The sequence below is a fragment of the Gavia stellata genome, chromosome 13, assembly GCF_030936135.1.
Source record: "Gavia stellata isolate bGavSte3 chromosome 13, bGavSte3.hap2, whole genome shotgun sequence".
NCBI lineage: Eukaryota > Metazoa > Chordata > Aves > Gaviiformes > Gaviidae > Gavia > Gavia stellata.
In genome coordinates, this window is record NC_082606.1 from 18,244,883 (window position 1) to 18,389,061 (window position 144,179).

The window sequence follows — 144,179 nt, forward strand, 5'->3', positions numbered from 1 at the left end:
TGGCCAGACTCCTTGGTGATCCAGGGATGGGCTTGTTTCTTCCCTGGCATCAGTTCAGGCAACCTGGTGCTCCCTATGCAGCAAACATCACCACCGTTGTTCAAGGAACGTGTGGACGAGGCATTGTGGGACATGGTTTAATGGGCATGGTGGTGTTAGTTGATGGTTGGACTTGATGATCTTACAGGTCTTTTCCAACCTTAGTGATTCTGTGTTGCCCCAGCGTGGGAGCTGGAGCGGGAGCTGCTAGGTGGCAGGTAGCTGGAGCTATCCTTGCTCTCTTGACCAAAACCCAGAAACTTTTTCCCCAATTTTTTCTGTGTTTTTTCTTCCACTGTGATTCTGCCTGGCTTGAGGACTCTGCTCATTCTGGGATAAATGCAAGTGGGTCTCAGAGATACAGTATGGCCCTTGCTGAATGGGCATTTCTATTCAGCAACTGAAGGAATGTAACTGGAAAAAAAACCATTTAACTGGGGGAAAGTAACTGGAAAACCCTACAGGAACAAGTCCGCTGCTAGGAAACAAAATCTCAAAGCAAACAAAATAAAAACAACAGCAGTGGGTTGTCAAAATGAGAGGGGTGGAGAATAACAGGAAGGGAATAGGAAGCAGTAAGAGCCTTGGGAAGTAGATGTTGTGAGCTGGATCCTGCCTTTATTTACAGTGTCGCTACTTCAGCAGGTTTCTATGCATGTAGGCGAGCAAAGCAGAGAACACTGGACGTAGATGAGCTGTTTAAATGAGTCCCAACACTGGTGTTTCATAATGTTTTGTGCAAATATGTTTAGCCTAATAATTCCTGTTATTGGCATGTGAGGTAATGCTACCAAGGAGGCCTGCTGCTGCTTTGTCAAGTTTTTATTTCAAGAGGGAAGAGCCTAAGTGAAAGCCATCAGCTGATGAGAGCAAATTCAGCCACGTCTCTGGTGAGCTCGCGCAGGGCACCCGGTGCTGCTCCAACGGGGCATCCCCGCCTCGCCTGTCAAGTCTGTTAGGGTTGGCATTTAGTTCGCTTCTCCTCCCCCTCTTAATCTGATCATCTTGCACTTCACCCCGAGTTCAGTGAGAAAAGAAAGCCCCGCCATGCCTCTGTGTGCCTCAGCTCTCCCTCTGTGAGGTTCAGAAAATTGGTTTTGCTTCTCAGTGATGCTGTGAGGGGAAAAATAATTTCAGTTTGTCCATGTGCACTTTGATACTGGGTCTGACTTCTGGAGATAGAGGTGAAAATACCGTGTTAAGCTGATATATCTATACGAGCACATCTTCCTTTTTGGGCAAAATTTGTTACTGCCTTGTGAATGCATGTAATGCCATTAAAGCTTATTTTTTGTATGGAATGTAATGATGCTCATATTAATCATTTATATACCAATATAAACAGGGGAGGATTGTGCAGCTTTAGTTATGCAGTAATACAGTTAAAGCATTTTTTTGTAGATGCCCGAACACTCTGCAAGTATGGTGGGATTAGTCATAAAATTATTTGAATAAGTTATTAAGTAACTGTCTATACAATCTCATTCAAATTAATGAACATAAAAGTAGATTTCTTTGAAAGCAGACAGTGATTTCTCTATCTGGATTCACCCAACAGTTGTATTTCGATTGCCTGTTCTGGCATTTCCCCTAGTGATCAGGAAAACAGTGGGATAAGTCATTTTTGGTCAACTATGCAATTGTGAGAATGGAAATAAGCCGTGAGATTTGGAAGCAGCAGTCATGTAGTTAATGGGTATATATTTCTAAGGACGTAGGTATACATTATAACCTCTCTGTGCCTTTGGGACAGGAGTAAAGGAGTAAATCTGCAGGTTTCATCAGCTTTTTTTCGTAATGAGTTTTGATGATGATTTGACTCTCTCTGCTTCACAGAATAAGGATGGTTGCTCAGCTGTTAACCACGAAAGACGCTGTCCGTGAGGATATTCCTGTGCACAGAGGTGTCCGTTTGACCGCTCCCTTACGATGCAGATACAGTAGGTGACTTTGTTTTGGCTCTTTTCTTCTTGTCCCTCCCTACTGTATAAATGCTCATATGAATCAACTCAAAGATGAGAGTCCACCAGCAGGTTTTCAAAATCTGTAAGTGATCCATCCATTGTTGTCCTCGTTTTCTCTCAATTGCCTTTTTTATGAGGAAAATTAATTCTGCAGCGACAGCTTTCACTGGCAGTTGGTTAATGTAAGGGAGTGTTTTGGGGTCTCAGCTGGGGATTTCTCATGTCCCATATGTCCTCTTCAGCCCCAGCCACTTAGTTTTGTGGAGATGTTTTTTGTGTTGTTTGTCCACTAACATGTCATGTAAGAATCCGTGTAGCCTAGGAAATAGCCAAAAACCCCCTACATAAGCTGGAAAAGCATCAGCAGAAGTTACGGTGCCAGCTTTGCTAGCATTCTTTGTGTGCGTTATCATGATTTAACTCCCATCAGCAAGTTTTGTACAGAAACAGTTTCAAATTGGATAAATCTCAAATTTTCACAAATTGGGACTCGGCAGAGGAAGAAATATAACATCTCCTCTTAACAATCATAAAATAGTGGGCAGACATTGCATTTTTGAGTAGGATTAAATACTTGTTCCGGCTGTTTTCCTCCTAAATAGTCAAACCTACCCACCAGATTGTATTTGGAAGCACTTGCTAATGCGGCATGCTTTGTTTTAACTGTTTAGAAAAATGACTGGAATGTTTCAAGATGAGACAACATGAATCATAATCTTCAGCGGCTGTTCACTTTCGTGATTGACTCGCTTTCTTCCTACGTTCCTTTTAGTCACCCTGGGAATCGCTGAAGCCATTTCGTGCAGGAGGCATTGCTGAGATTCCCCTTGCAGCAATGGACTTGGATAAACCATCCGTCTGGGGATCCCTGAAGCAGAAAACTAGACCGTTCCTGCAAAACCTAAGCGTGAAGAAGACAAAGAAGAGGTCTAGCAAAATGGTGGAGAAGAAGGTCCACTCCTTGGACCGACGCCTTAGTGTGTCGGTGCCTGACATGTTGGAGGTGGAGACTCTTACGGAAGAAACGAATTATTTGAGTACTCGGGTGTTGTCGAGCTGCTCCCCCAAGAATTTCTCCAGGTCTGTGGTGTCCCTGAAAAGCAGAAGCGCTTCGGTGAGGCCGACGGGAGAGGACTGGCCGTGGGCGCTACAGCAGGCCACGCGCACGGAGGCGACAGTCACCCACCCGGACACGCAAGTCGCGGGCAGCCCCGTGTCCGAGGCGAAGAGGAAATCCAGCAACGAGCTCTTGGAGCTGCTGCAGAGCACCCGCCTGAGCGCTGCCCTGTCAGACGAGGGGGCAGAGGTAGGTGCTGGGGCATCAGCCGGGCTCAGTGGTCGCCTTGGGCTTGTTGTGCTTCTCCTTAATTGTCTGGGTTATAAAGGGGTGGAGGAGGAGGCCCTATTCAAGGAATGAATGGGGGATAAAAGTAGGCATAAACCATACATGATATATAAATTACTGGAGACTAATTCAGATATCCTTTCTCTCAGTCTGGAGCTGCAAAATAACCCTGCTCCATTTTTTTTTGTTTATTCTGGCAAGGTTATGATACTTCAGATTTTTCAGAGTTGTCGGAATTGCTTGCTTAAGTCAAAAGTTCTTGCAGCCTTCTGAGCTCTGAAATGTGCTGCTGATACATTTGCTACAGTTATCCTTTTTAGTTAATATAGCTTACCAGGATTGCTATATAGCAAAATCAATTTACTATCCACCCACTCAAGACCCAGCTGAAGGCAAGAGGTGAAAGATGATGACGGGTGAGTGAGGTGAACCCTGCCTGTACCTCAAATTTACCAAAACAAGCACGTGATGGAGGACACTGAACACGTAGCATCATCCTCGGGGCTGTCCTTTGGGTTTGCATTGTCGTTATTTAGATGAGGTGCAAAACCAAAACGCTTCCTCTGCTTTCCCTATCTTGTCCCCGCTCTTCCCTTCCGCTCTGCCTCTGCGCTCAGTATTTCTGTGGCTGGACGTAATGTCCCATGAACAGGAGGATCAGAGACCAATATGCTTCAAATCTGACATGAAACAGTAATTCCTGCCTGACCTGAGCAAAGTGGGGAATCCTGTGGAGTTGCATGATGGCTTTGTATTATAGGCAGCAGGTGAAGATTGTGGCTGCATGAAACATTTTAGGCAAAATTCGTTTTATTTATGTGTTGTGGAAGTGTATCTCCTCCTGTTGAGTTTTCACTGGGAAGGTTAGATCTTGAACTTTGTTTTGAAGCCTTTTTCCCCATAACCTAGGTGTTGCAGTTATGGTAGCTGCTTTAGTCATCCAAGATGCAAAAATGGAAAACATACGGTTTGGTTTAAAGCCCTCCTTTGGGAGTGGTGATTTCACAGGTTAATTGACATGTTTTAACTGTGTGTTCAAAATAGTTAGTACTGCTGGGGGGAAAATGGTCCTTTCTGATATAAACCTCCTTGTTTTGCAGCTCCAAGGTCTGTGTATTCTTACCAAATCAGTCTTAGCTCCTAATCTCTTGTGATGCACAGTATCAGACTGGTAGTTACTGACCACCACTTCCAGTTCAGTATTGCTAAATTGTTAACACATTGGCTTCAACTCATTGAAGCGTACAATTGTTCAGAGGTCTGCATGAGAAAAATAACTGAAATAGTATATCATTTTGTTTCTGTGCTTAAAACTTTACTCAAAAGTTGTAGCAACTCACTCAGTACATGATAGATTGGACATTATGAACATGTTGTCATATTAGGAGTTTTTCCAGGTTGTTTTAATGATAGCAGCAGTTCTTTCCTGCTGTTGTATACCAGAAACTCTAACCTAAAGTTTACTGCAGCAGCACCAAAGTTAATCCTAAATCCTGCTTTGACTTTGGATGAACTAAGTGCTTTAAGAGAAGGAGGTACTTATATAGTGACGGAATAGCTTAACTTCAAGTTTCTTCCAGATGCATAGTCTAAGTCTGGCTTATTCTCTGCAACATCTAAATCTTTCCCAAATTGTGTATTTGTGTATGTGCTTATGTGTGTAAATCACTTAACATTTACTTTTATACCAAATCATCTTGCTATGTGAATATGCTACCTTCCTTCCTATAATCTGTCTCCAATTACAATTTTTAAATGCAGAAAGATATTTTTTTCTAAAGAATACATAGCAGAGAGTGAAGCAAAGAAAAGTAGAAATGGGTAAGGAATATTGAATAAATGTAATTATTTTTAAGTTGAATTCGGTAAAAACCTCAGTATTCAGGTTTTCATGTCCTTCATTGAACAGCTACAAAATTTGTACTCTGTGCCTTGGGTGGGAACAGTTCATTGCAGAAGTTATTGGTCTCCTAATGCTGGGTGGGGTTGCTGTGAAGAGCACAACAATAGCTCTCATCGTTCTTTTGTGAGCATCATTTACTGATCAGTGAGGTAAATCAGAAGGAAGGTGGATCCCTGGAACAAAACGAACTAAAAAAAGCAAAAATGTAGGTTGAGCATTTTTCCCCCTGAATTGCTTGTCACATGCCACCTACTCGTTTCCTGGTTATCTTTGGTGACCCAGTATCATCAGATACTTTCCGAGCTTCATGCATGAGCTCAGTGTGGGCTCGTGGTTTTTACACTCGTCTAAGCTCTCAGTACGGAGCTGTCAGTGCTTGGAGCATTCCACCTTCAGTAGAGGCTCTTGCTGCAGGTACCATATTTCCATTTGCTAAGAGATTTACTTTATCTGTTCTCTGTTGCAGCCTAGCTAGGCAAATTTGAAGTATGAAGAAGCAACTGAAGTTGCATTGAACACCCCCCCCCCCCTCCTCCCCCCACCCCGATTGATTCGGGTTGCAAAGGGCACCGTTAATGCCATGTCTTGTGGTTGGGTTTTGTCCGTGGTCACGCGTCATTGCTGAAGTGCTCTAACACCATTTCTTCGTCTTTGTACTAACACCTTGCAGTGAGTCACTGGCAATACAAAGCCTTCTCCTGTTGCTGATGCACTCAGTGCCCTTATATTTTGAATCATTCTTCCACAGAAAACGAGAGGAGACAGATGTTGTAAATCTTGTCAGGAGGAACATTTGATTTGTGTGTATATATATATATATTTATACATATACTCTTGTTTGAGTTGTTGTTTTTACACAGATACGTTTGGGACCATGACCTGCTTGGTGGATGTGGCCATATTTGTTTATACTTTAAAGCTTCAGAAAAGTCACTGTAGTTAGATAAAAATAAAGATTTCGGGACCGTATTTTCAGCGAGACTTTTGTCTATATTCAGTGATGTCATTGCAGTTAGTTACCTAGAATAATAGTAATTTACATTATATGGAGCTAAAATGAAAAAACAAGCTTTTTTATTTAAAATTACAATCTTTGTTCAAAATCTGTCCATGTAATGCAAGTAGACAAAAAGCAGGAAAAAGACAATCGTAACTTCGAGGGTAATTTTTTTTATAATAAATGATACCAAGCTAGCAGAGAGGGTGGTACTTATTATAATTTCAATACAGTTGTTTGATTCCGTGTTTATGCCATGTAAAATAAGCTGTAAAGAGAAACCATTATCAGTGCCATTGATGGTGCCTGAAGGAGATTCCTGTGAAGCCAGAGACTACGAAAAATACTAGGTTTAATACACACAAGCGAGATTTCATGCATACTAGTCAGGAAATTCAAAGTTAGGGTTCCCTTAGCAGCTGTAACTCAGCTCTGTTGTGCGAGAAAACTCTTCTGCTGCTCTTTATGATGATAATTTTTCTACTTTTAATGTGTTTTTGCAAGATGGCCAAGTTACTATTACTGTGGGAACCATAATGTTAAATTTCGTCTGTCATGCAAGTGAAATTCTACTTGCAATGCTGGATTACTGTACTTCCTGATATGTATATATGTATTTGGGGGGAGGAAGAGGAGAAGGATTACACAAAAGTGTATTTATATTTATTTCAGCAAATCAATACCTCTAAGATTTATGATCTTTGGTGCAGGAGCTGGTTCTTTTTTTATGTTTGTACAGTGCTCCACACAATGCAGCTCTCATCTGAGAGATCTGGATGTTACTACACTGTATAATAACATTCACATGAGGATCGAATTCCACCTTGTGTGCATTTCTGTAGCCTGAGGTTATTCTTAGCATATAAATCTTTGTATTTGAATGGGCTGTGATTGCCCTGCATTAGACCAAAAGAGTTGCCCAGGCACGTAGGTCCTCTCCAGCTAAAATGGTGATCATAGACTGTTCTAGCAGGCAAAATAGCATCAGGGGTGTCTTGACCGATGAATCCCTTCCGTGTGTCCAGACAGTCTAGATGCCATGCCACCATAGCCTCAAGTTTTTGGATGAGTCAGTATTTAGGAAGAAATGTTTGACTTCCTCTCCTATGCTGGGCACTAGATAAAAATCCTTTGGATCTTCCAGTTACTGCAGGAAGTAGGGGGAAAGTATATGTCCAACATCGTTTTTTCCCTTTCCCTTTGACCATTTCTTTCTAACTTTCCCCTGAGCTTTTTTTTGTTTTGGAAAAAAGCAAAACGAAACGTTTCCTGGACCTTGCCTTTTGGGTGATGAAGGAGAAATTGTAATCGAGAGAGAGATCCAGCCAGCTCTCCAACCCCAGGATATTGCTGCTGTTGCTGCCACTGCTTCTGGCACTTTTTTTATTTCATCTTAGCGAGGACACTTGCAGATTCAACAAATAAAATTCTGCTCAGGAATAGGGGTCAGCATTGCAATGCTGACTGATAAGTCACCAGATGCAATAACCTTCAGGCATCAGGAGAGTTTGTGGTAAGGACCTTCAGCACTAAAAGCACAGGTCTCTACTGGGGAGGAGAAGAATTTATTCCAGTAGCTGGAAGCAGGCACTTACTTCTTTAGATTAAACTCAAGAGACTAAGTGCAGTTACTGTAAAACAGGAAAAAGAAATCTGTATCTAAACTATGGAGGGGTAGGCTCTAGAAGCAGAAATAAAAGCGTTTCGCTGGTTACACGTATGTATGAGTACTTTCTTGACAGATGCTAGGAGTTATTTTCTTGATCCCTGTATTACTGTTGTCTAATTCATTGTATCTTTTTTTTAATAGTACCCATGTGGAGAAATGGATCTAGACTCTTCCATAGCGTCTCAAATTTTTGATGATCAGATGGTAAGTCCTTTCATTTTAAAGCATTTTGAAACTTGACCAGAAGCACAATTTATTTTGGGTTTAGGTTCTTTGCTTCTTACAAGTTTAAAAACCCAGCAGGTGAAGAAGCCTTCTACAGATTTCTCCAGTGTAGTTTTTTTGGTTTGTTGGTTTTTCGTTTGTTTAGTGGTGGTTTTGTGTTTTTGTTGGTCTCTTTTTTTTCAGTAGTGCAAAGCAGTTGCTAATGTTTTAAATAGACCCGAATGGATTTCTGGATTTTTTTAAAATATTCTCTAATTTCTATGTTGTACTGGTAACTGATGAAAGCATCAGTATAAATATTCAACTAGCAGGCCAGGAACAAACTGGATTGAAATAAAGACGACAAATACCTTAACACGGCTGTGGGGTTTGCCGGACAGCAAAAACAGTTTTAGGGCAACACAAAAAGGCATTGGCAGTTTTGACACGTGCTCTTCTCATGTAAAGCATATTTGCCTGTTCTGGATGAACTTCTCTACCTTTGCCCTCTGATAACCTCTCAAGTGCTTTCCAGAGGCTGTTTTCACTGAACGTGCCGGCTGGATGATGATGATGGTGAGGTGTGTAACCCTGGCAGCATCTCTGATGAACAAGAATCCTCTCGAGTTTGCTACTGCAAAACCTCACAACTAGCACTGATTGCCCACGGCTGCGTTTCTGTCTTTTAGAACTGTATAAAGAAATGCTGTTCTCTCAGTAGCTATGTGAAATGTGTACTTCCTCATGAGGTCATCAGATGAATACGAATGGACTCTATGATCCTCATGGGTCCCTTCCCATGTGCAGGAAACAGCTAGGAAAAAAATATGCAGTAAGTTGGTAGGATTTGGAAAACCTGGGCATGCATTTATGATTGCTAATATTACCACTCATTTTCAGGTATAACCTTCTTCGTGTTACCCCTTGCTTTGTTGAATGTACCTGATGATGATAATTAGCTATTTGCATAATGAAACAAAGCCTGGGAAAGAAATCTTTTTTTTTTCCTTTTTGTAAAAGATTGTCCTAAGGGAAGATGAGAACTTTGTCTCTGCAAGACTGAGAGAATACCTGCTTCGTTCATGGTCCGCTTCAGGAGGTGTGCAGTGGTGACTGATTTCTTTCTTTCCCTTAGGCTCTAGAGGAAGCAAATGATTGCTTGAGTGACCTGCCCAGTCCCTTTGCCTATCTGCTGACCATCCACCTGAAGGAAGGCCGGAACCTGGTTATCAGGGATCGTTGTGGTGAGCCCCACCTTTCAGCTGATTCCCTTTAAAATTCCCATGGCTCTCCTTTCACTGCCTTCAGTTTGGCAGCAGTTGGCTTCTTTTCATATCTCTGATGCAACAAGTCATTGACTTGCGTCCCTTGCCTGGGTCAGAGCACTCAACGATTGGGTTTGTCCACCTTGGGTACACAGGGGAGGGAGCTGCCCTCTGCCCGCGCAGCTGCGGAGCACCTCCTTGGCTGGACTTAGCATCTGGAACTGCAGAGTCATTAATCTTGAGAAATTCTATTTGAGCTTGGAAAAAAAAAAAAGCCAAAGAATATTTTGAAATGTGTTAAATGATGGAGCTGCTCTAGGAGTGGTTTTGGGGTTATCTGCAAAGATTTTAATAAAAGGGAAACCACGGGAGCAGGGCTGTAAGCCAACAATCTGCTCTCTAATCTAGGATGCATCCTAAGGAGGGCAACATAAAAAAAAGATGTTATCAGACAAATTAGAAAAGATTTGGGGAATTCCTGGAAAAACTGTGTGAAAGTGCCTGCTGTTAGCTTGGCTTTTTTTCAGGCTGTTGCAACAGGGAGTAAAAGTGCTTATAAGCAGCCAGTTGGTAGTTTCTCTGCTTGCTGCGGAGGGAAGAGGTGTCCTGTCAGAGGCTCTGCGGAGGCTTGAAGGGCTCTGCAGCAGCAGCAGCTGCTTCAGGACCTTTGATCTGAACGTGTCAGAGAGTTCTTCCATATGTCCAGTCTTTCTGCCTTTTAGATTTATTCTTTATTTCATATTTTTTTCTGCATGTGGGAACAGTTCTAATGCTTTTGCATTGCAAAATGTATGAGCCATTTCTCTCTTTTGAGATGAAGCAATAGGGTTTATTCATACAGTTTTAAAGAAAATAAGCTTGCACAGCTTGAAAACCTGTGAAGATTTGAATCTGGAGGGACCTGTATGGATTTAGAAACCTTCTCATATGGGGGGGCTTGTTGTCAGGATTTCCCTTATCTACTATCTCAGTTAACATTTTTATGCTGGTTTTTCATGTCTTCACCAAACAGTAACTCTTGGACAAGTGTATCCTCTTTTTTTCCTCCCAGCTTTTGGAAGTGAATGAATACTTAGATTAAGATCTTTACTCTTTAAAGAGAAGCATATATTTCCTAACAGTGTAGCAGTTCATCAGATTTACTAGTGAGCTGCAGAAGCCAGGACACATCAGCTGCTTGTATGGAAATGATGCTATAAATGAGCAATTCCAGCAGAGTAGTATTTCTAAAGACGACAAAGCATAGTTTGCTCTAAGCTGTGTTTTGTTGTGTAAGAAGGTAAATGCTTGTCTTAGTGAGGCACTGGACACAGTGAAACAACTTAAGCAAGCGGGGAAAAAGCATTTTGATGGGTCTCTGTTGCTTTGTGGCAAATGACCACTCATTTAGGAAACTACTTATGTGAGGTGGTGCATCATTCAATAAAATTTCTGCTTTTTTTTTTTTGCACAGACACTGGGGGGAATAGTGACTTAATGATTATTCTTCAGTCACCATCATGTTGCAGTGGTGGCTCCTTATAAAAATCACACTGCTGATGCCCTGATGCACATCTTTGTAGGTCTCCGTTGTGCTGTTTACTTAGGATATTTGCGTGCCGCTCAGGCCTGACCTGCAACCACTGTGCTTTTTGCAATGTGCTTTTAAAAGCGGGAAGTCATCAGCTTTGCTCATCTCTCTAATGTGAGAAAACCTCAGAGAAAACTTGTGGCCCAGGAAAAAGCAACTTCCCTCTTCTCCCCCCACCATGACGCCGGATACAGCCGCTGGGCTGGGGTATACCAGCCTGCTCCGGATAATCTGAATATAGGAACATGTTGTCCACAGCCGGCATATCCCGCAAAGTCAGACCGCGGCTTGGGCTGCAGGCCAAGTCGTCCTCATTCACGTTTCGGGAACAGCAAACCAGAGCTAACCAAGCAATGCTGCCTGACACAGCTGGGGGAGGGTGTCAGTCCCTCTTCCCCGTGGTTTTCTGTGTGCAATGAGGCGCTGGAGCTCTCCAGTGGGTAATGCGGAGTTGATGCTCCTGTGTTTTATGTGCGTGTTGGAGTTTGAAACCTCCTCTGGTCAGGTGGGAGTGGTGGCAGAGTGTTGGAGTGCGTAGGTAGGAGTAGCAAGGTCCTCCTTTTATCCAAATAAAGTGGTCGTACCTAGTGGTAACTTCTTGCTGGTCATTGATGGAAACTAACTCCAAATACCGTGTGGAGTATGCTGTACGCTGAAGAACAGAATGTTCACAGGAGAACCGCAGACTGAGTGAAGAGTCTATGCCAGCATCTTTAGCCTGAATCAGGTTTAACATTGTAAGTTTCCTAAATTTTACTGCTTGGTTGTTTATGATAGCAGCAATTGCTCTGGAAGAAAGTCTCAAAGCAGTCACCAAACCCATCAGTTTACGGTTTTTTTGGGGACGTTCTCTATCTACTCAACGATAAAGCCAATGACCCTTACGGGTGCTCTCCTCCCCTCTTCTCACGCATGCACTTCCCCCCTTAATTTTAACTGACCCCCTCTGCGCGGCTCCAGCTGAGGGAAGCACCCCCCCGGCGCGTGCGGTGGGTGCCCTCTCGCGGCCGTTCCCGGCGGAGCCCGAGCGGGGCCGCGCCCCCCCCGCGCCCCGCTCCGCCGCCGCCTTCGGCCGCGGGCGCCCCGGCTGCAGGGCCGGGCGGGGCGCGGGGCGTTTGGGCTCTACAGCAACTTCTAGCGCAAGGAGCGGTGCGCAAGGTGCGCTTGAAAATCGAGCGGGCAGAGAGAAGTCCCTCGTACCGGTGTTCGGGCTTTGTTCCTGCCTCTGGTTTGTCCCTCTGTAAGAAGTGGGTCCGTAAAAATAAAGCTAAGGGGTGTGACAAAGGAGAAATATTTCTGCCGTTGGAAACGGCAGTTGCTGGAAACGCCCGGCTCTGCTCAGCAAATTCACAGGGCTCTCCCTGGATTTACTCGTTATATGCTGAACAGTTAGTAACTAGAAATTAATTATACTTAGTTGAGTAAAAGTGAGGATTGGTTCTGCTGATAACTGCAGGCCCTAAGACCACCTTTACTTTTTCCCAAGCTTTCCAGGAATTTTTCCAGACTCTTTGACTCGCTATGTACTGCTCTTTCCAGGATATGTTCCCTTTGGTGTGATTTCAATTCCTCTTTCACTTTACCAGATTTTTATTACTCTTCTTTTCCCCCTTTCATAATAGTATCCCTGTTAATCTATCTCTCTCCTTCTCTCTCTCTCCTTCTCTCCTTCTCTGTCTCTCCTTCTCTCCTTCTCTGTCTCTCCTTCTCTCCTTCTCTGTCTCTCCTTCTCTCCTTCTCTGTCTCTCCTTCTCTCCTTCTCTGTCTCTCCTTCTCTCCTTCTCTGTCTCTCCTTCTCTCCTTCTCTGTCTCTCCTTCTCTCCTTCTCTGTCTCTCCTTCTCTTTTGTCTGTCTCTCCTTCTCTCCTTCTCTGTCTCTCCTTCTCTTTTGTCTGTCTCTCCAGGCCCTGACTTTCTATAGCTCCTCTCCTTGTACCTGTTCTCTACAGAGAGGGTGCAGTGCGTCAACCCAGGAGTCTGGCTCAGCTGCATGTGCTCCCTGTAGTTTGCTGTAAAGCGCACAAGCAATGCAGGAAAAAAATCAGAATTGCAGCGTTTTCTTTTCCTCTCTTATCCTTATTTTATTTTCTGGAAGCGGAAGGGAAAGAAAAAGCCTCCATACAGCAACACCCAATGTATATACTCCAGCCAAGGAAGCCAGAGTGCTGTTAGGATCTTGGTTCTGGTGAAAAGGGGAGAGGCTCCAAAAAAATCCTTCTCTGGGTCAAAATTGTAGTGTGTCCCCTCACGGGGATGCAGGATGGCAGAGGTATAACTTGTTAGTCATCAGTTTGCTTGGAGTCTGATTTATTTGCTTCTCACTGATGCTTTTTGGGATACAGCCTAACTCAGTCATACATTAGAAACTGCCTGAGCAGATGGTAAGGTGCGCTTGGCAAGCGCTGTTCACATCACCTGCACGTACGTTTGGTACCTGATGTTAGGTGGTGCGTGGGTCCCGTATTTATAGTTCTTGTAATTGATGAACCAAATGCTGAAGGTTACAGTACCAAAAGTTTGGGTTTTGTGTACTTTGTTTTGTATTCCTGTTAATAGATGACGCCATACGTCATGGTGATGGTGAGGAGTTTGTGATCTATGTAGCTTTAATACTGTAAGTATAAGAAAGTAGAAATGCATTTTATTAATTAAATATCTGTGGAGTACTGGTAATTCTGCAGAAAACAGAGATAATTATATCTTATTTGGCTTAAAAAAAATATTAGGTGTTCTTAATCACCAGTGCTCTAAGTGTTGTCATTTTGTTGCACCCTTAGTGGATTTATGGCCTCATTGAGCCTTTTTTTGTGAGCCTCGCAACTTCCAGCTCCACATGCTTTGAACTGGGAGAGGCTGGAGCCCATTTCTACATGCTGATTCACTTTCACAGGGCAGGGTGATGTTCGTTTGAGTCTGTCTAATGAAATCTGAAATGTTCTGCTCCCATATGGCTCTGAGATGCTCTGGCTGTGCACGCTGCTGCCTGTACGAGTCACCTGTGCACAACGGTGAAGCTGTGATGCTGATCAGCAATGTGATGCCACAGCCGTAAGGAAGCGTTACCATCCTTGAGCTGACAAACCCAGCTCTACTGCTATAAGAGAACACAGAAACTGGGTTTTGAGAGCCTGTAAGGGTGAGACGCCCCTCTTTCCAAATCCTGTACTTTCGAAGTTTGAGTGTGTTATTTCATCTGTTAAATGGTGTGGTTACAAGAAATATATTTCTCGGATGTGATGTCAGCTGGTGAGTGGCTGTGGTTGCTGGTTGGTTTTTTTCCCCTCAGCTGTGTTGCCTCAGCCTGAATTTTGTGTGTGTCTCTTCCACACGGTCTTACGTCTTCAGGATTTTTACAGGATCTTTGTACCCCGTCTCTCTATTTATTTCTTTCAGGTTTCCCTTGTTGCTTCCTCTTGCTGCACTTCGGTTTTGCTCTCAATTCTTTCCTCTCGTGATACAGCTGAACGTGCGAAAGGAGCGGGTTGGGTTGTAGGAGTGCAGAAAGCGCTGTCACCTTTCCGGGTTCATCCCGCCTCCCCCATCCAGAGCCCAACATCGTCTGCTCTCACATCTAACACCACCCACTGCCGGAGGGTCCCGGTGGGCTCCTGGAGCCGGCAGAGAGGCCGTGATGCTCTGCTGCATGGGCAGCTCCTGATATCAGCGAGCCGTGCCAAAGCTCAGTCCCCGAGGACGAAATAAAATGAAAGAGGACAGAATAACACGAACTTTTAAGCAGTAACAAACCTGCAGCAGCACACCACTCCTAGCTCTGGGCTACCCGCTGCCTGGGTCTACGCTGATACCAGGGTGCTGGAGGAAGGGATGTGTTTCTGCTGCGGCGGGCGTTTGTCAGCTTAGAGCAAGTCCGTTGTTTGGAAAGCAAATGCTGAGAGCAATTAGGCTGAATCGCTCCCTGCAAACACACTGATTAATTTAGTCTTTCTCTGTTTTCAGGGTATCTGCAATTAGATCATTAGCCCTTCAGATTATTAATTATTGAGATGTATTAGGCAACTTTTCACACTTCTTTTTGAAAGGCGTAATCACGGCTAATTTACAAATGCGTAGAATTTGAATGGTGCTGGGTACTAACATCAACGTTTTCTGGATCCCGTGCAGCTCTGCATACAGCGGCTTGTGCTGTGAGCGTTGGTGTGCACCAAGTCCACTTTCTGGAAGTGCAACGTGTGCGGCTGAAACTTGGCCAGTATACACAGTGATCCCTGCAAGGCTCCCTCCTGGACTGGCCGCGGGAAATGAATGAACAATTAAGTTAAAACAAAAGCAATTAATCTAATACGTGTCTAGTCACCTTTGGTAAATTAATGTTAGATTAAGAAATTTAGGGATGGCAGCACTGGAAGGGAATACGTAGGGCCCAGAGAATACCCTGTGACTCTTCTTCTGTAGGTAATTGTACTTTAGATAACACATTTCTTAAACTGATCAAGCTCTATCAGTTGTCAGAGTTGGCTCTTGGGGGCAGCTGCCTGCATTAACAGCTCACACCGGGCCTTTCTGGGACCCCAGAAGGAGATTTTATAAGGCCAAAGACTGAGAATACAAGAAGGTGCAACCAAAGATCCTCAGTGCTGGCTAGTAATGTAAAAGTGGCTTCTGCCCCATCCTCATGCCCTTCTGTGTGTTCATACCTGAGCCCCAACTGGGAACGCGATGTTCTGTTGGACTAACGGTGTTTTGGTAGGGTCTTGGGTTCTTCTTGGTCTGTTTATTTTAGCTTGGTTTTTTAAATGCTGTTTCTGAAGTGTCTTGCATAGAACGTCCTGCATCTGCTTCTTTCATTCTATTAATGTTCTCCTCAGGCTTTTGTCCCCCCTTTCCTTTTCCCCATTGACTGTGCGTTTGTATGCATTCTTCACACTTTTCTGGTCTTTTTGGTTTACTGTTTTTTTTTTTGTTGTGGTGGGGTTTTTTTTGCTTGTGTTTGGTTTATTTTTCCTTGGAACCTATTGGTGATGCTTGTTTCCAAGCAATGTTTCACTTCCATCTGGCCATGTAAAACTAGCTGGGCACAAAGCTTTCCAAAATTACCTAAATCTCCAGCCAGCAGAATACTTTTTTCCCGATTTCCCCTTTAAACCTTGATCTTGGCTATTTCACCACAAGAATATAGTGGTTTTCCACTTAAAAAGAAAAGTGTGTGTTTCATTTTAAAGTGTCTGTTATTCTTTATTGTAAATAACTTCAGTAATTCTATTTCTAGGAAGATTTTAAGAAATTTATTCTTTACTTGCATATAAAATAAATCCTTCATTTCCTTTCTTGAGATTAAAATTTAGGTTATTAACCAAAACTTAAGATCATCTAGGTTATATTTCACACTGTTCTTTGATTATTTTTTTTTTTCCCCAGGACTTTAAGGCAACTTGGTGGTAATTTTTTAAATTTATTTATGTAACAAGACTTGTTTCATATGCTACATTTCTAGTAGGTTTACTCTCACAAAATAGTGTGTGGCTTGAAATTATAACGGGTTTTCTGGTTTGTTTTTTTTTTCCTAATTATAAAGCAAGCGTGTAATAGTATTAAACACAGTTGGAGTGATACATCTCTCAGTAGCTGCTAGAGGGCAGCAGTATCCATTTAAAAACACCATTAACAGTTTCTTGGGCTACTAAACCCTGTCTTGCTGCTGTGTCCCAGCAACTTTTGCTCACTGAAGTCTGCTTAGATTTTAGCTGATGTTCGGTCTGCCTGCACTCATTGCTTTTTAGTGTTAGTGAAAGAAAATAGAAGTAAAATAGATACTACAGAAATGAATTCAAGGGAGCATCACTACTGAGATTAATATTCTTTCTCTAACAGGAAAACAGGTCCAGCTGATGGAATGATATTTTTTTAGAAGTCAACCTTTCTTTTTACTCTTACTGGGTTTGTTTTACACTGAGAAGCAGATGATCGTGTTTGTTTTATATATTTTTGTCCATATATTCTACTGTGTGAGAACCTTCTTGTCATTGCATAACATTTAAATTAACCTCAAAGCATCACACTTTGCTTTTCCCCCCAGAGAAATATTTTTCTTGGGCTAAATCCTCAACTGATTTCAAGAAGAACCAGTCTCCTCGCGTTACCCTGTTGACGCGTGGTTACAGCTGATGTGACGAGGTGAACGGGTTAAGACCTTGCATTGCAGGAGAGTCTGGGTGCACGTGCTTAAAGGTTGACTTGGTTGCCTTCACTAGGAAATGGCTGCTGAAAAGCTTTATTTTTTAATTTTTCTAATGGCCTGGCTTCTTCAGAAAATTATCAGGTGCCTGTCATGTTTAAAGGAAAATGATAAAAAAAATATCCTTTTTTAGATCGGTTCATCTCTAAAATCACTAGGCACTTTCTTAAAAGTTATGCCTTTCTGGCTAGATTGTAGGTTCTCTAATAAATAGCTTTTAATCGTTCCAGGCATCTTTCCGATCTTGAATCCAGAGGGCTTCAAGCCTTCAATTCAAATGCAGTTAATAATTTGCAGTCTGTGCTGTTTGTACCATCAGCCAGGACTTGTCCACCTGGCTTATTTCTCATTCCCTGTCTCCTTTTGAACCTGCTTTGATCACCTGGACATGATCTGGGGCATCTTAAAGAAAACCAGAAATGGGCATGCTGACCCAGGGAGGTACAGGAGCTTCATCAACATCCCAGGAGCAACTAGGGGGAAGGCTTGAAAGCCCCAAAAGGGGTTGTGGTGCCATATCCATCCCCATCATTTCTTTCCTGGCCATCCAGGTCCGCCCCATCAAACACCACCGAGCCTCGGTGCGCCCCAGCTCCCGCCGCGGAGGTGCAAGTCCATCTGTTTGCCAGCGTGGAGGTGTCAGCCCGTCATTTGTATGATCCCGCGCCGCCGACCCCTTTCCCCCGCCTGCCTAGTTGAGATGTTACCCCTCTGACAGCCAGACAGGCGAGCGCCGCCGCAACCCGCGCCCCTCCGCAATTATTTTCCCTAACAATTAACGCCAATACTAACTTGACACCTTTTCCTTGTTTGGCTTTTGTAAACCATCATCCCTTTTTCTATTAATTCCCGGCATTAATATTTTCTTTCGCGCAAGTGCCGCCGTTCACCCGTGAAACAGTTTGAACATTATGTAGCTGTCAAGATAGCGAGGGATTACCCAGTGTGCCTTGCCGGAGTAAGTGACACCACTGAGACCCGGGTTTGAGATGTTTATTTTGAGAGTAAGCTGACAAGCATGAAGGCCTGATCCCAAAGTGGCAGTCTTATTTAATTAAAGGCCTCTTATTATAGTTTTTTTCCCCTTACTGTTTTTTATATATTTTTATATATATAAAAAAATTCCTTTTACATACATATATATGTTTTTCTATATGTAAAATATATAGAAATATATAGAAATATATATAAAGGAAGACCTTTTTTTATATATGGGAATGATTGCTAAAGCCTGGCTCACGTGAGCAGTGCTGGGCAGCCCTTCCCCCTCTTTTATTTTCCTTTACTGTATAACAACCTGGAAAGCTTTCAGAGCAATAATGCAATTGGGATGCTTACTTAGCTATGGTCTTCTTGCTTCCCATCCTCGGAGAAAGGGCTTGGAGTTTTATACTTACAGATATTGAACTTGCTGGCTGTTCGCTTTCTCCGTCTCCTCTTTCTCTCTCTCTCCTCAGGTTTTGCCCTTGTTCACGGTTTTTTTTCTGTGCCAAAAGCAGATGAGTTATGGCCATAAACCACCTGCCTCCATCGCCCTCCTCATGCTTTCATTTCATCAGTTGCTTTCCTTTTCTCGGGCAGTTGCTGTTTCATGCACAGAATAGGTTGTAGACATTATTATTACTATTATTGTTATTTTTAATAATGCTCATCCTGTAAGTAAAAGCCAGTTATTTCTTTTCTTTTTTTTTGTTTTTTAAAGTAGATGGAAGAAACTAGCACCAAAGAGATCAATGGTGTTATTTCTTAACTTCTGCATCCTCTGAGGGCTAGTGCCCACACTGTGGGGCTACGACTTATCTGTGTGTTCCCACTCGTTGTGGGAAGTGTGATGGGTTTAAGCTGTACATTTTATATAAGAGTATAATCATAGTTCTGGGAAGTATTGTAGGGAAAGGTCTAGTCCTAACCTAGTAAAAACAATGGGAAACTGCCCTCTGACTTTCCTGGCTTTGGATCAGGTCCTTATTATTCTCCTCTCTTAGAGGAGAAGGAAAAGAAACTTGTTTTTAAGTTTGCAGCATTTTTGAAAAAAAGGGGTTGATTTTGACAATTACTATTTAGGAGAAGTATCAGCTGCAGGTAGTATTTGAAAACCAACTGATATTTTCCTTTTGTGGATGAAACACCCTTTATGTGCAGAGTTGGTCAGGGCTCTACAATTCTTTCCTTTTGAAATTAAAACAGAATAAAAACTTTCTATAATTCTTAAAAATAAGTCTGCATATCCCAGGAGCACAGTTCTTTATAGTACTACGTAATTCCAAATAGATGCTAAACGCATAGCTATTTTTTCTTGAGTCTAAGTCTATCTTCACGTAACACTGATCACAGCTTTGGATGTTTAAATATGGATTTTTCACGTTCTCACTACTCGAGCAAACTACTGATAACGCTGAGTACTGGTCTTAGGCTGGGTTATCCTGAACTGCCATGCGTTTGTCAGCCAGTGGGAACCAGGGAGGACAGGTTCAGATTATTTCTGAATGTGAAGTCTGGTGTAGGAGTCGGTCTTTCCCTGCCGGCAGCCCACCCTGCAGGCTGGGGGGCAGCCAGGACCATCACGTTAGCTGTTATTTTTCTAATGAAATTGAACTGTTAGGAGGGAAGTTTAATTCCAAATATAAGGTATAATAGAGACAACATGGAATATGACAGATGAACAGCACCTGGGATCAGTTAATTGTATATGTTGTTACAGCTTGGTTTTATTCTTTCCCTTATTTGCAGCTTGTGAGATTTTTTTGCGAAGTCTGTATGCATTACTAAATCAACCATCTAGTTAAATCCTTCACGTAACTTGTTCCCCCCTTTGTATGGTGTCCTGCACAGTGGTTGATGTTAGTGCAGATGCCACTGGTTTAATAAGTTGATTCCCTCTTCTGTTTTCCTTTGACAGCTGCAAGTCTTTCTATTGCTGCCGAGTGGCACGAGCCTTGCGCTCTGTCCATGGACATCTGCTCCATAAAAACATGGGGCGTTATTGCCATGGCAAATTGTCCCGCTTGGATTAAAAAATTGTGTTACCTGAATATTGTTTGTTGTTTATTGTCTTTATGGAGTCTCTGTGTGTGGTTTTTATCCTGAACTGGTGAATAATATCAGTATTTTTTTCACTGAAACTTCAAATTTGGTTTTAAGTAAATTGGCAAGTGACAGGAGTGATGAAATCCTGATGGGTATTTTAGCTATTGTTACTGGTTTCCTTGGAGCTCCTATCCAAGTTACAATGCTTTTGAGTTTTGGTCTTTTTATATATTCATAGTCACAGGATCACATTTTCTCTCTTCCCCTGTCTGTGTGGTTAGTTGGCCTGTAAATAGTCCTTCATCCCTGCTTCTCTTTGCTCTTTTCCCGGATTAAAACGTTAACTAAGTAACTAAAAAATAATTAATGTTCTTTAAGAATAACACAGCAGAGATCAAGCAAGCTATGTAGAATTTTTGTTGCCTGCTTTCAAACAACTTTCTGGTTCTGTTCTATAGTACTCTTCTGTGACCTAGCAATTTTTAGATAGGTAATTAAGTATATGTATGTGTATATAAAATAAGTCATTACTATTTGTTATTGTTATTTATTGTTTTCTGAAAATATAATTTAAGGTCGTGGGGTTACGTGGGGGCATGCTAATCTAATTTTTTTATTAATTATCACAGGTACAAGTGACCCGTATGTGAAGTTTAAGCTGAATGGGAAAACTCTATACAAAAGTAAGGTAGTCTACAAGAACCTCAACCCAGTTTGGGATGAAACTGTTGTGCTGCCTGTACAGAACCTTGATCAAAAACTCTGGATCAAGGTAAGTTTTGGTTTTCGATTTTTGAAAGATGGGTCAATATTTTTTTTTTTCAGCAATTATTTTCAACTTTAGAAACGTATTGATTTTTATTCACTGTAGCAGCGTAACATAAAACACAAGTCGGTTTAAGAGTTTCAGCAATTTGAAATTAAAATGCACACGTCTTTTCCAAGATTTTACTCGCATGTTTTGCTTTCCGTCTGCAAAAACCTAAGTTGAAATAAAACTCCTTGACTGGATATGTTTAAAGCTATGGAGCTAAATTCTGCTCGCTCTTACCGTGCTTGTGCAAACTCAGTGAAACCAATCGCGGTTTCATAAGCACGTTTTAAGAGTGTAATTTGGCTGGGTTGAACAGAATTATTACCTGGGATGCAGCCGTGACAAGTAGCGAAGCCTTTTCTCATTATGAGTAACGTTACAGTTACCAGAACTGCAAGCTACCAGTTGCGAGCACTAATTGCTAAAACATCTGTAGCCAGAAGTACCTGATTTTTGTGCAGCATTTCATTATGCTATTGCGCAGAGCATAAAGGAACAGGCACAATCCATAGCAGCACACATGTCTCTGTTTACGTAATATTAAGAAGATACTTTCAAAATGCTGTTTCAATATTTAGTTGAAAATAGAAATTAAAGCAGGGAGATGGAAAATTATCCCTGAATTATATCTAAGCTTTGATCTTTCAAATACGAAATTGAACTGAAAGGGCTTAAAATATCTGTTCTTTTATTGGCCAGGATAAAACTGGCTTAGGATGTGAAAATTATAAATATTTATTTTATTTTGCTACCAGGTGTACGATCGAGATTTAACCTCTTCAGACTTCATGGGTTCGGCATTTGTAGCACTCGCTGAACTTGAACTCAATAGGTAATACTTTGTTTAATTAAAGGTTGTTAATGCAACTTAATTGAGAAACAGGAAAATAATGAAATGCTTTTGCTCTAGCTTGGAATTTGTCTATTCTTGAAAACTTATTTTGATACAAGGGTGGGGAGCACATTTAAAAAAGAAAAAAAAAAGAAAATGCATGAGAGAAATCCTGGGCACACATGTTTTTATCCAGCGTTACGTACAGGATTCAGATCCAACCTGGATGAGCCCAGTTCAGCAGAAGGCGCCCTTTCCTTTTCTTGCCTAGGAATAAGAATAAGAGTTTCTATATGCGGCATTGTTTAGGGAGAGCTACAGCAGAATAATTTATGGAGGTGGAAGAATGGAAGAAGAAAGGGGGGAGAGAAGGTTGAGACCCCTTCTTAGCCCCACGTAGCGCGGGGTGCCTTTTTCTGTATATAATTGGGCTGGGGAGCGGTTTGCCTGGTTGGCTGTGAGCACCCCATTTCCAGCCTCCCCCCGCAGCCATCCGTCCCCGCGGCAGCTCATCTGGCCCTGATTTAGTGCGGAGGCAAGCCCTGCGCCTTTTGTCTGCTGCTTGGTTTCAATGTGGAGCTGGAAGCCAGGAATTCAAGTTTTAGTTCTTTCTTTTATACTCCCTCAATGTGTGACTTTTTTTCTTGGAGAAAATGAGTTCTCCCTCTGTGGGTATATTATAGCTCCCGTGGCTGTTGTATCTGAATTTCTAGAAACGTTAATGAATTTATCCGTGAGATAGGGCCACCAGGTAAATACCAGCGTTCCCGTTTTCAGAGAGGGAACTGAATCATGGAGGGAGATTAACTGCAGGCAGAGGTAAGGCAGAGTAAATATCTCCAAGTCTAATCCCAGCCAGTAATGTTAGAAAATTCACTTGGATGAGCTTCCGTCACTCTTCTGCCCTGTGAAGCGGAGGTTCTAGTAACTTAATTTGGCTTACATGGAGAGTTATGACTATTAAGCAATGCTATATAAACACCATGCTGCGTTATAAGGGGGGTGTATTTTGTCAGAACGAAGGAGGAACCTCCAGATTTCCTGCTTTAACATTTAAACTCAATATTGGGAATTTCAGACAAGAAGCTGAAATTTGCACAGCTCAGCATGACCTTTGATAATGAACTCAAGTTAACTGGAGTCAATAAATTCACGTCTTTTTTTTGCTTGTAGAACTACTGAACAGGTCTTAAAACTGGAAGATCCCAACAGTTTAGAAGATGACATGGGAGTGATTGTATTAAACTTGAGTCTAGCAGTCAAGCAAGAAGACTTCAAGAGAAATGTAAGTGGCTTAGGAAATCAAATTTATAGCTGCAGTGTGTAGGGTGGGGGGGAAAGAGCTGGCTTAATCTGATTTACTTGGAAATGCCACCTTTATTTTCATCCTCCGAGACTCAATATTGAAATCGAGATAGATCGTAACTTTAAAAAAAGCCACATACTTAACTGGGTAAACGTTGCTTAGACATCTGTAGCTGGATGGTTCTGTCTCGTAGCTGTGACGCACGGTGTGGCCACGCTCTCCGTGCATCAGGGGTGTGGTATCCATCACTGCAACGGGCAGGTTGCTGAAGTGAATGTGTGAACCGTACCTGCTGTGATTGCTGTTCCGGAGCATACTGTTTTCTGATTTTAGCACTTTAAAGAAAAGTGATTCACTTTTTTTTTCTTGTCAATGAAAAAATATATCTGTGTGAAGTCTAAAAGCGGGGATTTGATGTTAAGACTTAAACCACACCAATCCGGCGGAGGAGCACACTGGCTGATAGGAAGAGATTGCTTGTAATCTCTTACAGAGGTTGCCCCGATTTTGCCACTGACAGTTTCTTGACCGAGTTCAACTGAACTTGTCTCCTGATGCTGAAATACAGTGCGTTTAGTGATGCTAGAAACCCAGAAGAACGTGGGCAGAGGCTGGGAACACCACAACTGAAGCTGATAGTTTTTAAATCTCAGGTTCTGCGTGTGGTTTTTGGGTTTTGTTTTCATCTTTTAAGATTCCTACTAGTGTTTTACACAGTGTGGAGCATACCTGTGTTGGTGAACTGATCCTGCTCCTGGCCAGCCAAGGGATGGGGAAAAGCCAAGATCAGGCATTTACTTGGACTGGCTTGAAAACCAGAGCTAATTTTAAATATGTGTAATATATATGTAAAGAGAAAATATTCCTACAAGTCTTCTATATAGGTCTAGAATGAAAGTTGCCATTTACAGCACATTATTGAATTATAGGTATGGAATTCCAGTCTCAATGGGATTATTTACGGAAACGTAAATGTTTCAAGGGGTTGGACAGCAAAATAAGGAAAAGTTAATGTGGGACGTCTGCCATTCATTATTTATTTTTCAAATAGTTGCCTTCTTCAGAATTGTAAATTCTCAATTGATATTGAGATAATTGTAGAGTTATTTCTACCTCAATATGTGATTATTTAAAAGCTTGATGACAACATTCAAAACGCTGTTGTTGTATTTATATATCTATATTAAGAGATGGGTTTGATCTGGGATGTGAATGCCCCCTCTGACTTGTACAAGAGAGTGTTGCTGGCACACGTGTCACTGGATTGCAGGAAGGGGTGAAGGAAAGACATAAAGTTACTTTAGCAAAAAAGCAGTTTAGCCAAAAGAACCTCAGGAATTCTTCTGGGATTTTTAGGAAGGTATGGGATAAAGTGGACCTAGCCAGTGAGGCAGAAAATACATCGGTTTAAAGTAGCAGCTTTTGGTACTCTTGGGTGCTTAGTTAACATTCAGAGTGCAGATGATAGAAGAGTTAGTGCACACTGTAATTTTTTTTAAAGACGATGTTTTAAGCCCTCATATTTCAAATGCAAATTGCTCAGCCATTTCCAGTGGAATCAGAATAGTGAAATGGCTCTGTCCACATTAGCACTTAACAGCAAGATGATTTTTTTCCTTTTTAAATTAGCTTACTATAGAACCAGATGGCACCAAAAGTATAAGCCATGTTTCTTACTAACGGTTCTGGGTCCCTCCACTTTTTAAATCTTGATCACTGTTTTTTATTTCCTCTTTTTTTGGTGCAATGCAGGTATTTTGAGTTTGTCGATTGTTATATTCCACAAGGGAGGGGAGGTAGATGAAGGCAGTCGTAGATCCAGCCCCCTACTTAGTCATAAGTTTTTCTAATGCATTTGACAAGCTGCTGTTTGAATTATTTTACTAAACACTTTCTCCATTTTACTCCTTCTCTGTTTCCTTTCTCTGGGTTCTCTTTGGTATGATGGTGGGGACCCATGAATAGAGATGGTCAAGTCGGAAGAAGCGAACTTCATCCAAGGTAATCCATATTTTTTTCTCTTAAAAAAAAAATAAAGTCCCCTCCCAAAATCTGTACCCTCCTCTGAAACAGAAAGGGTAAACATAGGAAAACTCTAAGTATAGATGCAACCTCTCTTAATGTGCTGGCTGTGATACCCTTCACTTTTTTGATCATTTTTTTTCAATGTGATGAGAAATTGCTGCTGTTTTCTTACTGTAGGTGCTATGGTAGTGTCTAGTGGCAAGCGAGAGTAAGACCCCATTCAGTAAAGAGCTGTAGAAAGAGAAAAAACGTTTGTACTAGGGAAATAGGTGTAAATTCAACCAAAAAAAGGAGTTGTGGAGGATTTGTGTTCCTTAAGGATACCCAAAAGGTGGCCGGTAGTTGGTACTGGAGTTGAACCACAGGGTCTCCTGGAACCCAGTCTTATTGTTTGGGTTGTCTCTTGCCACGGGAGGAATTTTGTGAGGCAGTATTTCTTCTGGTCGCTCCTGTGGGTTTTGAAATTCCTTTTGTTCTTGGGATGGAGACTGAGCAGGCAGTTTTCATTACCAGCAACGTAGCAGGATTTCCAAGATTTGTGTGCTGCTACATATCTACATAACTTGCTTTCCTTGGTCTTCTGTAGTAGCCCTGCAGGCTTCCATTACTTCTATATTCCTGTACTGTCCCATTCTTGCATTAGATTTTAACTTGTTCAGGAAACAGACTGTGGCTTTGGTTTGTTCTGTAAAGCTTTAATTTGCTATTGAGTAAATAACAATGATATAGAAACTGCAGGCCCTGCGACACAGCTTGAGAGCTATACAGTCTAACTTTCTGAAAAGCAGAATTTGGCTTTTACAAGAACACATATGCAACTTGATATTTTCCCTATATAACTATTGGTTTGTGCCTAAATAAATTGAATAATTAACCTCGTCTTGTTTTATTCATTGCAACTGTGGTGTGCAATGTAGAGGAGCCAGCCCTCTCAGGTATTGTGCCAGCAAGTATATTTTTGTCAATGCAAGAAATGCAAAGTACAGCCCTTGGAGCTGGACGGCAGCTCAGCGAGCCCCGGTTCCAGGGATAACGCAGCCCTTCCCGCGGTGCTCGGCGCGGAGAGCCGCCAGGCATCCCTGAATGCCGTATGACAGAGAGTGATGGAATAATTGAAGAGCTCAGCACTTCAGTTCTTAACTAAAGCTCTGGAAATTACTGTGCCCTCACTCAATCAGTGTAGCTTGATCCCCCTTTTTCTCACACATGCACACACAGCTGTCTCTTGACGCTGGTTGGCTTTGGGTCCTGGGAAAGGGAGCCAGGTTTTTAAACTCTGGTCCTTTTTTGTCCAGAATAGCCAAACTTCTGTCTTGGTTGCTGTCACTGGAATTTTTTTGGTTGTGTACTATATCTCATTGGATTTTGAACAATTTTTTTACATACAGGTTTTTGGACCTTTAGCTGTAAGCCATACTGGCAGGTCATTCAGTTCTCTAGACTCTGGCTTGTGCCTTAGCATCTTTTTAAATAAAATTGAGATGCTGAAGCATGGTACTGAGTTAGGAGAAGAGAAAGTATTGTTTAAAAGGGGGGGGGGGGCGGGGGGAAAGAGCTGCAACCCTGTGCTCTATTCTGTTCCAGTCACTAGAGGGTAGGAGAGCTTCAGTTCTTCCTAGGGAAGACACAGTTCATGCTCCAGTGTGATCTCTAAAGAAAAGCTCTGTGACCATCCAAAGGCAGTAAAAATATTTCCCAGCATGCGCTGGAAAAATCTGACAAAGCAGTATTTCCTAGTTTATTGATTCTGCTACTGCACTAAAACACTAGTACTGTACATCAATAACCATCTTTAGTTAGGAAACTCTGGTCTGTGGAAGCAGTACTAGCAGTTTGTGGCAGAACATAAAGGCTAGAAAGAAAAATTGTGTGCATGGGGAGTATAGGTGTCTAGGGAAGGCACAAGAGGTTATGGAAGAATAGCCAGAGAGTATGATGGGGTAGAAAACAATGTTGCTGGACGAAATAAAGATACGGGAATAAGGGGGGCAGGGGAAATGGAGAGAGCTCTGTAACGGATACACAAACTTGGCTCTTTTTTTGGCAACTGAGCTGACTCTGGTTGGTTGTTGCAGAAGAAAAAGGCCATATACTTTCCATTTGAGCAGCTGAACTGAGACAGATCTAAATTTAATCTCTGTAGGTTTAGGCAAATAAGTTTTCTATTTGGAATTGGTTTTCCCGTTTTTTTTTTTGCACTGAGCTATAGCTGACCTGTATTGTAATATTTAGCTTTTCTTCTACAAACGTAGGGAAAATTACTTATTTTAAGGATGCACACAATGAATATAACTTTCACAGCTTTTTTTATTCTGTATTGCCTATATGAAAGAAATCTCATTATACTCCAGTTTGACCATTTTGTTACCTTAAAGCAAATTTGGCACGTCAGTGTCCTAAATGAATCTTGTCACTCAGTCACGGGATTCTTGCTGGCTGCCCAAATTCACCCCAAATGGTTAGTGCCCCTGTTGATGGCATTAATACCTGATGCGACCCCATGTCAGCCTGGCGAAGGGGTTCACGTGGGCAGTTGCGGATACTGTGCACTCTTCACGTGTGTTCTCTGAGCTCACTTGCTTTTTGAAGAAAAAGCTATGTTTCAGACAACAACGAAAACAGCAGCAGTACAAGATCTCCAGTCTAGCTATGGTTGTCTCCCAGTCGTTACGGATAGTATGCAGGAAGGATTTCAGCAACTGAATGTTGTCTTTTAAATCACTTTGGGGCAAGAGCCGTTGAACTGGATGATTTAGCTATCTGTTGATTACACAGTATATATTTTTCACTGCTGCTAGAAGGGAATCATCACACATTTGGGCGGACTCCCAAGACATGGGCAGCACATCCAGATCCCTCATTTTTCATGGGAGCTGAGAACAGCATTGTCCTCTGTGGGAGCTGTCTCCAAGAGCGCAGCTTTCTTTTCCTCATGGAGGGTGGTATTGCAAAGGGAAGAGGATGCTGTTAGGCAGTATTAATATATGCATTCATATCTGTGCATTGGCAAGCTCTCCCCTCTTCTCTGTTTTTCTTTCTGGGGCTATCTGGGGTGCAGAGGGAGTTAGTAGCTGTCTCTGCTGGAGCCCAACACACTGATGCTCAGTAGCCTTGTTTGTCCCGGGTGGCTTGAGTCTCGCCCTGAGTGCCCCGCGCGCTATTTCCAGCATTTGTACAGCTGAATAACCTTTAAGTGTTGAACATCTATGAAGCAAATAAGCAGGTTTGCTTGGGGTGGATTGACCCGCAGCAGTTCAGTCCTGAAACAAAAGCGATGCAATTGCCACCTTGATAGCCTAAGCTGATTGAATAAATTGGCTGAAAGGCTGACCAGACCCAAGTGCTCCTCGGCGTCTTATCGCAGGGGAGAATCCCTCACGCTCTTTTTTTTTTCTGCGTGGGCTGTTAGGTTTCATTTTTGCCTGCCTCATTGTATTTGGCTTTCTCCCACAATACCCCGTGGGCAGCGGTGCTCTCCGAGCCTTTTGCGGAGCAGAGGGACTCGCTTGCCACAGGGTCACGCATCGTGGCAGCAATCTCGTGTCGGTTCATTTGCCTTTCTCGCCGCCCTCTCCTCTTTCCCAGGGGGTAGACTGCCTCTGCAAAATGGTTTCCCTGCCTAATGAGGAGAAGTCCAAAGAGTCTTCCTATTTGCGTGGTGCTGTTTTCTCAAATGGCAAATTATGTGGCCCAGTTTTGACGTTGACCCCTTCACAGGGATTGCAGCAGGCTTTCTGTTGTCCTGTCTCATCCTCTTAAATGAAAGGTGTGAGAGATGGGTTCGCTTCACACTTGGCCACCTCGCCGTGTCATTTAAATGTACGATTTTTCTGCATCTCTTTATTGCTTCAAAAACAAGTTTGAACTTGGGGCATGGATGTGTGTGTCAGGAAAAGAGACATTTGAAAGCAGCCCTGATGCACCAGAGGGGATTCGCTGGGTGCCTATAGAGGGAGATTATATACAAATGGTGCTATCAGGGAGACTCGAGCTCCTGAAGGATTTTGTGATGCTGGGTCAATGAGCTGGTTCTTTCCCCTCCAAAGCTCCTTCGCTCTTGCTCATCTCCTGTATCCTTCTCTGTGAAGGCAGAATGTGGCCCACCTCCTCATTCTTGTCCAGCTTTCTTTAAAACAGAACCAGAAAGTAATACAAAACTGAAAGTTGGTGTGAGAAGCTTTTATATTCATTTTGAAACCAGGAACCGAATTCTGAAAATGGTATTGTGAGCACTGATTTTTAATTTTTCCGTTCAGAAACGTGGGACGTTTTCTGGACAAATGATCTTTCTAAGCAGTAGGGAGACGAACCATCTTCTGTTCCTCATGTGGCAGGGTCCTGCTCTATGACCAGGCCATACTTTTGCTTCAGCAAAGGTTACTTATTACTTACCTGATGTTTCACAGTCCCTAAACCTGCAGTAAACATGGGCTCTTGGACTTTAAAAACATCTAGTTTGTTTTTTAAGAGTAAAGCTTTCTGGATATTCTTGTGCTTCCTATTTTCTTTCTGTCTGGCTTGAGGGATGCTTTTTCTTCCAGTTGTTATCCATTTTAAAGCAGTGAACTGCTCATAAAGGTGACCTTTATGGTATCACTGGTTATTTGCACCCAGAGCCCAGCCAAAACCTGACCTCTATCGGGAGACAGCCCCTCAAATTCTAGTCTCAAGGCTATCTTGATTTCAGAAGTGATGGGGGGAGCCAGGGCTGGGATAAGCAAACTTGTCTGATGTCTTGTGCTTGGGACATGTGCCAACTTCCATCATAAAGCATGCGTTTCCTAATTTCCAGCCTTATAGCCTGATCCTAGCTCCAGCCAGCTTTTCTGTACCTCTGCAAGGCACCTTTACTTTGGTCTGGGACGTAGCCAGAGCGTGAGCTGGCTGACTGCAGAGAGTTTACAGGAAAATATAGCAGGAGAGGTCTAAATGGACCTGGCATCCAGTCTGGGAGCACAGCTGGAAAGAGCTCTGGTTCAGCAGCAGGAGGAGCTGAAGTACTCAAGTGCAGAGGCGTCCGTAGCCTGGGAGGTAACAAGGAAAGGGGAGAGCTGGAAAGAAAAAAACCACTTTAAAATTGTCACTGATTTAAGCAGTTATGTTCTCCTTTTCTGGCCAATGTGGCGAGGGGCTTTGGCTTTTCTGGTGTCTTATTGTGAAGGCAGGTTAGCATAGCGTTCGGGGTGGCTTTTTTCAGTGCTTGTTTTGCCCCTGAGTAGCTTTGTTGGACTAATCGCTGCACTTCTCTGTGCTCTGCTCTGTAATAGTTTTGCCAACTCAGAGGGAGGCTGTGAAGTTTAATCAATTAACTCTGCGTAAATCAGTTTGAAATGAGTAGGTGCAGAGTATCAGAGGAGGTAAGACTTCTAAAATAAATAATGCGATAGCATTTTCTTGTCACCTGGGAGGCGTTTTCCATAGTGCAGACTTCCCCAGGCAACACTAAAGTTGAATCATTGATGGTCCCGGTCTGTGGGTCTACCACACATCTGGGTTTCCCCAAACATGCTTCCTTCCAGAAACTGGGTGGAATGTGAGACACTGCCTGTTTTGGCTGGGATTTCCATCAGGGTGGTCAGAGGAACAGCCTGCCAAGTACCCGGCGAGGCTGGAGAGGTGGCCGCAGAACACGGACAGAGCGGGTCTTTGGTGTGCGCGTAGACGATACGAGGCACAGGAGACGTGCCAGACCTGCTGAGCACACACTGTGGGAACGACCTGGGCATGTCCAGGAAATCCAAAGCATTCCTAACGTGACGGGCTGTCTTGCAGGGGCGCGAGGCAAGCAGCCATCCCGGTATCCGTGCTGCTCCCTTTGGAGAGAGGCTCGTGGTGGTGGCAGAGCTGGGCTGGGGGAGGTAGGAAGCAGACTGCAGTCATCGAGCCTGTGTCGAGGTGCTGCAGATCAGCACTGTGCCCTAAACCAGTTGCAAACATCTTGGCTTCTGTATCCAGTGCGGTGCTCTAAAGCGATGCTAGATCGTGTCCAGAAAGTAGCCGGGTCCTGTTAGCTGGAGACCAACATCCCTCTCTTCCGAGATGAGCATAGAGCGCTTTTGCAGCTGCGCAGCCATCCAGAAAGGGGGTGCACAAGGCCATTTGCTGGGGGCCACCTGTTTTGGAAGGTCAGAGTTGATGCGTTGCAACGTGCTCTAGTAATACTGAGCCCCAGGCACTGATTTTTCCCGGGACCGCGTGGAATCTGGGCTGGTTTGGGTACCTCCCAACAGGCCTTTGAACTGTTAAGTCAGTGGCTAAAAGGGTGGGGTTACATACGCTACAGAATTTGGGTAGGAAGACCCCCGGTGCTGAGTGACTCCCTAAAAGACTGGCCTGCTTAAAAAACGAGAAGAATCCAAATTTGATTTGAAAACTGAGTGACAACAACTGTCTTTCGTGTTCAGCCTGGAAGCTTTGAAGAGAACTGGATGCTTTGTTTTTAAAAGAAATTGTAACGTGGATAATAAACTTTGTCTGGGTTTTTTTTGTGTGAACTTACATCAAATCACTCTTCCTCCTCTGAGGAAGGAGCAGGGGGAGGGAAAATCCGTGGTCCTAAAGCAGCAAGTACATCACATCAAACATGACTATGTTAAATACTAAAATGTTCAAAGTACAACCGAGATAGATAAAGGCTTTGATGGGAAGTGGATATTTCCCAGGGACATTACAAGCAATAATCCAGATGTTATGGTGTAATGCAACGAGTGTCCATGGATAGATGGGGAGCTCAAGCCAAGCAGCGCCTGCTGTAGGCCTTAGCCCTCCACTCCCATGCTGTTACGCCATATGGAAGCAATCTCCAGGCCCCTTTAATAGCCAGCTTTGGATTCCATTTTCACAGGGCTCATAGAGCTAAGTGGAGCTGTTTTATGGACAAGTTAGATAGAAGCCTTTCCAAGATAAACATCCAATTTGAAATTAGGACATACCAAGCTGCAAAATTATTTTAGGGCATATTTCATGGAAGCACTGCCATTTTTCTAAGGCGATTGCCAGACTGTAGAATGCCCTTTGATCCCTTGTGGACATTACTCCCTTTTTTATAAAAAGGATTTTGAAATAGTTGCAGTGTTTAGGGAGGAATATATCTGCCGGGACTTTGAAGTATGTCCATGGGAACAGTCATGCTTTAGCTTTTTGGCCTAAAAGACGAACTTTTAAAAAAAAAAAAAAAAGAAATTACATTGCAGCTGGATTTATGAATCAAAATCTCGTTTTCTTTTTAAAGGTAGGAATTTTTAATCAGTGTGCCAGGAAAGCCAAATGGGGTGTTTAAATAGAAGTATATTAATATGCTTGTGGGATTCAAAGAGGTTGGGTATTTTAACCAGTAAAAAGCGAGTAAAAAATTTGTGAGTTCACCACCCGTGATTTAAGAAGTTTGTTGCTGGGTAATTGATCCATAAAAAGTAATCTTCAGACATCAGGTGCTTTTGCAATCGTTTTATTTAGCAACAATATTTCTTACTTGCTTTTAAAGCTAACACGTCCTGTTTTAAAGTGACTTGTGAAATCTTCTCCTCCGTCTTGCTCCCACCTGTATATGACATGATTGAAGCTCTGAAGTGTGGCGAGTTAAAAGTTGCTTCGCGAGAATAAAATATGGCAGGATTTTTACGGCGAGAAGAAAAGTATAGCCTTGAGTTTTAATGTTTCCAGCATACTCCCCCCAAATAAAGGCCTATTTAATCATCCTCTGTCCAATAAAATATTGCCAGTTAGCAAACTGTTAGCGCAGCCGTGCTATGTAGGATGAAGCCGCGAAGGTAACAAATGTGGCTACCAGGTAACCATAACTCCAGGTAAAGAGCCCGGTGGTGTCAGTGTTTTTTCAGCAGGCATCAGTATTTTTGATTCGTGAGCTCGGTTTCTGGAGGCAGGAGCTGCAAAGGCGGCAGGCGGTTGAGTGATTGAGGAGGTGGGAGCTGTGTATTCAGCCTTTCACCTGGCTGTAGACTTTGCTTGTGGGCTGGCTCCCTGGAAAGGACAGACCTGCGTTTTATGGCCGTAGCTGGAGACACTTAAGAGTTTACTTTAGTTTCTCCCCTCTTCCACCTCTCCTCCCCAGCACTCTCCTGTGTCTTTCCCTGAGCCAAGGTGACAGATTGCTCTCAACGCTCGAGGTCTGCTCGTGCTGAAGCTCAGCCAGGTTAGCTTGAAGTTGACCTCTCTGGTGTTTTGAGCTAACCCTGCGTATTTTGCTCTGATGCTGAGTACTGTCCCTCCATGGGGCCAGCCATAGTACAGTACAGGCAGAAAATCCATAGCATCCTACTGCCCTCCATTCCCTGCTTGCTCCTAGGGCATAGCGGTACCTCTCTCACTTCTGGTGCTTTCACAGCACAGTCAGTTTGAGCATAAAAACGTGAGTTTGGGTGTATAAACGTTTCTTGTTGCTGACTTGCTTTTCAGTCGAGTTTCATGCGGAGCATGCGGCTCTCCGACTCTTTGCGCAAGAACCAGTTGTGGAACGGGCTGGTCACCATCACGCTTTTGGAGGGGAAGAACATCCCCGGAGGGAGTTTGACAGAGATTTTTATTCTCCTCAAACTGGGAGATCAAAGATACAGGAGTAAGGTAAGTATTAAGGACTTCCTTAAGTTTGCTGAAGCCAATAAGGCACTTGGTGTTTCTTTTACCACTGTTGCTACCTCAGATGGAACTATTCTTGAATCTCTTTTATATAAGTGAGATCAAAACCAGGAGACCAGATCAGGGACACGAGCATTTTACTAATATGTTTTACATGCCAATATAGAAGTAGGAAGTTAGGAATGTTGTGTGTATCTGCTTTTGTGCATTTAACATACTCGTCGTATTGATGGATGTTTGACATTAATATGAAATGAAATACAGCTACATGCATCACACATGTGTTTTGTTCTCTGCCAATACAGAAGTCAGGTTTGCAATGTTAGGTATGCTGGAAAAGGAGACCTGCAATGGTTCCCAGAGCAGGGGAAATTATTATTACTAATTTTTTAAAGCACCTTTCTTGAAAAATGTTGCATATAGCAGAACCCACCCTCTGCCCCCCCAACACACAGAATGTTCCGTGGTTTTGATTTGAATTTTTATTCTTTTAGGCTGTGTTTACTCGTATCCAGTAGCGTTTCATGGGAACCTAAGAAATGAATGGGGTTCCCAAAGATCGACATTTCATCTCCAAAGTCTAATAAGGAGAGAGGTTATAATTAAAATAAAATTCTTTTAAGCAAGCTAGAGCTCTGCATGTCATGAACTGGAAGTGCGGAGGCAGGAGGAGGAAGAAACAAACCCCCTCCTGTACAAAATGTACAGAGGGAGTTCACAGAACATAACGTTCAGATGTAGGCGCATCTGAAACCTGCACTCTGTCCCCCGCATTAGACCTCAAACCAAGGTCAGGATATAATGTTTTTATTTAGGAAATCAGCTTTGAGAAATAACAAATGGGTTAGTTACTTTAGAATAAATATACATTATTCCAGTTAAGATCCCTTTTTATGTTTCTCTTTAATGGTCCATAGCCTGTGTCCTGAATCTGCAAGACTGCACTGTTTGCAGTCACAGAAAATTAAAAAGTTTAAAATGAGGAGTCAAGTACAATGTTGCCTGCAGTGAGTTAATTGCTTAGGATTTCTGTGTGGGGTCCAGCAAAAGTTGGGGACCACTGTTTTTACACCCTGATTAAGACTTCAAATTGGCAGTACTTCATGTTCTTTCCTGGAGCTTATTCAGCTTATGAAATATGATCTCTCATGGTCAAGAAAAGTGGACAAGGTGGGAGAAATCTTAATCACAGTCCAGCTAATCCTATCTCCTGTTCTCTCAGTGGCCATGCTGATATCGATGGTGGGTAGTGTGGTGTGATATGAATTGCAAGTGATTTAAGTCCCAATCTGGTGAATACTCAGAGTAACCTGAACACATGAACAATCTCACTGAACTCAGGGGGACAATTTACAGTTTTCAAATTAACTGGATGTTAATAATTTCAAGGCTGGTCCTTCTTCGCCTATATCTTAACACGGAAGGGTAAAAAATACTGGTTTGGGTTCCTGAATTCATTCAAACCTGTGTTCGGGTGATTGTCCTCAAAAGATTTATTCTTGATTTCTTCCATTGCGTGAGTGACGTTCAATGACGACCACAGCCCATGGAAAGTGGAGCTGGTGGATCCACCTTGCGTTTCAGAGTTTCTCCAGCCATTCATTCATGTCACACGGGCATATTTATCATTATTGGGTGAGAGGAAAGAGTTTTTAAGGAATGTGAGGCTGTGTGTGATGGGCTGGGGAGCTTTGGTTGGAATGACCTTAATACTTGATGCCCTAACATCCGGCCTTGTTCTTCTAGAAGAATTGATATGTGCTTTACTGTGGAAATAAGTACTATTTAAGAAAAGTAAATATTATAACTGCATGTTTTCTAGACACTGTGTAAGAATGCAAATCCTCAGTGGAGGGAACAGTTTGATTTTCACTACTTCTCTGACAGGAGGGATATGTTGGACATTGAGGTCTGGAGAAAGGATAACAAAAAGCATGAGGAGCTTTTGGGAACGTAAGTTTTTTTTTTTTGGGGGGGTGGTGTTAAGTATAAAAGATAATGTGATTTTTTTTTTTTAAATATATATATTTAAATTTATCAATTTATTTTCATTACCAGTATCACACTGTATGTTTCTCTCCTTTTCCGGTCATGTCCAGCTGCCTCTGTAAGGGTATGATTATTAAAAGCTATTACTGGGTAATTGATTAACCACGACCTGAATGCAGACACACCCAAGCTGACTTCGCACATGCTGACTTTAAAATCCAAAATACCGCAGGAGCTCGGTGGCAGCCGTTTCTGGGAGAGCCGCTGGCAGCGAGGAGGCAGTACTTGTCTGCATGTGCATGGTGATCCTGCTCCAGACCCCTTGTGCTCTGCAGGGCTAATTTGCGGCTTCAGGCTGGTGCCACCTCGGGGATCTTTGTGCTCCTTTTGCGTGGCACTGGTGTCCTTTTTCTCTGTTTGCACCTCAGTGGTGTGTCCTTGTAGCCTTGTTTATGTATGGGCCCTGTTATCTGGTCTTGCTTTAGTTGGGTAATCTCTTCCCCATTGCCACAGGGGACTGATCTCTGTGGGTTTGGTGCCCCATGCTATCGCACAAGCTCGTGTTGCTTAAAGCATCATTTTCAGGGGCAGCCTCACAGGCGATTTACCCATCTCCTGACTGATACCAGATTTTGTCTCACTGCATTATTCCATTATAGCTTCAAATTCTCAAGTAATAATCTTATGCCATGTTAGCAGATAATACTTTTTGTGGATTAGCAGTTGAACCTTTTATTTTAATTTCTTAATGGGAATAGAAAGTGGTTCCTACTCATGTCTTGCTCTTTCCCCTCCACTCTAACTCCTTATTTTGTACAGTATTGGTACACTCTTGGTTTCCTAGTAGTAACCATACCTTTCTTCCTGTTGCTTCTACCCTTCTTTGGCTTGCAGCGTTGCCCTCTAGACCCATCTCCAACAAACTGCATCTGTGCAGTTGGCTCCATGCAGCAGCTCTGAGAACCCTCTAGTTTACCGGAGTCCCACTTTGGTCTGTCCGCGCTTATCTGCTTGCAGGATCAGTGCCACAACCTCTGAATTCTTAAGGGCAGGAATCCTGTCTGCAGTTGTTTGCCGTTCTCACCTGGCGAGCGTTTCACAACTTGCTGACTAAATAACAGTAACTCATAACAACATTCTCTTTAAGCATTGAAATAGTTTGAAACTATTCACTGAAAAGAACAATGCCCTTTGGCTCTACAAATGTTTGTGGTTTTGCAGAGCAGGAAATGCTTTCTGGCTGAATGCTATTGCTCATCACATGGAGAAGTGGCTGAAGATGAATCTGTTCCTTCCATTCTCACAGTTACTTTTATTACTCTTGATATTCTGTTTAGAGTTAGGAAATGTAGCAGTGTTTGCGGCTTGCCTCTGTTCAGTCTCCCTGATGCTGGAGCAATTCTTCCTTGGGTTTTTCCCCCCTTTTTTTTTTTCTACTGGTTTCTGGCAGGTGGTGTTCAATGTGGCAAAAAATTATCAGCAAAATGCTTATTCTATTATTAAAGATTTCAGCACTGGGAAAGCCTGCATGTGTTAGATTTACCTTAAAGTTATTTTTGCTTTCTATGTGGAGAGAAAATTTTACTGTTGTTGCCTTAAGCAAATTCACTGTAGCATCAAAACAGGAAAAAATTCTACTAGGTTTTAAAGAGTGATTGCAAGAATAGGTAAACACCAAATGTGTAATAACAAGCCTTGTTTGTACAGTGTAGAAACTTTTGACACCCAATAAATAATACTTTATGAAGGGTTCAAGTGCAATCAAATCTGGAAAAGGATTCTGTAGACAGAACAACGTTATGAGGTGCCATCTTTGTTGTCTGAGTTGAGTTTTGAGATGTCTGGATTTCACAACATCACTATAAGAAAGATTCTTCAGTAAAATGTTTGTGGGTTGTATTCAGTCATTACATATAGCAGTACAACCCAACTGCCCTCAAATAATTTGCATGGTTTTAAGGAAAAGGCAAAATTTGCTGGATCTTAATTAATAGATCTGTGGTCAATTTGCAGGTACAGTTAGGATTCATTATGTTTCCTCAGGGCCATGTAGGTTGAACTGTGGTGATTAGACCTTTAAATATATATATATGATATTTAAATGAAGTTGAGGAGATGTATGAGGTGAAGACACGTCTGATAATCCAGACTGCCAAACTTTTGTGGAATAAAGACTTCTGTTAATTCCTTTAGATCCAGGATTTCATGTAGGATGGATGCCTTAAGCTGCTGGAACATGGCTTTTGTCCCAGGCGTAATTTGGTTTCAAGGTAAAATATTGTTCTTGAAATAGGACCTGAAGCATCTGTGGAGACTGTGGAACATGTAGAATAAGAAATGTGTTGGACCTCTGGTACTAAACACTAACACCTGGGGCCTTTGCTTCTGAATTAGTAAGGAAACATTCGGTACGATTTCATGTCAGCCTTCTATCACGGAACGAACCCTGACTGTCAGTGCACATCGCAAGCTAAATTATTACATTCAGCCTACCTGCGTTCTCCTTAGATTTTCAGCTGGATCCAGTTTCTCTTCCTCGCTTAAAATCTTGCGGCATTGAGTAGTTCAGCTGCCAGGGTCCGACACGGAGGGGTGGCTGTGTTTTGGTGCTGGATGAAATAATCCCTCTATTTAGTCTGCATGGAACTGTTAGTAACATTTATTGAGTGCTTTTTGTGTCCTTTGGGATAAGAGGCATGCTATAAACAGGAGATGATGTTAATGTATATTAATAAACAAAGGTGTTACCGTGTACAGAATTTGTCCAGGCAGAGTTAAATTGTTTATGCTAGGTTGTTAGAGTGTTTCTGCATTGAGGGATATGTTTTGGAAAAGAGATGCTGCAAAATGTTGGAGGCTTTTTCTTCACGTATTTATCTCAAGAAAGAGGTTTTACAAAAATTGCTAGACTTAAGACCATGAGCTATGAGATTGCAGTGCATCCAGTATCTTTATGATGAATGCCTCCAGGAAACAGTGTCTTTGCAACAAAAACAATCCTTATTTTAAAGGCCATGCTGTTGGGATGGAGCAGAAAAATCCACTATGGCTGCGTCCAAACCTTTCGTTTAAACTTCACCAAGCTATCGGAAGAGTCAGACAACGAAAACTTATCTGTGGAATAAGTCAGAATAAGACCTTATTAATTGTCTCCCTGACACCTGTGGCATTTGAAATTCCTTTCCAAATATTAATCATAGATGCATCTTACTGTATACTGTGATAATTATTCTGACCTCTTTTGTGAAGGGCTTTCAAGAATTCTGCAGGAAAAAAAATTGGCAATGTTTTGTGCGGATTTTTTTCATATGTATTTGTATATATTTAAGGATACTTACTCATCATAATTCAATGAACTGTGGATTGAGTAATAAAATACAACTTCATAACTACTGGTAAGAGGCGAAGCCCAGCACCTTTTAGTGAAATTTGAACATTTGATCCCCGATCAATTTAAACAAATAATTTAACCCCAAATTTAGTATGTTCTGTGCAAAATGAATAAAAAAGGGGAAAAAAAAAATTGGCAGCTAAAGGTGAGGGCTGTAAGTCAAAAGAACAGTCTTAAAGACTAAAAAAACCTAAAGCTGTGATGTAATCCTCTACAGGAGGTCAGTATAGAGGTGTGGACCTAAATATTGATCAGGAGGAGGAAAGAAAGCTTTTAATTAATTGTGGTTAAGAAAAAAGAAGTAATATGTTTGTGTGCACAATGCACTCAACTTACAGAACTGTATCCCCTATATATCATGCATATAGCGACGTGTGTGAAACGTTATACCTGAATTTAATATGTGCTGTAGCAAAAGACGATAACAAGCAGAGCTATCCTATTCTGAGATAGGATTACTATGTAGAGAATTGAACTCAGGAGGTCATTTGCGTCACCTAAAATAAAAATAATCTGAGAGTTTTGCCCTTTGCTTTCAGATCAGGCAACTTTTGAGCAAAAAGTGAATTGCCTCCATTAGTTTTATACTGTGCACATCGCCATAGTCTCTTACCGCTTTCCTGGGAAATAATTATCTGTAATAAGATCTTGCAGATAAAAAGCTGAGAAAGAAAGAAAGGCAAGAGTTTCTGTTTCAGGAGGATGAGGGAAGTAGTTTGGAAATCATTAGGCTCGTTTTAATAGTGTAGAAGAGTTTGTGTGGAAACTGCTGAATTTATAGAGTAAATTGAATGTCTAATTGTTTTACCAAGCTGCATTCTTTGCAGTCTGATCAATTATGTTGTATAACCTAAATGAAACAGATTGTCTTTTTTTTTTTCCTTAAGCCTTTTGCCATTTGTAAGTGCAAATGTGGATTTTCTTTGCAGTTCCTCAAAAGAAAATACAGCGGCATACCATCACCTTGAGTGAACACAGATGTTTTGAGGAAGTTAGTTTGCACGGAAATCAGACATGATTTGAGGAAGAAATGCTTATAGTCCACCTCCTGCTGCTTTCCCCTCCACATGTGCATCCCTCCAACCCCCACACCCTTATACTTAATCTTTTCTTTGACCTTTGGCTAATCAAATTCTTTTAATAAGAGAAACAATTCCAATTTGCCAAAACAAGCTACAACTATATTTAACTTTGCCTTTGAGGTACGAGAGATTTCTGAGGTTATCTGTTGGTGGGAGAGGCACCGTTGTCTGAACGAGTTGTCTTTTCTCTCTTATCCCATGGAAAGTTCTTAACGAAAAAGCAAATGCAGCTTTTCCCACTTGTGGACTGTGAGTGGGTGGTGTATGAAATGCTGATGTGGGAGAAGTGGCCCGTATTGCCAGCTGAACCACAGACCAGCTGGGTGACCCTGAGTTTTCCCCTCTTCTTGCTTCAGTTTCTTCATCTGTTAAAAAAAAAAAAAAAAAAAAAACAAACAAGAAAAAAACCAAACCAAAAAACAAACACCCCCCCCAAAAAAAACCAAAACAAAACAAAAACCAAAAAAACCCACACAACTAAAAAAACCCCCAAGATAATACTTTCCCTCTTTTGCACTGATACCTAAAGTATCAGTAAAACTGCTGCAGTCTGAGAAGCGACTGTGTTAATGCAGCCAAGGTGATGTTGACCTCCAGTGTGGAAGTGATAAGGTCTTTTTCTCAAATGCTTGCCTTTTTCGTTGTTGTTTTGTTTTCCTTTCTGCTGTATCTTCTCTTGTCATATCTTTCTGAAGATTCTAGGCATAGCAATGAGCTTTAAATGCAACCTCTCACGCTTGGAAATTGTGTTGAGAGGCAGCCTACGCGCCGAACAGTGTTGGTACTCTTCCTGGTTTATTTTCTTTCTCTTTCAAAGCACTTGAAAGCAGTTAATAAGAGTAAACTTGCAACCTGTTGTATGTTCAGTGCGGTGAATAGCAAAGAGCATGCTTAAGGCAAAGTCATCCCCATTGATTCTGGTGAGAAGAAGCTTACATAAAGAGCTGCGTGTTAATACATGGAGCTACTGGATGACTTACAAACTCATCAGAGCAATGACTTTTACTTCATAACATAGTTTGTTAGGTTTTCAGGCTGAAATGTTTTGGGATTTTTTTTTTTCCTGCCCCCCTTAGCATTTGCAGAAAATAGGCTGTTAAGAAGCGGAAAGCATGGAATTTATAGCAGATGGGTATAAACTGCTCCAGCTCTACTACTGGAATGGGATCAATCAGGAACACTACATGCACCATTTACCCAGAAGAAACCCACCTGGGGGAACCCTGTGGAATTTTAGCCTATTAAGACAACACCTTAACAAGTTTAGTTTAAATAAAAACTTGTCGGCAGGCATTAAGCGGAGCGAAAGCTCTCACTCTCCATCATCCGCTCACTGTCCCTTTGAGAAATGTGACTCCCCTTGCACTGTGGCAATAAGGCTTCTCCTTCTTTAATTTTTTTTTTTCCCTTTTTCATCTGTAACTTTTGTTCAGCCTGTTTTTAAAAGCCAAGTCCCACGGAGGTTCAAAAAAGTTCCACTCCATTTACTGGACTTCTAAATAGAAGGCATTTAGCCGAGCCAAGTGATTAGGCTTTCTGTTGCATTTAACCGCTCCCTTCACGTACAACTGGCTGTCTAGTGATCTCTCCCTGCTTTAGCCCATACTCATCTGTTATTATTGTCTCTTTATGAATGTTTCTCTTTTTTCCTCCTTATTTTTTATTTTTGGGGGAAGTATCAGGTTAATGATACATATTATGTGGGGGGGGTGGGGGGAATTTTAAGACAAGCCTTTCCTTTGGGAAATATAACAGTACACTGAAAACATAGCTCTAGTAAGGCTTGTAAAAGAGATTGGGGCATACAGTATAATGTAGCATAAAATGGAGTATGTGACTTTAAAGAAACTAATCTATTTTAGGCTAATGTTTTAAATTTTGCGTTTGCCCCTTTTCTTTTCCCCCAGGTGAAATAAAATTGTGCTTCAAATGCATCACAGAGCACTAGGGGATTTTAGAGGGGAAGTGAGGCAGGCCAGAGTTAAGTTTTCCTCCTGTACTTGCAGCCCAAACCTTTTACCTCTGCTCACCAGTAGATGAACCAGAAAGCAAAACTTGACAGTAAGTGCAATAGAAACTGGCTGATTGGTTTCCCATGTTTAATTTTGAGATGCTTTTTCTCGCGTTCTTTCCATCCTGAACGAGCGATAAGTATTGGTGCCTGCTTGCTACTGAAATCAATATAAATGTTGCTTTATTTTTTTTTCCAGCTCCTTTTTCTTATTAACCCATGGTAATGTCATTCTAGGTGCCAAGTTGACGTTACTGCCCTGCCGATGAAGCAGACCAATTGCTTAGAGCTGCCTCTGGAAAAATATCCGGGGTCCCTGCTAATGTTGATCGTTATTGCCCCATGTACAGGAGTGTCTATCTCTGATCTGTGTGTCTGCCCTTTGGGAGACCCCAGTGAAAGGCAGCAGATTTCACAGCGCTATGTGAGTTTGTTTTTTTTTTTCTCCTTTAGTTATGAAAGTAGTCAAAATTGCAGGGGGGGGAAGATTTGTCCAGTCATAATAACATGTCTCCTACCAGAGAAAACTATTACTCGGAATAGTTATTACACTTAGAATGACAAGGAGATTGGCAGGGCAGAGAGACCCAAGCAATTTGGCTGCTTGTATTTGTTGAGTTTTAAACTAATTTCTTTGCAAACTTGAATTGCATTAAGAGATTATCTTGGGGAATGAGGCACCCTGAATATCACGGAGAGATCATAGTGTACTTGGCTTTCTTTCCTCATTTGGGGAGGATATGTTCTGGACTTTGAACTGCTGGAAGATAAAGCCATATGATGGCTTCCATGCCTCAATCCTCAAAAGCTGGGCAAGAAGGAATAAGCGTGTAGCTCTCTAAAATGGGATGCGAGACTGAGACACGAGGAATTTGAACACAAGTCAAACTTACTTTTGAGGATAGATTCCTCACTCATGATTGAGTGTGTTGTCTTCCTGACCCATGCTGCTTCTCCAGGTCTGCCGATGTTCCGTTTGCTGTTTTAATTGGCAGATGATACTTGCATAAACACGCAGGGTTCCTTTCAGTCTCCACCATAAAGTTAATGTTTAACTTAGGTAAATGGAGAATTTCCTTAGGTGCGGGTAGCGTGTGAAGTTGTGAACCTCAGGGTCATGATGCAGTGAGACTGGGAGAAGGGGGATGTATTTATGGGTGTATCAGCTGCTGAACTGAAACACAGCAGAAATAGCGATGGATATAACAATGTAAGTTATTTAGTAGTTCAATATTTTCTGTTTCTTACTGAATTACAAACAAAATATATCTTTATGCTTTCCTCCTTGCAGTGTATAAAGAATTCCTTTCGGGACATAAAGGACATTGGCTTCTTACAAGTCAAAGTTTTAAAGGCTGTGGACCTGTTGGCAGCAGATTTTGCAGGTATTTTATTTCTATTTTCCAGTACATGATGCTATAGTATATTGTGAGTGCCATAATATGTTGTGAGTGCTACTTAGACTTTGTGCAGTACTGTCAGTTGATCAAGGAAAAGTAAATCTTCTCATCACTTCTCCAGTGGTGAAACCTTCCTCAGGGAACTGAGACACCAAATGGTTTTGACTCCCAAAAGTCTGTGGGAAGGTCCAGATCTGATTCCCCTTTTAGATCTGAGCAGTGTGACCAATAACTTAGCACTTAGCATGGTGTGCTGTTGTATTTTCCAGCAGAAATCTGTAAAATAAGAGTCAATATAATGTGATGGTGCCTGCAAAGCAGCCTCTCCATCTTTTAGTGGGTGCTTTGTGAGTTCGTGAGCAAGACTGAAAGATTTTGGGTGCATCTGAGACAGTGCTGAGTGTGCGGGTTTGGGTGGTGCTGCAGCCTGTCACCCGAAAAAGAAAGCTTGCCAGTGATGGGGATGCGAGTGTGATGGTTTCTCTTACAGCTCGTTTGAGGCTTTGATTTGGGATGATCTTCTTGGTGCTCTTGCTCCAAGAAAAGGATGGCTTTTCCGCTGAGCTGTACCTCAAACTGTGCTTGGTCCTGACTGGCGACGGACACCAACACCAATTAAAAATACAACTTTATGTTGTTTCTCCAGGGAAGGTCTAGGGAATTGATACTTCTCTGTAGCGACTGCCTGGATATTATTTTTATTGTCATCTTCTCCAGGATTCTGGAGACCTATCAATTCCTGTCTGTATCTTGTAGCAGCTCGTAATTCAGACACAGCATTGTATGTTCTATGTTTGTTGACATAGTCATTTTTTTAAGATAACTTGTTGATAAAGGCAGGAAGGATGCTAGAAAGAAAACACTCCTGCCCCATTCTCTGGTATTCATGAAGACACTGTAACATGAAAACGTTGCTCCTAAAACAAGGACCAAAGGAGTAAGCCCAACATTAATCACAATACTATTTCAGTTTCAATTCACTGCTTAACCCTGCAGTGGGGAAAAAAAAAGGTTACTGCAGACAGCAATACTTAAAAAACCTGAAGACCTTAGTTTGAAAACAAACAAAAAACCTGCCAATAACGACAGGTACAGAAATGCATTTCTAAATTGACATAATGTATACATCTATATGGAATTAGGAATGTAACTGCACCTTACTAACAACTTCAAGAACTGTACTACAGCAAAGCAGGACCTTTGGCAAACGGCAAGGCTAGGGCTATCTAGAATACGTGAGGTTTTAATACAGACAGTGTCCGGCGGAAAAAGAGCTGAGCCCGGAAGGTTATTTACCCTTTGGAAAACTTCACTGATGCTAATGCAGTTACATCAGTGATGGATTTGGCCCCCTTTCCCTCAATACTTCAACAGGAGCAGTGGGTGGATAATGAACGTTGGAAGAGACACGGAGGTTCTTGATTCTGCAATTCAAAGACTTTTCATACAGAGTATGTGACACACATTCCTTGTGCATAGCGCAGAATGAAATTCTGCTTAAGTAAAAGGTTACTCAGTCTGTCATTATATTCAAAATAACCCAGGCTTTGAGCCTGATTCATGAAGCAAATGACGAATTGTTTTTCAATGGCAGTGCTGAAAATATCCTAGTATTATGCTGTAATAGACCCACCAAATTGCAAAAGGATGCAGCCATTTTAGGTAAAAATAGCATAATTTCTGATCGTGAAATGAGAGACATAAAGATTAATTATCTGTTCTGAGCCATTCATAAATGATTAGTGCAGCAATTATGGGCTTCCATAATAGAGCCCTCCTAGAGCAGTGCCATATTTCCTGCATTGCCAGGGAGACTGCTCAGATTTATTGTTATTGATAAAAGTAAATTCAAAGTCCAGCTAAAAATCTGGTAAAGGGAAAATCGCAGAGACAGTAAGAGGTACAAAGATTTCCAAGGGTTAATAGAGGAGCAGTATGAGCAGGTAGTGTTCCATCCCTGTCCTATCCCACAGCAGTCATGAGTGGGTAAACTTCTGAAGACCAGTGTAATGCCACCTTATACCTTATGACTTATTCCCATAATAAAGATTGGATTTTGGTGCAATTGGGATTTCTGTTGTCAGTTGATTATATGTTGGCATCATAGCTATTATTATAGTAGGCTAAAAACTTGCAATTAAAATCTATCAGAGGACTGCTTCTGATGGAAGTATCTGCTTTGGTTTTGAACAGTGTTTTGAAAATCCATATTTTACTATCTGATGTAAATTTTAGGCTACTTTCCACACAGATATATCAAATGTGTAGAAGCTCTTCAGCCACAGCTAGCCCGGTTTGAGCTTTCCATAATTCTGTATTCCTAGATAATAGTTTTGTTGATGTGAAAATGACTTTTTCTGCTTTGTTGGATGCTTTCTGTGTACGTGTGAGAGTTCTTCTCAAACACTGCATTTGCTCACTGACCAAAAAAATAGCATTCAGAATACCAAATTATATAGTGGGATTGGTTTGGGCGTATACCAGTTTGCATTTCAAGCAGTTTCTCTGAAAGGCTACATGCGTTTTCCACACTTAACAGAGAATGGGCATGTAAGCTGAGAAGGAGAAGACAAATAAATTCCAGTAATACACGTGGTCTTTAAACTTTACCAGTATTGACTAGTTAATACCCACTGTTTACATACTGAAAAGATTCCTATTTAGTTTATAAACTTCTCAGAGTAAGAATCTTAAGAGCTCTGCATTAATAATACCAAAAATAAGGATTAACAAAAAGACAGCTTTTGCTTAAATATCTTTTTTGTCTATCTAAATCCCTGCATTGCTGACATATTTAGTTGTCTACATGAAAGTTAGGCTGGAGTGTCTGTGGCTGAGTTATACATGAACACTGAAGACGAGATTAAATCAGATATTGAGCTAGAAACACTGATAAAGGCTACTCTGTTCACGATGGAAGCTGCTGAGCTGCATTAAGTTGTGAAAGCTATAAATTCATGTAATGTGAGTTATCAAAAAAATTCATTAGCAAACATGTCTTCACCATAATAGGTTCCATGTTGACATCCTTCTTTGGAGGGGAGTTTGGGTTTTATCTGGTTTTTGGGGGGTTATTTTGTTTGTTTGCCTTAAGTACGATACCTGGTTCACGCATGGATTCTCCAGTTGATGTTGGGTTTTGTTTGAACTGCGGCACTGTATAGGGTCTTCATAGCTTCAAGGACTTGCTCATGTGGAACTGATTGAAGAAATGCTGCTGATACAAACACAGTGCTGTGCTTCTCTTCTTGTGGTGCGGGTACTGTAATCAACTGAAGACCACCACAAACTCTAAGCAGAGGATAAAATGTAGAGCTGTAACTGCAGCACTGACGCTTACCTGAGTCAGAATGATGATACTACTTTCATAATGTCCTCTGAATAATTGTCAGCGTGAGCAGATTTTTCTTTCTATAAAGACTTGGAGATGATTCACTGTAAGTCTCAGACTTCAGGTATTAGAGTGAAGCCACCTGAATGAGTTGTAAGGTAAGTGTCAGAACTTCCAGAACTGAAGATGTGTCAGAGGTACTGTTTATTCAGCAAGTCATTCCAACAGAACGAGGCAATTTGTACTTGTCTTAATGGATCTAATTTTATTTGACCAATCCCTTCCTCAGCCCTATTGCAAGGAAAGAATGTGCATGCTAAATACAATAATTGGTCCACTTAATATTTTTTTCTTATCTGTCTGATCTTTCCCTAGGTAAAAGTGATCCATTCTGTGTATTAGAGCTGGGAAATGACAGTCTTCAAACACACACCGTTTACAAGAACCTCAATCCAGAGTGGAACAAAGTTTTCACATTGTAAGTGGATTGCTTTTGAAAACATGCTGCAACGCCAAACAGTTAGGAGCTTAACTATAAAATCTATCGACTTCGGGGAAAATCTAAAGGTCAAGTTTAAGATATGTCATTTTTTCATAGTCAGAGAGGATGTTGGAGGAATATCAAATATAACTCAATTAAAGCCTTTTGCCTTTTATTAGTTCTTGCATGGAGTTTATTAATAGAAGTCATTAAAAGAAAAATTACTGTGATATTTATAGGAAGAATCATGACTAGACATAATGGAGTCATAGCTGGATCCAAGAGATAATATAACAGAAAGTAGAGACCAGATACTCACGCCTACATTTACAGTAATTTAAAATAAAATGTTTCATTGAACCATGGTAGAATCCTTGTTTAATTTGCAAGTAAGCAGAAAATTAGAGCTTATGTTGTTCCTAGTAAATCTTCTGAATTTAAACTAGTCAAACACAGCTTACCTCAAATTAGAAGCTTGAATTTTTAGGGAAATCAAAGTATTCTCTTTTTTTGGTGACTTAATAACAGAAGTGATAATTTAGGTATTGCTTTTAGACAGCACGATTTTTTAATCTTGCTTTATGCTGACAAAGATTTTTGTGAATAACTGAGTGAGATAAATGCCTCCAAGACTGTAGTGGTCTGTGGCAAGGAAGGCAATCACGAGAGCTGGCAACAGAGCATTTATGATGCTTGTATGTGTCCACTGGAAGAACAGTTGGAGAATGAGGGACGGCTTGCAAAAGCAGCATTCATAAAGACTGGGCTGGATGCAAACGCAATAAAAAGTATCTGATCTCTTTGATGGAAGTGCTTACTGCATTTCTGTTTAATTCATGGGTGCTATTGAACACATGTCTCTTGGAGTCCTTTCTCTTACTTACTTCGTTCTCAAGAAGCTTCCACTCATCACTGTTTATTCTGAGATTGTGCCAGCAGATGAGTCTTGTTGGATGTTCAGCCAACAAAATAGATCTAACAAGAATCCGAAATTATTTTATTTAAAAAAAAAGTTTGTGTCGATACTTCCTGTGGGGCTCAGAAATGTCAGCTGCAGACTATTTCTAACTTTCTTCCTGCTGTTGCATTTGGTCCAAGGACCAAATCTGCAGAGCTCTCAGGCTCTCACATCTCTCCTTAGATTTTTGGCCATTTTCAAAAATTTCAATTAAGCACCTTAAAAGCTATTTAGATTTATTCTGGAGCAAAGTGGATTGTTTTGAGTGGATGAATCCATTTTAGCTGGAGCATTCAATACCATCAGAGAGCCCTTCCCATCATATTCAGATTTTCTGCAACACACCTGTGTGTGTCCCTGTGGGGTTTTAATATTTTACAACGCTGGTAGCTATATCATTTGGAAAATGATAATGGCTTGGAGGGGAATATGGAAGTACAGTTGCAGAAGTGGCAGATTTCGATATATTTTAAAGCTATAATGTCTTGAAAACAGTGAATTTCATGGTTGTTTGCCATGAAGTGCCTGGGTCACATCACAGAACGTGCTGTGTCTGCTAGCTGGGGAGACAACCAGGTAGGTTTTAGGTTCAGACTCTGCTCTGCGAGGAGCAACTCCACTGTGTCACAGGCAGAGGTCCCGGGAGCAGGACTGCTCTGAAACGACCTTCTTTTGGGCAGAATGACAAACACACACTGTATCATGTACCTCTTTCTTTAACTCTTGCACATGGAAAAGGGAAAAGAGGAGATAATGAATGCAATTCGTAAGTCGTCTCCAGTTACCCATGATTTTGCAGGCACACAGATATAACTTTTCTCCAATGAGACTCTGATTTATTAATGATCTGATAAATACTTAGGATCGAGTGCCTGCTGCCACATCATTTGCACTGAATGGAACAAAATATGGTACGTTTGGCCTTTAATTAGGGTTGTTAGGTTTCTTTTTAAAGTAATTGGCTTTGTTAGTACCTTAAAAGGGAGATAATTGTTCAATAATTGTTACATAAGTCTTGTTTCCTGGATTATCTCTTTAACATCCTGAAGCCTGGATTTGAATTCAGCCCTTGACCTCTCCCAGTCGCCAGCTTTCTCTGTTGGAGTTCTACACTGTTGGCATCAATATCGATGCACAAAAAATGTCACTGTATGGTAGTTATTTTCTTCACCTAGTTATGGGACTGAAACATGAGGGGAAAGCTTGGGGAATACCCATCATTTGATTCATTTTTTTTTAGGGGAATTTAATTAAATGCTACTTTTATACTCCAAGGTAATACAAACTTAATTAGTAAAACAGTATTCTCAGATCTTTGCGGAGGAGACTGTGCATGTGTATCGAATTTTATTTTTTTATGTGTCTGCACTTTTTGTTCCAGCCCTATTAAAGATATTCACGATGTTCTGGAAGTGACAGTGTTTGATGAAGATGGAGATAAACCCCCCGATTTTCTTGGAAAAGTTGCCATCCCTTTGCTGTCTGTAAGTTGCCTTTTCCACGTATATCATTCAAACATTGACGGTTTTGCTGGGAACGAGTTGCATTTCTTTTCCCTGTAGCACAAAGCAACACAGATTTAGAGATAAACAGGTTTTGTGATCTATATATGCCTTAGTTGGCAGTGTTTATAGTTCTCCTTAGTGTAACGAGCATTGCCAACCCATTTTAGTACAAATTTGGTTGATTGGAAAGAAAACTGCAGAAGCGTCTGTACTTCATCGGTGCTATATGCCATGTAGGTCTGAAAACATAATTGAGTTGTTCTGCATGTTTCCGCATCATCTTATGAAGGTAGCATTTTAAGCATGTCTTTGTCTGTTGTCTTTTTACTCCGAGAAGGTAATTGCACATCACGGTAGGATTGACTAGAGATAGCTGTTGTTATTGGCGCAGCCGAATAAAATTACCTAAAAGGGGTGTTTTCTACTCTGTAGTGCTTTTAAAGACTGGTGGCTTTTGTTCTGTAAACAAATATGTGAAGAGTGAGCATAAAATCAAAACTGGAAACAAAGTGAGCTCAGAGGAAAGTGGTTGCTCTGGAGATTAAGGAGAGTAGAAGCTTTTTTCAGAAATGGCCAAAACCTGCCAAGCTATGAAGACAAGGGAACGTAAAAGGGTCATTAAAAAACATTAATAGAGAAATGGGGGAAAAGCAGCTTTATGTTTGGTAAGACTGATTTAATTTTGGAACAACGCTGGTGGTAATAGAGTGAGTAAACCAGATGAAGAAGATGTAAACAGCTCCATGTGTATGTGCAAGTTACAGAAGATTCTGGTAACTTCTTCAGTAAAGTTTGAGAAGAACTTTATAGGCTGTGGCTTTTATTAAATCAATTGGTAGATGTGGCTTGAAACATCACGGGACTCTTGTGGTCGTATCAGTCAAGTCGTGTAAACACGTTTAACTGTAAGCACGGGGATTTCCTTGACTTTTGAGGCATTGATGTTTTGCAGTAGGTTCCCTATGCAGAGGAGAGGGTGTGACAGGTATGTACGCAGTGAGTACTGCATTGAGCCCTGTACAAACATTTGTGCTTGTAATATGTAACATGATTCAAGTGATACACACGGTAGTGAGATGCTTTCGGTAATGCACAGTGTGATGCTGTGGGTAATAGCACTCTCGAATAGGCAGGCAGTGAATCCTGATTGAAATTATAGAGTACAAAATTGCAGTATTGTTTTGAAACATCTCTGTGAAAGCATATTCACCTCCGCAGAAAGTCTGGTACACATCTCTCATGGTTAAGGCAAGATTTTGTCTTAGGGTTTTAGAGGTGGGCTGCTGCAGGGAAGGCAGCATTGCAATAACGGCTTGGTGGGGCTCTGTCCTAGCAGAGACTGAAGAAACGGGATGTTTCTAGAAGGAAAGAAAAGGTCCCATCCGATCAAAGCAGGCCATATAAGCCCCACAGAATCAGCAGAGTTTAGGTAAGGGACCAGCCAAGACCAGAGAGGGGAACTGCAAGTATTTGATGTTTCCAAATAAATAATGAACTGCCCAGAAAACTCTTGAACTGGCTTAGAGGATATGAACCCAATCTAAGGAATGCTTTATAGTGGTAAAGAAATAGGCCAACGTGCTCCAGTTTTGTTATTATTTGGTCTAAATAAGCATATTCCTTGTGTATGTGCACTAAAAGCAATGTGGCTTCTGAACCTCTTCATGAAAGTGTTTGTTTTCATCTACTGCGTGCTCTTTCCAGGTTATACTGCAGTCCAGAACAGGGGAATCCCTGCGGTTTGGGGGTGAGAAGAGCCTAAGCTATAGAAGCTGAGGAGTAAACACTGGGCTTTTGGTGCCCCACACACTGTCGTGTGCTTTGCGATCCTCTTCCCTCTGTGGCTCGGACTGCAAGTTCCTTTTGAGGCTGGGGATATTTTAGATTGTTTGTCTACTTTAGTGGCTTGAGTTGTCAGTACCTCCAGTTTTAGAACAATATTAGTCAGTTGGGCATGGAGGATGATTTGATGTTTACAGGGAGGAAAAAAACCTCTTAACATCTTTTATTCCATTTTTGATCACTTTGTTAATTTTTCCCCAAGTCCTCGTATCTCTGATGTTACTGGAAGAGAGTGGCTGGAGCAGCTGCTCTCCTGCAGATCCAGTGCGTGCCAAATAGTCTGCATGATCGGCAGCAGGCTGTGTGGGCTCACAGTGAGAAGATGTTAGATTTGGACTTTCTGTTGATTTTATAGGCATTTGTCAAGTATCCCTTAGGAAGCATGTAACAAGGCAGAGGAGGGGAGTGCATGTGTGTGGTAATGTCCAAACTATTCAGTGTAGGTTTTTTGTCCAAAGTTTGAAACAAAAAAAATAAAATAAAAATTGTTTATACTTTCCCCTGCCAACTGATCTTCTTCCTTCCCATCCAAACTTCTCTGCCTCCTATTTCAGTCAAATCTAGTGTAAATATATTTGTCTCTGCTTCTGATTAAAAAACATTTTGCACCTATTAACTTAGTCTGCTCAGACAGAGAACTGCAACTTTCTAAGCTCTTCTTGAAATGGGAATTTCGATATATGTTGTCATTTTGACTATAAATTTGAATGCATCCTTTGAACCATTTAGATAAATATGCTGAAAGAGAACAATAGTTAAAGGCTCAAGGAAGCCTCACAAATCATATAGGTTTAATTGCTTCTAGGTAATCAGGTCTACTATTTGCCTTGCATTAAATTCCCTTTTGAAAATAGAAGTGCCTTTTTTTTTCCCCCTGTTAAAAATGCACAAGTTTGACTTGTGAGCTGTCAGCACATGAAGTAAGTTTACTTCAGGAATTGTTCATGGATGACTAGGTTCTTTTCTTGAGGAAAAATTGCCTTGAATAAAGTATATGTTGGAGGGATATGAAATGTTTAATTAATTTGACAACGAATTTTGGTTTAAATGTGTTCAGGAGTCTTACACTGGCATTTTGCAAACATGCATACACCTTCATCATCACGTTAACGTACAAATAACCCTACTGCACAAAAATTCAGAGATAGTGAAATTACTTATGCTTTCCATTCATCCTTGACTGTGATCTAGGCTTATTGCAGGCACCAAATAAGAAACATAAAAAATTGGGTGGCACGAGAAGAGTTTTAAGGTGTCAGATGATGAATAAAGCTGCAAACTTCACCACCTTCTGATAGACGTGATGAAGCAATATTGGATGAATACACACGGTGCTTTGTTTCTCATACAGCTCTACCAATGATGCACTGTGAAGACATGGATTTTGGTAGCAGTACACTGAATTTGGGGGACAGAGGGAGAGAAGTTATTTGCTTGCATTTTACCTTTAGCTTTTCCGTGTTAATCAACCTATTGTACTTTTTTTTTTAATCCTGCCCTTTTTTTTGTCAAACTGCTGTCCTTCTCTACAGCATGTATAAGCGACCTCGTCTCAAATACAGCTCTGGTCAGCCACATTCACAGAAGCAGAATTTAAACTGAAAAAGGCACAGATTAGTGCTACCAAGACAGTCAGCAAAATGGATCCCGCTCTTGCTGGAGGTGGCCTATAGAGTCTGGCTTGCCACCTTTGGGCTGAGAGGGAGATTGCTTTCTCAGAGCCTGAGGGAATGAAAGAGAAGACCATTTACACTGCTGAACAGAGCAGGTTTTTGTGCTAGAAGCTGAAGATGATCCTGGGGAACAGAGAAGTAAGGCAAAAACTTCATTGCTTCAAAAAGGAGTCTGATAGGTTTAGAAGTTTTGTAGGTTTTGGGAGACTTGAACTAATTGCCAAAGAAGTCCTTTCCATCTCTGTGTTCCTTTGTGCCCTAGATCTCAGTAAAAGCAACCGTGTTTCTCTTTGAGAGGGTCTGTCTCTTTTGTTTTGCTTCAAGAGACTCCTATCTCCTAGAAGGCTGCAAGTTATTAGAGACATGGGAGCATATAGTGTGCTTCAATGAATTTGAAAGCAGAGTATATCAAATATCCTCGTGTAGAAAGACCTTTGAGTGAAGAGTTGCATCACAGAATGGAATGTTTTTTTATCTGCTGAATTATCAGCTCAGAGTAGCCTTCAGCTGCACCCTTTTCTCAGCAAACAGGAAGAGGCCTATGAAATATTTTCAAGTGCCAAGCAAGGTCGGTAGCCAATGATACAGTGAAAACAAGTAGTATGACTTTCGCAAGCTTAATTATCTAAAACACGGCCTGGATTCAGAGAGCAGACACCTGACGATTGCAATTATTTAGCACTTGACCATGAGTGCACAGCCTTTTCCAGGAGAAAGCTTTTGAGTTTGAGAAAAGTGAAAATGCTGCATTTATTTGATAGAGGCATCTGTGAAGTGGATAGTCTGTTCTGACTTTTCTCCCCATTCCAAAATTTCTGGTTCATGATAGGGATAAAAAACCCGCATCTCTTCCAGCAAAAATGACACCTTTTTTCTGAAATTAAATTCGTCCCCGACCATGCACTACTCACTGAAATGGTATCAACAGGAATGTTTTTCTTGAGTACTAGGTAGGGTCCTTGTGCTCCCAAGGTTTTTGGCTCCTCCTCAGACTGCCTGGAAGCCCTCGTGTGGCTGCCTGCTTCCTTTCAAATCATCAGCTCCATATCTATTTGGTCTTTGGATATCAATCCTCTGCCAAGAACCGAAATTTCCATTCTACTTTTGATCCCATGGAAGGTTGTTAAAAGTGAAATATCTGGGGCAGAGAGATTCATTTTGGGATGAACGAATGGGCGTTTCGTACAAAATTGATTCAATGTATGTTGCAAGACTGGGAAGAAACAAAAAAAACCTCTTTATTCATGTCCAGGTGGATCAAATATGTGGCTTGCTTTCATTTTTTTGTGGGGAAATATGTCCTTTGATAAGGGTAGGTGTGTGTCTATTACAAGACAGCTTTATGTTATTCAGGGCAAATGGTATGACATTGTGCATCAGCAATGAGCTCAAGCAGGAATATCAGAGGTCCCAAATGCTTTAGATGAATTACCCTTGGAGAGTAGCCATTACCCTTTCCACACGTCACAGGTGTTGATGTACAGAGGTTTAACCCAGCATTCTTCTGTCAGGTCATCAATATATGACATTGAATCTGCATCAAAGCTGGATACAGAGTGAAGTTTTCTTAAAATCAATGTAAAAAAAAAAAGCCACTAAACCATATTTCTTTGAGACAAGAGCAATGAAAAAACACTCTTTGCTGCGTAAGGGTCCTGTCTTCTCCGTGTTTTGTGTCATATCAATCTCGGCTTTCGCTATTTCATTAAAATTCCCAAGCGGTCAGAAGGTTGTTGCTTAATAGATTTAGCATTGACTGGCTACATCAATACTGTGTTTAGTCACATTTGTTTTACTGGGGACGTCTGTGGGAAGAGTTTAGCAAATGTATTCATTCATTTGAAAGGAACCTGGTGCACTTTGGGCCTTGACTGTACTGTGGTCTCGTGTACCTGAATGTTTCCTTCAGCTAAAGCACTGCCAGAAGTTGCCTCTGTCTGAAGTGCCTCTGTAGGTTGAAATAATTAATGCACAAAGAATTTCAGCTTTTCTTCCAACTTCTGATTTCCTTTGCATGGTCCTGTGTGGAGAAGGGACTCTGAAATAAAGTATGTGAATTGTTCTGTGAAAATATTGATACTGGCATTTTGTCTTTCTGTGTTGACTCAGAACAGGGAAATGCCCCAAATATCAGCAATTCCCATGGGATGAAAATCCTGACACTTTTTCAGAGGTTTTCTGGTGGTGATCTTGCAAAATGAAACATGTTGGGGTAGGCACTACTGTCCTCCTGCTAATCACATGGTTATGGGCTGTCTTGGTAGGTGATTGAGCCCCAGTATGTTGTATGCTATTAAGAAGCTTTCAGAGAATGCAAGCATTAGTATTAAGTGAGGGATATAAAACATAATCAATAAAGGAATAATATTGATAATGTCTCTTTAAGGACCTCACCTGCAGATATTTTCACATTTCCTTTGAATATGACTTTCCTTCCCTTTTCTCATAAGTAGCTGTAAACATTCATAGTAAAGATAACCTATTTTAGACACAACTATCAGGAATATTCATTGAGTGAAATCCATGTGAGATCATCAGGTATGTAGCAAAAGGTGTTTGGGTGGTAGAAGAAATCTGATCTTTCTGAAATTTACGTTCATCCTAGGACCCCAGCCCTGGCTGCTGACCTTTTCCACAGCTGGAGAAAGCATGTAAGCAGTCTTTGCGAACAGCAGAGACTAGGGAAAAGTACCCCGAGAGGAGAAAGAAATAGATCCAAAATGAAATTAATATGACTGGCTGTCTCTTGAGATGGAGGGAGACGTTGAACAGAATCTGAACTCTGGCCCAAGAACAGCATGCAATCAAAATGTAGCAATGAAAATTAAAAACTATTTTGGATGTTTTCTTCTGGGCACAGTTGAGACATGCCACCGATCTAATCTCCATGCAGTCACGGATGTTACAATTACCCTACACCTTTTGCTGAACTGCGCTGGCTTAGCACGTTGCCAAAACCATGAGAGATTTTTTTTACTTTTTTTGCTGGGTTTTTTCTTTTTATCCGAAGGAAAACGCAATAGAGAAATGCCATTTCGTAGCCAGTTGTTCTTTTGTGCTTTTTCTTTTTTCCTCTGAAGAAGGTCAAAAGCTAGGATATCTGTATGAATGTTTAGTCTTAGGCTGAGTTATAATTGCACATCTTTTACCAGGCAAGTCAAACACTTAGAATCAAAGATGCCAAATGAAGCTGACTGTAAAACTGTATTTGTACTGCATTACTTTTTGCCCTGTTCAGTTTTAAAACAGCAGCAACAACAATAATGACACCATTTAAAAAAGTTTCCCCAGCAACCCCTATTTCCAAAGACAGGCAGAGGTGGAAGTTATTTGTTGCTGATTTGAAAGTTCCTGTGCGAACACACCTGCAGACACACCCAAAATGTTTGATTCAGCTCCAGCTCTTAAAATGAAGAGTCCTTTCCCCAGAGTCAGAAGCATTTTTTGAGTGCAGAATACCATGATATGGGACTCGGACCTTTTCAGTAGCATTTCTTTTCCTTTTTCTATCAATTTAGCAGCATGTGGCATTTTTTCCTTGTTGGATATGCTCTTGAAAGTTGTAAGAACGAAGTACATTCCAAGGAATGTAAAAAGAACTTCCCACTAGTTGTTGCTCCTAGGGTAATAGGACGAAATGTTATGAGAAATATGTGTAACTGAAATACATGGAAATTCAGCCCAGAAATTAATAACTATGGAGAATCCGGAATTATGATATTGTGATATATATTAGACACCTACATCTCTGCAGACACACTGGGAACAACATACCTTCTTCCATGAATCAAAGCTCAGTCTAAACCTGCTGGTGGTGGCATCCCCTTGGACCAAAGGGATAACAGCTGCAAACCAAGTCCTTCTGGCCCTCTATCTCTACCATCAGTAAATCCATTTTCAGTGAATTTGGGAAATTGAACAAAATCTTTAATTGCCACATAAATTTTGTTTTGTTGTTATTCATTAGCTTTTAAAATTATTTTTTGCCCTTGCTTGAGGATGGGAAGAACAAACTGTTGAAATAGCAGAATCCTTTATGATGGGCCGGCAATACTGTGTGTGGCAGTTGGCCTGAGGACCTTCTGCTGCCACTCCGCTTGGCCCTAGAAGAGGAGCTAGTCACTTCAGCAGCTCTTCTGGTTTGGGGTTGCAGATTATCTGAGCCTGCTCGTCTGCAAAATAGTTTTTTGCCTGCCCCTTTCTTGGGAGCTGCGGCATTCTTTGCCGCCAACTCCAATCCTATGTGTACTCTTGCTGTGAAAGCTTTATGATTGGTTTAGTGCGGTGCCTGTTATCGTTATTATTAGTTTTTATTAAATAAATTCCACATATGTCTGCATAACTCCCAGCATCCTGTTAAGCAAAATTTTGAATGAGAACATAGTAAAAGCTGGAGTTTCTGGTTGGACACTACAGAGGATGCAAAGTTGGTCTTTATGAGAGCCCTCTTCCCTTTCAACTGTGAGCCAGAAAACCTATCTACCCTTTGACAAGCTATTTGGTACAGAAAGGATGGACCAACATTGGGAAGGGAAGTGACCTTTCCCTTGTCTTGTGAAATCACTTTGTTCCCATTGTACCTTCCCCTCCCTTCCCCTTACTCATTTCTACCATGGTTTATATGAGTGCCTCTTCTAAATGCCAGAGCAGCAATAGCCGTTTTAAATATGGTTGCAATTTCATGCCCCCAAATTTCCTCCGTTATCTTTAATCTTTGATCATTACAGTCCCTGAATGTAGCTTTTTGGTAAGCTGCAGTTTTTTATGTTACTGCTGGTTAGAATTAACTGGTCTGCTTCCTAAAAAGCCAAATGTTTAATCAATACATATCCTACTGTGTATAATAAATATATTTCTGCCATCGCTTTTTGAAGAGAGAATGCTTTTGATTTGAGCCAAATAGTTTACAAAATGGTGAGAGAATTTTTTTGTTGTTTTTTTTTTAATAGACATTTAATGTGATAGGGCCAACCGGCAGATTAGAGCATAGAAATGGTATTGAAATTCAGAGGTGGGGTGGGGGGAGAAGTCTTTTACACGAATTAGTTAATTTTGAACATTTGTTACATTAGCATTTGCTTCACTTAAGCTGATTAATTTCTTTGGATTGCGTTTGTTTCCTGGGTAATAATTTGAGAACCTTGCAATAAACTAAGCACTAAGAAGCGGGTTCGTGTACTGGAGTGTGCAGTAGGTAGGTAAGTTGTTGTTTGTGGCTCTTTTCCTGAACTTTGGAAGAAAAATCCCATTTTAAACCTGTAATAACAGAGGCTGATTACTTCCCATCAACTCACTGGCTTCCAGGGCAGAATTTTCAGACTGGTTATTGCGTGCGCTGCTCTACTATAAAGTACAAGGTCTGTAAATTAAAGTTGGACCATAAGAGATTTAATCTGCAATTTTATAGGTCTCTAATCCAACGGTCATTTTGTATTTCAGGCTGCAAGTATATTATCAGGGTTTGGGGAGGGGTTTTTTTGTGCTTGCGATTTATCTATTTGTTTGTAGTGTCTTTAAATTATATTGTGGATTACAGTCGGGGAAAATATTGATGCTTTTTCTCCCCCCCCCAACTATAGATTAGAAACGGTAAACAAAGTTGTTATACACTGAAGAATAAAGACTTGGAACGTGCTTCAAAAGGAGTAATTTACTTGGAGCTGGATGTCCTATTTAATCCTGTAAGTTGAAATATTTTCTCTTTGCTTATCGCTGGCGTAAGAAACGTGTGAATTTGCAAGGACGAGAGTGGGGGGACGATGCTTTAAAAACCAGGAGCCAAGCAGGAAAAGTCCCGACCCGGTTGCATCTGGTGGCGGAGGGGAGTTTCATGCAGTGGGTGAAGAAGTATCGAGACATCAGAGCTCTGCGATGGTCCCTCCAGGTGGATGGGACAATGCAGGGGCATTTTTGGACTGACAGTGACCACGGGCGCCTTAGGAAGGAGGTGCCGATTGCTGTACGCCACGGCTTCATTTGTAACAGCCAAAAAAGGGCTTAATGTTTAGATTATTGTACATTACTTTTAACACCTACTTCCTCCCCAAAAAGCTGACCCACCGTGTTCTCTTCCCAGGGTGTTGACGGGAAAATTAATGAGGCGTGTACACGGTGCACTTAGTTTTTAGGTGGCTGAGTCAGTCTCAATTGTTTATGCCCTACAGCCTTTTACCAAGTTAAACCCTATTTATTAAGGCCATCGTGGGCTATGCCGCAGCTCTGCTTTTGCTGAAGTGAGTCCAGCCTTGTCCAATTTAACTCGTGCACGTATTTTCTAGCAGCTGCTCCTAAGTTGCATAGAGGTTGAAAAGAGTGAAAGATCCTGAAATTGCTAATCAACGCTGGTAGTGCAAAGCTGAAATAATAAACTTAAAACTCTGTATCTTTAATTTTTTTTTTTTAGGTGAAAGCAAGTATTAGAACATTCAAGCCCCGAGAAAAGCGCTTTACTGAGGAGAACCGCAAATTTTCTAAAAAGGTGAAAATCGTCTCCCGGCTAAGCTCTTGCATGTGTTTTGGAAAGATTTGAATTGCTGTAGGACGGATACAAGAACAAAACCTATTTATGCATAAAATGCCGAACACATGTAAATTCTGCATATTTCTGTTTATATTAAAAGGTTTGTTTGTGTTAACGTGGAATTGCTTTCTGATCTAGTTTGCATCAGTAGTTTTGCTTCATGCTTCAGAGTGGGGAAAATGACACCTTTGGATGTTGCACAGTTTGCAGCACCTAAAGCACGACGAGAGCCTTATTCCCTTCTTTGGGAATGAAGAAACCAGGTCTAAACATAGTTATTTAAAAAATCCATAGGATTTTAGAATAATGGCCCTTATCTTTTTTTTGAAATAAAGGTGCCCTATAATAAGGCTAAAATTCCCTATATATTTCTATGGTCTAATCCAAAACACGTTGAGAAGAGGTTCAGTGTTTTGATTAACTTCTTTCTGGCCCTTTTTCCTGAGACATTGCTATATTTTGAAAATTGGAGAGGAATGAAGGTAGGTTTGTGTTACGGTTTTATTTAGTTTTGGCATCAAGATGTGCTTTTTTTCTTTTCCTTTTTTTTCTAAAGGATGAGGAAAAACTGGAAGGTTTGGGTGTAATCAGAAAGCAGACAGGAGCTGGAGAATGTCTCTGAAATAAAAGCTTTATTTGTAATATGTGCCCTGGCATGCATTTGTAGCTTAAATTATCCCTGTTTCTGAAGCAATAGTAGGATATTAGAATGTTTGATTAAACTCCTCTTCTCCTCCCCTCCTCCCACTCAATATTTATCAGATCTTATCAAGAAATGTTGATCGTGTGAAAAAAATCACCATGGCAATATGGAATACAATACAATTCCTTCGGAGCTGCTTTCTCTGGGAGTCCACAGTAAAGAGCGTGATAGCATTTGTGGTAAGTGGATTTCTTCTTTTATTGCATGAGGCTAAGTGATATAAGATCTGGAGTGTTATGGTGCCTTCCTCTCCACTGGCGTAAAGCCCTTTATTGTTTGCTGTTATTGGTATTTTGTAGCTACACAGCTGCAGGACTGTGGCTTTCAAGGCAGCTTGGGCCACGTTGGGCCTGATGGGTGTGGAAATTAGACCTTCAGGAATAGCCTTTCTTCACTCAGTGCAGAGGTGCTCACCAACCTGCACCGAGGATGCCCGTGTCCATGGTGGGTGATGCCACCCTGTAAAGGCTGTGACCACGTGGTGACTCTGGATTTTTTTTTTTTTTGGAAACATGGCAATTGGGTGGTAGGAAAGAGGGGAGGTGGTGGCTGAGAGGCTGATGCAGGGAAATGCCTTTGATTTGGGTGATGAAGGGAGCTGATGGGTCTTGTCTCTTCCATCTTCCATTGCAACGAGGCAGCACGTTGCTGCGGGTTATCAATGCCTGCTATGCCCGTGTCCCTGTGGCACGTAAGCACCTCTGCTGACACTGCCTGTTGCAAATCTATTCTCTTGATGATAATAATACATTGCTTTAAAAAAAAAAAAGGAAAAGGCTGGTCAGTGAGTTCTGCTGCACTCTGTGAACAAAAAGCCAAGTTCTCCACCTGCCTGTCCCACTTTTCAGCTCTCTCCTTTTTCCTCTTGCTAGTAAACACCCCATTTGCAGTTTTCTCATAATCCACTCAAGCACAAAAAGGTTTTGCCTGCTCTTTATTCTGTGGTGTGACATTTTCTTCGTGCTTGAAATGTTTGGCATGCCATTAAAGGTTGAAAAATTGTTTTGTGGTGGTCCAGCATGCAGAAAGTTAGTTTTTGAGTTGAGTGTTTATTAAGCAAAATAATAGCCACATCTCCAAGATTTCTCCCCCTTATACTGTCTGTGAATTATAAGTCACTTAAAGGTTCTTTTGAGGAAGACACTTCACAGTGTATTTGCTACAGATGAGTAAAGTGGACCATCCCTGATTGAAAGAAGCTGGAGCTGTCTTTCACCCTGCAGGTTAGAGGGACGACTGGCACGTAAGAGTAGGTAGGACAAGAGGGTCTTTTCTCTGTATTTCTTTTCTCCTGTTGCTCGAAGCTTATTTAGATCATATCTAGAGTTCATGGTTCAAGAGCTGGTGGAGAGCAGAGCAGCCGGTACCTCGCTGAAGCAGGTGTAGCTGTGCAAGGCAGCTCTATGGTTGTGTGCGAGGGAATCGGATGGTCATGCACGCTGGGGCTGGAAAGGGTGGGACATAAGTAAAATCCCGGTGCTGACATCCTACCATCACCGTTCAGCAAGAATCTAGGCACGTACTTAAGAGGTTTGCTCTTAAGAGATTTTGCACCAGAATACTTGTAAAGTTATAGCTATGAAGTTCAGTTTTGTAGACTTAAGAAAAGTTTGGAAGAGGTGGAGAGGCAGAAAAAGAAGGTGGAAAAGTGGGTCTACAGAAAAAGGAATTGATTCCTAGTGAAAAGGAGAATGAGCAGGTTACAAGCTACAGATTATCAACATGTTTACTGGATACCGTAATGCTACTGGTTTCCTGAAAGAAAGTGGCTAATGGGAAAGGAATAAAAATACGTGACTGTAAGAATAATTACTGCGGGTTTCTTCTACAAACCAAAATTTAAGTCTATCTGACTTTTTCCACATGGAAATAATTCAGCTCTGGCACTTAAAATGAAGTGCTCATTATGTACCTCTCTCTCACTATGTCCAGCGTGCGTATTCGTAGTATTGAAAATACGCACACGTGGTAGGTGCAGCATCCCTCCCTGCCCCAATCTGTATGTAAAATCCACCCTTAACAGGTTAAATAAAAGGTATACCAAATATTGCATTTTTAAAATCACCATTCCTCAGCAAGCAACATCTATATATCTTCAGTAACTGCCTTTGTATCAACTTAGCCTGTACCAAATTTGTCCTTACTGACGACCCGCTGGTGGGTGACGCTGAACACCAGAGGCAAAGAAGATGCACAAAACTTCTCACCCATTTTTCAGCTGGGTTTGTGAAACCATGGCTGGTAGCTTAAGTTCCAGCCAGGCCCTCAAACCATAAAATGCCCTTTTTTTCCCCCCCCCTCACAGGCATTGTCCCCTGGGCCACTGGCAATAACCGTTGTGACCATATTCTACATATTCCACGTATATTTACTGTGATAATCCCAGAGATTGGGTGGTCCTTAGGGCCCCCCTCCTGTTCTACTGGGTGTACAGGTAGCCTATGCCCCTTCCTCCAAGGGGGAATAAAGGGAAGGAGGAGGACGGAGACAAGCAGACGCTATAATCATGTGAACCTTGTTTTCTTTTAGCAATCAGACAAAAACCACTGCCAGATGGAAGAAAATATTTGTAAGATATCATCAGAGCATGGCAATAGGCGCGGATGTGGTATCTTACACCTTCCTGTTTTAGTCTCCATTACAGGGCACCTCCCTCCCCATTAGTGCTGACAGCTCGCAAGTGTGACAAGGACATTAGCTGCTACTTCTGGGTGCACGAGAGAAAGAGAGGGACAGATAAAGAGGGAGGAAACAGGACAGCGCAGGCAGGACACAAGTGAATGAGAAAAATGTTATCGCCATGTTTTCTCATTTATAAGATACATCATCCCAAGCTAAATTTCCTTATTAGTTTGTAATGGTGAGAGGAGACAACCCAAGAACATGCGAGTAGATTTTTTTTTTTGCTATAAAAATGAAATCATATTTTTTATCAGCATTCTGCGATTTTAATCTGATGATTTTTAATCTCAGTTAATTGTATAGGCACAGAGTACAGATCGGTCCTGCTCAGGCACAAGTAAGATTAGAAATCTTTCAGGTTTAAAGGTTTTGCAAAGAGGTTTGAAAGGGACGTGAGGTGAAAAGCAAAATTTTGCTTTTAGTGATATTTGCACTGTGCACAAAGGGTTTGGTGCAAATTGTGCTACACAAATTCTAGAAAAACATCCTGGGTCAGAGGAAGGTGTCACATGTAGGTTTTCTGGATTCTTTATAGTGTATATTTCATCGTTGGTCTGGTGTGAAAAACGGATGCACATGTTTGTGTGTGCCTGGAAATATCAGGAATATTCCCACATGTGGAAAATGTTGCCTGTAGAGTTAATAATGTTCATATACTGGGAGAGATCTTAAAAGGCTTTGTCCGTATGTTGTCCTCCATCAATTCAGGATTTGGGGGGATTTGTAGGTTTTTAAGACCAAAAAGCTCTTCAGGCATTCTACTCTGTTTATTTTTGATACAAAAATATATGTATTCAACCCGGTATGTTGCATTTTGACAGAAACATACCTCTCCAAGATCTTTACTTTTAAGGTATCATACTCTAGTACATCCCTGTACCGGTTCTGCTTGTGTGCCTGATACCCTTCATATCCTACCCTGGACGATTTGCTCCCGGTTTCCAGGGTGAATGTTGTGGTTTTAGCATGGTCCTCATCACTCCTTCCTCTTGCCACACCTTTCTCCATTGAGATGTCAATTCCAGAAAGCTGGAGCTGTGCGGTGAAATGTGCCTAAGGGAATATCTGCTCACAAGTCATATTGTATATTTGTGTGATTTGTAATTATAAGCTGTTTTTCCCACTCGTGCATATGAAAACTTGTGTTCTTACCTTTCTGATGCACTTTTAAACCGAGTTCCTGGTCCTTCCTTCCACATGCAAACATTCCCTGCCTGCTCCGCTCCCCCTTCTTCCCTGGTCATGGAAGTTCAGTCCATAACAACTGAATTGTTCTTACTGTACAATATGTATTTTAAAAATATTTTAAAAGTTAATTTTAGTCACAGAATGATTTTCATGAGGAATTATGCATCATTGCACATTGTGCTTGTGATTTTATACAACATAATTACACCTTCTATTGACAGTTTTCTCTGCATTAATGGTAATTATGTCATTTAATGAAATTACAGTAATTGCATTAAAAAAGCTATAATCTGGTGCAAATTAAAAGGATATATTGACTGGAATTTTTGCTATCATATATTTTTTTTTAAAGTTTGCATGACAGTTGCAGGAGACATTGACAGGATCAGGCAAACGATGGGAAACCAGCTACCATAGCACCTCCGGTGTGACTGGCAGTGCTCGCTGCTGATTTGCTTCAGGGTCCCTGCACACTCACCCATGCCAGCATACTTCATTTTTACTGGCAGCATGTCCCACTATATCAGGTTTAGGCTTCTTGCTAATCAAGGCTGCTGCCAGGGTGGGTACAGGTGGGAGCTATTTTTCAGGCTCAGCCCGAGCTGGCAGCCTGGGTCAGCCAGACAAGGAATGCAGCATGCACAGGCAGTATTTACTTATTTTGCAGTGACATTGCGGTGTGCCTGATAATTATTTTGTGATGGGTTAGTACGGGGAGGAAAGGAAGGAATCTGGGGTGATGCAACGTAATGCGTTGGGAAGGTGGAGTTTCTGGTTAAACTGACTGCCGTTATTTAATGGTGGGGAGCTGGGAAAAGGACAGGCATGGGAACATTTTGGAGCAGTTTGGGCTTCCCAAAAAGCCAGCTGATGCAAAAGTAGGGAAGCCCTGGAATTTCTGGATGTTCAGCAGAGCTGCTGGGGTTGTGGATGCAGCAGGAAACCCAAACTTAAGCTTTTGAGGTCCTTGCTGCAGAGGTGAGATTTTTGTCACCCTTCTCCATTAAGATCTCCAAAGATTTTTAAATCTAGAGAGAGCTGGAGGATGCCCCGTTTTTTTGGCTCTGGCCTCTTGGGCTGTGGGAGCTGAAAGCCTGAGGAGCCACAGGGCAAGCTGGGTGAGGCTGCACGTATGGGCATTACTGTGCCAGTTTGCTTCGGTCCTAATCTGGGGTAGCAGCAGAGAGATAGGTTAGGGTCTGCAGCCCGGGGACTTCTGGGCACCTCGGCAGAGTGTGCCATTTAACACGCTGCCGCTTAAGCTTGTGGTATGGGAGCTGGACCTGAGCCCAGTTAAACTCATCTCATAGAGGAGACAACAACCATCTTATTAGACATGAACAATTTTTAATCCCTTTTGAGCTGGGCTATATTTATACTGATGACCTACAGGGAAAAGGCCATTAACTTGTTGACAGTGTCCTCTAAAATTGCTAATTGCATATCAGTAAGAGGGAAACGTTCTTTTCCCTTGGAAAAGATGTTTAACTCAAAATCTAAGCCTTCTGGAGTTTACTTGGGGTAAATCTTTCATTCTGCATGTGGGCAAGTGTCCCCTGCATGTTACGGTTAGGCTTTCCCAAGCAAAACACAAAATGTTCCAGTCCTGTTTGTTCTAAGCATAATTCAACCCTGGACATGACAACAATATATGGCTAAAACATCCAATTTTACTCGTGCATTGTTTTGCAACACAGTGATTTTTTTTTTTTCTTGATGGGAGGGGAGTTATAGATCAATAAAGGGAAATTCTTGGGACAAAAGTTTAACAGGGAACGTGAGGAATCTATGGAGAAGGGAGACCAGTAACAGCTATGAAATCCAAACAACTTAGGATAGAGACCAAGTCACCAAGCATCTCTTGGACCTCTCTCACATGAGCTTCCCTGAGATCTTTCTTGTTTTCCTTATGAATTGTCCCCTAATTTTGAACAAGCAGTTCTCTGATACAAAGTACAAACCACCCTGCCATGACTACATGTGTAACTGATGAGAAGAGTAGAGTCTTTTTTTCTCCTTTTTTTTTTTATCCTCATAGCTGCGGACGAAATATAAATCATCATTCCCAAACTATTCGGGAACAGCATTAAAGTAATAGTAGATTAAAATGTCTCCACATTAAAAAGCTAAATAAAATGAATAGATGTAATCCTAAAGAGAGAAGAATGAGTATTCTTCAAACACTGAATAGGGAACTTGGAAAAAGAAAAAGCTTTAAAAAAAGAAGAAAAAGTATTAATGCAAAAGAGATGGTCTTTACTTCCGCTTTACTGTAGAGCCTTTGCTAAGGGCTGTGCTCAGCCCATTTGCAGCTTGTGTTTTGCTACGGTTTTAAAGAAGCCAACGGCAAAGGGACGAATGCAGTTCCTATTTAAATAGAGGAGCTGTAAAATAACACTCTGGTACAAAAATTTGTTCATATTTAAGGCTACAGCTAGTGCTGGAGGAGCAGGGAAAGACAGGGTTTCAGGAATTTGACCTAGTAAGTCAGAGCCCTTCAGAGCCCCTAATATTTCCTCTCTTCTTTCCCTCTGTAAATCCCTGGCAAAGGCACTTCTTTAAAATTATTGTCTTGAACTCCAGTGAAAAGGCTGGATCAGAGGTATGTTTTTATTTCGAGCTATTATACCCCAGTAAAAGCATTTTCCTAATGATGGAGGAAACTTTTACATCCCGCTTCCTCCGTGCCGCTCATGGCAGTGCCTGTGAAAATTCACCGTTTGTGCATGCGAAGCCGTTTGGAGCACGTTACCTGACACATGCAAGTAACCCCTCAGATGAGAAACAGGCTTCTCTAGACAATTAAGGGAGGTGGTTTTACCCTTCCCCCAGCAATTTTTTCATTTCCAGTATTATTCTTCTGTGGTTGAGGGGAATACAATTTAAGTGTGAGATCCCAGGCTTCGCTTTGCTGCCGCAGTTAAAATTCCTGGAATAGCAACAGTGATATTGATGATGCTGAGAGACACACAGCAAAGTAAACACATGTTATTTCCAGCTCTTTCAAAAATGCAAGAACAAACAAGGACAAAGTTAATAGGGAAATAACCACTTAGAAGCTTGACAACGTGATAAACAAGATTTAAAAAGCAAAGTTTGAAGCTTTGGAGTTGGGGTGAGATGGAGCTGAACAGAGACCAATACAAATATCCCTTTTAACTTTAAGAAGGATAGATGGTCTTATGTTTCCAGCTCCGGGGTTTGCTTTTTAGCAGTGAAATGTTCCAAAATAAAAATAAACCCATATTTTGCATCTGAGGAGTAATATTAATTTCCTATGGGCATGCTTAACAAGGCACTTCCCATGTATAGAGTGCCTTGCTTTTGAGTTTGGGAAACTTCCTCTTAAATTAAGTCTATACTGTGCTCATATTTTTGAGCAATAGTACTACTTTCTGTGTCGTGGACTGAAAACTTGCATGCGCCACATAGGAGTGATTCCCTCGCCACGTGGTAAAGAGAGACCCAAATCCCTGCCTCACTCTTTAATTGCATTACGTTGTTTTTACTTGATGATAAAGCCTTTTAATACCTTGGTTGTGTGTGTTAAACTTTATAGTCAAAGTATGCAGGTAAAAGCCCAGATCTGCTGGAGGATAAGCCTGTGTACAGCTGGTCAGTGGGAATGCGTATGCAGGCATTCAGTAAAGAATTAAGGCAATGAGAAAGAAATTCAGCTTTGTTATAGTATATAGCTGTATCCCTAGAAGGTGCCTGCGTTAAGAAACGTGTACCTGTCTAGCTAGCTGTCTGTCTCCAGAACTGGATTAGAAATACGTAGTTTTCTTCTGTTTGGGTATCTAATGACAGCCCACAAAGCCAAGCCCAAATGTGCAAACATTTTATCTAATAAAAAAAAAAACCAAACCCTAATGAAAAAGGGCTCTTTATAGCTAAAACCTGAACTAAATGCATCTGCAAACAGTTCTGACTGCCTTTCTGCTCGAGTTGTGACCTGTTGGAGAACTCTGCTCGGCGCTTGCATTTCCAGCTAATTTGATATTGCCTTTTTTTTTTTTTTTTGTGGTCGAAGCTTTGTCATTTGTTTCGAAGCTGTCATTTTTATTAGCCTCCCTGGCTGATCTTTTTGGGCTCTCGTCAGGTGGTGTGTGTTCTCCATTGTCTGCCTGGTCTTGGCAAGCTGTAGGTCCTTTTATTGCCATATGACGTGGGCGTGCTTGCAGCAGTAGCCTGTAATTATACCCACCACAGGTGACAGTTACAAGAGAGCTTTGGTAATAATTTTAGCTGCCTGATCTGATGTTTATGAAGAGCGAACCCTCTTTGTGGTCTGGCTGGAGTTTGCTATATTGTTTTGTACTTTAGCTGTTTTATTTATGAAGCCCATTTTTTTTTTTTTCCCTAATATATAATGTCTTGTGTCTTTTGAAGTTCTGAAGTTCTGTAAGGGGTTATTGTTGATCTTACGCCGTTTTGTACATTTTCTATTTATTTTTGCGTATCTTGTATTTATTTTGCTTTGTCTGGCAGGGTAAAATTGTACTCTTGCCTGTTGCTGGTTTTATTTGTATATTTAACATTGCTGAACTCCTGTTTCTAACCACACATTAGCAGATATGCTGTGTTCTCCTAGCTGTGAGACTAATCACAGATTAGCATTTAATTATGTTTTTTTTGTCTTTGACTATTATTTAACTGTTTTATAAAAAAAAAAAAAAAATCAGTATCCATGAAGGCAGCACTGGTTCCTTTACTTTTGATGGAATTGCAAAACTTGCATATGCTGAAGGTGAATTTAGCTCATCATTCTTACTGTTCCTTACAAATCTACATCCCAATGTTAGGAATTTGCTACAAAAAATGTGGGAAAGACTGAAGTGCCCACTGCCTGAAAGCCGGCTTTTCTCTTGTGGTGTATTTTCTTTTTGCAGTTTTAGATTCTTTAGAGGAACTTCAGATTAAATATCTTGACCACCTTCTGAATTTGTGAGAAAGCAGTAATTTGTAATCCTTATCAATTGCCTGGTGGGTTGAAAACCAAGAGGAATTTATTTGTAACCATTTGCTAGCTTATCTGGTCCTAAAGAGACGCTATTCCATATCAGGATGCAGTCACTTTTATTTTCCCAATTTGCCTGTTGCCTTTCCTGAAAGTGTACTTTATTCGTAGATGAGAAATTGCATAAACAAAGATGAAATTAGTATTCTAAGTTTAATGAATGCTGCATCTGTGTGAGACTCATTAAACAGAAGCGTGAGAGAGAAGCTACTTACCGACCACTATTGGAAATACCAGAATTTGAGAAGCTTATGTGTAAAATTCCCAAAGTCTGGCATGGATTTGCACTATGCAAGTTGTGTGGAAAAAGGTATGCAGCTCAGCCCAAACTAATAAAGAAAGATAGGAAAGCCATGGTATCTGTTACGAAAAAGGTATGTATTAGGAAGTGAAATTGTCATTAAAAGTAAAAATTCCTTTACTTTCTTAGTATGAGCTTTTTTCTCCCAGAACCCCAGGTGTATTGATTTTCTTTTGGTCAGTATCTGCTTGGTTTTGTCTCATTATTCACGTTACTTTGAACTGGGACCTCTTAGAAAGTACTTAATTTTACAGAAGGATTGTAGATGTTCACTATTTACCTCCCTTGTCATTGGTGGAGCAACCTTATCAGTATTTTGTGGAGTTTTTCTTCTTTGCTTTCTAATTTTTAAAAAGGCAAATCCTTTCTTTTTAAGGCAGATGTAGGCTTAGAGCAGTGCATTCCCTTGAAACATATAGGCAGTTTTTATCCTTCTAAAATGAGGGAGTAAGTAGAGACATGTCTGTAGGCGGTCTAAATCACTGTAACGCCGTTAACGTCAGCAAACCGATGTTGTTAACATCAGGTAAAAATCTCCATCCTCATTTTGGGGCAAATCCTGTGTGAAGAGGCGTAGCAGGGCTCCTGAAGAGGAGGAGAATCCTGTAGGTGGCGGTGGACCCTCACGGATGAGCCGGTTCGGGCACTCAGACTTCTGTCAGATTTTTCTGGCAGGTTTTCTCTCTCTTCTTTGAACTATTTGATTTTTAATTTAATTCCCCCGTTCTCTCAGCGCTAATCTAACACTAGTTGCAGAAATCTTGACAACTGGAAGAAATTTCCTATTCGAAGGTAATGCAACGTTTTGGTTTTATGATGGAGACAGATGCACCTTGAGGGGTTTCTCTTAAAGCATTTTGCTTCTTGTGGGGCTTTTTTTGCCTTTTTTTTTAAATAAGAAAGAGTTGGATCCTTTACAAGATCTGAAATAAAAGGGGATTAGTATAGAAGCTACAGAGCAAATATATTTTTTTAAAAGCCTGTTCTCTTTTAGTTTTACTTCTCTTCACTAGCAACTAAGACATGCTTTGATTTAGAGGTTAGTCGTAAGCACCCAGGAAGTTCTCAGGCTGTTTAATCACAGAATCACTAAAGTTGGAAAAGACTGTAAGACCATTAGGTCCAACCATCAACCCAACACCACCATGCCCACTAAACCATGTCCCACAATGCCGTGTCCACATGTTCCTTGAAGGATAGCAATAAAAATAAAAATACCCTGAATCAGAATATGTCCCTTCTATTTTTTCAGCATTCATTGGAAAATAAAGCTGGAGCAATGGGATAACTATAAAGTCCCAGAAATCTGATTTAAAAAAAAAAAAATCTGTACTATTAATTATTAATGAATTTGACTACTGCCACAGTAAAGGATTACACTGGTACCAGTAGCATCAATAGAGTTTTGATCACTTCCCCCACCACTTCATGAAAATTAAATCTATTCATCTTAATTGTGACATCTGCACTGCAGTCAAGCTTAGCTTGGTTTCAGATTTTTTTTTGTTTTAAAGGCAATGCTGTGATTTTGAGAAGTGTTAATAAATATGTAAAACATGTAGTGTTTTGTCCTAGTCTAATATGCTGATTGATTTTAGCCTTAACATTACCCATGTGAAGTCAGCATGTTTGCTGAAAGATGAGTGTCATATGTGAGCAAAAGTCTCTGCTAAAACAGCCTTTATTTACTCTACTAGCTCAGGTTCAGAACTTTCTGCTTGCTTTTTGGGAGAAGTCGCTGTCTTCTGTACGTTCCTTCAGCTTTCATCTTTTAATGGAACAGAGGAGCTGCACAGCTCTGTATCAAAGCCAATTGTCAGCTTTCATTAGATGTAGTCTATTGTTTGTTCAGATTAGAAATAACTGCATTACACTTTGACTTTGAAGGCTTGTTTGTTTTTAAATACACTAGGTATATGTGACCTTTTTGTCGTTTGTGATGCACTGGGCTTGACAAATATGAGATACCCATTTAAACTGCAGCAAAAACTATTTGTAATGCAGGTACTTCACAAAAGGCGCTTTTTGTCGGTCTAGAAAAGTAAAACAAAATCCTGCAGCTAATATGAAGCATTAATGGATTCACATCAAGTATTGTTAGCTAGCACTGTACCTCAAACACATTGCATGGGGGGGGAGCCCACACTGCTCAGTGAGACTGCAGCACCCAATTTTAGCAGTGGGTGGGAATCCACTTAGCTGGTTTTAAAACCCCATTATGCATTGTCCATATGAGAACGGTTCAGACGTGGCCTCTGTCAGGACATGATGGCAAGGAAGTTTAATTCCATTAAAAAATTGCACTAAGCAAATTTTCTTAAAATGTTTAGAATATTAAATGGGGAATGCATAATTGATACAGTGATATTAGCTTTTTTTTTTAACCGAACATGCCCATCAGGAATTAGATGATGACTTGTTCTAGCAGTTAAGAAAACTTCCCCAGATACTTCCATGTACGCATTTGGGAAAATTATGCGCAATGATATATTTCAATTTCCTTAATAAACTAGACCTGTTTTCCTAATTCCCTTTCCCTCAAGTCCCTCCACAGGGGTTAAGAAATGAAGTATTTTGAAATTATTATCAGATAACTGTTTCTATGGATAAAGAACCTAATCTATGCTTTTTTAAAAATAGATTTGTATTGCAAAGCTGGGAAATAAACAGTGGTGGTGGAAAGGAAATTTGAGATTAGTAAAAATGAAAACATTTTGCAGGGCTACTCTGGGTTGTTTTAATCTTTTTTTTTCTTTTTTTTTCCTTTTTTTTTCTGGGAAGTAGTGCTTTTGTAACAGCATGCATTGCAATGGCTTTCCTGCTTTCTGTTTTAAAGGTTGTACAAATGCTAGCAGAGACAGTGGTCCTTCAGTGCCCAATGAATACTGTCTTACACACTGATACCTATAGTAACACATACAGAGTGACTATGAGATCAAATGCTCTGGTTAAAAAGCCTTAGGGAAGCATTATGTGTCTGAGGTCTGATCTATTGTCTGGGAGGTCGGAGAGTGTTAATGCACTCTGCAAAGATTAGACTCTCTCTCTAATTGCTCCAACACTTCCTTAAAGGATTTAAACAGTCAGGAAAGGTGATGCTCCTTGTCAATTTTTGTCTTCTGACAGCCGTTGAAGTTTATCTGTCTTTCCGCGGAGACCACTAGATCACGTAAACCAGGGAATGTCAAAAGCATGAACCCTGAATTAGGGCTGAGAGCAACGAATGCCATTATTTACAACTTCGTTATTTCAGCTTTTAAATACTTTAAGTGTTGGGGACCGGATCACGCTTACATGCCATTCCATTTACATTTGGTGATGAGAACTCCCAAAGTCCCGCGAAAAGTTTAACTCACTGAGTTTGATGAAAAGTCACCCTTTTAATTCTGAAGCGGCTCAGATTATTGTCCGCATCCCTTAGAGCACGGCTGGTGCTTCCCCACCGCGCCCCTGCGGTACCGCATCGGTGCGTGTAACAGCCACTGCTGTTGTACGTGGTACCGCTTATTTATCCAACTCTAGTGCTAAACCTGAGTTACTGTGAGGCACTCTTCGCTATTTACCCCAAAATTTTCCTTTCCCTCACCAAGTCTGGTAAGGCCTTGATTTCCCTTGGTTCATAGAGCCTAAATCATGTATTAAAAAAACCCCAAACAACAAAAAACAACATTCAAAAAAAAATCTGGTAAAGCTCAGGTGGGAAAGTATTTCTGCTGCTTAACCAGCATGTCCACACTGACAAGAAGTACCTGACCCCATCACTGGTTTTACAAAGCAAAATAGAAATTTGTCCAATGGATCAGAACCTCTTAAAAGAACCAGATCGTTGTTTTGCAGCCTAGCTATTGGTTTAGAGGAGTAACCTGTTATAATGGCTGATGTTTGCAAAGGATGCGTCTTTTGCTTGGAAAAGCACTTTAAGAGCAAGGGATGAAAAAAGGTGAATGTTTCTGAGAAAGGAGAAGCACGGCTCAGCCCCAGGAGAATTTGGAAGATTTAATATTTCTGCAGCAAGGCCATGGTATCCTCACGTTCACAGTAGGGTAACGTTATTGTAACGAGGGTGGAATTTGACCCATCTTTTTAAAAATGCCTGTTCCTGTTTCACAAACAGATGTGAGTATGTCCTGTTTCACTGCAGTTCACACAACACAACAGGCCCTGCGGAACAGAGAGCCATCCTGTAGTTATTTTTTCTGGTGGATCAGAAGCTTTTTAATTTGAGATAGTGTCTGGTTTTGCTAGTCTTGCAGCCTCTAGATGTGTTGGTGTATATAACCCATTTCACACATATACATGTATAAATATGACCTATAAAATATACATATATTTAATGCCTCTTTTCTAGACTCTGAGCAGATGACGAATACAGCTGTTCAAAGGAGAAAAGGATTTTTTTTTAAAAAAAAAAGCCCTCTTGGCTCTGAATCGGAAATTGAGGAGCAGAATTCATCAAGTGTATTCTGATCATTCTCACATGGGTAGTTCCTCCTTCCCTTCCTGCATAGCATGTTCCTTTGCACTGTTGCTGTATTATATGAAATGTTTCATCTGTATATAAAAATTAAAAATTCAAACAAAAATCTGGCCCACATGAAGAACAGGCCCTTTGGGCATATGGTTCATTATGCATATTCGTTTAATTACTAAAACACTTGGGATGTCTCTACTGCCCTTGCTTTCAACTTGTAAAGTTGGATCTGTTCTGCAGCACAGAATATGTTGAACAGGCATGTGTCATAAAGGACTTCAGTTTTCTCCTACTTAAAACTCTATATAATGTTCTTGGCTGGATTGTTAGAATTTACTGAATATTAGTTCAATCCACTGCATCAAAACAGCAGTTCAGGATCTCTTTTCCCTTAACACCTTCTCTAACCCCAAAAAGGCAAATTTTACAGTGGTTAGTTCAGAGTTGTGTTTAGTATCGAAGTAACGTGAGACTAAGGATTTAGATTTCAGGCACATTCCCACGAAGCACCTAAAGTCGCATGTTGAAGCTGTATAACTTTTATTAGCTAAGAAGGGATTGCTGTGATAGTGTGACTTTAATTGATTTTCAGGGCAAACAGGTGGTGATGGTTTAGGCATCCCCTAGTCTCCTGCCATTCCTAATTTGGAGCTCCACATATAATAGCTTTATTAAAACAAACAATCTTCTGGCTTTAGTTTTACCTGAACAGCTGCCTGAAATTGCAAGAGTCTTGCAACTTTTTTCTTTGAGACTGTTCTGTATTTTGGAAAGCAAGATGCTATAGGTCTGCTAGTGGAAAATCTTTATTACATAGTCATGCTGTCAATACTTAGGATTTTTTTTGTGCTGCTGCTGTTGTTGCTAGCTTACAATAGTAACATATTTAGGGTATAATTACAGTGAGTCTCCCAGTCATCTTCATGCATTTGTTCTATAATGCAGCAATTTTGCCACACTGCAGATTATGAACCTGCTGAAATTGTTTAAGAGTGTCGTAATCACTCTCGCTGTTCTCGGTGTCCAGGGGGGTGTCAGGTGTGGGGAGGGCTGGGGTTAGATGGCGATTTTTGCGCTCCTCTTGACTGTGAGAAATGGGTCTCAGCCTTCTGGGCTCCGACACGGGGCTGTGGTGGGGAATCCCATGTACAGCATAAGGAAAGAGAATAATCTGAAATTCTTTGCCTGCAAGGATGTTGTCTTGCTGCTTTATATGTGCTTTAGAGGTGGTTTTAGATTTCTGGGTTTACTGGGATTTTTCATCTAATTTTTTAAATTTTTTTTGCTCCTCCTCTGTTTCAGTCTGGAAACATTTCTTTAGGACTGGAGGTTTCGGAAAAGAGGGTACCAGGCAGTTTTGTAGCATTAGTGTGTCAAAGCATCTATTTCTTATTTACGTGGGTTTACTGAAACCTGATTTTTTTCTTTCTTTGTGCCACAGTTGGAGATTGCCAGGGAAGTAACCTTATGTGTGATCCTCCTGCCACTGAACACTGAATTGAGTCTAATTAAACATACTTGCTTTATTAGGCAGCCCTTTTTCCTTTACTCATTCAGCTCTAATATACACTATGAATGTGAAGGAAGTCATTAAAGTAGTTTAAACATATCGTTTAAGCCTCCCATTTGCTACCAGTTGTAACCCAATGTTGAGAGCCCAAAGTTAAAGAACACTTCCACCAAATACTCCCTCCACTCACTGTACAATTACGTCACCATCTGACCCTCGCTGCTAGTGTTTCTCACAACGTTAACAAATATGTCTCCAAAGTAAGTGGACATTTATCAGCTCAGCTAATGATAAATTTTTTCATGACCCTTTTAAGGTGTTCACCTTATCCAGAATAAATAAAATTAACTTACATTTTTGCCTCCTTTTAAATAGCACAGATATTTTTTTCTGACACTTTTTGGAAGAATTATTTACTCTAAGATTAGGCTTTTAACTTGCATAACGCCTGTCTTCCCTGCAAATAGATCATAACTTTCTGTATGAGAGTAATTCCAAAACTATGACCCAGCTGATAAACAAACCAAAACATTAGAGATAAAAATGACCATTTAATTTAGCTAGGATATAAAACAACAGATTTTTTTTTTTTGGCATGCCACTCCCCCTTTGTTTTAGGATCTTCCCCCATTGCTTTTGTCTGTGATAGTTACCCCTTTAGAAATAACATGCAGATTTATTCCCCTGACCCACTCCCAGCGGATTACCCCAAAAGATAGAAAACTGTTGTAATATTTTTCCCCTGTTTTTTCAATTTTAAGCTTTATTGCTTGAGGGTCTTAACTGTATTTTACTTGGCACAAGAAATGTAAAATATATTAGATAAAAGCATGAGGGAAAAATTAGACCAGTCAGCATGCTAGCAAACAGCTATTTCTTCAGTGTCTGCAGCCTAAAAGGATTTGAAGTCTTTTACTCTAAAACTGTTGTACATACATAAATATAGAACCCAAAACTTGTGGTGTTGTCGTTGGTTTTGTTTCGATTAACCTCTTTTGGGGTTAGGGATAAAGAGAAAGTAGCAGCCACAAGACAACTGTATAGAGGCACCCCATTAGACTTGTTAGGCTTTGGGGTTTAAATGTATGTATGTGTCTCAAAGGACAAAGACGACACCCCCCGACTCACACCTTTTTGTGTTGAAAGTTGCCATCCAATCACCAATTTGACAGATAATCTTCAAGTATCTGGAATGCAATATATAAATCTTAAATTTATAAACTTAACAGGTGATAAGTTCAGAGAAATAAATTTGAACCAAGCGGCTCTTCCCTGACCCCTCATTAAAGAAAGATCTCTAAGGATCTAGTTTTTAATTTCCTAGGCTGGCTAATCTCATTGATGTAATAAAAATAAAGGTAAAGCCTGCACTTTTTAGTTGGTTTGGTTTTATTGTCTTGTTGTTTATCTCTTTCTGATTCCAGGCTTTGTTATGAGTAAAGAATAAATCCATTGAACATGTTAATGACAAAAGTAACTCAGGATCAGAGTGTGAACATCTTGTGTTTGCAGTCTTAAGCGTAGCATCCCAGCTTTCCCTGGTGAAGTTACCAACAGCAGTGTCCCAAGAGGGTAGGGTGCAGAACAGATTATAATATTGTCAACTCTTCTGATTTCACTGTGACTTTTGGAGAATATAACGTGCTTTTTCTTAAAGTGCCATTTCTTAGAGTCCTGTGATTGCACATGAATCACAGCTTTCATTTAAAACACAAATGAATTTCTACTTCCTCGCAGCAGCAAAGAAAAGGAGATCCCCCTGAAGAGTCTAAAGCAGACAGTGATAAAAAAGGCCCTAACACATATTGACTTAAACGGTATGAGATTTTTTGGATGCTCTTCAGGGATGTTTTTGTGTTGGTTGTTTTACGTCTTATTTTGTTGAGAGCGGGGGTGGGTGGGTTTCTTTTCTTTTTGAATGTTCAAACTGGCGTTCAGATTGTGACCCTGATGAGTATGGTTCCTATCCTCCTGCCTCCTTCCTTCAAAGGCTTTATTCTATCACTCCTGTTCCTTGTTGCATCCTCACACTATAAATTGTCAAGCACAAGGTGGGCCACTTGGGTTTTATCCCCCTTAACCTGGCCCCATCCTTGGGCTACTTTCTCAGCCAGCTGCAGCTGGAAGAAGCAGGGATGGGACACGGGTGTATGGCAGCAGGACACGGCTTTGAAGCTGTGTCAGCCTACGCAGACCACTGGAGTGGGCAAATGTGGCCACATTGTCTCTGTTACCCAAAGCATCATCTGAAAAAAATAAATCAGGTAGATCTACGTGGTAGCAAATTGCACAAACATATCCTTTATTCCTACTTCTCAAGTCTCTGCAGTCATGCATGTAATACAAACTGAGTTATTTTGGGGTACAATTTGATGTTTTGGTTTGGCTTTGGGGTGTTTAGGTGCATTTTTTTTGTGTGTGTCTGTCTTTGTTTTTAGATTCCAATTGTGTTTGCCCTTGCAACAGAGAGCTTGTGTAGAAGAGCTAAGCTTTTTGCCTGTAGTACACCCTTAAAAAATTAGTAACTTGTATGCTGATGTGTGGAGCAATGCAGAGATAATTTGTAATGTGGCATAAATATTTAAAGACCTCTATTCCTTCAGGTCATTTTTGATTTTGGTCATCGCTGTTCAATACTGTGCATGTTTCATACTGCTGTTGAGATGCTCTGCCTTCTTTTGCTGGGGAGACAAAAAGCAAATTGAATCTCAAGTAAATAGGTTTCTTCTGACAGTGCCGGTTTATTTAAGTATGATTTCTCTTCCTGCCACGTTCTTTGTTATTGCATCGCAATAAGGGAGCGACTCTGCTTGTAACCGACCCCTCCTTGAGCTCCAGCTTGGTGGCTATGAAGCGGCGTAGGAGCGCTCTCAGCTGAGCATGGCACGGTGAGAGAGTGTCATACAGATGCGGGAAGGGGAGTATTAGTAAGAGCGATTCTGGAATGCATCTTTGGAAGAGGATCTGTTCTTAAAAAAGAAAAAAAGTATCTTTGGGAGAGGGACTTCAGTGGGAAATACATGCTATGTGACTGCCTCAACCTTTATTTGCCATGTCCTGAGGTGGGGCTATCTTAGACTAATTTTCATAATTGTTATAGGCTTCTTTTTTTTAATATCCTCACTAGTTCAGTGCACAAGCCAGGCCAAGAGCACAGGCCTTGTTAATGCACTCACATCAGGCTGAGCCCACACAGTGTACCCTGATTTCTGGTAGCGTGGGCTCAACGCCACTGTTCATGCATCCATACTGCCTTTATCTGGAAGAGATACCTCTGGATATACAGATATATATACATATATGCACAAATGTCCTGCCCTATGTGAGCGTGTTCATTCTCTCCTCTACTCTTCTACTCTCCCTTTCTAAGGGCAGGAATAAGTATCTGTCAGAAATAATTTGTTGTCGACAGGCTTATTGCCTCCAAGGGATTTGAATGCCCTTTTGGGGAGCCAGTATCTTACATTATTGAAAATATCCTGTATTTTGTTTGGGGCAGAGGGACTGAAAGCTTAAAAATGCTAGAGAGTTTGTCCCCGAATATTTAGCTGCAGAGACTTCTCCTCTTTTGTAGAGTCCGTTTTTGTGTACACGGCAACTTGAGGCTACATAATCCAGAGATAAGTTAAATACGTAATTCCTCTCCCCTGTGAATAAAGGGGAGCATGTCTTTGTGTCTCAAATCAAAATCGGTGTTTTGGCTTAGTTCAAAACATAACTTGGACATTCATAGCAGTATCCGGTCAAGTTTTTCTCCTGACTTCATGAATTGCATAGACCGTGTTTATAAATTGCAAGGAAACTTTTGACGAAGCTGTTAGTCGTTTAGAGTTCAGTTAAATTGTGTGTGGTTTTGAAACTTGGAATTTCGAATAATATTTTTCACAGTTCTGCTGATGAGGCATTTCATTAGCACTGGAACCTCCACTGGCTGAGAAAATAACCTTTTACCATAGGTTCCTTACATGCATTTAATCTCCTTTCACTTTTATTTTTTCCATCTGATGGAATGTATCCCTCTCCTTTTCCCATCATGTTGTTTTCCAAGAATTATTCTGTCTCACAACACAGCATCTTTTACTTCTCCACAAAGACTTACCAGGTCAAAAAGAGCCTGGTTTTTAGAGTTAAAAAAAAAATACTGTTACTGTGTAGAAAAATTAGACAGAAAATCCTATCTAATGCTAGGTTTCTAAACCTCTTAAAACTGTTCTGTCCCATGACTGTGGGTTTGCTGGTGACAAATGTTTTATGGGCATACTTTAGTAGACACCCGTCTAAAATCTGTTCTTAATAGTCAGATCCTAAATTGGAACCAGAGGGGCAGAAAAACCAGATTTGAAACGTGTTTCTAAGGGTTTGTTTTTACTTTCAGTTGAGACTGCCTTCTCTCATCTTTTGTACTGCTGTCAAAAGGGCCACTGTCATGGTTGTTCAAACTCCATGCTTCTTGACAGGAACAGTTGGACCCCTCTTCAATGATTTTCAGATGAAACAGCTTCCAAACCTCCAGAGCTTTAACTTGTAGTTATTAGGCCCTTTGAAATAGCAACACATTAATCAGCTGAAATCAAGTGCTCCTTCCTCCAAAGCTGTGATATTGCTGTTCTCTTCTAGGTAGAACTCTAGTCTAAATATTAGTTTCAAGAGCTTTTTTTTTTTTCCCCTCTAGATATGTTTATCCCATTTCTGTTTCTATTTTGATCATTGTTTTATAATGCTGTGAATTAAATGGCTCAGTTCTGTAATGGGCTTTTATACTCCCAAACTGCATTAAAAGAAGTAACACAGAAAGATAACTTCTGCTTGTTTGACTTCTATTTTAGAAATTGGCTACTGTCCTTTTAACTTCTCTCATGCACAGCATGAAGCCCAGCAGAAAAAGTGTTAATGACGTAATGGATTATGTCTGACAGAACTTGGTCTAACAATGATGTGAAACATTGGAAAAAAGTCTGGTTTGTTAAAACTGGATCATTTGAAACGATGGGTTGGATTCTGTCCCTGACTTCTGTGATATTGAGCAAGTGATCTGAACCTGTTAATGAATTCCCTTACCAGCCTATGGATCAGGCAAAAAACAGACTAGGGACCGCAAAGAATCGAGAAGATATTGTTCCTTGCAATAGCCATTGTATACATCAGTGTTTTTTTTTTTTTTGCAAAAGATATTACTAAGAAAATAATTTAGGGAGGATAATGCCAGTGCTTCTCCCAGGCGTGAGGTATCACTGCAGAGAAAATAAAAACATGCAAGATTGAGAACCTTGTAATTTGGGGGGGGTGGTGCCTATGTCACAGGGCTGCTGATGCTGTAGTCAGTGTCAGGGAGCGGCATGAGAGCTGATAAAATAGGACATGGGCCTATTTGGGAACTGCTTTGAAAGCTGATGCTGCAGAACTACTCAAAAGGCTGTTAGAATGCAGAAATATTTCTATTCGCTATATAAACACTCTTTGAACTTTTATTATGTACTGTATGTTCACAGCAATCATTTCCCATACCTCCGAGGCTAAATAATTTCTGAATAGCTAAATCAATTTGTCTTGTGTCTGTGTTGTGTCACAGTAATGAAAAGTTCCTTCTACTACGGCGGTAGCAGTAAGGCAACTCTTCTTAAGGAGATGTGGGGGCTCTATCGAGGCGTCTGAGTTATAACTCAGCAGCTGATTAACCAGTCAGCTTTAGAAAGGAAGCGACAGTATGCCTCAGCTATCAATTGAGACTACAGTGAGATTTTGTAATTAAGTTTTAAGTTTTATTTAAGGTCTGAAACTTAATAATACACAAAATGTACTGTTGGATCTAAAATCACCAAGGTCTTGATTTTGTATCTTGCCTAAATGACCTGTGATTGCAAGGTTGTATTATACTTGCAACTGAGCAGAGTGATGTTCATATAGGATGGTGACAGATGCACTAAAATTGGTTCAAGTCCTGCTATTGAATGAATGAAGAGAGGTTCTTCAAGAGCTTCATTGACTCCTGTAGAACTTTGCCTAGCTGACTGCCGGTGGAGTCGTCTTGCTGCGTTAAGAAAAGACTGAGTTTGCTAATACCCCAGGAAGATGGTGTAAATGCAACCTCCTCCAACCCACTGAAGCAAATGTTTTCAATTAATACCTGGCGATACAAATTTCCATGAAGGAGTTTATGTAAGGATCAGATGTATATTTATATGTGTGTGTCTATTTTTATCTCTCTAGATACACCTGAGATAGATATCTGTATTGATATGTACAGTAACAGGTCCTTGTTCTTTAGAGTGACATTTGAGGTAGGAGAGGAGCTGGTATCCCCTTCGCTTTGTCTTACAAAGCAAGTAGAGATTCATCCGAGGGAGTTGGAATAGCTTCAGAGGAACTGGTTCGGGTTAGAACTTTTCATTCATGGAAGACTTTAGCTTGGAATATCACAATTTTTGAAGTCTTTATTAACTAAAGTCATGCAAGACTCCTGTAAGACAAATCAAGTGCCATGCCTTCTTGGCCAGGATTCTTGTGTTTCTGTTGCCTTGCTTACATGTGAAATGTGGCTGTTGAGATCATTATCATTTCTAATTTTTTAGTATGCTGAAAAGCAGGATCAAAAAAGAAAAAAAATCAAAACTAAATACTCTTCTATGTTCCTATGCTGCAGATCAATAGTATGAGGTTATATTGTCTGGATGTCAGCCCATTTTATAAATGACTATATCTCAAAGATTGTTTTACTGGCCTACAAATGCCAAGAACAGGATGAGAGTCTAATTCCTTGCATAGCAACAGCTAACATAAAATCAGGTTCACTCTAGAAAATGCAACTGCTGTTTGGGCAGGGTTACGGATACAGTCATTGTTTCTTGGTTTATGTTTGGTCCCTGGTAGATATTAACTGGCCATTTGTCTGATGTCAGACAAGTCTTTTTGTTTAAAAGTTACAACAGCTGCTGTTTTGTAGGGGTATAAATTCTCACCCTGCTGAATGCAGCGGGAAGTGCTTCTTTGGTACAGTGTGGTTAGACTTTCAGGTCCATAACGCAAAATACATTGCCATAAATATCCCATTCTGCAAGTGCCAGCATTCCCTTTATGTGTCACGTCTGACGGGCCAAGGATGAAGGGAGGTAGAGATTTAGGTTTCTGATCACCCATAGAGTTTTCCCTTCGTTGCAGTTTGAGATACTTTAACTGGATCTGACTCGTTTTCACCTACCTGTATTATTCTAAAAACGTGATTTTTGTTTCTGATCATTCCAGGTTCCTTTGGGGGAAGAAAAATCGGATAAATGTGTTTGTGCCTTGTCTTTAAAGGAGATTGTTTAAAATAGCTTCAAGTTACTACCAGCATTAGGCAGTTCTTCTGGAAACACTATGTATGAGTAGAAAAGGAAATGGGATCACAACATGCATTTTATGGCAGTTCTGGATTTAGTTTATTAACTTTGCGTTGCCAACCACTCCAAGTTTGGAGTCCGTTCAGGTATTGTTGGTACTTGTAAGATAGGATTGCAGTTTGGCTTGGTATAATTTTTTTTTTAAAAAAATCCCAAGTGCTTTTTAAATCCCCATCATGTTAGTTACATGTTTTGCTGATCTGATTTGCAGAACAGAACTTCAAAATTTGGCTTCTGGTTTTGCTATTAGTGGATTTTGTCAGATACCATTCCAAACGCACAAACTCGTACCATTTCTGGGCAGAGAGACTCCAAACAATCAGTAAAATCAGAATATGCTGTGCTGAAAAATGCAAGGGTATGGGAATGGAGACTACGCTTACTGGATCCCTTTCCAAAATAATGCATCACAGGCAACCCTAGAGCCTTGCCTCCTGGAAGGTGATGGTCCTTTCTCTGTGCTGCTATGCGGAGAACACAGGTGGATTAAAGGTGAAGATGTATTTGCTGATCATCCCCTGTGGAGTGACGAGGGAGCTGGATGGCTCCTGTTGCACAAGAGGAAGAAACTCTCCTCTAGCCTGTGAAAGACCCCCTGGCAATTAGGGTTTGATGAAGTGGAGCAGGTTTACCTCTATAAGTGGGTCTGTAATGCACTAGCACTAAGGACAAAGGGCTTTCAGGCTTGAGGGGTCCCAGGAAGGAGCGAATAAAGCTTTCAAACTAACTGTATGTTTATGGCCTTGTACTTCACCAGTTACAGGGGAGGAGAAGCCAACAAATGGCAGCCTAATGGTTTCAAACAGAATAGAAAGAGAGCACGCTTTGCGAGCAGATTTTCTGTGCCAAAATAACATGAATGAGGTTAACAGGGATTCAAGGATGAATGTACGTAAGGATAATGACTGAAAGGCTTTCTTATATGCTTTTCTCTTTAAACACTTGTATATATTCCCTTCTGCTGCTTTATTTCTCCCAGGTTTTTGTGGTCACCGTATGGAGTGTGGAACTGTACATGGTGCCTCTGGCTCTGCTGGTGCTCTTTGCATACAACTTCTCCCTCGTCAGAACAGGGAAGGTCAACAACACCCAAGATGCCCAGGCAAGTAAAGTGGCAGTAACATTTCTAGCAGTCTTAGCTTTAATTTGCCCTTGAGCAAAATGTCATGCATTTTAGTGGTATTAAGCTAGTTCTGTAGCTAAACAGCATTTTTATTTCCAAGTTACTGAAAAGAAACCTCAATCCTCACAATTTTCAGGATTCAATTCAAGCAATAAACCATTCAGAGTAGTAGGAGAAGATAATGAGAGTGTGTAGGAGGGGGATTTCACTTGCTAAATAACTACAAACGTTTTCAACTAAGTTGAATTAAGAAAGACTTAGGAAGCGACAAGTCCTCAAAACCCGTGCCCCTACCACTGTTACACTGTGCATCACACTGATGATTCATGATTCACAGAAGAGGAAAGTCAGTAGAAGCTGAAAGAGGAGTCAGTTGTTTTTAAACCATGTCCTGTGATCTGAGATTTTAAGAAGCCTTTAGTCCTCCTCCCCACCCCCCAATTTTAAATGACAAATGCTTTTTTCCCCCTTAGAAATTTAGCCTCCAGTTTTTTAACTTGATGTGGGAGAAAAGAAGAATAAATACAAAAATAATTACAGCATGTGTGGCAGTGCTACTGTTGGGTATGAAGGGCTCTTTGATGTTGACCACTGTCTTTACTTGCATAACAATGGTGATTACAGTCAGAAATGAGAGTAAATTTATGGATGTCCGTAATATTCTGTTTTTAAATGTGTAACAAGTACAGTAATGAAACACAGGCCAAATTATAACTCCTTTCTAACTTTTGATAAAAAGATGATGGGCATTTGTACCCATGAAGAATACCTTTACCCAAACGAATTGTGTGAATTTTATACAAAGAAACAATATCCTAGAATCAAAAAGGTCAATATCTCATTTATTAGTTTTAGCATGAAAAGTTGCTCCTAGTTCAGTTCTCATCCATTCCCAAGTGGAAAGATTGTTAGAAAATAGGGAAAGTTGCATTATCCAGACCAGGACATAGACTTGATTTGAAAACAAATGGTAAAAGAAATGCTTTCCTCCAGTTTCAGCCAAGTCCAGGATAATGTAGAAAGATATTGTGTGTCTTCAGTGACTACTGTATTTCATCAACAAAATGAGAACTTCCCATGTGGGAGAGTCCCAGGCAAACAGGTGTTTTTGTTTTTAATACAAAAGATGATATAAAATTACAATAACTTACCCAGGAAAAAATACACAGAGAATACCTTCCAGCACCCATCACTCATCCTGTGATGAGTTTGTTGCATGTTCAAGTGAGGAGAGTCTCGCATAAGTCAGGAAAATTGAGCAGTACATCATTCAGGTGGATGCTACAAAAAAGCTGTATCTGAAAACACAAGTTAATTGTAGTGATACTGAAGAAAAGTCCATCAGAAAGTTGGCCCTTTTCTTGTCACACGCATCCTGCGAGCAATGCGATGCCGTGAAATTCAGGGGTGCATTTTGCATAAGCAAAGCTACACATCTGCCTAAGTGCTTTGCAGGATTGGGATAATATGGAACAAGTAGTCAAAATGCCTTTAATATTACCTGATTTCTTTTTTATGTCTGTCTATGATTCTAACCATCTGTAGGTCAAAAATAGATAATCAGGTGCTAACCCTAGTTACATCTGTCCTGCAGATGAGAAAAGGTTTTCTTTAAAATACCGCTGCTTTTTACACAGTCATTTATTTTTCACTTCTTCAGACCTTGGCTGCATGTCCACTGCCTTTGGTTTTTCTGTGCCAGCATGCACATTTCATGTATATAGAGGAATGCGAGCAACAGTCTTTGCAAAAGTGGACCTTAAATTCTCTCTGATTTCTGTGCTATAAAATGTGGATAACAGTATTAACCTTGTATGCACGATCCAGTTGCCAGGAGGCTAAATTCGTGAATATTGGTAAAATCGTTTATGATTTACAGATGGGGGCTTCTTTAGAAATGTAAACCATGATCAGTGTTAATTCAGCTCCTCAGGGTATTCCAGAGAGCCAAAGAGTAAATTTGGGTATCTGAGCTCTCAGTACCTTCTGCATAGTAGAAGCAACTGCTTTTCTGGGGAAAAAAAAACCCTAACAAAAAAACCCAACTCCCCGAAACTTCCAAATCCAAAACATCTTTTATTGTGATTCTTCACATTCTTTGCATGTTTGCTGTACTTAAACTTGTAGTACACCAATTCAAATGTACCTATTAAATAACCGAGAAAAACTTGGAGGACCCTGTTAAAGGCTGAGCTTATTAAATACTTGAATTGAAAGCCAAGTGCTCCTAATTTCAAGGCTTAGCCAAGTCTTTTGTTTTCTCCCCTACCTGTCAGTATAGAAGTTAAAGGGAGGAAATAATGCTGCATAGAAATCTGACTGTGATTCGTGAGATTGATTATGTTCATACTAATGTATTTTCTAAAGTTTAATGTTTCAGTAATGGCCCTAAAGGGAGGGAGCAGTCATTGTAGCAGTGAGGATGGAACAAGTTGAGTATAGAGTCCTCAGCCTTGACATACCAGCTCATTCATTTGTCAAACTAAGAACAAAGCTGTTTACAGACAGTAAAAGTTGGCAATGAATTTGAAAGCCTGTTGCCTTCAAACTACTGGACACAGCCACTAATGCTTTATTTAGACTTAAAATTTGTATAGGGTATTGCATGCTTTGTTCAGGATATCACACACAAAAAAAATAGTAGTCCTTGAATACAAAATGTTATTTCTCAAAGGTGAAAGTGGTGGGGTTTTTTGATGGCTTGGAATAGAAGTGGGAGAAAACTGTGTAATGAAGTGTTGTGGGAGTATCATAAGGTTTCTGAACATTGCTTGTCACTGAGAAGTAAGTGTAACGTTTTGTAATATGGACATCTGCTTTTGCAGGAGCTTATGGGCTTGGATGAAGATGAGGATGAAGATGATAAGGTAAGCATATCTCATGATTGTGTGAGAATCAGAAGAAAGGTGGGAGAGCACAAACCCACCATCCTATCTCCATGAGATCTTAATTTATTATCTGTATTAACTGGGAAAACAATTGTTACTGGTTTGCTGATTGGCAAATTTGAAATTACGAAAAGATTGGTTTATATAACATCCAACAGTGCCGTTACCTATGCGAGACCTCTGAACATTAATTGAATCTGAGCAGTCCCCAGTTTGTGCTTGAAATCTTAACAGGGACATGTTCGTGTACATGCACTTATAGGTATGAGTATGGGTGGATGAGGTGCAGAGACATGCGTGAGTATGTAAAATCCTCCATTGCTTCCATTTCGAGTGTTGGATGACATTCTGTACTAATGCCTTTCCCCAAATGATTTCGCATTTCCATTTCTGTAGGCCAGAATTGGTGTGATTTGTGGAGGACTGGTTAGAATTTTCTCAATGTTTCTTTCAGAGCCTGGGAAAAAAAATGGGTTTAGTTCATCGGCTGAAATGTAGAAAGAATTGGAATTAGCAAGGCCTGTTTCTTGTTTTATTGGAGCGTACTTAGTTATTCTTCTCACTATGAAAAATTCATTGGATTTTTTTTTTCAAGTTTATCAAACCACAGAGACAAATGATAAAAGGATTAGAGGGCATGACATGTGAAGAAAGATTAAGAGAACTTAATGTATACAGCTTGAAAAAACATAAGTAAGTGAAGAAGGATCTGATAATCTATAAATACTTTGAAGCTAAAAGGTGAGGAATTATTTAACGAGCAACAGCATGCAAAGGAACATTAGCTGTTAGGAAGAAAATGTTCACAAGGCGATGCGAAACTTTCAAATTGCATACTGAGTTAATATGAGTCTTGAATATTCTATGTTTTAACAGTGTTACAGTGAAATTGTTGATCATTGAGAAGTAAATCAATACAACAGTTAGCAAGTGCACCTTAACTCTTATCAGTCACAGACGCTAGAGTTGAAGCTCAGCAGACTAATTGATAGGAATAGTTATTTAAATTTAATCTGCTCTTCTGTGGTGGTTATATTTTAATGGATAACCAGAAATCCATCAAAGTTATAAAGTGAACTTTAGACAATCTAGTTGAATTACAGGTTTCTTGCAACACACAATAATTGTTTAAGTGTTCTTATTTATAATTCACTCTTTGCCTCATAAAATTGGTCAACTAAATGGACTGCTATCTGGAACCTATCAGAAGTTGCTAAATGAAAGTTGCATCTCTTTCAAAGGAATATTGTGTATCTCTAAAAGTCAATAATTTCTATTTTCTGGGTACCCAAAGCTAGACTCCTGTAAATGTTGATCCTTAATCTTATTTTTGTGATGCCTAAAGGTGTAACTTATTCACAGGAACCAATCCCATTTACTTTCTTCTTTTTTAATATTCCTCTTTTTCATTTGCAAGTGCTGAGGTGGGGAAAAAAATAAGTAAAAATGTATTAAATAGGTATTTAGTCCTCTGTTTCCTGTGATGTGCAACAGATGCATTACTGCAAAGCCAAAATATTGTAGATTACATTTACCCTAGATTTAACTCCAGTGACTTTGGTTCTCTCTATAAATACAACTAGGTCACTTAAATATGGATCTAATCACTTTGCATTTTTGCCCTTCCCTGCCTGCCCCCCCTGTTAAACAACTTCACTGTCATTCTCTTTCTTGGTTTCTTTTAACCAAATATGCAGATTTGGGAAAACTCCTGAGAGTCAATGTTGAGCTGCTGACGATTTGGCCCTACCATTTTGTAATCAGCATTGCCTCTATCTCCATTTCATGCACGCACAGTGACTCTTTGAAATGGAGAGCTGGTAGCACTGGCTAAAAGCTAGTCACAGTAGACACCTACAGCAGGCTTTCTCATCAAGATAACACTTTATATCCCAACATTACAGCAATAATAATTCATAACTTTCATTAATTGATATATAAGTGTTATGGGTTTATGGAATTCTGATACAGAATTACCAGGAGAGAGAATTGCCAGCCACTACATGTGTCCCATGCCAAGTGCTGTGCAGCATTGCCTTAATGTCTTTGTCCTGTCCCGGGTCTATCCCCTTTGCATCAGTGATGGACCATGCTTGCACTCTGACTTGCGTTTTTAAGTATGTTAGGTTATTCTAAGTGACTTTTCCAAGTCTGAGGGTGGCCAACGGTCTCTAGGGAGTGTAAGAAAAATGTAATTTTATGACATTATCTCATGGCAATGTCAACATTTAAACAGACAACTATACTTTAAAAAGAAGTCTGTGTATTTTTTTTTCCTCCCTAATACAAGATCTCCTAAAGTTGAAATCTGCTAGTTGGGTTGTGGTATACGAGGTCACTGTTTCTGTTTCCTATCATTGTGCTGTATCGAAATACTCGCACACATAGCCTTTCTGGGTTCTGCTGCATGTTAGACATAACAGACCATGCTTCTGGGAATTGTAACACACCCTTTAAGAGACGAACTGTTTACAAATTGTAAATACACAGACGCTTAGTTCAAAAACCCGAGAGCAGATTAACTTCCTCCACCTAAACTATCTGTCTTAAATGACAGGGCTTAATTGCCAGCTCCCCCTTTCTTTCCCCCTTTCCACTCCCCAAATACCAGCATGGAGGACTGTAAAAGATAAGAGAGCCCTGTCCCTTTGGCACAAGCTGCTCAGTGGATAAATGCCTTCTCGGATTCTTGCCATCTTGGACATAGAGTTCAGGCTGCTTTGTGTCAGCTCTGGGGTCTGTCAGGCTGTCTGAATAAGGATTGTTTTAAAATTACATCACTGAAACATCTTTCTCCTGCCAGTAGAAAGGTATAGACAAGTCACACGCAGCTCAATGTAAGTTGTCTGATTGTTGACCATTTATATTTATTTGACTTTTTTTTTTCCTTTTTTGACAATGACTGTAGAGCTTCACGAGCAGACAGTTACCGAGTTGAATGAGTGTATCATAGCACCCAACTGGAAAGAGTCTTGGAGCCTTCTTGTGATCTTAAGTTGTCTTGATAAAAGTTTGCACCTCCTCCAAAACAGACAAAACTTAACTTAAATTACTGCTATTTCCAGGTCTAGTAATTGATTCAAAAGAAAATCAGAGACAAAACTAAATCAACAACAATTCCTGTTGGGTTTGGCTTCTTTTTTCTTAGAGGGTTTCTATCAGGTGGTGAGCCAATGTAGCCTTCCTTGGCTAGTGGGATGTAGTAGGGAGGGATCAGATGACACTGTGGCTTTAAGCCAAGTTATTTGGCAACTTCCAAGAAATGTTTAGTACCTCACATATTGGAAAAAAATCCCCAAAGAAGAAAAATCCAATGTTTCTAATGTAGGTAATTCTCTGTCAAAAATAGGTACCAAAAATATACAAAGTTCTATGAGCACAGCTCCAAAAGACTCCAGCCAAACAAATTAAAGTCAAATTCATCCGGTAGCAAACAGCTGACATTTTCCATTTGAGTTAGATTCAGCATGTGGAAACCTTCCGTATGGATCTTATTTGTATGGGTGGATTACGATGAAAATTGCATTAATTTTCTCCACAGTAAAGGTCAGTAATTGAAACATGAACCAAGAGTCTATTGTGTAAGATGCTGTATCCCCATACTTAGGAAAGGTCATTCAAGACAATATCATCTCATTGTTTTCTTCCGTGAAAGTATAAATAATTTCATTAGTTTTCCTCTTTTCTCTTCAGTACAACAATTGCAATATAATATTTCAACATCTCCCATTAAGATTGCTGAAGAGAAATGATGGTAAATACTGGAAAATACCCCATGATACACAGGCTATGTTCGGACTAACAAGGAGCACCCACCTTCTCCGCAAAATTACGGGCAAGTTCATGTCCTAAAAAAACCCCACAAGGTGTGGTTTTGTGTAGGTGTAGACTCATTAGGAAGCAGTGAGAGAGCAAGCCACAAAGAGCCAACTGAAGAAAGAGCAGCAATTTAAGGAGTCTACAAGACACTGGAAGATAAATGGTCTGTTGTTATTTCTTATTTACACTGCAGCATTGTTTAGGATGGCTCTTATCTGTAGGCATTCCTCAAATTGGCACAGTCCTTGTCCCAGCATCATGACCCACCCATTCATAGGTCTTGGAGTGATGGGAGAGAGAAGTTGAAAGAAGGGACTTGCAGAGGACTTTTAGGTATCCCAGGGACGGTGGCATAGCTTTCCTCATGTGTAAGCCTTAGTAGTTCTATGGCAGTGTAAAATTCTCCCTCTTACCCTGGAGGCAGGTGAGCTAACACTGTAACTTCTCTAAATCTCTGGAGTAATATTAAGGAGCACTAGGCAGACCACTGGACCGAGCACATAAACCTCAGGGAGTTCTTGTCCCTTAAAAATTCCAACTATTTAAAATGTTGTTAAAATTTCTTTTGAATTGGGCAGCGTATGAATAGGTCTATCTTTCTCCTGTACCTCAAATTGCTAAAGATCATTACCTAGATTATAGATGATGATCCAGTAGTTTAAGTCTAATCACCATGTGATTGTTCTTAGGTCTCATGTATTTCCAGGAGAAAGCACTTATTTTGGCCAAAGTTGTTTTCTTTCCCCTTCCCTTTTTTAAATCAAAGATGACTGATGATTTTTTATCTCCATTCAGGCTTCTTTCTTATTGCTTCTTATGCATGTATTCCTCACCTGAATGGTGTTTTATTCTGTTGTGACTACTGGTATTGCTTTAAGTCTTGTAGCAATACCACTAGATTTTGGGTTACTTTATATCCCTATGAAAACATGAACAAGTACAGAAAACGCCTCTTAAACCCCCTGCATTTCACACCTGTGCAGAGGGAAAGCAACAGAGTTATGACCTAAGCCTCTCCACATTAAGATTTTTCTTGGGTTGGGCTTAGGAGACTTTTGCTGGTCCTCTGCGCATAGATTAAATTCATCTGATTTAAGCAAAAAAAGTGTAAGCATTGCTTAACAAGGCGTGAGGTGGTCATCTTCTGCCTTTTAGCCAGTGATCTCCTGGGCTTAGCTGTAGGATGATGTATCTTGTTGTTAAAATGGGTCCTTTTAAGGCTGATGCTGCTCTCCTTCATATCAGTCTGAAGTAATTCTATTGGCTCTGGTGGAATTATTCCAGATTTCACACCTTTTTAACTGAGAGCATAAATTGACCTGTATGTGTTGCATTTCCTCTATTTGGTAATTATTTCAAGTACACTCAGATTCGCTAAATTTCCACAGCCAGGCAGGCACATTTGCAACATGGTGTTAATAAACAAAAAGATTCTGTGATGCACAGTTTCGGGACTGCACGAGGCAAGCGCTCAGTTTGGCAGCTATCCTCTCTGGGTACCCGTCCTCCTGGAAGTGCCGAGAAGCCCTCCTCGACAGACAGCAGACATTGCAGCATAGGGCAAGGCAGTGACTCAGCAAGGCAGATTGCTGGGTTCGTTTCAGCCGCCTTTGGCTCCCACCGAAGGCAGAATCCAGTTCAAGGTTGCTGTGGTGACTATTTTCAAAGCTCTGCCTGGAATTCATTTGAGCTACCAAGAGACTGTCTGTCACTCCATGGCTACCACCTCCCACAAGAGCTTCGTTCTGCTGCTAGACTGAAGCTGTAAGCGAACGGTTCCCTGCAGACAATAGAGGCCAGTGCTCTGCTGTTTATACCCAATAAAATCTTTTTGGTTTCAGAAGTTCTTCATCTGCGAGTATTTTGGCCTTAAGATGGTGTTTGGCACAGGTTTTGCTGGACACCGCTAAGGTTGGTGTTTTGTGGTCTAGCACAGAGCAAGTTGCAAGTGAAATCCAACTCTGACTAAGTCTGATTTTCTCTAAATAACTACAGCATGTTTTTTAAAAAAAACCCAGAATAATAGTGGAGAAAAAAGGCATGCGTGCCTGAACTTTTTTCCTTTCTTTCCCCTTTCCATCAATCTTGTTTGTTGCTAATACACTGTGAATTCATATCTGGTACATGGGATAAATCCTGGTAAAATATTGCCCTAATGTGCTTGTAGCAGCAGTGGCATAATGAGATAGCTTCTGTGAAAAAGCTAATCGTGAAAGTTAGGCCAGCCCAGGGCTAGGCAGACTAACTCTTCGAATTCCTGAAGATATTCAAGATTTTCATTCCTGACTTAGTTGCCTGTATCTTGTTTTCTTCCTCCTTTTGCATTAATCCCTATTTATTTTTTCTCCTCCCCTTTTCTTCATTCTTGCCCCCAAGTGTTCCTCAGCTTTATATATTGAGTTTCCCTTGGCATGCCAAAAATCTGCTGATGAATACCACTTGTTTGAAAGTCGCATGCAAGATTTCTTTTTGTGCAAGTGTTTTATGTGAAATCCAAGCGAGCAAGTATTTAGAACTTTCTCCTGACTTCAAGCTGAAGTTTTTAGTTGTGTGCATACAAAATTTGCAGTATACATCAGAAATACACTTAGCGAACAACATTAATGCGTTTGAAGTGTTGCCTACTGGTTTGGATGTATCCAGAGGAAAAATATCTGAAGGATAGATTTAAAAAATGGGGAACAGCTTTTTGTAAAGATGAAAGCTATTAATCACTAAAACAAACGATCATGAGAAGTGAAAGATCTCCACCATCCAAATTTTCAATTCAGTAACGGATGCTTTGTAAAGCAGAAGCAGTAACTAGCGTTATTTGGTCTTTGTTGCAGAGCAGACCAGACAATTGATAATTTTTGCCTTCAGTCTCTTCCTCTACAGGTCTTAGGATTTCCCCTTGCAAGCCCAGCTCTGACCGTTGTAGCTCACCCATCGTGAATTGTCCTGTTAACGCTGGAGTGTCCTCTCCTGACCTGCCCCCTATTTCATACCCTTTCAAAGTCTTCATCGTTGGAAGTACCTCAATTTTGCAGTTGTGTGATAGTTTCTTTGGCAGCTGTCCCTGAATGTCTGGGAGCAGCATAACGTCGTAGGGAAGGGATGGAAGATCAGAAAGCTGTAGGAACCCTTTGAGTGTGTTTACATGTCCTGTTTATTAACTGTTACATATTTCAGAAATAGAAAAATTTAGAAGCACCTTTCTTTCAGTACAGCAGAGATTTGGTGTCTTCGTTTACAAGTTTAAGTTGATGTACATTAGCTGGCCACAAAAGGCTTAATTTCCGAATTTGCTGGGTGTTGGGGTTTTTTTCCTTCCCCTGACATGCTTAATCTTTTGTAAGTCCCCTTTTGTGTTTTTGTTCAGGCAATTAATGTAGAAATGAAGGTTTCTTAAGTCAGGATATGCAAAGAAGATTTGAAGTAACACACTGATTATATAATTAATTCTCAGTTGTAAATTCATTTTGATGGAGTTAATTCTTTCCCAGAGGCTGAAGACTAGTTTTGGTCCACCCACAGTGCGGTAATCAGCTAAGAAATAAAGAAAAAGGCCTTGAAGGAATGGAAGTTTCATGACTGGTTTTAGGAAAAAAAAATGCCAGAAACAGGCAGGAACATTTTATTTTTAATTCAAGCAAAAGCTTCTGAGCTGTGATTTTGAACCATGGGTATCCAAATCCTGTTTTCAAGCAGCGTAATGTGTTGAGTCCAAAAGAAATCAGAAAGGAATGATACCTGAGGAGGATGGAGAAAAATTATCTGGGTGGTGGGACCTTGCACAGATGGGAAAGTGTGTTTAGTGGAAGATGTATTTAGAATAATTTTTTACATCTTCCACAAATACGGTAACGTTCAAATATAGCTTTCTGTATGGCAGTTGCCATTTACTAATAAATATGGACCAGTGACTGTCGTTTTGATGGACTGTGAACTCTCTTACTGCTTCTGACAGTGTTTTGTGAGGTGCTGACTTCAGAAAGCATAAACAGTGCTCCAAAACCTAAATAATTTGGAAAATCCCATTTGTCGTACTTCATTTGTCTGCTTCTCTCTTGCTTAACCAGTGACCTAATCATCCTGTAGATGTGTTTAGACTGCAGGTTTCCAGAACAAAACAATAATAACAAAGAAAAGATGTTGACAAATTTCCAGGATTTTCAAATGATTCCGCACACGTATTGCAGTGCATACTGCAAGGGCAGTTGCTAGCCTATTTTACTCTCTAATAACAGATTTCATTTACAAGGCTTTCTAATGCCAGTCTGTCTCTGCCTTTTCATCGCTTGGGTGTATTTTCGGTTATAAATTGAAAACACCATAGTCTAGGGGTGATTTTAGCATGCTTGCTAGGTAAGAATATGCATGCAATTGTTGTTATATCCTAGGAACTGGTAGTTTCTGTTTTATTTTCTTAGTCTGCTTGGTGGCTGCAGCAGAAGTTGTGTTGTATTGGCTAAACTGCATTATCACCACGTTTCTAAGCTCAATCGAAGACGTGTAAATGAAGTCAGCATGATGCAGATAGAGTTGACAGATGATCTTCCTTGCAGCTCTGGGTAGCAAGAGTAGGCTTGCCCTGGAATATCACTTTAGATAAAGTGGTTTCTTTACCCCTCTGTCTGAATTTGGACAGAATGAAATTGCCACTGTCTGGTTCTCCAAGAACTGCTCCCTAACTTCTACTTCCAAGTTTGGTGCAAAAAAGCCAACTATGGCTATAGTACCGGTCTAGTAAGTGAATAGTTAAATATAAACTTAATGTGTCATTTACATTTGAGCCTAACAAGGTTATAACTGGAGTTGTGTGAAAATGACTTTTTGGTGCTATTTTCACATAAACTGACTATTTATTTATTTATTTTGTTCCGGGGTTATTTCACACCCCAAGGGTTTCATTTTTGTTGGTTGTTTTATTAATGTAAAAATACTCATTTTCACACCCAAATGTGTGATTATTTAAAATGCTGTTTCTATTCATTGTGCACTCACTTGCAACCTAAAGGCAAATATTCAAATGTCTGGAGCTTGATAACTCCATGGTGGTTTTGGCTGGCTTTTTAAACTCAAAAATTACTGTGAAGAGAAATGGGCAGTAAGTAATTCAAAGGGTTACAAGGGCTGTACTGTCGTGCCTGCCTCTCAGCATCCAAGGATGGTTCATATGTTATTCCAGCACACAGCGATGTGGTGCGGTGCCCTCTCTGATGCACACAAACCCTCTCGCAGCACAGTAGTGCCAAAAGGCTGTAGCAGTGAGCCTTCACCTTTCTGGCCCAGCGCGACTTTGCGTAGCCTCTGACCCTCTGTCCTGCATGGAGAATTAACGTGGGTTCACAACACAGAAGCAGAATTGCAGCAGTGTGATCTGAGTGTCTCTGGCCCTTGCTTACCCCCAGCCACCCTCTCCCCTGCCCTGGCTGGTGAGGACCTTGGAGAACATGGATGCAACTTGAGTTTAACCAGCATCTCCCCTCTCTGGGCACTGACTGGTTAAAACACAACTTAAAATGCCTTTTTTTCTAAATTGGGCTGATTTTGGAGAGTCTAAATGTGATGTAAAATCAGTGTCCAGGGCTCTGCATTTTGTAGTAAGTGAATGTTTTGCTGATTTCTTGCTAGAATATCTGCAACCACACCAATTTGCATGCCTGTATGTGTGTTAGATTGCTGGCAAAGAAATGCTGAATGCTGATAATTGTATACTGATTTCCAAGGCTGATTTAAGTCATTTTGATTTTTAATTCATTCTGTGCTTCCTTTTTATTTCTGCACATGTGTAGTAATGTCCTGTAATGTTGTTGCCTAAAATAAGCAGTAAGAAATGAAGTTGTGAGATGGCTGCTCTAAAAGGAAAATGACATTTTTTTCCTTTGATTCTTTTTTTTTTTCAGTAAAAGAATAGGTCTCTGTATACAGAATGTTCAAAAAAAATGTTGTATTTGCTATCTTGCTGCTAATTTATATACAGAAAATAGCATGGCTGTTGGGAGCCTACAAAGCTCAGAAAAGTGATATTCAGAAGTTCTGCACAAGAATATTCTTGTTCTTGAGAAGCACTGAGCACCCAGCACTCCCCTACAGGTCAACTGGACTATGGGGTGCTCAGCATCTCTTCTGGTTTGGCATGCAGCTGGGTTCTTCAGTGAAAGCCTGGTTTGAGATCCTGCAGCCAATTTGTGTTAGAAGATGTAGAAACCCCTACCTATGTGCTGAGGAAGAGGAAGAAAATACAGGGAACTATATATCTTCATGTTAGTTGTATGTGCTAAACCCAGGGTGTGTGTTCTCTCCTTCCTTCAGTGATATAGTTGAGTTCATGGATGCATCAGCAGCACTGGGAATCTTACTTTCTTCACGTGAACATGTCAACAAACGCTGAATGTATAAAAAGCTTTGGTTTTCCTTTTTTTTTGTTAGGAATCTGAGAAAAAGGGGTTAATTGACAGAATCCACATGGTCCAAGAGATCATCATAGCTGTTCAAACCATCCTAGAAGAAATAGCGTCATTTGGAGAGAGGATTAAAAAGTAAGTGATACATTTTTCTTGCTTAGCCATGATTTGCAGTGAAGCAAGAGCCCAGGAGGATTAAGGTGGAGTGAATATCTTGCTCCAAAAATGACTGCAAGAGTACAGCAGGAGAACCTGGCCAGTCCCACTGCTGCTTTTTCTCTTGGAGTCTTTTACTCCAAAAACCTTTCCAAAGCATAGAGAAGAGGAGAAGCCATGTGCTCTACTGATGTAGCTCTCACATTTGCCCACATTTCTGGTCCTGTCTGTTTGTGATGGGGTAAGGAGTCACGATGCCACACAAGGGAAAATATCGCTTGAAGACGTGGGTGTGGAAGTATCAGGCATTTCTTTTCGTTTTCTTCGTGGAAAGTAGGTAGGAATTGATGGTTGATGTTTTCCCACGCCCTCCCCGCCCTGGCCTGGTTACAGGGGTTACCATTCACTTATTACTGTGCCCAATGCATTGGTGGTGTTCTCTCTTTACCATTTTGAGCTGTTTGCTTCCTGCTGGTGCCACGAGGAAGCCCGAAGGGGGTTTTCTGGGTCTCGTCGCAAGGGGAGGCACATAGGGTATTCCTGACCTTACAAAGGAGGGAGGTGAAAAGCCTTAAAAAAAAAATTAAAAAAATCCCACACACAAACTTTTATAACCCAATCTTTATTGGAGCTTAATTGACCCACATTGTTTTCTGTTTTGAAGACAGTGATGGTTTGTGATCGAGCCACACTTTAATGAGGAGCTGGGTTCAAGCTAAAAATACAGCAAACGCATGTGCTGTGGTTCCATGCCGGACACCCCAGCTGGGGTGGAAGTGGCCCAAAGATGTATTCCAGTCTATGAACAAGGCACTGTTCTGGCCAGCTGCATGGCAGGAAGACTCGGAGTGCTTAAGCAGTATTTATTCTTGTATTCATTTTGGTAACAATGGCCTTAAAGAACACATTGGGTATTAATGTGGTGGATGCCCGATGTAATTTCAGAAGAATTCCATTGTAACTCACTAGTAATGTACCATTAAAAAATTGCCACCAAAGTTTTTCTGTAAGTGACAGACTGAATTGTGCTACAGTTTCCGTCTGTCACTCTAGTTATACAATCACAGGGAGTTTTAATAGTTTAACTGAATTGAGCTGTTTTGCTATTTTTTTTACTTTAACTTAAGCTACGTTGATTGATGATGATGGGTCCTCTCCCACCTATCTTTACTTAATATTTAATACATCTATTGAAGCTTAAAAGTAATTCTTTTAGCGTCCTATTAATTTTATCTGTCAAGGGAAGTTCGTCTTATTTTATAGTCTGATAAGTCGTCCACATTCACTCTCTCTTCTCTCTACTCCCCGTCATCATGATGTGATGAAGTTAGCAGGCAGATTGTATGGAACAGAGATGCCCAGATCCGTAATTAGTCCATAGGTGGATTTGGCATTCATGTAGTCCAGGTATCTCAATGTTTAGTGCTGCTGTAGAGATGTATTTTAGAGGGGCACACGGACAAAATAACCTCAAAGATCTGTTAGCAATAGCTGCTCACCTTAAGCCCATTGTGGACTTACAGATGAGTGGTCTGAGTGAAAGGAAGTCCTGTTTTGTGCTACAATGCTGCAAAAGTCTGACTGTAGTAACTGAGCCTCTTGAGTGCTCCCCTTGGGAAAAATCTGATGCAGGTTGGTGGTGTGCAGGAGCTTGGACTGCTGCTAGCATACTGTAGCTTACCCAAGACAGCCTCCTATATACAGTGTTGTAAGGAATTGTTGAAAACGTAAGGAAATAGAAGCAAATATCTAAATATTGAGAGATTTATGTAGAATATTATTCCCTAATACTAATACAGAAGAATTACTCTAACTGCTCTTTTAAGGTTTAGCATCAGTCACAATTAATCCATTCCAAGTTATTGGCAGGGCTGAGTCTGGCTCACTGCTGCATTTGAGCCGTGCACTGACACACATCCCATGTCATCTCCACTGTGGCCCCGTGGAACCAGCTCAAATGGCTCGCACCTGCGGCATGGCCTCAGCTCCTGATCAGATAATCCGCCCATGAATAATGGAGAGCTGAGCGGTGAGCAGAGATGTGTAACAAGTGCAACACGTATAAGAAGAAACAAAACCAACTTACTACATGCCTAACAACTTCACTGAGCTCCCCAGAGACTATCTTCTCTCTCCTTATCATGATATCTGCCTCTCAGATATCTCCCTTAATCCGTTACAGCATCCAGATGCAGGAATCTGCTTATCCACCTTCCAAAGGGACTGCAATTTACAGCGCATTTGAAAGTGCCGAGCACTGCAAAGAGGTCATTAAATTATTATTGGGTAGCAGAGTACGAGCAGTGTCCACGAGCAGAAACATTGAGAAGGATTATTGTTTTTCTTTACAGCACATTCAACTGGACGGTGCCTTTCCTCTCTGTCCTGGCCTGCTTGGTCTTGGCAGCAGCAACAGTCATTTTGTATTTTATACCACTGAGGTACATTGTTTTAATCTGGGGTAAGTACTCCACTGTGTCTCGTTTGCATGCAATAAATACAATATATATCTACAGAATGAAATCAAACAAGCTTTAAACGACCTGTTACATAGACAATCAAGTGCTGGTGCTTAGAGGTGAATAAATATGCTATGAACTTCTTAAAACTACCATTTCCCCCCTGTCCTGTCCCTGGGTGATCCGATGATCTGCTTTTCTTAGGGTTCTTTATAAGTTTCCAAGAGCACCACAAGAGCGTTAGTCTAGATAAGCTGCTTTCAATATTATTGTTATTCTTCAGGAGAGTAATTAGCTTCCCGGTTCTGGAGCCCCCCGTTTGGGAAACAGTAGGGAGTGGACAAGATGTGTTTGAAGAGCTGGACCACGAAAGCCTGGACCCCGGGACCCTTTTGGGTCTTAACTCCCCTGCAGTCAGGAGGAGCAGTGCGCCCAGTACCCCATGGTCCAACGGGAGGCACTGAGCATCTCTTTGTGTCATGGGTCGGAAAGTATTTTTGTATGAAGGTGCATCATGAAGTAAAAGAGGAGCTTTTAAAAATGAAAACTTTTCCTGGTGGTGTTATGAAGAAGAGTAAGATGGTCTTTCACAAAAGCAGATGGCATTCCAGCTGCTGAACTTCCTTCATCTCCAAGTGGCCTTCTGTCTTACTGAGGGTGATAGCTTTTGTCTCAGCCTTGAGGTACGATGGCTGAGAACATAGCGCGGGTAATCCTCACCGAGTCACTGAAACTCAGCCCTGGTGTGGCGCTGGGCTGTGGGGACCCCCCATCACCCCTCCAGGTCTGAGCCATCTGCTGCTGTCTTGGCTCTCCTGGATGCAGGAAAGGGAGGGAATGAGAAGGTGGCAGTACAAAAAGCCACTCTTGGGCAAGAAATAAATGAAATAAAGGATTAAATCAAACAATAGAAAGGGCAAAAGGGAAGGAGAGAAATTGCTAGGAGTAAAAAGTTCAGTAACAAAATATTGCTGTTCTTGTATGGAAGACATGGTGAGTACATGAAAACTATACATCCGTTCAACATCATCTAGACTGACAGGGCCTTCAAATATGATACATGTTAAACAAGTAGCCTGTGGCAAGGCCTCAAAAGACCTTATGGTATTTTCTGTTTTTTAAAAATCAGGTACACAGAAAATTGTGTTGGCATTTTGCTACAAGTATATGGCTTAAAAGCTGAATCTCAGATGTGAAGCAGGTACATTTCAGAGCGAGGAGAAGGCTGGAGCAGCCATCACATTTGAAATCACTTTCAGGGAAACTACTATGAGATTTTGGACAGGGGCACGATGGAATTGAATGCCATATTATGATCCTCAGAGGCAACCAGCATTTGAATTTTTTTGCTACTCTTTAAAATGGGTTAGCTGAATTTCTTCACCTAATGATCGTTTGCTCTTCTACCACATCTTTACGTAGACCCACTACTAGTTGCTATTTCTCAGTGGGGAAGTGGTGGTGGTAGGGTGTTAAGTGGCTGCTTTGGCACAAGGGGAGAGCTGGGAAGGGTGCTCAGGTCTCTCGCTTTCTCATCCTGGTCCATGCAATGGAGAATGGTGCTGGCTGAGGGCTGCTCATCACTCCCTTTCCTCAAAGGCAGGAGAAGATAAAGATCTCATGATCTCCACGATAATATGAACAATACATTCCTATGGATCTTCTCCCACCAGAGACCACCGCTGATATCTGAAGCATAACTAAGTCCATGGAGAACACTGGTAGCACTGTTGCTGCAATTAATAAGCTTTAAGATCAAAATAAAGTAAACCTTTTGACAAGTTTTTGCAGTTTCCCACAGCATCGTAGTATGACCAACTTGTCAAATCTGGTTCTGCAAAGAGAGGACAAGTTATAAGACATGATGGGGAAGGGAAGTTTTCATTTTCAGAAGAAAGGAAGGAAAAAAGCTTTATCCTGCCCAGTTCTTTTCACAGCCCTGCAATTCCCTGGGCATGAGGACAGGGAATGTCTTTGGTCACATAAAATAGCAGATTTAACAGTAGTCTCAGCTGCAGATTTGTATATTCTCCCCACAATATCCCCCAGAATGAATGCATGCTGCAATTTTTTTTTGCCACGGTATTGACAACAGATGATTCCCCAAAGTAGAGAAATACCTTTATAAATAATGCCCTCTACTTCTTCCAGAAGGCACTTCTGAATTATTCCCCATGACAGGGAACATGTGAATGGCTTTAAGTTTGAGGCACTGTTTTCACACTAATTTTTACTTGTGAACTCCTCTTCCCTTTTTCACCTTGCCTGAACAATTTAGGAGGGAGGGAATAGAAAGGGATTGTATTATTTTGTTTGCTTTTTTTTTTCCTAGGCATAAATAAATTTACTAAGAAGCTTAGAAATCCCTACGCCATCGACAATAATGAGCTACTAGATTTCCTCTCCAGGGTACCATCTGATGTTCAAAAGGTGGGTAATGAATGGCCACCACCAACAGAGGCAACAAGCGGCACTGAGAGCGGCTGGGTGCTCTGCTTGGGGACTACAGTGCCAGTGCACTTTTGAATAACGGAGATAAGGAATTGGGAAAATCCACAAAGAGAGGAGGGGGAGGGTGTTAGAAGAGAGGGGAGCCAAAATCCTTTGTCAGAAGGATAAAATGATTGCAGAAAAATTATCCTGAAAAGACCTACTTAAAAATGATCTGGAAAATCACCCAGCGTGGTTACTGAACTATGGTTTCCGTCACCTTTCTGCTCCGGTATTTGTGCGGAGGGAAAAGAAAAATAGTCTCTTTGATAGAGATAACCATCCAAAAGGATTTGCTGAATTCTCCTTTTTCTCAAGATGGAGGTGGGGGGCACATTATTTCTGTGACTTTGTGCTTGCTGTGGTTTTTTTCACATCAGCTGTCCCTCAGAATTCTTCCTCCCCAGCCACCTTGAGCTCCAGGCCTCGCTTGGACAATGCTCTGCTCATCTTTTTCTTTAAAGAAAGCCTTGAGATGTGTATAAAATACTCTGCGGCTGATCAGATCAACCTTTTACTGTTATGGAATTATAACTTTTAATCAAACCAGAATCTGTCCTCCCTCAATTTCAGTCAGGTCTCGTCTCTTCTATTTCTTTTAAACAACAACACTGTCTTCAGTAATCTCACCTATCTTCCTGGAAATTATTTGAACAAGAAGTCTGTTAGAATGTCAAAATCTGTTTATTTCTCTTGGAGGAAGGAAGATAGTCCTGGTGGGTAACGAAGCCACGCAATATAAAGAATTCTTTCTTTTGTTTTAATCAACTGGAATTGTGTCCTCGAGCCCTGATCCCGATGCCCTTGATCCCACTGACATTGTACCTTCCTCTGTGAATCGTGGCACTTTCACAGTGAGGTGCTGCTTACTGTGAATAAGGGGATCATGATCTTGCTTATAGTGATTTTACTCTGTTGGAGACAGAAAAATAATTGTCCACACACAGTGTTGAGGCATCTGGTAGAAACAAGGCTGGAAAAGGCTTCTGGTGACATTTCTCTCAAGAGGCCAACAGGTTTCTTGGTGGCAGCACTAATAACCTGAGAGAAGTCTCACCATAGACTGGTGGGAGGAAAAAAGCTCAATAGAGATGATCATACAGACATTAAGCTTCACTGTAGTTTTATTTTTTGTCATTGCTCTTGTAGAGTGCGCTGGATTTGCGGTGATGGTTTGCATATGCCCTTTTAGTGTTTATGTTTAAAGATAAGCCGCTTTTCTCTTTATGCTTTATTTAACATTTACATTTATAACATTTCCTTGAGTGGTTTCTATCATTTTGGGCTCCTTTGAGCTCTCCGAGGAAAATGATAACCATTTTCTACGAGGGAGGAATGATAAAAGTTCCTAGGATGGGACAAACTTGAGAGTTTTCCACTGGTGCTAAATATAGCAAGCCTGTGTGGCAGCCACACGCTTTAGTGAAGTCATCCATGCCAGCTCCAAAGGCCCTCTGTCTGCTTCGTTTCATGTGCTATCAATGCATCATCATTTCACTGTGGTACCGCAATGAGTTAGGAATTACCTCTGTCTGTACGTTTCCAACCCACGTGTGTTGGAGAAAAGACAGAGGAGGAGTGAAAAAGATGGCACGTTCAGCAAAAGTTTCCCGTGATTTCAATGGGAATACTCTTCTGTAGCACAACAGACAATTTGGAGATTACACCATCCTTGTCAGTTTATCACACATGTTTTTACCATTATATCGTATATGAAATTGTTTTGAAAAGTGGAGGCGGCTTTGTCCAGGTTCTATTTGGGAAAATATTTTCCTTTTTTGAAATAATTAAATAAGTCAGCATCCCAAGATCTGTGTACAGTTTTGACAACTGTCATCTTACTGTGTGTTGGGATCCACTTGAATTGAAACTCCTGAGAGAAGTTTATTAAACTTATAGGTTAGTGCCAGAAAGATAAGAAAAACAACTCCCAAACCAAAATAAACCCAAAAGATCTAGCCTACATTGCTGAAATCAGGTAGAACCCCATGTATCTCATTAGAAAAATCTGCTTTTAATATTTTCGTTTCAAGAAATGATGCATGACTTCTCAAATCCTTCCTGCAATTAATCCCCCATGTTCCTGTGTTTAGAAAATGATTCATTACTTTTGAACCTTCCTTAGTTTCCCTTGGTTTGTCCTCGGGGAGCCATTAACACACACTGTAGTGAGCTAGAGTTACCTAACTGCAAACGTCATGTCTATTTGTTTTTACAGGTGCAGCATGCTGAATTGAAACCATACAGCAGCTCCAGTCCCGTTAGGAAGAAGCGCAGTGCGCTATAGGATGCAGTGCGATTTCGGAATGCACCATCTCCCTCCGTACCCCCAATGCGTGCACACGCGCTTCCCCCCTCCCCTTCTTCTTGCTTCAGAACAACACTATAATCACTGCCACAGACTTTATCTTTGAAGACGTGGTTTTTGATAAACACCTATCTTGGGTTATCTTTTTTGGGTTGTCTTTTCTGGGTTGTCTTTTCGGCATGGAGTCGTAGCCCAAAAAAGAGCAAGGTGGAATGCATGAACTAGTTTGTGGGGTGAGGAGGCGAATGGGAGAGGATGATGCAACTGCACCTTTTTTCTTTTTTTTTTTTTCCCCCTTCGATTGCGGAGGCAAGGCTGGATATGGCAGCACTCCCTGTTTTATGTAGGAAGAGATAATTCCTCTTAGTGTAGCAGATCAGCCAAGCTGATGTGAGGAGATGCTCTGAACCAGTTTTTAACATATCCAACAGATTTACATTAAGATATGAAAGCTATTCTTTTCTGAGTTAAATCACTGTGCCTAGAAAGGTTTAAGCTCTGAATTAACGAGTCTTTGATACCCATCTTCTGTTCAAGCAGTGTACATTTTAAAAAGTTTTTTATCATAATTAGCAGAAAGAGCTAGGAGCTCCAACAGTATCTCAATATTTCATCCAGCACTTGTGGGTTTTTCTTTTCCCTTTTTTTTTCCTTCTTTTTTTAAAGCCCACCCTGTGGTTAACTCTTTGGATACTGGAATCATCGGAGATCCATTGCTGGCAATGGATGCATGAGGACCTTCTGCTGTGAAAGGATTAAGAGACTGTAGAAAAGCCTAACTCACTGACCTGAAAAGACTCTGTTACTTGCCTTTTATAATTCCATCTCATCAGGTATTTTCAGCATAGCTGTTGTTTTCCTGTCTAAATCCAGAGGGATCAACACTACAGATCCAAGAGAAAAAACACTTTATAGCCTTAAAGAAACAAGTGCTTGTGCAGAAAGAGAGCACGGTGCCCAAAGACGTGGTTGTGCAATAGTGTGCGGGCTTTGGTCCACCACTGATGTCTCGTTGGAGTCTTTCCTGGTGGTTCACAAGGAGAGGACCAGAAAGTGAAGTCATATGGAAACTGAGCAATGAAGAGACAGGAGAAAGGACCCTGCTTTCAATTGAGGAGAATGTGATTTCTCGCTTGCTTACCAATCTTTTAGCTATTGTGCTTTTGCTTTATAAAATTCAGATAACCAGCATTATCCATGTTGTTTGACTGGGGAAACTGAAACACAGGATCATAGGTAAACCTGCTTAATTTTGGTGAGAGTGTAGCCCTTGGTCCTTTAGGTGCTGTAGGACGTTGTGGGAGCGACTTGCCACAAGTCATTGGTAGCATGAGAGCCGGAGTTGCTCCTTGTGATTCCCAGGCAGGATTTACCACCAGCATCCCCTGGGGTAGTTCATAGTACAAAGAAACAGAGAATCGCAAGAGACGGGGTTCTTCTTAACAAAAGAAGACTTTGGAAGTTATCTAATTAAAGGTAAAATGGGTAAAACCTTGCTTATGGATCAGCGATCCAAATGGAGTCGCGCTGTGTGGTTCAGTAATGCAATCTTGTGGGCCTGTTGCATGAATTTGAAGAAGGAAAACTAACACCAGAGTATCTTCCACTGGATTATTAGCCAGATTCAGTGATTTTTCAAGACGTTTATTTTTCAAAGTAACAAGCCCCACTGTGCCTTTGAATAGTGAGAGGCACATTTTCATAGACTTGATTGAATAAAGAATGTATTTTGCTCACGCAAAGCTGTGTGTAGCTGCAAATGGAAAGATAGAAAAAAGATTATCCTGGTTTAAAGCCACAAAAATGCCTCTTTGTGTGCCCATGTGCTTGTGTACCCATGCGTATACAGAGTTGTGTGTAAAGAAGAGTACATGTATAATGTATTTATAGGCGAGTGTGTGTGGGAAAATGGGTGAATATACAAATTTAAAAACCTTGAAAATGTTTATGAAAAATGCCAAAGATTCTAAAGCTTATCATCTCGCGTCTGTTCTTCTTCATTTTGTATCTTTCCCGGCATGTCTCTGGCTGAGCCAGATCTCTGCATGATTTGATTTACTTCAAGTTAATGAAGCTGGTTGGAAAGAGCCTTGTAGAAATTATAAAATCTCCAGTAAATCTCCTTCTTGTACATACAATAGATGTCCACGGATCCCTTTTGTTAAACCAGTTTCTCAGTCTTCTGTGTAAACAGTGCCTCGTTGTCTTGCTTCATCATCTGGTTTATCATACTGTAGTCATAGTTATTCTGTAAGGACCACAGCAGACATATTTAAGCAGGCATGTGAGATCTGATCGTTGATTTGAGTGAAAACATTCAACTGCAGGAAAAATTGTTTGTTTATTCAGAAGTTGGGACTGATACTTCAATAGGGTTTTTTCCCTGCAGATTTTTCTACATGGAACTGATTTCTGTTCAGGAGACAGGGTGGTGTCTTTTTTTTAAAGTGTAGATGTGTTGCATTTCAGAATAATTTGTATTAGATTGTTATACTGGAGACATAACAAATGAAGGGGTTTGGATGGTCCAGTACGTATATACGCTGTAGGGAGCTCTTTGTTTTGATAAACGCTGTTTGAAATGCAATAAACGTTTGAGGTCAAGTTGATGCTTTTAATTTATCTGGATTAGGAGGTATGTTTCCCATTGTTTGCAAAATGCTTACTGTGCTATAATATTTAGTATCTGACTAGGTAAGCAAGTACATCGCTTGACAGCGCAGTGTAACAACTAACGCCGGAGGTTACTTGGAATGGAGACTGTGCTGCAGCGGGGGATGAGGTAAAGCCTTACACCACCTGCTTACAACTACTTAGTGGGATTTCCTAGGCCCTACCTAAAGGAAAGGAGGGTTCTGTGCATTTACTGCGCACTCCAGTAATCAAACTCTTTATTCAGATTTTTCATTTGATTCTTAAAGCAAGAATATTAGGATTCTTAAAGCAAGAATATTAGTTGATACATATCTTGGTGTGTCCATTTGCCCATGCAAATTAGCAGTTTTTTACATTGTTAATCTATTCAATGTATAGCATGGAAATTATAAACTTACATATTTAATTTAAGGTAGTCATTTCAGTGCAACAATATGTGCATATGCAGTCTAAAGTCTCTAAGACCACAAGGCATTCAGAAATGTAAATCTAGCTATGGGTCTTTTGGATGACTGTGGATTACAGAATCATGGAGATATTGGAATATGACTAAACATGTCCGCTAACTGTACAGTGTGTAAATAACTGGATTTAACATATATGTGCAAATGCAGTATGTACTCATGTTTGCCCAAACATAAGCTGCTGCTGCAGGTTGGTTTCTTGAATAATCAAGAACAGGACTGAGGACTCAGCTCCCCTATGGATCACTGTCAGTAAAACTCAGTCACTGAAACGCACCTTGTGGAAAGCAAGCAAACAACTGAATAAAGCAAAGTCGGTGGAAATGTCACGCACCTTTTCTTTTTTTCTGCTTGCAAAGCTCCGATTTTAACCTTCAGCCGTCGCCATTCCTCCCTCTGCTTCCCCCTCAGTCCTCTCCCCAGCCACCCAGAAAGCAGTGGGGAGCCCAGGCTCTGCCCTGCTGACCTGGGGCTCCCTCCGCGGAGCGCTGCCCAGCAGAGCAGCCACCCTGCGCCCGTCTGCGTGGGGAAGGGAAAGCGCCTGTCCCCTAGAAATTAGACTGGCTGCTGCTAATTCACTGCCTGGCGTACGAGTACTAACAATGCCCTGAGTTGGGCTGTCCCACTAGAAAACAGACTTGCCATTTAATTTCCTGTACTCTACATGGGGCTATGTTTTATTTTATTTTTTTTAATTCGGAGGGCCTGATCCTGCAGGCATTACCACAAGTGGAACTGGAGTTGTTTTCCCATCAGACCGGTAGGTTCACACCAGGAAGGAATTTGGCAGCTCTGATGTGTTAAGAAAAAATCGACAAAATACATTCTAATCAAACCTTAACCTTTAGATTCTCTGTCCTTTAAACTAAGCGTATAGACTGTTTGGGAAATGTTAGCTTTGACTTTAGAGACTATGGCATGTGTTAGAAGTGAATCCTGTTCTGACTTCATATTGTACCTGTATTTTATCTGTAAAGCTACATGTGTCAGGGCCCTGGTGCATCTACCCCTTCAAATCACACAGGGACATGATAAGAATATCTGCTCTTTAGCATCCTTAAAGTTAGCAACTAGGAAGGAAGCTGAGCTACTACAAATGGTTGTTAACCTGCTGTATTGCAGATGGAGTGTTTTAATTGTTCTCAAATTGGGGTAAGTTAAGCCACGTGAAATTCCATCATTCTGGGACAAAGTATCTGCCTGACAGTTTATCAGCGGGAAAGACCCTCAGCAGCAATAGTAATTATATAGTTCAAGGAACATGTGAGCAAGAGATGTGTTTATGATTAATATAAATATTCACAAGCACTTAGAAATAATATTGGAGTGAAAAAACAGCCTCTTGAGGTTATAGCATTTTTAATCTGCTTTTCTCTGTGATGTTTTGACTTAAAACAGTGCAGCATTTCAAGAGAATTTAGAAGGTCATTTTGTTTTGAATAAAAGACATGCTCTTCTGACAGGAATCATGAAACTGAGCGTGTGGAAGCAGGAGGCGGCATTCAGGACTCAGTGTTTGCAACAGCAGCAGCACCTGGGCGGGCATGAGTTCAAGTTCTCAGCATGGCTTTAACCTGAGGGCTGGTGATTCTTGTTAAATTTTACGTGACGGAACGTTGCCAATCGGTTCCTGCGTGTTGGATTGAACACCTGCAATTTCCCTCTTGGCTGAATGAGATGATATGCCTCTTACAGGGAAAGAAATTAAGAGCCAGAAGACATGCTGGTGTAAACTTCATTTGTGCTGATGTCCTAGTGCAACCAGCCTTCCAACCTCTTGAGGACTTCCTTGCAGAAGGAAGGTAGGACAGGCTCATAGACTGGGCACATATATCTGGTTCTGGGTCTTCCAGGGCCAGCCGTGTTCAGATTTAGATGGTCAATAGTTTGTGCCTCGCACTAGTGCTCATTGGCTGCTAGAATGGCTCCATGAAGCCGTGTGCTCACAGGTAGTGCATTTAAAGAGTGGCCTTCAGCCCATGAAGGAAGGACAAGGTACTGGGCTTCAATGATTTGAGGGATAGATGGATGGGTATGAGTGGTGAACCTGTGCTAGGGACTGTTTCCCCAGGGCATCTGGGACTGCTTAGCTAGGGATTTCTCTTCTACACCCGATTTGTTGTGATCAAATTTCTAGCAGATGAATGAAGAATTTTTCTGCTCTTGACCTCTGCATTTTGGTAACTTTTATGACTGCAAAGAATATTAAATGTTTAACTGTCATCTACCAACTGGAGATGATAAAACCTAAAGACTTGGGACTTATATTTCCAAATGCATGGTCAGCCTAGATTCTTCTTCAGTCCCAAAGGATGTGGGGATAAAATGGTGCTGGATCCAAACTCCTTCAGAGAAGTGCAAAGTCTGCTCACCAGTATTGTTACAGTGATTTCAAAGATGCTGGCAAATACTTCAATTGTGTCCTCAGTAGGGGTAAGTGAATAAAAGGGGGTTTATCTTAGTGATGCTACCCTTTATTTCTACTGTGGGTATTTTTTTTTAAAGACATCACCTGAAAAGAAGCAAAAGAAAATGCGTTATTTTTATTTCTCGAGCAAATACTTGCTGCTACTTCTATTCTAGCTGCTGTATGTGGAAGATGGGATTTGAGTGCTTCTAAGGTCCTGAGTCGGTGCATAGCAAAACCATATATTATTCACTTGCTCAGTACCGCCACCTCCCAAAGTAGAGTAAGTATCTTGTCTTCATTTTCAAGTGGTGATGCATGGAAAGAGCATATGTTCCTACAGACAAAAAAAGACTTGGTTTCATTGACTTGTGTGCTAAATTTTGCTTTGATCATGGCTGTCTGATTTCTCCCTCCACCTTCTGTCTGCCTGTGGTCAGCTCACTCCACAGAGTGAGTATCTGGAGCAGCACAACAGCTACAACCTTAGAAGAAGGGGCAGGGAGGGGGAGAAGTCTCCCTCCATCTCTGGCAATAGACGACTTTACTGAAAGTCAATGCCATTCCCTTGCATTTATCACTGCCACTCTTGCTCTGCATATTTTTGGTATTCGCCATGCATTGTTAGCAGTGATTGTCATGTAATTAAATCACTGCTCATCACAAGAGCCTATTTTTATGCTGAGATAAGCATCAGAAGTCTGCTGCAGCATCCCCCAGATCAATAAAGATGTTCCCTGTAGGATTACAAATAGTCTGGGGTTGTACAGGGCACTAGAATTAATTAGGAATGATTTCTCTTTTTCTTTCTTCTTTCAATACATTTTTAATTGTTTATCCATTTTCGATGGGCTTGTTTTTAACTCTACCATGATGGTCCAGATGCTTCTGTTCAGACCTTTTGAGTATGATATGATATCAATTTGGGCAATACCATTTGCTGTAAGCAGTCACTATTATCATCATCTTTCCATAGTCATGTGTGACTATTGCTTTGAAATACATTTCTGAATGAGATATTTGCATCTCAAGCTTTGCACTTGAGCTTACAGTTAAATGGGTTTATTAAGTGTTTGAACTTGGAGATCCAAATGCAATGCATAACTTTTAGGTGCTATCCTGAAGATTTTGGCATTTTGATCGGAAGACCAGAGGGCAAGTGGAGAAACTTGAGCTGTTTACTGAGGAAGCATTTGCCCAAGGTCACAGAGCAAGTCTGTGGCAAAGAAGGGCTAACACCCTGGGTTATTGTGGTTTATACTTTCCTGTTCTCAGCTGTCTGCTTTCCTTTGCCTTGTCTTTAAATTTTCTCCTACTTCCATGCCAAACTGGTTTTATCAACCTCCAGACCCCAGGAAAGCCCCTCGAGTCCCATTGTTTGCTGTAGAGGTAAGGGCAGGTAAAAGTTGCAACAGGTCATGAAGGATGGGATTATTCAAAAGAGTTCTTTAAGAAGAGGCTAACTGGAACAAAGTCAATTAAGGTGCTTGTTTGGGAGAGGATAAACTATAAACACAGTGTTGAATATATTCTATAGTATTGACCGGGTACGTGAATAGAGGCTGTGGACCGTCTGTGTAGGACACTACAGTGAGACAGAAGTTTCTGGAGAGTTTCTAAAACCAGGGTGGTGGTGTCCACGAATGGATGAGGCATAGGGAAGGTGAAGGTCTTCGTTTTCACTGCCCTTCAGTCAAATGGCTGAGTGCCATGTCCTTCTCATCCAGCATCATCAAAAATGGAAATGTTGCCTTCAGCTGTGCTGGGGAGGAGTGTTTGCTCTCTCAAAGGCTCAGGGAAATGGTAAATTCCTTGTAGGGAATAGAAGCAGTGTCAGGATTCCTGTAGGGAAATATAGCCACTTCTCTACATGAAAAAGAAATTAACAGTTGAGTGTTTTGCACTTGCATTGCTGTACTAAAGTGTCATTCTTCATGAGTTGCACCTGAAGTGCACTGAAGTCAAATGCCCGCTGAGCTCAAAGGCTTTGGATCAGTCTGGCTGCCTCTATGAAAGGGATAAATAGTGGCCAAATTTGCTGCTGATAAACTAGGGGCACCTAATGCAGAGAGGATGGTGATGCCCTGGAAGAGCTTTCCTGAATACAACAAGGTGCTCCTTGGAAATGATTCTTCTAATTGGGTCATGCCCACTGTCAAATGAAGGAGGAGCTGCAAATGTTGCTGTGAGCAGCTCTCACCTGATTGTGCATGCTCTGTGCTCATGTCAGCTTGGAGGAGAGGGCTGGAGCTCGTGCTCTGCTCTCAGTCATTCTGTCCACCTTATTGCTTCATGGGGTGAAGATTAATTGGCCCTCAGTTAGTGGTCAGCCCTGCTGACATTTTGCCAGGTTATTCCCATTTTCTGAAGAGCAGAAAAACTTTGCCTTGATTTAGTGGCAAAGAATTGGGCAGCAGCTGTGCTTTAAAAAGCGCAGGGATCCTCAAGTGCTCCAAGCTGGTGCAAAGATGCTAATTTGGGTGTAGCTTCACCCAAAGGCAGTGGTAGGCACCTTGCTGCAGCCAAGAGATTAAATATTTTAATTAGGATCCATCGGGATCCAAGGCCATGTGAAGTTATTGCCTGCCTTCTGCTTGCATCGCAAACCAGCAGAAGATAAACATCTCTGCAGGTGGTGGGGTTTTGGGGAGCGCAAAACTCAGCAAATGCCCCTGCCACCCCAGGTAGCCTGGTGTTAGGAAGGCAAGCTTTGCACGGTACATGTGTGTGACCATGCCCACACAAAGACAGTAGCTGTTCAGTTCCTGCCAAAAGTTGACCGTGCCCAGACCGCGATACGATGCAAGCTCCTGTCAGCCAGTCAAGCCCGATCTGCCCAGGATGTGCATGTGGCAGCACAGGAGAAGAGCTGGCAGCCCCTGAACATCTCTGGGTTAAAAGCTTGCTGGGAACCCTCTGAATGAGCCTCTTCTCATATGATCAGCTAGGAGGCACCTGCTGCATAGCTCAAATTCTGCAAATGTGGCATGGTTTCTCCCTCACTGCAGTGTTGTGCATTATTAGTAGAAAGGACTGCATCTTTCTTGCTTGTGCCAGCAGAGCCCTGGTGATTTCAGCACTTGGTCCTGGCCTACCTCTGTACAACAGAAAATTAAAGCTTGCTGCTTTTCCTTTTGTCACCTCCCTCCTTCCTGGGAAGGGGCTCTGAGGGATTTCGTTTGTCCCCTGAAGCTCTGCAGAGCTGCTGCTCCCCAGAGGCAGCACCCAGGGGTGCAGTGTACGAACACGCTCAGAAAGCGAGGAGTCTGGGGGCGCGAGTGGGGTTTCTGCAACTCTTCCACTGCACATGCATACCGTTAGTCTTTTTTACAGGGGTTTTCTTTCCAAATAGTTATTTTCCTTTTTCTCATGCGTTCAGTATTTTCCATCATCACAGTGTGACTTGGATTAAGGTGATTCAGAACAGGAGACTCCTATAAAATATATGCTTGCCCCAGGAGTTTTTGCCAAAAATAGTTCTTCCCATTACCAGCTCTTAAGGTCAGTTTGCTTGCCATCAGCCTTCCCATTTTTTTTATTATTATCATTTAACCTTGTTCTGCATTTTGATTGACTGCCGTTTTGGGGGTGTGGTTGGTATTAATGTTACGTCAAAATGTGCAATGTTATGGAAAACTGGAATACGTAACCAAAAGGGAAGTATACTGAGATTTTCAGTGGGTAATTGCCTTAAATTCATTGGGCACCATCCTAGTCCTGCTGAAGTCAATGCAACTCTCCCATTGCTCTGAAATTAGCCCTGGACAGCATTGCTGGGTAGTCATCTCCATGGCCTATGCCATTTGCAGTTGCATGGTCACCTATAGATAATTTGCAAATTGCCCATGAACCATGTGTGCACACTTGTCTGGTATGGTGCTAATTTACTGGCAAGGTCTGGGTACACAGATCTAACACGCTGCTCAGGGGGAGCTTCAGCCATGCCCGGCAGGCTTAGAGGTTTGATTTCTATGCAGCATGTCAAGGATATCTGACGGATGGGCTCAGCCTCCCCTTCACATGTGTTTAGAGATCTCCAGCCAGGCCAGGATTTGCCAGATGACCAGGGCAGGGAAAGCATCAGAAATATTTCCATAAAAATAACTCCACCACCCCCCAAAAAATTTATCTAGTTTGTGCATGGGCGTTACAAAACCCTCGTTCAGGGCTACAGGACATGGCTGGACATTATCTGTCCTGTGTTCCGGCTGGGTTTATTTTGAGGTGGTCAGAAAGGAAATCCCCGTCTAGAGGCGGGTGGAACATTTTTGTTGAACTGATATGAAAAAGAAAAATACCTGGCCATTTGGAAGGGTTTGAACTCTTAGCATAAGGCTCTGGGAGATGGATGAATGGTCAGAGAGGAGGTGACGGGGGGGGGTCAAAGGTCCTACGGCATAACTCATCGCTGCGAGAAGTCCCTATCTCACAGTGAAAGTACAAGAACTGGCTGGCAGCAGCATGACCCGTAGCAGCCAATTCATCAGAAGGATTTCCCGTCTGAATATGCAGATGCGTGCACAATTACTTTACCTATCTTCGCAAACACAGTCCATGTCCCTGCACGCTTAAATAAATCTTGGCGCTGTCCCTTTCAGAAGGCATTCCAGGTTCAGCCTGGTTGCCTGCATCCTGCGTAGTTTTGTTCAGCAGAGTCCTTGCAAACAGCCCGTCTCCTCTTCCCTTTCCGCTTCCCCTTCCTCCTCCTCCCATCCCACCACAATCACTGCTGCCCAGACCCATCCTTCACTCGCACAAAACCGATTTCTGTTTATGGAGCAGCTGGCAGCAGCAACGCTCGAGCACTGAGCGATGACTAAGAAACAAGCCCACTTTTCCCTTAGCTGTCAGGAGCTTTTAGAAATAACACCCTCCTCTGAGGAAGTCAGAATAGCAACAGGAAAATAAGTAAAACCTATTATAAAACAGTTGTCCAAGAACTTAGGCACGGCGCGGGGTAGAGATCAATATGCTGTGAAGGTTAAATCTATTTTCACACTGTGTTCTATTTCACAGTTTAATGGTGTTTTAATGTGTCTGTCACTGAGCCCCCTTCATGTTATGCAGGTAGAGCCTTTACAAAGGAGAAATAACGTTGGCTTTACAAGTTTCACAGTAACATCTTATTTACCAGCTGAGATCTGACGCTTTCCTCTCTGGAGATATGCCAGGGTTTGACTATTTTATTTTATTTTTTAGAAGACATAATGTGGTGTTGCATTTACAATAATTTTTAGATGGCTTTTGGGGAATGCCTGTAGGGATGGGAGCAGCAGGAGTGTGTGTGCGCTTGTGTGGAAAGGACAGAAATATCCACTGCTGTTTGTACAAGCTGAATACATGGAGGATATGCAAAATTCCCAAGTTTGAGTTTGCATCCACTCCAAAATGGGCTACTTGAATGCTTTAGCTTGAACTCAGCTGATGCTGGGATGTTGCGTCAGGCTTGGGGAGAGCATGGAGGACACAGCCAGTGGACAAAGAGGAGTGATCACAGCCCAAAGAAAAGATGCTGAGGGAGGGTGGGGTAGGAGGAAAGCTGATTTCAGCCTGTGCCAGTGGAAAGGATGAAAGGGGAGGGAGGGAGAAAGGGAGAGGGAGCAAAAGCACGGAAAGAGGTGTGGTATAAAATCCAGGGTATTTGCAGTGCTAAAGCACAGATACAGGCCTGTCCTCATTGTTTGGGATGAAGCAGTTTATATCTCCCCAGTTCAGCTCACACCCTTTACCTAGAAGACGAAGAAGCTTTAATTACCTCTCTTGAGTTTCAGCTAGGGAAGGGAGAGGCTAGGACATCCCAGTGAAAGGGTGCTGCTGGTTCAGGGCTTCAGACATGTAACTGGGTGTGCAAATGCCACGTGTTGGTGTGCTGACCGGCTTGGTGAGGACGCTTTGACAAACCTCCCGCTGCCTGCGGCTGAGCCAGCACCTGGATGCAGCCTCCGGCCTTTCGCATCTCCCTGCAATGAGCCGGGGCCAGCACGGCTGTATTTTCTCACGCTGATATGGGTGGGTAAGCTGCCATCGAGTAGCTCCTCTGGTTTTGCCATGAGTGAATCTGAGTGCCTGTGTTATCTGGAGGGACTCACTTCAGACGTCCTCGCATCGTAATTGATGTGCGGAGTCAGGGGAGGACAACCTGCTCATGCCAGTGGCTTCTCTTGCGTGATCTCTCGCCCTCCCCTCTTTGCGCTCAGCAGCTCCCTCGCACAGCTGGGAGAGCACTCTCCTTTGCAGCTGTGTTGCCTTCCCACCTCTCCCATCTTTTGCTCCCTCAGTTGCTCTTTACCCTCCCTCTTCCTTTGTCTCACAGCCACAGACTTAACTCTGGGCAACATCCTGGGAGGGCTAGGCTGTAGGAAGAGAATGCATCAGAGAAGGAGATTTAATATTAAGTCATCTTAGGAGCAACCTGTTAAAAATCTCAAGCCTCCCCTCTACTGGTTGCTTTGCCAGAGTAATATGCCTTTGCTCTGTCAGGGTCCACTGAGGGCTGGTGCTTGGTGGAGTGTGAGTTTTTAGACTTGCAGAGCGTTGACTTGGCTTAACCTGAGTATCCCACTGTAGCAGAAATGTCTGCAGTGTGTGTTTTGGCTTTGGTGCTCTGCATGCTCTGAGTTCATCTCTTCCCCCCCCTTCCGTTTTCCATTGTTGGAACAACAATCTTCTGCTGGATGCAGAGTGCAACTGGCCCTGTATTGTGGGGCCAAAACAAACTCTCTGCTAGCGTGTTTTCCATCCTTCACAAGGTAAAATACCAGTGCTGAGAGCAGCTGACCCCCCGGTGCGAGTCTGTTGTCTGGAAATCCAATGACTGACTTCATGGGGCAAAATTTTGTCTCGAGCAATACTGCTGAGAAATGAATTTGCGTCCTTTGGACCTGGGGGATCAAAGAGTTTGGACCTGTGAATGGGGGTGACTTACGTGAAAGCTGCAACAGTTCCCTCCCCGACCACCGCTGCCACCAAAGTGCAGCCTGTTGCATTGAAACTCCCCCAACATTCTGGACTGCAAACCACAGCATTGCAGCGTTTGCTTTAACTGTCCTTTCCAAATGGATGGAAACCTCTAACAACGTCAGAGCTGGGGTCAGAAAACTTTAGGGAGCCAGAGTCCCAAGGAGCTGCCAAAATAGATTGAGCCCATTTTTCTGCCCTAATTTTGCAAGTCCAAGATAGTCAAGGAAGGTTGTCACCCAATACCCCTTGTGCAAAAACATAACACATTCACACCTGACCTTCTGTGAAATGGTTAGAAAAATATTTTCTGCTCCTTAACAGAGCCTGGAGTTTGAATCTTGTGTCTTTGGGTTTGGGGTTTTTTTTTGTTTTGTTGGGGGGATTCACTTGCCTTTACTTTTTAAGGGCTACTCGTCGTACTTCAACCACTGGAGCAAGTACATGAGTATTTGAATTACAAGCCTGGATGTATGTGTTGACGAACACGCGCCCAAGTGAGGCCACATTTCTGAAAACAGAACTGGATACTTGTTATGGTCCTAACCATTAGGGACCAAATTTATGCAAGTTTGCCTCCTTAAGTCTAGACTTGTAGATTAAACTGAAAATTTGAGAAAGCTGCTGATCAAATGGCTTTGAAGTTGAATGCCAGCTTTTAGAAGTGAAACTTCAATGCTTTGGGCAATCCATGGCCATGTGCCTTATATTAGGCATTGGAGTTTTGGAAAAGTGACAAAAGCACCACTAAAATAGAAATGTTTCATTATTATAAACTCACTTTCCTGCTTTACAGAAGAGAACTGGGGAAAATGTCTGTTTGTTTTTTGCCTTGCTAAAAAAAAAAAATTACTGAGGCAATTAATGCAATAATATAGCTTGTTTAAAACCTCAGATTTACTGTGAGTTTCCTCCTGAAATATTAAAACACTGAAGTTGCAGAATAGAAGAAAATAAAAGGGTAGAGACAGGAAGGTGTCTAAAATAACATGTCTTTTAAAGAACCGGTTAATGCCCAGGGACTTGATATTTTGGTGCTGGCTAATTCTTATTTATAGAAGCTAATGGATGGTTTTCTAGTGACAGAGAATTAATGTTTCTGGTAGCTGAGAGATGGAAGAGTTTTGCATCTCTTGCTGGAGAAATCCAGCAGTCCCTTGGGATTAGAGAGTTTCTCCATGGCTGGGTGTCGTCTGCCTTCCTTAGTTGTGTACACCTGAGTACTTGCTGGGGCTCATCCATGAGGTCACATTGGGAGCAGAGGATGGCTGCAGAGATAGGCTCCACAGACCTGAACAGTTCCTTGAAAGGAAATGGGTCTGGATGCTCACAGATGGAAGAACAAGAGAATTACTGAGCATCAGCCAGGGCAGAGGTTGTGTTACTGTCTAGAGAGAGAATGATGAAGTTTTGCTGGCATGGTCCATAGAAATGAATAGTTCTTAGAATATAATTTAGATTTTTCTTCTATATTTTCTGTTCATAAAGCTTGGAAAATATTGTTCAGAACTTTTTCAAATGAACATTTGAAGATGCTGAATGATGCCACACAGACATCTTGTCCTGGTGGATTATCTCTAGCAGCCTGAGAGGAAGTCACGGTCCTGGGCTCTGAGGTAATGAAGTTCTTTAGAAGTTCATAGCCAGTTCCACTTGCATTTCACATCATTTCCAGTGGACTCTTACCTGTGGAGCTTTTTGGCTTCTTGACTGGGTAAGCATATTTTTCAAGTCATGTTTCTGATACTGATGTTCACTTATGGCTGCTCGTATTTTCCAAGTACCTTAAATTTCCTTACTTCACATAAAATTCTTTCCCTGTAAGATTAACCCTACAAAACACTGAAGAAGCATCAGCACGACTGAAGCAATTCAAGTGAGTTCAAATATCTGCAAAACATTGAAAATCCTTACCTAGGTCTAATACTTTGTGAAATTTAATGTAGAATAAACATTATCAAGAAATCTCATATCTCGCTACTCAAAAAGTAGTTTCTTCTAAGGAGCACCTAGTAATGCAGTGGTCACATACAGGTGCATGCTGCTAGAAGTTATCTCTGTGTCTTCATAGTTACAGGGCTCAATTCATATCACATAATTTTGTCAGTAATGCTTCTAGGTTTTTTTTTCTCTTTTAGTCCTAAATTTGTAGGTGTCCAGTCATTTACGTATGAGGAGTGAATCAGTTCATAACCTGACAGTAAGTACTGTGATACAAATACAACTTTATACATTGCTCTGAAATTCCAAGATCTTTTTGCCATTTCCAAAATGGAAAGTGGCAAACTGTCGGTTAAAACTTCTAAGGACATTTCATATGTTTTATTTAAATCTCCAGCTATGTTTCATTACAAGACTTTAGAAAATATTTTCTAACAGTGCAATAGTTCTGATAAGTCAACCTAAGATATAGACAAAAAATTCTCAACAATTATCCTTCCCACCCAAACCTTTTCTTAGAAGCAGTATTAGAAATTTTTAATGGCATTTTACTCCCACTATTGCCAAAGAGAGTTTTATCATTGACTTGAAGGGAAGAAATGTTTAACCCCTTAATTTTTGCATTAGCAGAGAGGAGTAGTTCAGTCATTCGTGGATCATGGACTGAAATGTAGTTGTTATAAATAAGCCCAGTTCCATTTAACCTGAATTGAGCAGCTCCCGGTTCACCTCAATTGAGGTTCTCATCCTCTGCTTGCACCCCCCCTAAAAATCTCTGCTCAGGTGCCATCAGGATGCAATGAAAAAAAAAAATCCACTGATTATAAAGAAATTGCTGCACTCTGCTGCAGGCAATGCACAGGCTGAAACGCGATAGTCATGGCCCTGACACAATGCCGACGGGAAGCCAGGAGCTGTCAGAAAGGTCAGAATTTCAATAACGTGTCTGTGCATTTCCAGTGCTCATTGCACTCCCTTCTCCTGGTCTGTTGTTTCCTTTCCATACCCCTTTGGAGCGTATGCATCCTCTCAACAGACCTTCCTGGACAAAAAAACATAATAATACATGAGAAAAGTTTCAAAGTCAGAAATCTCCTTCCAAAACCTTATGGAAGGAGGTATGTTTTGCAGCAGGAAGACCACTCTGGACCATTGAGCCCTCTCGAGCAGCTCTCCTTTCTACTGTGAAAGGTTTGTACCTTTCCTTTTTCTGAAATGATTTGCTAATGCCCTTCTCGTCCTCTGCGTACCTACCAGTTCTGCTCACATATGTTGCTTAAATTAAAGCATTTATGAGGTGTGATTGACCAGGTTTAGATCTGAAATTTAATCCGCTGCATTTAAAAATTTAAGAGTTGTGCTCTGATTTGTGTCTGCAAAATTATATCAATTCAAGTGCAAATTAGAAAAACTCAGGACACCAGTTCTCATCTGAATTTCAGCCTTACCTGAAAGCATCAAATCGTTTTTTACACTTCTGCTGTGGGAGCTCAGTGTAGGTTGCAATATCTGTCTGAGGAGCTGGATGTGTAGCAGGGTTAAATCCTCCTGAACCAGGTCTGATCGACTTGTCTGTGGTCATGCAGCAGGGCTGTAACATGTCTAGGGACTGAGTTGTGGTCTCCTGACAGTCGGTCCCGTGCTGTAACCATGATACCATCCTTTTGAGCAGATTGCTGATCTTTTTTCCACTTATGGGCCCCTAACACATTACCAGTGGAGATGAGGATTCCTGTATAAATGTGAGCCTATGAGAATGGGCTTGATCCTCACAACTACCTTTGCAGACTTTTTGGATGTGCATCCATAGCTCCCTTCAGCTTGAAGTGTTCAATGGTTTATTTGAAACCAGTTGTGTACTTTTCATACTTGTCTTTAAGGAAATGTTCACCTTTCTTGTTGTGACTTTGTTGTATTCACTGAATTAATAAACACTTAACAAAAGCAAAAATATCCCCCCAATCCACATCCAATGCCAGTCCTTCCAAGCAACCTTTTCTTTTAGACATACCATTTCTACAGCTGTTGTGTCAGGCCTTTTTTTCCCAGGTTCAGTCTTCAGATTAAGCTGGGACTCCACTGTGTTGTGGTCCCACCTTGCAGCTGTGCCACATCACTCATGGGAAGGCAACAGCGAACAACTGCCTGGAAGCATGTGGACCTCACTTTGACTGGAGCAGTTTTTATTCTGCAGGTGAGTGCCCTGTATAATGATGTGTGTATGGTGGAATGGAACATCTTATCTTCATCCCTTACTTTTGTCCATTTTTGCTTGCTTCAGAACTTGATACTGATTGCAAAGCAGCAGCTGGGGAAACAGGCACATCGCTCGAGTAATACGAGGAGGATTTTAAGCACTGCTAAAATCAAAAGAAGTTATGGGCCAATCTCAAAGAACTCCCCTGCAAAACTTCAGATAGCCAGTAGGAATTAAAATGGCCATTTCTTTCAATGTCTTGCAGCCCTGCTTGTGTATAATCATGCCTACACATATCATCATGCTCAGAGTGAAAAGCCCCACTCATAGGAGGAGTGTTAGTAAACCAAGTAAGCCAAGGGGTGTGGAGAAAGCTAATATCTTTTATTTGGCAAACAAATCTCAGTTGGGGGTGGTGGGGAGACAAGCTTTCAGGTATTCAAGCCTTTTGTCAGGTCTGAGACAGCACACTGGTTTTCTGGTTGCAGGTCTCCAATTTAGCATTGATCATGTCTGATCCTACCTTGGGGGATAAAACCACTACTAGTAGCTGCATATCTCTGTTAGTGGGACTTTCAACTGGAAACGCAATTCTCTTCTTCCATTAATTCTTTAAGAATGAAGAATTATTTACAGCTGCTGGATTTATGAACTGGGCACAGCAACTGCACCCACTGTATAGCCTAAAAATAAGCTAACTTTGACTTTCAGTTTGTTTCGTAGCAAATTGGCCACGTGTATTCCCAGCAGGCTTGCTGGAGAGAAACAGTGTCCACTGTATTCTGGCCCACTGTAATCTGCATTTCTAATTAAGGCTATTCCCAAGTCCACTTATCTGACATGTACAAAGAGCAAATAATAAAGCAATGAGAAAATAGCGATCTGCAATGAAACCTTTGTTTTAAAATTCCTTCTTTTATCTCTCCCTCATATAAATGCTGAATGCAGATAGCACAAAGGGTGCCTTGGCAAAGGCACTTGCTGCTGCAGAGGCTCATGGCACTTCTGGTTGTTCTGATCTGCTCTCCATCTCTAGGGAGTTACCAACGGGGACACGGAGCGTTTGATCAGAAATGGTTCTGAGTGCTTCTAGATCCTATTGACCTAGGTGGGATTTGGGGGGGGTCTGCCACTTCAACTTGACGTTCACTCAGCTTAATGATCCTTTCCTCTTGGAGCCCTCCGTGGTTGGTTCAGGGGCTGAGCTGAAGCACAACCATGTTCAAAACCAGAGCTTCCCAATTTGCTCACTTGTGAGGTTTCTAGTCTTTGGTATGTCTTAACCTTTTTGGAAAGAGAGCTGGATTTTGAAACTTTTAAAACAGCTTATACTTTCAGCCTTTCCTCTGATTGCTTGACACATGTTTTGCAAACACCATCTGCTTTCTCCCAGCTTTGAGCCTCACTTAGAAGCTGAGCTTCTTTCACCCGCCTTGCCACTCTTCTTGCTCGGTACCTCGTCAGTCGACTTTGGCTCTGGTGTTTGCTGAGAAGGTACCATGCTCTCAGTGAAGCCCCAGGCTGGGTGAGATAGTCATCCGGTCTGCCCCACTGATTAGGCTGGTTACTTCTGATTTGGGAACTGCTCAGAAGATGGGAGAAAATGGAGTGGAAACCAAATCTCCAAGGGTACGAATTATCAAGGGAAAAGTTAAACCCACCTGCCTGGGGTGTGGGTTGTTGATAATTCCTCTGAGAATTTATCAAAAGAAGCTGCTTGGACCAAAATTGAATTTAATTGGAAAATAGTCTCCAATGGCATTTTGTTTATCTTCTCAATTTTCAATATGTAGCCGTACAGGAAAATGCTTTAATGGGTTTAAACACCATGTTTCATCAGGTTGCCTAGGGAAACTAAGGCTGTCTTTTCATTTTTTTTTCTATACAAATGTAAACTGGAGGTAAATTTTATTGTTTCTTTTCAGACTTACACTTCCAGTGCTGAGAGAATGCAAGCCTTGAAGGTGCACTGGCAGAGGAGTACTCTGAGACACCACAACCTCCCTGTGCACCCATCTGTTGCATTTAGAGGAGACTTCATTTTGGGGTTTGGTTTAGTGCTTAAGATTTCTGCTGTTGTTGTCAATAAAGGCACAACCTGCAACATTAGATCACAGTTTCACTCCACAGAGCTTTTCTCCTATGACAAATTTTTCTAAAACCCCCCTACTCAGCCCTTCTCAAGTACATAATCTAACATGGTGTATCCCCAGTGTTCAGCAGTTGCGACAGACTTATCTTTAAAAAAGCAAAAGAATTTAAAGCTCTGTGGGGCTTTTTTTAGGCCCCCTCTCACTGCTGAACCTTTAGCAGTCCCTTCTTTCTATTTTTCATGATTTCTCCACTGTTCTCATACTAAATTGTTCATACTGTTTCCTGCTTTTAGAAGCCAGTGTTAAAAAAAAAAATAAAAAAAAATCCAAATATCATAAGACTTGTGATATATAACCACAAGACTTGGCAATATTTCATTTTCCTTCAAATTTAGCATCTTCTTTTCATATACAGTTTTTCTCAGATTTCTTTTGCTTGAGGAAGCAGCCTGGATCTTTGATTTTGCTGGGCATGATGTAGAAAAAAGAAGAGAGGAACAGTGGGCCATTGCTACGCTTGGGAAACCTAATTTCTATCTCTGTCCATCAGTGACTCGATGCTGGCTGGATGGAGGAGCTTGTTCTCGTGACCAGATGGAGGAAAGCTGGAACCGGGGCGTGTAATCTGAGAGCTTTTTTCTGTGAAGAGACAGGAAACATAACTGGAGGGAAGCGCTCAGAAAAGAGGTAAATAATCTGTGAAGTGGTTAATCTTTGTCCTGTTTGGGCCGTTTTGCCTATTCGTCATTGTATTGCTCTGCCCTTCCTTCTTTTTTTTGGAACCAAGGTGTACCATGCACATTGCCATTTATACCTTTCAGTTTCCGCTGCCTTTGGCACTACAATTTGTAGAACCTCTTGGCGAACAGGATGAGAGACAGATTCATTTCAGTCATTTCTTACTTTCTGCTTCTTTCCGTGGGTTAAAATTCAGCAGGATCTCGTCCCTGGTGTGATTCATAGCCTGGAAGACAAGAACACAGCTGGGGGCTGCAGTATGCAACAGGTACAAGAAGGAAGGGAGATACTTTATGCTGCTGTTGTCACCAAAAATAGATCTGTAAGACCGATGATCAAAACCCTCAAGATTAAATACAAATAAGAAAGAGCAGAGATGAATCTTACTTTTTTGCTAGCCGCAGAGGAATAAATGTTATGGACATACATGCACTTCACAGATAATCCCAGCCTGTAATATGCAGCTTTTATTTTCAATATAGTGTTAAAATAATAGCATGCAAAATGAGAATTTCCTGCTTCTCCCAGTCCTTGCAGAGGCCCAAACCAAGACATCCCTTCTGTGACCCTTGGGGTAGGAAGACCAGACCTGAGCAAGTCTCACTGTGTGAGAATAGTGACAACCCACCTCCCTCGCCCATCGCAGGCTGTTAAAATGAATACAAGGGATAAAGCGCTTTGAGATCCTCAGATTGGGAAAGGTCAGGAGAGCATCGCCGTCTCTTTCAGGAGCTCCAACACCAAGGGGAAAAATAAATCACACAAAGCTTAAATAGGAAACCGCAGCTGCTGTCAGATTAAATCTGTTACAAGTGCATTCCACTGCCTCGCTGAACAGTGTTTTATTTCACACCTCAAAATGTGAGGCCCTGTGCCATGGACTTGCTTCTTTTTCCCTATTCCCCCTAGATGACTTAACAAGCTGAAAGTGCAGCTGGAAATTAATGCTTCCTGTCTTTTTAAATAATGTGACATTGAAATCCCGGTATTTAATGCGTTGGCATTTAACATGCCACAATATTTCAGTTACTTTGCACTGGTTGGGGTGCCGAAGTGTTATTACAGCTGTTCTGAAATTCTGACAAAGAGGTGCATTTCTCTCTTTTTTTTTTTTCCTCCACTATGTCCCACCATAATTGCTTTTTGCTGCATCTCTGAACCGTAACCATGGTGATCCGCCACATTCATCAGAGGACCCTCTTGTTGTTTTGCGCGTGTGAATGTAAGAAGAGGAAAAAAAATTTAAAAAAAAAGAAAGAAAAAAGAAAGAGGCGGCATAAAATATTTGCAGAACTTTCCAAAAAAGCCCATTTTCTTTTTTTCCCCCTCTCCCTCTTTTTTTCCCTCTTTTTCTTTTCCTAATGACAGAAGCTGTATTGGAGAAGTGGCCTGGCCAAAACACCAAGGACTTGTTCATAGTCTAAAAAAGGGAGAGGAGGAGTCTGGTTCTGGAGGTGTTGCTCTTTGTGCAAAACAGACTTGGATAACTGGAGCTTTCAAGCCATTCCCCCCTGAAAAGAGGAATTGTTATGTGCAGAAGGGGCAAAAAAGGTTGACCCTTTTTCCATTTCTGTCTGATGACAAACTGGTCCTTGTTTGGAGAACAAGTTAATGCAGAACATCATTACCATATTAAAGTCATGCTGTTTCTGACTGGGGAAGGAGAAACCGCCTGGTTTGGACAAAGATTTGGAGCTGCCCCTTCCTGGGTTTGCTGGGTACATGGCCTGCTACTCATGCCGTGGGTGGTGAGGAAAGAGAGATGTTGAAACCACTGGCTGTGGTGGGGCAGGCAAGAGATGAAGGGGAAAGAATGTTCTTGCCCTGAGATGTTTTTCAATGTCTGGCACCTCAGTATACTTCTCTTTCACTGCTTCAAAATTCAGCCTGCAGACTTTCATGTTGAGGGACTTGGGCAGTTCTTTGCTCAGAGTCTGTTCATGTCCTGGAGCCTCTTAGAAAGGATGGGAAAGCTGCTTGATGTTCAAAGTGTCCTTTGATTGGCTTTGCCCGCCCAGAGTAGCAATTCCAATCCATCAGTCACTGTTGGTGGATTCTCCAGGACACAAGGAAAGAAAAGCTCGCAGTGGTTGTTAGACGGTCTGCCTTGGATCCCGTAGTGCGAAGCGTGGGTCTGGTACGATTTCCACTGTCCAGTCTGTCAGGTGAGATGGCTGGGGATGAGGGTTTTGTGTCCTTAAAACCTTGGCTGCTCTTTCCTGAGGAACTCTGAGTCACTCTACATGTATTCATGCAGCGTGGTTTAGCTGTAGAAGAGATTTTTTCCCCCTGTAGAGGTAATACAGCTTATTTCCAAGGAGTAGAAACAACTATGTGATATTATTTTACTATCCTTTGACATGAAAGTCAGGAAGGGAGTGATGAAGCAGCTGTGCTCTGGATCCTATGGCAGCACTCACCAGATGATCTTGGAAGATTCTCCAAAAGTCCTTGCTGTGGTAATCATCTGTGGCAGTACCAGATTGTCTTGTAAAGCAGTAGCTCTTCACATAAAGCCTCATCTGAATTAATAATTATCTGTCCCAAGGCTGTAAGTTGTTATAATCAGGGACTAGGCTTTGTTTTGGCTTTACAGCATTTGGCACGGGGGCTGTGGTGTCTGGGACTTCAGGGCAGCAACAGGCTGGTGCAATTCACCCCAAAGTCCTGTTTGAAACTCCTCCACTCGGAATCCTCTTGTGTCCCTGCTCTGCAATGGCTGGTAGCACTCATCAGCAATGGTTGTGGAACTGTGGCAATTAGAGGGGCTCCTGCCCTTCCCTATTTGCTCTCCCTCAGCCAGCTACCCCTCTGCCCTCTCCACCTTCCTCACTAGCAGTGATCAAAGCCTACGTGCAAGCTGCGAATGCCCCAGTTCACAGGTTGGGATCTCAGCACGCACACAGTCTGTGTCAGCGGTTTCTGCCAGCTCGCTGGACCATGCGTGGTGCTGGCCGAGGCAGGGGCATGCATCTCCTCCTGCCATCAGCACAGAAACCCTAGAGGAGGAAGGTTCCTCAGGCAAAGATACTTACTGATGTGCCTCAGTATGGGCATTTGCTGGTGAGGCAGAGCCACCAGAGCATTGCTCAGTGACCTGAGAGGTATTTGGTTGGAAAATGTCTGGTTTTGTTCTCGTCTGAGAGCCATTTGATCCATCCCCAAAGATGCAGCACAGCAAAGGCCCTGGGGCCCTCCCATGGGTGACAGTGGATACACGGGGGTCTGTAGAGCAAACTGGGTTGTCTACAAGTCAAAAAGTCTTAGAGACCCATTTCTAGGTGGGATTGTCAATATAGAATAATAAAGCAAAAAGCACTCCAGGCTAAATGTTATCAGTGATTATTTTTAACTTTATTTTTACTGTTTCTGATGTGTTCTTCAATCTGTCTTGTTGATGTTTATTTTTCCATTTGTGATAAGGGTCATATGTCAAGCCTCCCTTGCATCAGGTGCTGTACAACCATGTACTGTCCTTCCCCCAAACAGTTCACAAAGTCTTCCTCTGTGGATGGGCTCTCACTGGCACTGCAGTCATCGAGTTGTACTTGCCCTTTAACAGGAGTTTCTTTAGAAGATGTAGGACTCCTTATTTCTCTTCCTAAAAGCAATGAAGAGGTATGAACCTCCTAACTGGAAATAAAACAGGACATAAAAAGCCTAATAAAGTTTCAAAATATTTTCTATAATAAAAATTCTCAGCTATTAATAATAATTAGCAACACCTTAAAACTGAATAATTTGGATATTTAGTATAGTGAAGCCTATTCATCCTTGGGTTCTTTTCTTAATTTCTGATATTTTCCCACATAAGGAAAATGAACTTCTTCCACACTGCCTAAAAACCTGGGACCTAAATGGTAATCTCAAAATATCTTTTCAGAAATTTATCAACCATAATGTACAACTTCCAAAATACTCAATTTCTCTGCTAAATTCAAAAGAAGCATCTGTCTACGGAAGAATGTTGTATGTGCTGTTTGAAGTGTGCAATCAGAGGACAAAGGTAGAACCTTTTTTATGAATCGGACCTGCGTTAAAGGCTATTCCAACCATGTTTGATTAGGGATTCGCTAAGTGTATGTCTGCAGATATAGAAACCTATTAGTGAAAATTTTATATAAAAGCTACTCACACTAAATAATCTGAAGCAGGTTAAATTAAGTTAAATTAAATTAAATTTTAAAAAGCAGTTAAATTAATGGTGGTGAGTAAAAAGTGAAACAACAACTTTTCACTGAAGAACTGTCTTAACTTTTTTTGCAGGGAAAATGGCACAGTGAAAGAACTATGTAAGGTCCCACTGACCCATGAAACGTCCAGCCTGTGAGGCTGCAGGAGCTCTGGGAATACAACATCTCCTCATCTCAAGAAAAAGTGCCACAGTATCAGCTGGGCTCTGGAGCTAGTTGTCAAACAGTGCATGCTACAACCCCGAGGTGCTAATTTAAACTGAGGTTTGTTTTTTTTTTTCCCTAGATTTGAGCAACGCTCAGAGTTTTCAGCCTCCTGCGGATGAAAAACAATAAACAGGTTCTCCAGGGATGCGTCTTGGTGGGGCTAGAAAGGTGCACTTTCCATATTGACAATCTCTGAGTGAATTGGTCTGGTATAAGGTAGGTTCTGAGCCACAAATGATTTTTTTTTTTTTTTTTTTTTTTTTTGTAGCTCTCTATTTTGGTTGTTACAGCTGAACACAAAACGGGGCTCAACGGGGCCATTTGGTGGAGCTGCCGTTGGCAGGGGAAGCTGTTTGAGGTTTCCTTGGAGCAGCATTGCAGCGGTCTGTGTGATGAGCACCAGAAACGGTAATGCCAGGTAGAGCAAATGGAACTTGGAGCCGAAAATTAAATATTTTTAATTAAAATCCACATCTGCAAGCCGCTCACTGGGAGCCAGGGTTTGGCTGCTAAATTATGCTGACACGCTGGGATCACCAGTGTCAGAGACGGTAATCCCAGAGATGCAGCCAGCAGATCTCGCTGGTTAATATTTAAAAAGCTGCTGGCGCCTGATGGAGACCGTTTTGTGAAATACTCCATCAAGGCTGATTGTTTCTGCTTGTGAGCAGTGTCATACATGGGTAGCTTAGCTGTCACTTCTGTCTACAGGGCAAGCCTGACCTTGATGCAGGTTCCAAGAAGTCTTTAAGCTGTTTCGAACGCGATGTCCGCTGAATTTGGTGTTATGCCAGCAATGTGCCATGAGCTCAAATGAGGCCATCCCCTAATGGGATTCTTCTAAGAACCCCTAATGGGTTCTAAATTGCTCCGACTGCTCTTTCAGTGGCCATGGATAACTTTTCTTGACCACTCTGTCTTCTCTCTCAAATATTTTTAGGCAGGAGGAGGCTGAGGAGAGATGGCTAATGCACTGCCAGGGTTACCGAGCTGGGGGTTTGTCCCACATGGCCCCTGTGTCCCGCTCCGCTGCTGGCTCGCACCCCTCTGCTTCCCCAGCTGCTCCGTTGGCCACCTTGCAGCTGTGACCACAGCAACCCCCTGAGCAGGAGTTTTGTCTCTGTGTGGTCTGAAGAGACACTCTGGGGCTGGAAACATGTGCCAGGAGAGGTCTGAGTTCATCATCTCTTTTTGGTGTTAACGGAATAACTCTGAATCAGTTTCTCATGATCCTTCCTAATGCAGCTATGGAGGCAGGGAAGAGCCGAGGTGGAGTTAATTACGTTCCTCTGCACCACTCTATGAGGCCATGGTGAGAGCAGTGAGAGAAAGGGTTTGAAGCCTTTTAGCAATCATTTCAAAGCCAGAGAGTAGAGCAGCACATTTATACCTGGTTAATATGCCTCAGGTCTCATCAGCATTTAGCCACGCCCTACCCTGTCTTTACTGCTGTGTTGGTTTTCTATGCAAATGGATCTAACAGTATGTTCTTCATTAAAAACAAACAACAACAAAACTTGTATCCTAACATCTTTTAGCAGGAAAGGAATAACATCAAGTGGCAGATCAAGAAAAAGGTGCCAGAAATGTTTTAGAAAGGCTTTTGGGAAGAGAAAAGTTGGAGCTTTCTGTTCAGCTCCGAAATTTCAGATTTGGTGTTTAAGTTTGTATCTACCTAAAGGGAGAAACAGGGGTGGTAAGAAAGAGCTGAGAATTTAGACTTCAAACGTGAAGATCTCTGCAAGACAAAAGCTTGTCACGCTCATATATCTTCCCAATCAGTTGGGAAACAAGATTTAATCAGTTGAGACAGTCTGAGCAAACAGGGTTATCTTTCAGCTTTCTGTAAAAGTGGCCAGATTAATACTTAATTCTGTCGAATGAGAAGTGAAGTCAGGAGAAGCCAGCCCGCCTCAGAGAAAGGCTGCTGTCAGTGCCACGGAGGAGGCGATGAAACGCGAATGGTCAGGTTCACTTTTGTTTAAAATCAATTTCATTTGCTCTAACGCAACCTGGTTGTGTTTGTATTTTCAGTAATAACTGGGAATAATTAATTCTCCTTCATTTAACAGATCCCTCGCTCTCTCATCACTTGAAAGAAACCCCCAAATTATCTTAAAAAAATTACTCTGATAACAAATTAACTCAAGATTTTAAACCAGTTGTCAGTGTCCCTTTAAGTCAAATCCTCTTTCCACTTATAGTACAGCCGCATGAAAGAGGAGGCTGCTGTTCCTGAGCGAGCACGGAGGAAGATTGAGCTGTGTGTGGGAGGACAGAACAGGAGAACACTCCAGTTACTTGGGCCACTCCTACAGCAAAATTATTAAGTATTGTTAGAAAGTACTTTGCGGGGGGGGAGAGGGGAAAGTTAATCTCCTAAGCATAGTCGAATGATGGGGCTGAACTGGCAATAACAATAATTAAGGAAAAAAACCCCACCTTTATTGAAAAAAGTTGGCTAATTTTCTCCACCATTCAGCCTTATTCTGGGGAAACAGGAGATAGCGGTTTTGTCACTGTTTCCAAACTGGATAAATCACCCAATCTACAAGCCATAACAAATCCTCCTTCTGTTCCAGCTCTTTCTGAAGTTATTTTTCCTCCAGAGAGGGAGAATTGCAGACCTAAACTTGATTCAGAAGGGTCCAGGATATTCAAGCCTTCAAAGGTCATTCAGACACAAACTCAGACAGACCATCTAGCAAGCATGTGGGGACTGAGTTCAAAATCAAATCTAGGCAGTACAAATACCCAAAAGAATTTTCTTTCCATTTTCTATTTTGCCCCATCACTCATACATCGTACTATTGAGTTATCTAAAGAAATAAAGCATGTTTATGTTATCTAAGTATATTCAGCAAACTTTATTCCGCTCCCAAGAGTTCATCCATCAGTTCCAGCCTCCATCTAAAGTGGGGACGTGTGGATCTGCAAGTATATCACTGCATCTTTTTACACCCCGTTCCTTATGATGGCCGATCAGCAATACTTCAAAGAAAGGTCAACACTGAACCCAGACAAACCCCATGAGCCTGCCAGAAGACAAAAAGGGTGAGGGGGGGGCTAAATCCTTCTTGCTCTCCAGAAGTAACCACAGAAACCTGATGCATAAGATAAATACAATGCAAATAAAGAGCAATCCAGTCTCCTTTAACCCTTTGGGGATACACTGGCATAGAGGATTCGTGTCTCCTTAGCAATACAATCCTTTTCAAAGGCTTATCAAATTCCAGTTCAGATTCCTTCCTATAACTGCTTAACTTTAGAAAACCATCACAGAGTTTCAATGCTCAAATAATCAATACTCATACTTTAATTTTCATGGTAAGATCATTCATGGCTGATCTATAATTAATTGATCTAGTTCCAATAGTGTCCTTCAACTTAAATAATCTCTTTCTTTACTATTCCCCTGGTCCCACCATCCTGAATCCTGAACACATTTAAGAACTGTCATCGTAACCTCTTTTAATATTTTGCTGTTTAAATAAGACAAAGTCCCTTAACCTCTTCGTAAGAGCGCCATTGCATTCCTGTCACATATTTATACCCTTCTCTGTACTTGTCCCAGTAAGGTGGTTGTTCTTAAATACAGGTACCAGAACTAGATGAAATATTTCCACAGGCTTTTATCAGTGCCTTCAACATCTATACCATTATTTTTGTTTTTACCAAAACCGCCTCTCCTAATGCATTCTACTCATTCCTTGGCTGACCAATAAACCAGATTCTTTCTTTCCTCTGTGGCACTTAATGGTTTACTTTTTTTTCCCAAGACTTTGACATTCCTTTTTCCAGGAATTGGTGGATCTTTCTTTGGAAGAGTACACCTGTAGCAATTCCAGTTTGATGAAGCCAGAGTACCATTGACTTTGCTGGTCGACAAAATCTTATTACTCCACTTCTTCTTGGCATCTGTCCAGCCATTTTCAGCATGACTGGCGCTCGAAGCAGAGCAGGGTTTTTTCTGTGCCTGGACGGGACTGGTAAGATGAAAAGAAGTCACAATTCTATAATAATAATACTTGCATGTCGATAGTCTAGGTGATCCTCTCTTAGCCTGTGATCCTCTCTTAGCCTGTGTTCCTAATGGGGTTCCAAATTAGCAGATGAAAAGTGTTTTTCAAACACACTGAGAGTGCTAGTTGTACTCTAAGCATTTTTTGCTACTGAGTTTTGCAGAATTACAAATCAATTCGTGTTGCCTATCAGGTTTTCTAAGAGCCACAAAACCAGTTGAAGCAAACTGTGGGGACTCTGTGGACCGCACAGATGGTGCTTCGGCAGCTCCACGGTGGTTTCTTGTGTGTCACCAGTTTAGACCAGTAGGGGCTGTCGCAAGTTATCATTCACTTTTGGATCAAAGATCGTATTTTTGTATGAAGAATGCAATTATAAATAGTATATAAAGTGTTAGTAAATTATTAATAGAGAAGAATACTCAAGTCATGAATAACATGTTATAGATTATTTAAAGTGCATCAGTTCTAGTAGCATAGATTGAATATAAACCTGACTAGTAAGCACGGTATTGAACGGTCCATAACAACTGATTTGCTCATTATTAATATATCTATTACTACTTTATTAACCTGTTGTTCACTATTTATGTGATCACCCCAACAGTAAATGAATCTAAACTGATTTCTTTTGAAACAATCATTTGGAAAAGTCATTCTTCTAGATTCTGAATTTTGAATATGTTGAGGAAAACATGTAAGCATTTTTTTTTGTTCCTGTAATAAATTAAAAACATGTGATTAATTGTTTTTCATGGCTTACGAAAAGGTTGTATTCCCTCTGCCACCACTATCAAAACTATTTTCCATAACCTAATCAAGTTAATGTGCAGGCAAGGGAGTAAATGAAAATAATTATGTTCATCTAGGGCTTTGAAAGGAAAAAAGTTTACTACTTGACAAATGGAAGTTAACAGGACTGCTGGAAGCGTGGTCCATGTGCAAGCACAGTGGTGAGATGGATGGTATGTACAGCTCTGGTTGTACATGACATTATCTGAGCGCAGCTCCTGGGAGGACACTGAGGAAGGAGGAGGTAGGGTGAATATCAGGAAGCATTTCCTGGCAGCGAGGTCTGTCGGGCAGTGGAATGATCTCCCCGGAGAAATGGAGGAAGTCCTGTCGCTAGAGTCAATTAAAGGGTAGTCTAGACAAAACCCCCATTAGGATATTCTCCTAAGGACCAGCCTTGTAGATGGGGAGGGAAATGACATGAGGGATGGGAAAATGACCTCATCCATCTCTGTCATCTTTAAAATGCAGAGGCTATGTTGGTGTTGGCTACCCGTCCACAGAGGATGCCAGTAAAGATGTTAATCATAAGGATGGTTTTGTGATATGGGTGGGAAGGAGTCAGTAAATATCAGTGACTCATAAGAACTGGCAAAAAAGTCCTTATGATGTGTCTTCTGGTCACTATTTTTTGGTGTGGTCTGTATAATAATGTGCAAAGCACACGGGGAAAAACTCTTTGGTCCGTTAATAGTGCCCAATCAGTTAGTGTTTGGATTGTTAATGTTTGGATTTCATCATCTTAAGCAAAAGATAACAAAAGTAAAAAAAGATTAAATTGCAGTACACCTAAAAATGTTGGAGCACCCTGTGCTGGAGACAGTCATCTGGGCTCCATCCACAGCTGCATTACTCTAAAATTAATGCTGTAGCATAATCAATAAAAGGAGCTCAACAATACCAGGGTAATTGCACCTGGCTTTATTTTATCTCTCATGACAGACCTTGGCCCTGTGGTCTGTAGCAGCAAGGGCTGCTTTGTAGCCCTTGCCGATGCAAAGCAGCTGTCCTGGCGGGTGGGTTGGTTACCCAGGGCACCCACCGGCAGAGAGTCTCTGGCAGCGGATGAGGGCTCTACTGACGTCTCTGCCTTCTCTGTCCCGGTGTCTGGCAGATGGGATGTAATCAGGGACCCCGTCTGCCTGCCTGGCTGCTGGGTATTGGAGCAGCTCCCTGTTGGTTTTGCAGATCAAATTTAGGGCTGCTCCGATTTATACAGCATTGGCACCTCCAAGACAGCTGGAAACCAAGAATAGCTTTAAAACATCTCAGGGGTGCACCAAATAAGTGCTTAGCTGAAAAGCTAGCCCTACGCCTCACACAGACTGAGAAGGGTCTGTCAAACTCTTCCTGTGCTGACGAACAAGGAGGAGATAATGATGGTTTTTACCTTACTAAGGTAGGAATTATTTTCGTCCTGTGCAATAAAAGTTTAATAGTGTACATCCGAGGCGCGACTGTAAAATTCATCTCATAGTCAGAACGTTATCCTGAAAATTACACGTTAGTTAACAAAGCACACAGCAATCCTCTCCTTGTCCAACCACTAGAAGTCCCAAAAAATCAAGTAGGGAAGGCTGAAAGTAATTTTCTTTCTCTCATGCAATGTAAATTACTTTTGAGTGTTTGTTTTTGTTTAGGTATTTATTTTTTTTTAAAGTGAGTTTCCAAGGTCATTAAAAATGAATGTGGGCCTTTAAATTTCTAAATACCAGAGGAGCTCCCATTAGCACTCATCCTCCTGTCAGTGTCTTTTCGGGAATATTGAAGCCACAGATGCGGAGGAAATGCACCCAGTCGGTAGATAACGCCTGACTGGCCTCTGACCCTGGGGTTAAACTGCTGTCTGGGCTGTGCGGACCAGTATCCCCCTTCCCAGGGATGGAAAGCTGCCAGCCAGCTGTCAGCGTGCCAGGGCATTGCATCCGGCGCGGGGACATGACGATACGGTATCTTTTTAATGTCCTTTCTTTTCATGCCCCTCTGCATTAGCAGGGACGGGGGGGGATTGTGCGAGCCGGCGCTGAGCCTCCCATCGCTTGTGTTTACATAGCTGCCAACTAAATCTGATTAGTTTGTCTGCGTTCCCGGGAAAGTAAATCTGCTGTTTATTGCTGGGTTCATCAAATCCTGGGTATTTCAACTGATGCTTGTTAAGGCACATTATTATTTATTTTCCTTATTATGCAATAGCCACAAGGATTTTTACAGTCTGTTGAATTATAGGTAAACGGGTGCTTTATCAAGCTAATCTAATGAGACTGGTAAGCCAGAGCCAGCCTCTCTGAGCCTCTGGTGCAATAAGGGAAGGGACAGAAAGACAGAGATTCGTGTAGCTTTGATTTGGTCCTGATGGCACTAAGGAGGGAAGAGTGATTGTTGTTGTTGTTACAGCTGGGCAGGCCACCAAAGCGGTTTGCTTACGGATTGAGCCTCGCACAGAGACAGGTCCCCTCTGACTGCCCTGTTCACAGAGGTCCCCCCTGCACACCCGCTGCAGAGCGCTGTTTGCCTGAAATATTTAACCAGAACGTGCCCTTTCCAAAGCCTGGCTATGCTATAGCTTCGTTAACACCATCATGAGCTGATTTGGGTTGGGTACCGGGGAACAAGGCACTATTTCCTCTCAATCCATCATAAATGGTGGTGTTTGCTGCTGCTCTGCTGACTTGGCCTCTTTCAGGTTCCTCCCTGCCATGGCAGTACTTGCACTTGTAATAATACCTTGAGTTTACAGAGGGGAAATTGAGTTTAAGTGACTTGCCGCAAGCCGTACACAAAGTCTGTGCAGAGCGATGCGCTGAACTGGGGAAACTCAGGTCCTGAACTAAACCCCTGCCCATCCCAACACCATCTTCCTTCCTCCAACCTGAGATGGAAAACAGAGGTCACGACCAGGCACACTGTGAAGCACAGCATATAAGCAAGAGTAGACACGGGACTGAACAGCTTCCAAACAGGATTTTCCTACCTAAAATACATCCGGCAGTCCAGCTGCAGAAAAGACTCTTCATTTCCCTCTATATTATACATATGCTTAGCTGCTGCCTACCCCAGATGTGCCTGCATCTTTGTGGTGGGTGAAATGCCTCCTGGGAGGACACAATCTAGACAGCTTTTATTAGAGCCATTTTTCCTGCATTTGGAGCTTCCCAAGCTTTGACTCAGCACTATCAGCGGGATGGAATGTGGTCTTGAAGGAATACACATGAACAGAGAAACTCCTGGTGCTCGTCAGTCGCATGGGTCGCTCTTGATGCAGAAGCTTCTAGTCTTTGCTTTTACCTTTTTAAAAATCATTATTATGTATTTAGAAAGTGGATTTCAAAATTTATCTATTTTTCCATTGTTGCCATGAACTAATTCTTCTTAGAAAAACACAGAAGTGATATTCAATCTGGGAGTAATGTAGCGAGTACCATGAAAAAACTTGACAGATCCATAATAGATCTTTTCCTCAGGTGGTAAAGGCCTACAGTTAGTCTCTGTTTGAGTCTTGCCCTGTTGTGCCTACACAGAAATTGGAAAATCAGACTAAAACCACTGCAACTGTGGTAGGTTTGGTTAGAGCACAGTCTCCAATAGAAAGGTGGAAGACAGCACAAGTATAAATTGCTCTGATTTGGGTGTAAATCATTGCATTTGGCTTAAACTCGGCATCGCTTAAGCTTCCTCTGTACATCCCTTTCACTCCAAAACCCCTCACACACAGAAGTATTCAAGTCTATGCTTAAAACATATAGAGACTTGGGAGAGCACATCTGCTGGCAGCAACAGCAGCTGTACAAAAGCATCCTCAGCTTGCTTTCATCTCCTTCCTAATGGAAAGGAAAATGGAGCATAAAGATATTCTGCAGAAGGTTAAGTGCTCCCGTCTAAATGCGGTGGGTTTGGAGGAGTCAATGAAGCAAAGCCGGGGGGGCGGGAAGCGGGCGGGGGGGCCTGGAGGGGATGCACCGGTTTCTGTTGTTTGGCTGCAGATGTGTTATTCCAATTAACTTGAAAGCGGGAATGCAAGGGGTGAGTGGGGAGGGAAGGTGAGGAAGCGGTTTTATGGCAGGAGGTGAAGTCTATGCCATAGACAGTGATGGAGATGGCCCTCCTGGTCTCTCTAAGGTCATTTGGTTTTATGTGAAGCGAGAGGTGTAAAACCGGTACGCGAAACCCAAACAGGAAGGGTCTGAATGGCACATGTGGAAGAGCTTAACAGGCAAATGCTTGTCCCAGGGCTTGGATTGCTGCTTATCACCCAGCAGCCCCCGTAATTACAGGCTTTGCTGGACAAGTCTCTCTAGTAAGGTACAGGATAACCCGCTTCCCTCAATTTGATGATAAGCCCTGCAGTTTGACTATGTGTCTATGTCAAGGTCTATGGACTCGCTGGGTGGACGGCTGGCATTAGGATGTAGATGGAAGAAAGGGTCTTTAAAACATCCCTGCTGGACTGCAATGCTGAAGGTACCTATAATTGCACTGTGGTGGGAGTCTGGTATGTTAAACAGCACTCCGGGCTGGAAAAGAGGAGGAAAGGAAGTGTGTGTGTGGAGGACACGATAATACTGAGAATAAAAGTTAATTAAAAAATAAAATCAAGAGAAATGCGTCTCTAAGGCCACTTCTTTCGCAGAGACCACCTGTCAAAAGCTTCCCTGTCTATAAACCCAAGATTGGCTTCCAATCTACTCTGCAGTTCTTTAATTTTTAATGCCTCTCCCCTGGTCTCACAGGTGGCTATTATAGACAGAAGCTGTCGCCTGTATAGATACAGATGTGTGTGATGCACGCACTGAACATGAGTGCTCAGGACTCAGGAACCGACACCAGCCGGGAGCGGGAGCTGCCAAAGGAGGCTGTTAAGCTGCAGAGAGCAAGGTGTCTCGGCATTGTTAGCGATTGCCATGTCTCTTGTCTTCCTTCTCCTTTTTTTTTTCTTCCTTGACTCTCCAAAATGTCATCTTGGTGCATTTGAATTGACAACAGCACTAGATGGCGAACTGGTGGCAGACAATTCAAGGTGTGGTTTGTGTATGGGATTTTGAGGCAAGAACTACTGGTTTTAATCCAAGCCTCCTCTCTGTTACAATACTTAGCTTCCCCATGGCTGGGATTCCCATGGTAAAAAATGGGGGAGTCATAATTCTTTTTTTACCTGACTCACAGAGGTGGTGTGAGGCTCAGTTAGTTAATTATAGTAAAGCTTCTGAATAATAATCATAATAACACTTAGCAAATGAAAAGCGAGTATTATTATCGTTAAAGTAATGACAAGGCACCCTGCTGAAAGAAGAAAATATAATGCTGATTATTAAAATCATTTGTATTTAGTGGCAAATGTTGCCGCTGCTTTATAAACTTAGAGATGTAATCTTGTCCCCAAGCCATAACAATAAGTAATTCTAAGTGCTTTGTTCTTAGGTTTCTTGGGATTTAGTAACAAACAGGTACCTTCAGTCAGAAGGGCTTTTATTTTAAAAATTAGGAGAACAATGGACGAAAAGAAAAGCAACCTCTTGCTGAGATGAGGCCAAAGGTGTGTGTCTTATCTGAGCACAAGCTGGCTGCTCTGCCCTCTCCCTCTGGTGCCAGCGTGCCCCAGGAGCAAGGGGTGAATTTGGGAAAAGTTGCAAGGGAGGTAAAAGAAGGAGGGGAAGTTTGAGTTTGGAGGCTATCTGAAGACAGGATTTTGGTACGAGCGACACATGTTAATTAATTATTTCCACCAAGGCCACTGGTAAGCTCTTGGATATGATACTGTCCATATAGCTCAGGTATCTTGGCTTTTATTTCCATTACCTCCCTTGAACTCTCAGTGCCGCTGCCCTGGCTACTCCTTTTTTCTCATGTACACGGTTGCAGCTTTCTCCGAGAAAACTTTCCTACCTTCCCCAGGGTATAGTAGGAATATGCCCCAAACCTGCCAGGGTCTAAACGCAGCAGTGCTGTGAGGCTATCCTGCTGGGGGGAGCAGCTGGGATGAGGAAAAAGAGGGAGAGTTTGGGTCAAACCTAGTGAAGGGAGAAAACAACTTGTGATTTTGAAGTAAACATCCATCTTTTGGGTAATACTCTATTTTTTTTTTCTTCCTTTTTTTGCCCTTTAACTACAGTTTAAGATTTGAGCAACTGGAAGGGGCCAGTCAAAAAGTCATCACTGTCAACTGCCTAGTGGAAAAAACGCCTGCTCCCATCAGAAATATCCCCACCGCAGCTGGTCATAGCTGGCTGACGCCAAAGATGTCGTCTCAGAAAAGGGTAAAAATATTGAACAGGTCTCTGGAGAATCTTGTCACTCTCTAGACGTGCTCTCTCCAAGTCCTGCGTTAAAACAAACGGTAGAGAGGAAAAAAAATCTGCGGAGTCACTGTTTGCATTGTATATTTTGTGTTGATGGATGGGTTCAGTTACTAGGGCTATTAATCCAGCATTTTTTAGGAACATAAAATTAATTTTTGGAGGAAATAAACCACATAAATAAACTGAGTATAATTGGATACCGCTCTGGTTCCACTGATTCTAGGGCTGTAAATTGCATTTGACGTTTGCGGTGTCAGGCTCCGAGGTCTTTAATTCTGTTCCTTAAGGATGACTTATACAGTGAGGGGCGAGTGTTTGTTTCAGCAAGTTTGACTACCTCGGAAGGATCCCAAAATTGCTATAAAAGAAAAGGACTTGCTTGTTAATACAACCTCTTTGCTTTTGGGCTGCAATATTTCACCTTAAAGTTGGCTTTTGATCCCAGGAATGGTTATTATTCATATAAATCTAAGGCATGTGAATGTGGCATAAATATTTAGGTTGCCGTTCAGGTATTCGTACTTTACTCTTGGTTGTATTGTGGTTGAGATTGTATTGTACTCTTGGCCCTGTGACTGCACATGTCTACTTTCAAGGTCTTTTGTGGCCAGTTTTGGAGGGTGGAATTGTAACCGTTTTCACATCCTAGGGTGAGAATACATATATTTTATCTGGTGAGCATTCAAGCACACAAATATGGCAAACACTAGGACAGAATAAGCTTTATGGTACACTAGACAGCTCTTCTCTCGTCTTAGGAACCTGCCAGTAAGTTTTGATCCATTTCTAGAACGACAAGTTTTGAAACCCAGCAGTTCATTGCCATAACTGCAGCATCCTTAGACAGCGCTGTGAGCTGCCAAGAATAGAAGACACATAAGATAAATTAATTTCCTTTACCTCTTGTAAGGTCTTGAAGCTGGCATCTCCCTGGATGATTGGGTGGGAGAGAAACAGAATCCACAGAGGTATGTCTTCTGGTCCAGTCTGGCAGAGGCACTTAGGAACTCTTCACTCCTTCACTTTCTTTGTTTAATTTATTATACTGTCATGTATAAACATCTTCAGGAAAATATTAATTAGAGTGTGTATTCCTTGACAACTAACTCTAAATGGATTAAACATGCTTTACTCGATGAAGCAAAGAGGTGCTGATTAAGAGAAATTGAATTGTACCCCTGAGATAATTTTCTGTCTCTGTATCTAGAGAATACAGGCAAACCAAGGCTGGTAGAAGAAACTGAGCCGCTACACTCCAAGTATCTCAAAAATAATATTCAGGACATACATATTAATTGATTTAATGTAAAAATGCTTGATGCAAACTTGTGCTGAGACTTTAAATTGAGGTCCTGACCATTCTCTGTGGTCACCAGAGGATCCCACAAGAATGGAACGACCTGGCAATTTCCAGTTTGGGTAATTATGTTCTGCCTCCTTAATGTTTCCCATGCCCTTTCAATTAGTATGATAATCATCTTCACTTTAAAACCTACGCTGAAGTATAAGTGATGGTACATGCTGTTAAATAGCTGCCATGCTCCACCCCAGAATCGGCCACTTTTCAGCGGTGATGTCGGAGCGGAGAGCTTTGCCGTCTGGCGTGCGTCGACTGATGGGACCAGGAAGGTGTGGGACTCATGAACCACGGTGGGGTCAGAGCTGCCCCTTCTCTGTGAGCTGCTTCGGAAACACTTCTGGATGAAAAGCCTGAAACATGTGGAAGAGCTCACATTAAGCAAAAGAACAACAAATAAATGAGTCGTATGGAAAGGAGGGGGGAGTCATTGTAAATTCAGTAAACTAACAGCAGGTGAGGAGACCTCCGCTGCAGCTCAAGGGTGAATTTTTAGTATGACTACTGCAGTCCATCAAGCAGCTGCGAAGGAATGAAGAGGTGCTGCAGCTCCCATCTCCCTGACAGCGTGATTTAAAGAACTGTTCTTTGCTGGCCTGGCCTTGTGTCTTTCAGTCGCCTTGAAAGGGAAAGAGAACAGTGTCTCTGCTCCCTCATTGGCATTTGTCTTAAAAATAATAAAAGAAAGAAAGAAAAACAAGGGAGTGTGCAGTTGTGTGTGGGAGAGAGAGTTTTCCACGCTGAATCCCCTGGTCAGCCATTGAGTAACAAGACAACAGGAATATTTCACTGTGCTTCCCATGATTTGTTTACATTCACCTTAATGGTAAGGAGGTTTTTACGCCAGTGTTACACCTTGTAACGGTTACGGTTTGCACCGAGACAGTAGTTCCAGCTGCCTTTTGGATAGCAGAGTTTCCTTGCAAGAGATAAGTTGCTTTTTTATATGTTTTTTGATATGCAGCCTAAATGAAGTCTCTGAAGGAGAATCTGTCTTTTGCTAACAGCCATCATTTTTATATAAAGTCGAAGGTATTCATATTATGTCTTCATCTTCTATATCTCAACTAGTAACAATATCACAACTACTCCCTCTTGACAACTATATTCATTTCTCATTAAAGATATTTCATGTTTTATTCAGGAATTTAAATGAAGCTATCAGAGCCTGTAATAGCAACAGTTTGGGATAATTGTATCTCATTGATGGCAGCCTCAAGAGTTCTAATTAATATATATTTAGCTCCCTGGCTGTCTTTAGACCAAGTGTCTCAGTATGAAAGACAGGGAGAGGCGATAAGGGGAGGGGGGAAGGGAACAGACTCCAAAATAACAGCCCCTTTTTGAAATTTGGATAGGAAAATCTGTGTTGCAAGAAGGAACTGCACGCTTTGGGATTCTTTCTTTTCCGCCCCCCCCCCCCCTTCGATCCAAAATAACTTTTGCGATATAGAGTCCTTCTCAAGAAAAGAAAATACAAGAATATAGATTTACTGCCCACTTGTTTAGGAGGGAAGGAAGGATGACAAATATGTATTTTTCTCCTCCAATGATACACCTGATATCTGAGTTCAGCTTATCAGTGGTCTCTGCTTTTATTACCCCTTTCCCTGCCTTCTTCAGCCAGAGTGCTCCATTCAAAATTGCTCAGTTTCACAGATACGATCTGCAATGCAAACAGGCTCTCATTACACTTTTTCATACTGAAAAAAAAAAAGCTTACTTTGGTGTATGACTGATTAGCCCTCACCGTACAGCTCTCAATTTTCTTATCCCCTTTGGGCTTTTTTATTCTTCCCCCTCCCCTTTCCTTCAACACTACCTTTCTCTCTGTTGTATGAAATAAGGCTAGGAAAAGATTTGGGGAGGCGGTATTATTCTGTCATTGGAATTCATAGCACTTGTATTCACTTACAAGCCTGAACTATTTTCTCAAATCACTTCAGTCTCTGTGACTTTCTCAGACTGTAGTTTATAAATCACTTTTGTGGTACACTATCTAGAGGGGATCAAGACCCCTGGAAGCTTGAGTCATATTGAATTGCATTGTGTAACGGAGAGTCATTAGGAGTTTACAGTCAGGGGGAAAAAAGAAGTCTTATAAATAGGCTAATTCAACTGGCACTTACGTGTTTTAAAGGCATTATTGAGGAAGGAGGATGGTAGTATTATTTGCTCCCAATTTTGCTCTCATCAGCAGCAGCTAAAGGTGGCTCTTGAATAGCACAGGAATAGAGATTTTTATAGACCTCCAGCTTTAAAACCTCTATTTTTTTTTTCTTTATTATTTAAGCAAGTACTAAGGACTGTTTAGCGGTTTATTTAACAGGCTTCCAAGCTGGAACCTAATCCAGCCTATGCTGGCTCAAATTGCCTCAGTTTCTCCTGGATAAGAGTTGCTTTTCTCTTACTTCCACTGATTTCCCCCCCACCCCCCCCACCCCCCCCCCCAAGGTGTTCATTTGAGAGAAGTATCTTGTGCAGAGCAGAACAGGGACTTTCTTCTTTTTCACTGTCAGTGAAAGGATTTTCGGTAGGAAGTTTACGTGGCAGCTGCATTTTTTTAGTCAGAGTCTGACAGTAAGGTTATTCCAGTAAAGTATCTCTTTTTACCTTATTTTTCTCCTTTCTTTTAAAGTTAAAAGAAGAGTGATGATGTAATGAGAAGGTATTTATTTCATTTGGGTGTGTTTCACTTGCGGATTCATGACACAAAAGTGTCATGGGCGTTGCCTTGCTGTGGGCTGGATTTTCTTGGCTGAGGTTGGAGGGTATCGAATACCTGGATATCCTCACGCTTACAGGTGGGGTAGAGGGAGAACAATGACCAGAAGCAGGTGCCGGGCCCTCAGGAACTCCGACTTGCTGCCAACAAGCTTGCTTCTAGCTGAAATTGCTGGGTTTTTAAAAAAGAAGATGACAATTTTCAGTATTGTCTGCAGATCTCGGTCCCGTGTCATCCACTTCCATGCCATCTGCAGGGTCACTGTGCTTGGTGCGAACAGGATTTTCTCAGAAAAACACAGCGAACCCAAAGCAAACCTTTGGTT

At 41.5% G+C, this 144,179-nt stretch overlaps 1 protein-coding gene across 4 annotated transcripts; it reads left to right on the plus strand.

Annotated features, from left to right (window-relative positions):
* The first annotated feature begins 2,817 nt into the window (after window positions 1–2,817).
* Window positions 2,818–104,792, plus strand: MCTP2 (multiple C2 and transmembrane domain containing 2). Of its 4 annotated transcripts, XM_059823661.1 has the most exons (22): window positions 2,818–3,309; window positions 8,059–8,121; window positions 9,257–9,365; window positions 20,805–20,947; window positions 21,745–21,821; window positions 22,995–23,106; window positions 25,093–25,128; window positions 33,568–33,732; window positions 35,570–35,700; window positions 42,458–42,644; window positions 43,512–43,605; window positions 47,327–47,429; window positions 49,772–49,874; window positions 58,990–59,091; window positions 59,814–59,888; window positions 60,693–60,812; window positions 84,161–84,283; window positions 87,130–87,171; window positions 97,426–97,535; window positions 99,908–100,017; window positions 102,348–102,445; window positions 104,724–104,792. In XM_059823661.1, exons 1-22 carry the CDS (start codon window positions 2,839–2,841, stop codon window positions 104,790–104,792), a joined length of 2,643 nt encoding a protein of 880 aa, XP_059679644.1. In that variant the 5' UTR covers window positions 2,818–2,838. The 4 variants fall into 4 exon arrangements, with proteins under 4 accessions (XP_059679644.1, XP_059679641.1, XP_059679642.1 ...); XM_059823658.1 differs by lacking the exon at window positions 87,130–87,171 and having other exon boundaries at window positions 2,839–3,309; XM_059823659.1 differs by lacking the exon at window positions 84,161–84,283 and having other exon boundaries at window positions 2,839–3,309.
* The last annotated feature ends 39,387 nt before the right edge of the window (window positions 104,793–144,179 follow it).

Coding starts and splice junctions, on each gene's coding strand:
- MCTP2 (XM_059823661.1), top strand. CDS start 2,839: ATGGACTTGGATAAACCATCCGTCTGGGGATCCCTGAAGCAGAAAACT. Junction 9,366..20,804: donor GGTTATCAGGGATCGTTGTG/GTGAGCCCCACC, acceptor TAATTATCACAG/GTACAAGTGACCCGTATGTG. Junction 35,701..42,457: donor CATGAGGAGCTTTTGGGAAC/GTAAGTTTTTTT, acceptor ATGTCATTCTAG/GTGCCAAGTTGACGTTACTG.